The 144,179-nt window shown below is 39.6% G+C and overlaps 3 protein-coding genes across 5 annotated transcripts; 1 reads left to right on the top strand and 2 right to left on the bottom strand.

Annotated features, from left to right (window-relative positions):
• Positions 1–57,533: 57,533 nt before the first annotated feature.
• Positions 57,534–66,519, bottom strand: CUNH3orf38 (chromosome unknown C3orf38 homolog). The gene is made up of 3 exons (XM_040750603.1): positions 66,281–66,519; positions 64,570–64,808; positions 57,534–58,428 (listed from the first exon to the last, which is right to left on the bottom strand). Exons 1-3 carry the CDS (start codon positions 66,405–66,407, stop codon positions 57,748–57,750), a joined length of 1,047 nt encoding a protein of 348 aa, XP_040606537.1. The 5' UTR covers positions 66,408–66,519; the 3' UTR covers positions 57,534–57,747.
• Positions 66,520–73,140: 6,621 nt separating this feature from the next.
• Znf654 (zinc finger protein 654) lies at positions 73,141–134,001 on the bottom strand. Of its 2 annotated transcripts, XM_005076764.4 has the most exons (9): positions 133,580–134,001; positions 116,529–116,674; positions 94,555–94,636; positions 85,966–86,101; positions 83,380–83,582; positions 82,714–82,853; positions 80,013–80,154; positions 76,898–79,193; positions 73,141–76,100 (listed from the first exon to the last, which is right to left on the bottom strand). In XM_005076764.4, exons 1-9 carry the CDS (start codon positions 133,763–133,765, stop codon positions 76,093–76,095), a joined length of 3,339 nt encoding a protein of 1,112 aa, XP_005076821.2. In that variant the 5' UTR covers positions 133,766–134,001; the 3' UTR covers positions 73,141–76,092. The 2 variants fall into 2 exon arrangements, with proteins under 2 accessions (XP_005076821.2, XP_040606534.1); XM_040750600.1 differs by lacking the exons at positions 85,966–86,101; positions 116,529–116,674; positions 133,580–134,001.
• Positions 134,002–134,194: 193 nt separating this feature from the next.
• Cggbp1 (CGG triplet repeat binding protein 1) lies at positions 134,195–142,072 on the top strand. 2 transcript variants are annotated; one of them, XM_040750602.1, is made up of 3 exons: positions 134,195–134,333; positions 134,861–135,079; positions 138,224–142,072. In XM_040750602.1, exon 3 carries the CDS (start codon positions 138,241–138,243, stop codon positions 138,742–138,744), a length of 504 nt encoding a protein of 167 aa, XP_040606536.1. In that variant the 5' UTR covers positions 134,195–134,333; positions 134,861–135,079; positions 138,224–138,240; the 3' UTR covers positions 138,745–142,072. The 2 variants fall into 2 exon arrangements, with proteins under 2 accessions (XP_040606536.1, XP_040606535.1); XM_040750601.1 differs by having other exon boundaries at positions 138,221–142,072.
• The last annotated feature ends 2,107 nt before the right edge of the window (positions 142,073–144,179 follow it).

Genomic DNA, 144,179 nt, shown 5'->3' with positions numbered 1-144,179 from the left:
AATCTAACTAGGACACTCACTTTCTGAAATAACCGCACTGAAAATTACAATACTTCCACATAATTCAATCTTTTACATACACGTTACTTTTTGGTGTCAAACGCGATTGAAACATAAAATCTAAGATTTCAGGAGTAAATTGAAAGCTAATAAAATAGACAGTAGGTTAAATATCTCATCCCCAAGGCTGGAGCAATGGCTTGGTGGTTAAGAGCGCATACTGTTCTTCCAGGGGACCTGAATTGGGCTCACAAGCATCCATAACTCCGGTTCCAAGGAATCTAATGCCTCTGCCCTCCTATGGCCCCTGCACTAGTATCCATATTCTCTCATGCTACACAAAGCCACAAATAAGGAAAATAAATCTTTTAAACAATCAAGTTATCTAGCCCCTAGTGACCACTGGTTTGGGGACATCAGATGAAATATACACCGAGATGGGTGTGGGAGAGTCAAGTCTGGTTTCCACTGACTGTATTGGCTCCCTTTGAGTCAGGACTGTGACTTGGTTTTTGTCAATTTCGTGCCTCACACAGTCTCGAGAGGGGCACAATCACATCACTAGTAAGCAAGTCCCGAAGACCCTCATCAGTTGGAAGAACATTTCTGGAGCTCTCCCCAATACACGTTCCAACCATCCCAAATCACTTATCTTCCACAGTTGAGGAGCCCTTTGCATTTAAGATTCACTCTACTGACTCACAGAATAAAACACTTTTGGTTCCTTCCCTCCCCTTGGTTTGTATTTCATTAATGTACACCTTTCTGCTTCACTCTAGCTACTGAAAAAAATAATAAATTAACGTCTGAGTGGTGTGGGTCCAGACACTCTCCAGCTTTTGCACTGACCTTAGGAATGACATCAGCTAAGGATGGAGTTCCATCTAAGTCCCTTCAGCTGCCTAGGCTTCCATCCTCATCCACCCACCTCCGTCATCCTGAAGTGCTGTCAGCTCTGATGGTCCAGATGGCCCAATCATAGTCAAGGCAGCTTTATTTTTCCTAACCATAGATTGGCAGTCATCCCATTGAGTTTCTTGGGTTAATTTTGACAAGGGAATTCACTTCAGAATGGTCCCCTTTATTCTAGAAGGGTGCTTACCCCTAAACAATGGACAAAGACCAAGTGGCTATTGTGACTATTAAACTATTAACACCTTGACATTTATCACTATCAAACTCATCTACACTCTACCAAATGAGGGATCAATTTTCTGACTATATGATACTAAAACAACTTCAGAAATACGAATATCAGACTTGCTATAATGCATGCTTCAAAAAATGACCCCTCCATTTTATCAGTGTGACTTCTTCTAAAAAACAAATGTTTTATATGTTATTTTTTATTCTCTATGCATTAAAATGTTAAATTTGGAGCATACATTTACTTGTTTCTATAAACACATTGTCCTCTTATGTGACTGTAATTTTTAATATTAACCCATGGATGTTTGGACAAAAATCTTATTGAATAAAATGATATGTAATTTATTAGGACAGCAATTCTGTACAGCATAAGTAATTCATTTCAGTTGTTTGGAAATACCATGAAAACTTTGCCACGAGAACTTAAATTGAGCCCAAATAGTAATAAAGTCAAATATCTTTATTAAGATACTTTTCACTCATGTGTATACCTATATGTATCAATGTGTATGTGTATTTAAAGAGAAAAATATAGCTAAGAAAATCAGTGAAAGGTTCAGAAATGATTGACAATAACCTAAAAGAATTGGTTTAAATATTGAAACAACCGGGCAGTGGTGGCGCACGCCTTTAATCCCAGCACTCGGGAGGCAGAGGCAGGCAGATCTCTGTGAGTTTGAGGCCAGGCTGGACCGACAGCCTCCAAAACAATACAGAGAAACCCTGTCTCGTAAAACCAAAAAGAATTAAAAATAAAAAAATAAACATTGAAACAGAATCAGAAGTAATAAATGAAAAATGTAAAATTTAAAAGTATATGTAATGTCTGTATCTTCCCCATATGGTTTAACAAAATAAGTAGTTATGCCAATTCATCTTTTGATCAAATATTAAAATGAGATTTTTCATTTGCTTGCTTGTTTTGAAACAGCTTCCTGTTGCTCAAGACTCAAGCTATGTAGTAGAGGACAACCTTGAACTCCTGATTTTTCCTGCCTCCTCCCAACTGCTCGGATTACAGGCACAAAAACTCCCATTCTTGGCTTTAAGATGGGCTTCCGGAGTGAGTGTCAGCATCCTGCGGAAGTTCTGCAGTGATCTCCTGATAGGTTCCATTTTAATTTAAAAAATGAATACCGTCATTGAAAGAATCAGCATTAATCTTTAAATCAAAAGGATTCACAATGAGATTATAATTAATTGCATGCCAAAAATATCTTACTGAGTAGGGTGGTGACCTCAGTTACTTTGCTTAATCACTTAAGCAATCTAATTCCCAAATAAGAATTTGGATCACTTCCAAATATATCCAATTAAGGTTATCAATTCACAAATAACAGTGACAACAAACTTCAAAACTAAACTCTTTGAAACTTTCCTTGTTGATGAGTGTGTCTGAAGAAGGCTTTATGAAGAGTTAAGAACTTGATGCGAACAACGTTGGCAGCAGAGTTCTGTTGAACCCAGAGCACCTGGAAGTGAACATCTCCATAAATAATCATGTTGATTTTCTGTCAGAATACTGAGCACATCACTTGTCACCTCTAGGGTCTGTTTGTAACAGACCAAAGTCAAAGAATACAATTACTGTTATCTTGTTTACCTCCTGGAAGTACTGAGATCAACAGGTTTTTCTCTTACAATCAAAAATTATAATTTTGATCTCTTCCCATCTGCGTGGTTTAGGGAATTGGAGTCAGGCAACTTTTATATCTCTATTTTCATACGAAAAAAAGTGACAAAAATGTTCTAGCTACATTGGCAAAAGATTGTAATACATTTCTCAGAGTACATGAGGGGCAGTCACACAGAATTGATTCAGAAGTTGATAAGCACAGGCCGTTTCTGGCACTCAAAAGTAAAAGTGTTCCACTCGGGGAAAACAACTTTTTATTTGCCACTGAGCATGTTCAGAGCTAGAAATGACTTTATTTCTGCCAAAGTTTATACTTTTTTAACATTAATGAGGAGTGCTATCTAGCTGGTGCAGAATATAAAGAAAATGCCAACGTTAAAGGGTTAAAGAAGCCAGGGAATTTTCTACTTGCTATACATACTCTGTATGTGCGAGACTGTACCTGGTTTCCTAAGTCCCACCATGCTCAACTATTTAAAGAATGCCTTTCGCTCTCTGAGCTTGGCACTCTCGTGACACACTAATGGCCCGCTTCTGCTCAGAATCTCGCCACAGGCTTTCCTTTGACCTTAACCTTGGAATTCGGTCAAGCATGGAGCTAAGGACTATTGGCATGTCTGACATGCTACACAATCGATGAGAAGTGTTTGACAAGTTACCAGCCCAGCTAATCAGTATAATAATGTATTACAAATAAGATGTGTCATTTAGATTTATTGTTAAGCTCTGAAAATTTGCATTCAAATATAGATAAAAGCATTCTGGCTGGAACCTGAACAGAAAAATCTTGTGTGCTTTATGAAATTCCATTTGAAATATAATTTATTATTGTTGTCAGTATTAATTGTAGGAGTAACCAATGGAAGTAAAATCTGCCAAGCTGGTAAAAAGAAAAAGTTGGGAAACTTCCAACAGTTAGATTAAGAAGAATATTTACAGTTAAATTCATAATAAGAGAGACTGCATTTTTAACTAACTTTAGGGAAGCCACATTTCCTTGAAAGATAGGAAATGTACATAAAATATGAACAATAATAATGCAAATATTATGCACAGTTATTAGGATATGGGTGGCATCAACTGATAGTCTGAGTTGGGTCATAAGGAGTATCAGCATTAGATTTATGTCAACAATTGTAATATAGAAAACATGAGCAAGGCAATATCTGGAAGGAGGAAGTCAGGGATTGAGAGCATTTAACTAATGATTCCAATGAGTCCTGGAAGAGGGGCAAAGCCTGCACTTATAGAATGAACAAGACTCCAGGACTGCCATAGCCCTGAACTCGAGAAGCCATCTACACATCGAGGTGTCTGCCTCTGACCACAACGACATCGCAAGAACACAGCTTCCACTGCACTTCAATGTTTCCAACGTCATGTAAGATCTCTCCATAGGAAATTCTGAGTGGCACAAAAAAAGAAAAGGGTTCTCTGCCTTAGGGGAGATGTCACTATACATAACTCTAATCACAATAGAATTTCAGATTAGAGTAACAATTAAAACATAAAAAAATATTTAAGAACTGTGTTTAAGTATCAGTTATCTAATTGCATGGAAGTCTAGAATTTCTGGAGAAAAAAACTCTCATACGAAATCTGTATAGTTTATGGGAATAAATTATACTCAAATGTCAACTTTGCTACATCAGCATTTCACAAATGGATAAAAAGTAATAGTCTTACAACAATAAATCACTGTCAAGCCAAGCACCATTAAGGATATAAATTTAAGCAAAAGAAGGAAATGTTAAAGAAAACTCAGCTTCTCAAATTACATTTTATCCTCACTAATGAAACTTCAAAATAATAATTTGTGAGTTTCGATCCCTAATAACTATATGAAAAAATTGGTGTGGTTGTGAATATCTGTATTCCCAGTGCTTGTGTGATAGACAGGAGAATTCTGGCAGATCACTAGTCAGTCTGTCTAGTTGAAATGATGAACCCAAGGCTCAGTGAAACCTGGCTTCAAAAAGGTGGAAAAGCAATTAAGGGAGACGAGCTCATGTCAACCTCTGGCCTCCATGTCTATCCAGATGCATGGGGGCACCCACACAAACACTTGTAAACATGCATATACCAGAAAGAGGAAGAGACAGATAGATAGACCGACACAGAGAATCACAGAGGGGAGGGGGGAGGGAGAGAGAGAGAGTGGGAGGGAGGGAAGGAGGAAGGAAGGGAGGGAAGGAGAGAGTGAGGGAGCGAGGGAGGGAGAGAAAAGAGAGAGATTAAAATGACATCAGAGAGAAATTATCATGATACACAGGAGGCTGTGACAATGGAGATTTTCATATGAGCTTAGAAAATTCATCTCCTGTTGACTGTAGTCTCCTTAACAGGTAGATCCTGTTGTACTCTACATTTCTCGTTTTACCCTTCTTCTAAGTTTCACAGATTAGTGAATTAGTGTCAACCTGTTAGGACAGCTTTCATTAGAATCTTACCTGTTCATGTTGTTCGGAAATGAGAAAATCATTTTGGAAAATGTTTTCTTTTATTTAAATTCTGGCAGATTGTGTCTGAAACAATCTACAAGGGAAACAATATACGAGTGTTCACTCATTGAGAGAATAAAATCCAAAATCTGAGGCACTCACTGTCTCTTCTATGAACCAAGTAAGGAACAGATGGAAGGCTGAGAGGAAGAGTGTCAGGTGGTAGGGGATCCAAGGGGGGGTTCCAACATGACTCCTGACTCAACTATCAGAAGAAAATATGAGCGACCTGCTGTAGCATGGATATGGTAAAGATGTTTGCATCAAACTTGAAAGCAAAGGCAACAGAAGTATAAATAGATGAACTGGATTGCATCAAACTAATGACCATCTTCTATATAGCCAAGGAACCCAGCAGGAGGAGGAAGAGACAACAAGGTGGGCGACAGCATTTGTAAACTATGGGTCTCATCGGGGGTTGATAATGCTGAGGGAAAATATGAAACTTGGCCAATTTCATAGGGAAAACCACCAATTTTTAAATTGGCAAGCATAACTAAACATTTATTTAGAAATGAGGCACACTGGCCAATAGGCATATGAAAAAAAAACCCTCAGCATTGGTAATTGTCACACAAAACTTCGCACAAATAAAATGGATGTTGCTTCTTAAAATACTGATGTGCATAAATTGAAATGGGAACCATTATATGCTGTTAGCTAGGATGCAATTTAGAATAAACATTACGAAAAAGGTTAAAAGCCCATTCCGCATAGAGGGATACTCTCTTAGCCTAGATATATGGGGGAGGGCTTAGGCCCTGCTCCAAATGGTGTGACAGACTTTGAAGATTCCCCCATGGAAGACCTCACCCTCCCTGGGGAGCAGAAAGGGGATGGGATGGGGTTGGTATGGGGGCAAGAGAGGAGGCAGGGGAAAGGGAACTGGGATTGACATGTAAAACAAGATTGTTTCTAATTTAAATTTAAAAAGAGAGGGAAAAATAAAGCTTCTTGAAATACTTCAAGGTAGAAAGAACTGCTGTATGATGCAGCTAATACATGACGAAACATAAAAGGAAGCCTCTCCTGTGTAAATAACATGGAAGGGTACCCTTGACTCTGTCTCTTGTACCTTTCTCTGCTGTCAAGACCAAATTCTAGTCTGGAGCTGGGAACTCTCAAGATATTTATATATCATAGCTTAATATCTGCTGAAGTTCATTTTAGAATCCTTGTGCAGAAGGGAGCTACATAAAACATGGAACCTCAATTCCATCTACACAAATGGTGACTCAAGACTTAAGCACACCCAGGACATGAAAACCGTTTGTTCTACATGGGGTGACATGGGAGACCTGGCCGGGGTGTGGGGAATAAAAGGCACAGGGGAGTCTCAACAGCAGGATTAAAGCAGGTGGGTGGGAGGGACCCACTGTGAAAACTGCGCCTCCCAGAACAGCTACTGTCTTCTTGTAAATGAAACAAGTGTTGAGAATTTAAAAATGTGACACTTATTTATAAATGAGAGAGAAGTAGTTTGAGGACTGAAAAAAAAAATCCTTGGCTACCAGAAAACGGTTCCCTTTTAAAAAGGAAAAAGTTAAAGAGTTCATAAGGTAGGGTTTTGTTTTGTTTTGTTTTTCTTTTGGAAAGAAATAATTTTCTCACATCTCATCTAAACCAAGAGAAATGTGATTATCACTGCATCAGTCTTCTTCCTCTAAGACATACATGAAGCCAAGCTGGCCTACATGAGCAGCTCCTTAGAGGGTGGGAGGGCTTTGGGTCTGTTAGTCTGCAGAGATGGTCAGCTAGTCCAGGGCACTGCTTTGTCCCCCAGAACACTGGCCCCTTTAAAGCAGAGAATGGTGCAGAATGAAAGTGGAGGGCTTCAAAATGTCCCAGGTGAGGAGTGATAAGCTCTGGAGTTCTCAGACTTCCTGACTTTAGACCTGAGTGATGGGCTCTGGGCCAAGCCCCAAAGCTAGCCTCCAGACAGCAGTCTTCGAAGAAAGCAGGAGACAGTCCCTTTCCTTGCCATCTGGCCCACCAGCCATAAAAGGTGAGGGAGGAACAAGTTGTCCTGAAAGGAGTTCATTGCAGCCGAGGAAACCCTAGAGGCCAAATGACCAGTAAACCGACCAGTGTACATGCAGAATCTAGCGGGACTCCCTCAGGATGAAGCCGTTGTGCCAGAAGCCAAAACTCACTTCTGTCTGAGAATCACACCTCATGGATCTGTGTCTGTCCTTGGATCCAGCCTTGCTGTGAGGATTTCCCCAGGAGTCCCTTTCCTCTGTAATATCTCCTGCCGGTTGGTCCTCAAAGCACACAGCTTCCAGCTGCTGAAGGAAAGGATTCTTTATCCAAATTCAGCCACACCAAAGAAGCAACAATGAACTGTGCCTCGTGTGCATATGGGGAACCCCATCAGCAGGGTAACTGTGCCCCTTGTGGGCACACAGAACACCACAGGAGGGTAACTGTGTCCCGTGTGGGTACACAGAACACCGCAGGAGGGTAACTGTGCCCATGTGGGTACACAGGATCCCCTCAGCAGCTTAACTGTTTCCCAAGTGGGCACACAGAACACCTCAGCAGGGCAACTATGTTCCATGTTGGGTACACAGGACCCCCTCAGCAGGATAACTGTCTCACATGGATTCACAGGACCACTTTAGCAGGGTAACTCTGCCCACGTGGGTACATGGAGCCTTCTCCTGAGAGTAGGAGCCTCACCCACACTGTCTAAACGTACATTCCATCACGAGGCCCCCATTTTGTCTTGGATCATGAGTATCAGAAGAAAGGAATCTGAGGTCTTTTCTGGAATTAGTTTAATTCTGAATACAAAAGCAATATTCTGCATCTAAATCATAGGACTGTCTACAAGCGGAGTTTTATGTCTCCTGGCGTTAATGAAGCCTTTCCTTCCGCCTTTCTACAGTCACTGAATCTTGCTTGGTTGTTTGTATTCTCCTAAGTTTCAACAAACAAGCAAAACAGTTGTGTGGTTTGAATGTCAAGGCCACTAGGGTCTCCTCAAAGGTATTTCAGGGAAAAGAAAGGAGTCCCTGGTCCTGCAGTAAGAGATGGGAGGAAGGGACAGCCTGGATCTGATGGGGAGGTTAAGATCTCTCTGGTGCTGTGGGAGGTGGAGAGAAAGCAGGGATAGCTCCCACCAGGGCAAAGAGAATGCTGGCTGGGATGTAAAGGGATAAGGCACCCTTGAGAGTGGGGGCCTCTCACCACTGCATAGTATCATTTTATCGAGTAGAATCTTTCTGGGGTTGCAAATGAATACTGTTTTCTTAAGCAATCTACTATGGCAGTCTTTACTATCCCGTTACCCAAACATGTGTTTGGGATTATTGTTTGATTCCTCAGGGATAGGACAAATTGTTCATTGTAGATTAGATACTTAAAACACATTTGTTTTACCTGAGTCACATCTTCATGGAAACTTTCCCAGGAATGAGTCTGCAAGAGCCCATGACTGGCATTGATCATAGTTATTAAGCATAATGAAATCCAAACCAACCCGAGTTCATCTACTCTTTTAGCCTCTAGGGCTCCAGCTTCTAAGCTGAGGGCTGTGAATGCCGATTTTTAATAGAGACTGTTACCATCCGTAGGAGGTTCCAGTCAGGGGAAGTCAGCTGAGTAGATTTCAAAGCCATTTTCAGTTCAATTGGTCAGTTTATGCTCCATTTAAAACGAAAATCTCTTCAAAACCACTTAACGTTTAAAGTAAATCTTTAAAGATTTGACTTTCAAAGGAAGAAAATGGCCAGTGGTAGATTTAATAAAATTATTGTCATTGTAAAACAGATTGTTAAAGAATTAGGGCTTTGTTATTGAGGTGAAATCCTATAAAGGAATGAAACACAAAGCTCTGAGCCAGGCCACTATACCATGGACCAATATTTTTGCTACTGCGGCAGCAATGCTGCTAACTTCCCGCTGAATGACTGCTGTGAAAGGCTGCCCTGTGCAAACTGACTGGTATAAGAAGTGGACCTGTAAAGATAGAAATTAAAAGGCAAAAATCCAGGCATATATATAAGCTTATATACAGTGGAAGATGGACAGGAGGGGAAAAATTGCTTTTCTATTGAACATACTCCATGTTTACTTTCTTAAAGGCATTCCAGAAAGAGCCTGCAGTGACCTCAGATACTGGAGATTAGAACTGCAACAGCCTCAAAACTGATTTAATTCCTCATTCACATGCAATGGAGATAATTGGACAAAATTTTCTCTAATTGCAAAGGCTAGATTTGAAGATAGTGCTAATTAAGAGTGTGATGGTAAGTGTGGTGGCTTTTGTCTGTCATCCTACTACTTAGGAGGCTGAGACAGGAAAAACACCAAAACCCCCAGCCCCATCTGGGCTGCAGAGTGACTTTGCCTGAGGGTGGGTAGGGTGGGGGAGGTGGCTCCATTGGCAAAGATCTTTTTATACAAGCATGAGGACTGGGGTTCGAGTCCAGCACTCACATAAACAAACACAAAAAGGCTGTACACTGCATCACATGCCTGTAGTCCAGTTCTGGGGAGTCAGACACAGGACAACCATTGGGGTTGGGGTGCTGGCCCTCTAATCTAGCAGATTGCCTGAGCTCCCGGTTCAGTGAGAGATCGTCTCTCTAGAAATAGGATGGAGAGCAATTGAGGAACACACCAATATGAAACTTCAGCCTCCATGCACACAAATATGGGGGGCTGGGGGAGGACAGCGTAAGACGTTGGGAAGAGACAACACTTGGCAATTCTTCCCAGATGCCAGGAATTAAGTCAAATACTTTATTCCCAGCATGAATCACCATACTCTCATGTAGCAAACTGCAAAGGCTGTAAACTCTCCCCTGACTTAAATGGATGCTCCTTGCAAGACAGAGTCCTGTTCCCCTATGGGTTAGAGTCCATTTCTCCACCTTCAATCCAGACTTTACTGTGAGGTTTGCTTTATTCAGGTGACACCACAAGTGAGACTCAAATTGAACATGAATTTACTGTCTGTAGCTGCCTGGAGATCATCATATGAACAATAGACTATCTTTTTGTTAAAGGAGAATGTTTTGCCACTAGAGTGATGATAGTATCTGGAACTGTTGTTCACATACATAGGGGTGACAGCTCCTTGGGCCTGCTAACCTCCAGGCATGTAAAGACAAATTACCTTAAACGGTCACCCTAACAAGGCTACTCAAGATTAGAAGAACTTCTAAGCTACTTGGCAGCATTATAAGAAATAGTAAATGCTATTGCCCTAAGTAACTGAGTTGGGGATAGTTTGTTAGACAGCAGGAGCTAACTAAGAAACCTCACTACCATGTCAGGATTTGGTAACACTGTTAGCCTTTGGTTGCTATAACATAACAACAACCTGAAATGATTCACTTCTACGAGTAAATGCTTCTCTTAAGTCACGGTTTCATAGGTTCCGTCTGGTTGCCTTTGACTATATAGCACATCATAGCAGAAATAAGTGGGGGAAGAAAGCTCACGTCTCAAGCCAGGGAACAAAAGGAACTAAGAGGTCAGAGTTCCTCCATTCCTTCAAGGCACACCTCTACTAACCTAAAGGCGCCCACCTTTTTCCAGCCTCTCCCTTCTAAATCTTCCACCAATAGTACTAGCACAAAGAGCACAGGTTTGTGTTTCCATGTGCAGTCACATGTGTGCACATGTAGCAGTGCATTCTTCCATACATTCACGAAGTGAGGTCACAGTACATCGCATGTCTTCACTGATCACTTTCTGCCTTGTTCCCTTGGCACGAGATCTCTCAGAGAACATAGATCTGACCTGTACTTCTGAGAGCCAGCAGGGCCAGCAATTCCTTTTTCATCCCTCACACCCAGTGCGTGCTGAGGCTGTGGGCACATGTGATCACGCTCACCTCTTCATTTGCATGCTGAGTATCTAAGCTAAAGTCCTTGTGTTTGAGCAGAAGCACTCCCAAGCACTGAACAGTCTCTCCCCACCAAAAAGCAAGCCTATTTTACTGGGAGGCCTGTGGGGAACATTGGAGATCCAAACTATAACAGAGCCTACAGGGCAATTTTGAGACCTGTAAACATTAAATAACTTGTCTGTGGTTATAAAGCTAAGAATTGAGACAGACAACATTTCAAACCCCTGATCTAGACTGGTGTGTATTCTTTTGTCATTTGGTTGGTTTAGATACAAAGTTGAAAGTGTCTTCCCAACTAGGAAAACTAAGACTTGGCTTTTGCTCTAAAGGAAAATGGAGGTGGAAAGGATATACAAGAAAAAGAAATCCTGGGTGGAGGGAATATGTATGGGTTTTGTCACCAATAAGTATGCAAGTTAAAAAAAAAGAATGACAACTATATCGCAGTAATTGTTGAAACTCACAGTCCATTAGTCAACAAGCTCCAGTAGCCTGCAGGAGCTTCTAGGTGGTCTACGGCAGGTTCATAGGTCTACTATCATGTGTGATATCACCATTTGCCATAGATGTATTTACTATAGACCTCCATGAAGTGTTATGAAAATGTCTCCCAATTCTTCATAGATATTTTTGTCTTCCTTATTTTGTGGTAGCAGGCAAAAGGGATTTATTACCATGCCCTGGTCCCTGAGCCTGAAATGTTTGAGACCCACAGTAACCGAGCATCTAGTAAAAGTTCTCCCCAAACATCCCAGCCTGCTGGAACAGGAAGCAAGAAGTTCCAAGACCGTTAGAAAGATAGCATTGGGAATGGCGCAGAGCGTAGGCACCACACAGAGCACAGGGCCAGGCTGTAAAGGTAAAAGGAGCAAGCCTTGATTTATTGAGCTGTAATTCCACTGAGGGTTTCTAGTGACTCCAGCTTCACACTTGTGGTTATAGTATTCCCAGAACCCCTCGGCGGAGTGATTTCCTGAAGTGCACAGCTGCCTCTTATTTATTTTATTAACTTTACATAAGAACCATGGGAGTGCAGATTTTACACTATTTGATGATGATCAGTCTTGTCTTTTCAAGTGAGATAGAAGGCAGAGGGAAAAGACATACAGTGAACATTTTATAATAAAAACATGTTGCTTGGGGTTATAATTTTGCAGTGAAATTCATTTGAACTCGATATATTATAATTTATTATATTTCACCACACATCAAAACTAAAGTTGTGGACCTCAGAGGACAGCTGTATGAAGTGCAAACCCTGAATGTAGAAGATGGATCTTGTTGGACCCCTTAGCTATAGCATTCTTACTATTAAAGAGATGAATGTAAGTTCATTTGTTATAGAATCTCCTATGGTTCTAAGCTTTTCTATCAAGTGTCCCAATGACATCATAAAATGTCACTTGAAGTGCCCATTGTTATCTGAAAATACCATTGGAGAGACTTTGAAGACCAAGCCAAGAGTACAAGAATCTGATTGCATCCTGTAGAACTAAAACACAGGAGAGGCATAAGGGAAAAGGCAAGTTGTTACAAACAAAAAAATTACATTGGAAATATATAACAATTTGCTAAATTAACAATGTTTTGTGGTTTGGGGATAAATTTGCATGCTTTAACAATTCCTAAGGAAAGTTTCTTGCATAATTATTTTGTCCATTCAGTACTATTATAAAATACTTAGTGCAAATAAGCCAAGATTTAGTGTTAATGTCACCACAATTTCTTACTTGACTGAGCCAGGGAATGACCAGAAATTCCTCAGAAAGCCCAACATAAGGAGTTTATAGCTCTTCAATTATGTCAACATTTATTAGTTAAATAGAAATCACAAATCTTCCTTAAGGAAATGATCCCAGATGCCTGCAATTAATATTTCTCAACCCCTCAGAAGATACTCTAACTTAATTTCTAATGTGTCTACTTTCAAGGGCTAAGAACTCACAAATTATGTCATTAGAAACAGCAATGGCTAACCAGGGTTTTGTTGTAATGTATTTTTGTTAACTGAGACTAATTGGAGCCAAATGAGTAGAACGATACGGTAAGGGTACAGAGAGCAATCCCGGGTCTTTAAGAACTGAAATAAATGAAGGCAATCAGCAGTGTATACAGAACATACTGCGTTCAATTAATATAAATAGCATGGCAGTCAGCTGCAAGGTCCCGTGGAAGATGATGTGTTCTGAGGGACAGCAGATGTCTATAGTGCTGGGGAAATGCAAACAGCATGCTAGACCAAAGCATATCGAATGACAAAAGCAGAGAATCAGAAGCTCGGATAGAGGTGTGGGGAGTTTGCAAATTTTTCTGGTACAGTTTAATAGGCCATGGTCTGCACTAGGTTATCAACTCATGTGGGTTGACTGGTGAGAGATGGACAGCACAGATTGTCCTTTCAGACAATAACAGCAGCCGGATGAGATACGTGTCTTCTGTGTCTTAGCCACACAACTCTTTTGACCCACACAGCCAAACATACAGCATTAGAGTTATTTTAACCCCATATTTTTTATGATAAATGTTGGCCTGAAATATAACAATGCTGAAGCAGATCCCATGGTGTGTGGACAATGAGTCCATAAGGGGTAAAATTTGTGTCCTCACTTTTGTTTGCACAGTAACTTCATGAACACATTCTCTTAGGGGTGCACAGTTTTGATAAAACACTCCCCCTTTGCAAAGTGAAATGACGTTAAACTCATAAATTTGGAACTGTTTCAAGTACAGCAAGTCTAAACTGGACTCTCTCACGTGGGAATTATAATTGTTTCTTCTACTTCTTTCTAATATAAGGATGCCAACCTTGCCATCATTGTTAATCATCCACGTATTAAATATGTTCTTTTATAATCGCCACTGAAACAAAATGATGTCATTTCAAAAAGTTTTATTTTTCCTCATGAAAAAAACATTGTATAGTAAGAATCATCTATTGATGTTCAACTCTGTCTTCCTGCTCTGCAGCCTCTCTGGGTTTCGGTTTACTCCCCTGAAGATGAGGGACTCGCTCGGATAACCTTAAGGTTTTTCCATATCTCTGAGTCTGTGTAAACTGAGAAGAAGTCAAACTGTATAAAACCTCTAATAATTCAAACAGAGTGGCCTCTTATTGTAACCCTGATAGCTAAGAATATCTCTGTAGTTCAAACCATGAGTCATTACAGGAAGTCTAGGAGGATTCATTAAGCAATCCAAATGGTACACAATTATTACAGGAAAAAAAAAGACAAAACACAGACAAGAAGAAAATATAAACCATCCATAATCCGGATGCTCAGATACTATATTCTCAGTCTTGAGATTCTAGTGGACAGAAGATAAAACATAGACGTAGAAGAGTGATGGGGCAATGGTGGACAGAAAGACAAGACGGTGTGGGTGATAGAACTGGCGCAGATTTGGATGTAGATATGGTACATGCAGACAAAATGATGCAAGGAGATTCCCACTTGGCATACCATTCTCACTTTTAAGCTTCATATTTTTAGAAGACTGTGTTTTAAAAGCATCACAATTACATATATATACTCCATCTATGTGTATGGATATAGATTTTATAAATGTCATAAAATCCAATAGATACTTTTTTAAAGTTACTGTTTATGCATGTGTGTATGATGTTTGTTGAAGTGGGGGCCTGCAAATGGGCAGTGTGCTCTCAGAGGTCAGAGGACAACGTTCAAGAGTCAGTTCTCTCCCCCCATCTTCTAGAGGCAGGGTCTGTCTGCCACTGTGCTGCATACTCAGGGTAGATGGCCTGTAAGTTTCTGGGCAATTCCCACATCTCACCATAGAAGTGCAAGAATTAGAGATGCATACTACTTCAGTTCCTTGCATGGGTTCTGGAGATGGACCTCAGATCATAAGGTTTGCACAGCAAGTGTTTTTACCCACTGAGACATCTTGATAGCCCCTGTAACTATGTTTTTAACACATATATAATTTTTAGGTGAGATTAAGATAAACTAAAAGTAAACTATAAAGCTTATGCAAAATGTTAAGACTTTTTTCGGTAGGGGCCTGGACTCACTATGTAGACTATGTTGGCCGTAAGCCCAGAAATCTGCATCCTTTGTCTTTCCAGTCCTGCGATTATAAGTGTACACCCTCATATCCAGCCTAATTTCAAGACTCTTAACAAAGGACAAGCATAACTTAGCAAATGCTTTCTTGAGGACCTAAAGTACAATGAGAAAGGAGATATGTGGATCCTAGTGAGAGGAGAAGGGGGATTCAGGACAGAATCTTGCTCTGTCTTAGTCTTTACAGGTGTAAAATTAGGTGTGTGTTCTGAACACAGATGCTAGTGGGCCAGCCTGACTGAGAAGTGAGGGCTCATGAACACTTGTGAAGTGTCTTGATACAGATTAACAGCAGCTGTCCTCACTGAAATCATTGATGCACATTCTAGATGGATGACAGGGCAAGACAAACCAAACCTAATGATGGAGACCCATCCCCAGGTGCTCTTTGGAGTCCTTCATCTTCCTCCAAAATTGTAAGTGGCATCGGGAGTAAGCACTCTGTGAGAATGAAGACAGGTCTTTGGATGCCTTTACTAGGAATGCCACAGTCTTGATTTTTCAGGTTCAATTCCTACTGCATAATGCATAACTTCTCAAACTCAGCTCTGAGTTTAGTGCTTCACCTTAGTGGTTTCTGTGACTTTGAATTTGCTGACCTTTATATTTTTAATTGTTGGAAAGCAAACATGGAGATAGACATGTTCAGAACAGTAGGTTATTGATAATAACAACGTGAGAAACAGGGGGTTTAAGGGTATAGGCCCTGCTCCCTCCAGGGAGCTAGTTAGAGGAGTTGTTAGATGCTAACAACTAACACTAAACAGAAAGGATCTCACATTCATTCTCTAACACTAGCAGGCATTCTTCAACATCACCAAACAGGACATTAAAAGTAGGAAATAAGAGGATTCCCCATTGTTCTCTCTCTCTCTCTCTCTCTCTCTCTCTCTCTCTCTCTCTCTCTCTCTCTCTCTCTCTCTCTCTCTCTGTCTCTGTCTGTCTGTCTGTCTCTCTCTCTCTCTCTCTCTCTCTCTCTCTCTCTCTCTCTCTCTCTCTCTCTCTCTCTCTCTCTGCCCTTCAAAGGTTACCTACATTGTAGATCCCATTTCTTCTCAGGCAAACCCCAAACAGCTAATTCTCCCTATTAAAACATTTTAAAATATCTGAGCCTTGAGAAAAGCCCTGTGCTGTAAGTGAAACAGTGCTATCTTTACAGTCCCCAGACTACCCAGGCAGCTGCAGGGAAAGATGCCCATCATTACTCACAGGACGATGTATGTAATTTGGAAGCATATTCATGCAGGCCACCGGATCTGTCTGGGAAAAGATTCAAGGATGCATATTCCCTGAAATCCCAGAATATGAGCAATGTTTTATAGGAGCAAGACACTCTGTGAAGAAGAATTTTAATAAAGGAAATAGATGGAAGGCCAACTCACACACAATGTACAGCAGACCATCATGGCACATGCTACCCATGGCAGGGAAGGGATAAGAAGGAGGTCTAGATGTGATGGAATGAGGTGGATTGTTTCAACAAGTTTGCTTCTCCAGCACAGAAATCACTGTCTCCAGGAGGAGAGGCTGGTACTCCTGAGGGTTCTGGAAGCCTTTGGGAAGTCACCATGAGCAAAGTGACTGTGCAAGGGTGGGATCACAGACCACACCTGTAAAGGCATGTAACAGATTCCTGCCCTATAACCTCACCAACTAAGAAAGATTTCCCATTAATCAGGGTGAAAATTGCAGGCCCTCATTATAGGACACAGTGGACTTCAAATCTGCCTCCCCTTTTTTAAATCTTCCTGAGAGGGTATTGCATTAACTCTAAATATAAACTTACATTGAAGTGTGGTACCCAGTTTCTATGAAAACACAGAAACTGTAAATGGGCTAGGGACCACTTTCTCAGGAAAGAGGCCATTCTGGGTTTCTGAGGAATCGTTAAGATGAGTTCTAACTAAGAACTAACTCAAAGGTCTTTAATGTCACCTGCATTTTTTTCTATAAAGAGTAACAGAAATCAAGCTGCCTCAGAGAAGTCTGCAGATAGGATCACACCATGATGGGTAGATTCGAAGCAATAGCAAATCACAAAGTTGAGCTGAGAAGACAGTCCAATTGGTGAAGTGCTTGTGTTCCTGGCATGGGAGCCTGGGCTTGTTCCCCAGCATCCATGTAAGAAGAAAGCTGTGGGAACCTGTGACTCTGAAGAGATGGAGTTGAGCAGGTCCAGTGAGCCTTCATAACTAGCTCCAGAAGAACAGGAGACTCTGACTCCAAAGACCAGTGGGTGGCACTTGAGGAACAGCACCCAAGGTTGTCCTTTACCATACACACACACACACACACACACACACACACACACACACACATCAATGTACATGGACGTGAATATGAATGCATGACTACACACACACACACACGCACACACACACACAACTACCCAAAGGTCTTTTCACATCTCTTTCCATTGACCAAAAAACAACTGCTGGAGTTCCAGGGGGTGTCATATCCCAGCATTCAAAGACAGAAAATGTCAGGGTTCATCCTTTTTGCTTTTTGTGATTAATGTGACCATCTCCCAGAAACCGCCCGGATCAGTTTAGCGCTATAGAAATCATGCAGTAGAATCAATATAAGACACTTAACACAGGAGATACTAACTATAATATAAAATAGTTATAGGCAAGCTAAGGAATCCAGATGTTGTTTCATTTTGTTTTCTTCCAGGTACCGGACAGCGAAACTTTGTAAAGTTTAAGCTGACCTGTGCTGATCTGGAGTTTATGGGAAACACTAACCCAAACCCTGCCGATCCAGTGCCAGGCAAAGGCCTTCAGGTGTGTGGGTGGTCAAGAGACATTGCTGCCGGAGCCGCTCCATGCGGTCCCAACACCACATCACCTACCCACAGGCAGCTGTGTTCAGATCAGTCAGATCACCACCAGACCAAGGCTGAAAAGTCAAAGTCAGATCGTGTTGTAGGCTTGTGACTCAAAAGAGATCCACCTCCTGTCTCCAAAGTTACAGAGCAGATCCTCAGCTCTGGCTGCCATCCCAAGCCTCCTCCTCCAGCAATGACTTTCTAGCGCCCTCTACTGAGGAACTTTAACATAGTCCACTCTGTCAAGAATTGTTTAGGGGAATCATTGGGTTGTTCTTAAAGCCTTTAAAAACCCAACACAGATCCTCTCGTTTATCATAGACTCAAAGAGTATACACATGCTTACAATAATAACAAGCATATCCTAAGTATACACCCAAAGGAATATGTCAAAATATTGCAGAGATGCTCGCACACCCGTGATTACACTATTTGCAATAGCCGAGGTATACAACCCAGCCTAGATTTCTATGCATTAACAAATAAGAAAACTGTGGTATATATATATATATATATGGAGTTTTATTCAACCAGAAAAGACAATAGGGAACAATCTGCAGGAAAATGGATGGAAAGAGAGATCTTTGTGTTAACTGACATAAACCACTCTCAGAAACACAAATGCATTTTCTCAGCTCTGAAGACATGTACCTACATGCCTGCCTTGGATACACTCATCTTTGTCTCCATGTCTCTGCTTTGTTCACAGAATAAATTCACATTTACCCACACACACAGATACATACACATTCGAAATACTACTATATGCCCTATTCAAAGTGTGTTCCATCAGTAGTATATTTTGCAATAAGGATTTTCAGGGCCACTAATGTTATTCTGGAAACCATGCATGCTCAATATGAGACACTTGAAGACATTCTTTTTTTTGAAGACATTCTTTGGTGAATAGAATTTTCTTGTCTTCATAAAAAGTCAGTTTAGGGCTATAGGGATAGCTCAGCCATTAAAGGCTAGGCTCACAACCAAAATTATAAAAAGTAAGTTTATAAACCAGACAGTGTGCTCTTTGTATAATCTCATTTTAAAGATATTTTAATTTCATGTAAGCTGTCTTTCACTCATACAAATTCAACCTTGTGTTTTGAAGAAATCCAAGTGGCTTTTCCTGCTAAAGACTTATCTCCTGACAACTTAGTCAGTAGCCGCCCCTAACACAGGATGCTTCTCCTGCTGGGAGTCATTCATTCCGAGGATGCCACAAGAGTACCCCACTGAGAGTCATATTTCTAGGTAACATGTAAAAAAAGCTCTGGTAGCAGTCCAATGCTCTTTCCTTGAGGGTTGATGTGGGATAATATTTCTGAGGAATATTTGAAAACTGCCAACACCTTCCTGAACCATACAGCACCTACAGTGTGTAGGGCTTTCAGGGTCCTGCTCACCTTGAAGAGAGGGCTGCCTTATAGACTCAGCTGTGAATATTGAGCTGACCATATGTAAGACTGCAATGCTCAGTGATAAAGTTGTATTTGGATGTGAGATGTAATCCTGAGACCTTATTTAGCACAGCCAAAATGTATAGGAAGCCCAGATCGAAATGGAACTCAGAGATTTTTATACTGGAGTACATGTGAGATGATAAACACATCCTAAAACTGACTCAGGCTCAGTATGTCAATTATCATGCCATGGGAGAGGGTGAAGGTTAGACGTGGGCTAGGTATGAAAGGAGAAGTTTAGTGTCCATTCTTTTCAGCAACCACATCCTTCGCCTCAAGTGTGCACACTGTCTCTATTGTCCCTGGTCCTGAAAGTGCCTCCAGCTCCCTTCTTTCTCTTTCCTCCCACTCATACAAAGACTCCACTCGATGCATCCACACTCAGCCAGATGCAGAAACGACTCTAAAACCATGTGTGCATGTGTGTGAAAAAGAGATAGGAGAGAGTGCTGAAAACACGAGGCAGCCTGGAGCCCAAGCACTTTGAGTAGGTATTCGCTGTGTTAGCTGTACAACCTTGGCAATGTTATTTAGTTTTACTTAATTTCATTATGCTTCAATTCTCTTTCCTGGAAAATCAGATAAAATAATCATACCAACCTGTTCTGGTTAAATTTCACAAAACGCATGAAGCCTTTATAGTATAATGACTATAATATTATTGTAAGCAGATATGATGTCAAAATACAACGGTTTTCAATGTTGGAGTAAAAAACAATATTGTTTTAATGTTATAAACAACTTTTAAAACTCCATGAATTTGAAGGAGAGCAGGGAGGGGTATACAGGAGGATTTGGATGGAGGAAAGAGAAGGGAGATATGTTGCAATTATATAACACTCTCAAAAATAAAATTTAAAAACTTTTAATAATTGAATGTAAATAATTGATAATATAAAAATATTTAGTAATTTTGACTGGTAAGTCAAATAGACAACTAAGTAATTGAAACACTGAATTGTATGTTAAGTAAATTTTATTTTGTATGGCCATGCACTGAATAGCAATATTTTCTTGACCAATATATGCAAATGGTCCTATAGGAATATACTGAAGTTGCAAACTATCAAAATTCGTGTAAACCCCTGCATCATGACACATTGCATTCCTCGAATGCTGGTGGTGATGCTGGTGTATACAAGCTTGCTCTGCTGTAGGTTGTATAAAATTGTATTACAGATGCTTGCAGTACATAAAACTTGCTATAACTACTTTACTGGTTCATGTGTTTACTGTAACGTGCTTCTATCAATATTTAAGGAAGTGTCCCTCTTATGTACGAACAACATTTCTATAAAACACTACATCATGTTATGCCACGACTTCAAACATTTCATGTTTCCTTTTTCTCAATGGCATCATTTTCTCTAATGCTGGTTTTAATCTTGTGCTGTTTTGTTCGTGATAGCTGTAGGATCAATGGGAGCTATTATACATGTATACTCTAAGGCCTCAGTGTGTGGACATTCTGACAGCTGAGCCTGTATAACTACACTTTTAGGGCTTGAATATGAAATGTCTCCCACAGGCTCATGTGCTGAGAGTGGGCCTATACAGGTGATAGTATTTGGAGAATCTTGGGAACATTGTGAGGTAAAGCATCCTAGCCCAGCTGTCATCAGAGAGGCTTCATGCAGCATCTGATGGAAACAGATGCAGAGATCCACAGCCAAACACTAGGCAGAGCTCAGGGAATCCTGCAGAAGAGGGGAAGAAGGAGCCAGAGGGTTAAGGATGTCACAAGAATATCCACAGAATCAACTAAACTGGATTTATAGAGGCTCGCATGGGACTGACCTAGGTACTCTGCATGTATGTGACAGTTGTTTAACCTGATCTTCTTGTGGGACTATGACTCTGTTACTTGCTTTTGGTAGCCTTTCCTCTGAAATGGTTTCCTCATCCAGACTTAATAAGAGAGTAGGTACCCAGTCTGATGGCAACCTGACAGGCCATAGCTGGTGGATATCCATGTGATGCCCACCCTTTTCTTAAGAGAAAAGACAGAGGAGTAGATGCAGGGGGTGGGGGTTGGGGGAGAGTACGGGGAGGAAAGAAGGGAGCGAAAACGTTGGTCAGGACACAAAAATAAATAAACAACAAAAAGAGTAAGGTCTAATGGGAGACAGTAGGTCATTGACAAAATCACTTTAAAGGCATATGCAGGACCCCAAGCTTATTCATCACACTCCTCTTCTTCCCAGCATAAAATGAGGAGCCTCTGCCATACTGTGTCCACCACCAAGAGTCTCTGTTTAACACTGCCCCATCCTAATTAGCGTCAGGAACCACGGAATGAAATCTCTGAACCATGAGCAGAGACAATTAACTTCTCCCTGTAAGATGTTTCCTTTGGTAAGTGTCACAGCTATTCAAAGTGACACTCTATGATGGCCGCCCTGTGATAAAATAGCCCTTCATGAATTTTCAGAAGGCATCCCTATTGCTAAGCTACTCGTGGCATAGTAGTGTGTCTGGTTTTAAACATACGTGTTTGACACTGTTAAGGTCAAATTGTTGAGTTTTGTGAGTCTTAAATAACAACGGCTGTGAATGAGGTTCTTCTTATCTGCTATTGTGGAGAGCCCTTGACAAGGTGTACATAAAACAGCTATCTGTTGCCATCCTGTTGTGGGTCCGGAGGCACAGCAGAGCTCAGCAGAGTCTCTGAGCTGGGGTAACTGAGGTTTCAGTGGGTCCGTCATGGCCGCGCAGATCAAGTGAGCTGTATGTCTTAACTTCATCATGGCCCCTCGGCTGTATTTCTCAGTTCTTTCCCACACTGCATCTCCTGGGGCTTCAGTGCTCACAGCAGACTTAACACAGCTCGTCCCCTGCATGGAGGCAGATGTTCACACACACGTCTCCATGTGGTCAGCCAGGACTTCCCTAGAGTATGACCTTCCCCGTTCTCAGATGTGTTGCCCGACGATTCAGACTTCTGGAGGCAATTACAAGCAGGCCAGGGAGAAGAAGCCAAAGAACTTTTATGGTTCATTCTCAGAAGCACCACTTCTGCCACATCCCATTGATTGGCAAGTCACTAAGTCCATCCTAGAATCGATGGGAGAACAACAGAAAGCCATATCTCAGTGGAAGACAAGTTGGCTCCTTTGATCTAGCTCCAAAATCAGCAAGGTTACTTTAAACACCTTCCAAGCTACTGTCCTTGACAGTCAAACTTCTCCCAAGAACAGCCTACCCAAACTGTCTCTACGTGCTCCTTAAAGAACTTTCATCTTGATTTAGGGCTCATTAGTGCACTAAAATCCTTCTTGCTAATAGTAATAATAATAATAATAATACTTCCATGCCGGAAAATATAATGGGAAAGGAAGCATCTGTTCCCTCTCCCTCAGGGTTGTTTGAAGAAGTGGAATATCTCTGTAAAACCTCCTCTACTTAAAGTCTCACACCAGATTTCCTGTCTCTCTGGAAGTTTCTTCATGGGCATTTCTACATCCTTCTTTTCTTCTACCTTTGCTGTCATTATCACTGTTCCCCACCCCACAACCACACCAATTTGACTTCTGCCTTAACAAGTCCACACATGTAGTACCTTTATCTCTACCGCTCCTCAGCTAGTCAAAGCCAAAAGGGTACCTGATTTCCTGGAGAGGCATCCTACTTGCTGGTCAACACACATTGCCCTTCAAATCTATTCTTCAAAGTACACCCTTGTGATTTGAATGAGAAATGTCCTTCACAGGCTCATGTAATTTAACACTTGGGATCCCTTGGTGGTGCTGCTTGGAGAGTTTATGGAACTTTCAGGAGATGGAGCTTTGATGGAGGAAAAGTGTCACTGAATGGCTGAGAGTTTAGAGTCAGTCAGTCAATCTCTCTCTATCTTTCTCTCTCTCTATCTATCTATCTATCTCTCTCTCCTTCCTTCCCTCCCTCCCTCCCTCCTTCCCTCCCTCCCTCCCTCCCTCCCTCCCTCCTTCCCTCCCTCCCTGCCTGCCTGCCTCACTTAGAGAGAGCTAAGTAGAGTGGATGTTCTAAAGTGGAGCGAGCAGGGTAGGCAGAGGAAACTAGAATAAACCAGTGAAGGGGAAGGGTCATGGGGGTGGAATGCAGCTTTGTAGGACATAAATATTATTTTAAGAACAAGGGGAAATCATTCTCTTAGCATTTACTCTTTTAAAATTGTCAATTATGATTGAGAGCTGTGTAAGTTGCTTTTCCGCTATGCTGTAGTACCATGACCAAAAACCCTCTAAGGAAGAAACCGTTGATTTTGGTTTATGCGTCCAGAGGAATAGAGTCCCTCAAGGCTGGGATGACTTACAATGGCAGCAGAAGTAGAAAACTGGCTGGTCCCATTTTCATTCACACACCAGAAGTGGGATAGGGAGTATGGGGGGAGGGGCAGGGGGAGAGAGAGAAGGGAGAGGAAGAGAGAGAGAGAGAGAGAGAGAGAGAGAGAGAGAGAGAGAGAGAGAGAGAGAGAGAGAGAGAGAGAGTCAATCTTTTAAAAAGAAAAAGAAAACTATAACTAGGAAACTAAAGGTCAAAAATTATCTCTTTGGGAATAAAGAGAAAAAAGAAAGGGTTCCTTCCTCTTCCTCTTGGCATAATTAAAGTTACTACCTGTTATACAATTTGAGTTGGGCTTTAAGACTACAGACAAGGATTCATAAATGATGATCAGACTGATGTTGTAGGAACAAGTATGGCAGTGTTAAAATTTAAAAATTAAAGCAAAGGGCACTCTGAGTGTTAGCTTAGGGGTAGAGCATTTCCCTATCACAAACATAGTTTTTAAAAAGGAAAGAAAAAGGAATAGATGCTTATATAATATCCCTTAGCAATAATAAATTCAATATTAAAATTTTGTTTTGAAATACAGTTATATGTAATGAACACTATTATTATTAGAAATAATACTAATCTAATAATCCATAATTTTCTAACTTTTTTAGTTACTTTTGCCCTCTTGTTGCAGCAACAAATTTCTTGTGAGAAAATATAAGTGTAAATTTACTGCTTCAGCCCAATATCTGCCAGTCAGCTATTCAACTGCTGTCAAGCAGTGGAGAAGAGAGCGTCATGATTAGGGCTAAATCCAGAAACAGATTTGCTCATTTTCTTTAATAATTCAATTTTGTATTTTCTCTCAGAATGGAGAAACCATTAAATTTTGAAAGGACATATTCATGGAATCAAATACTAATCTGTTCATTTGAATATTTCTTATATGGAAATCCATTTAATTATAGTTTTTTTTTATAAAACTAACCATAGTGTTCTCCAATTCTTTTGCAACAACAACAAAAAAAGAACTATGAGAGATTTTTAATAACATCCATCAGAACATGGTGCACACTAGGGAAAGTGGTATATAAATAAAAATTTGCTAATGAAATCTTAGAAAATGCCCAGTACTTTTATTAAAAGATGTTTTATTAAGAAATCAATGTGTTCTAGTTCAGTGTTTTTCTTTTAAGCCATACAACATCATAGCAACCCAGAATTTTACCATTATATTTCTCCCTGAAAACACCTCAGAATAATAAATAATTTTATCTCACTACAATGTTAGCCAAAATCTGTGTAATTTATCAACATCATGAAAATACTTGTGCAAAATATTGGTACGTTCATTGCCTTCAAATTTATCAAAAATGTCTCCATGCTCATTTTTCAAATTATGATCTTGCTTTTTGAAGGTTCAGGTAAAAGAGGCTTTTGAGTTCAAGGCCAGGATGGACTACATAGGGAGATACTGTGGGAAGACAATTAGAACAAAACTATCATAGTGAGATTTATTCTAGATCATTAGAGTATTATCTGACATTATTAACTTTGGCTTAATAGGGGTATTGTGGTTTCATAGGTAGAATTTGTGTGATTCGAGGAATGAGGAGACAGCTTACTGGAGAAGGTACAGATTCCCAGAACCCACCAGAAGTTGGGCAAGGTAGTAAACCCATGGATAAGACATGAATGAGGCAGAGAGAAAAACCCCAGAGGTTGGATGATGTATTCAGCGATGAATAGGAGAACCTGAATCAAAGAAGGGGATGAGGACCTATACCTGGGTTGTCCTCTGATCTCCACCCCTAGGACATGCATGCCCACACCCGTACACACACATACAAAATACACACACATATTTTAAAAGATGTGTGCTTTTATGCTGTCATTTGTGTTTTAAAATCAACTCTCAAAGAGAAAACAGCATGCACACAGTTCCTGTAGAAAGAACAATTCTTTTCTGCTTTATCACCATATTACACTGTACTCAACAGCCACACTCCCTTGTTTCTGGTGTGACACACAGAAGACACAAATTCTAAACCTTTAGCTCCAAAGCTCTCTGTTCCACCCACAGAGACTATGAATATGATGCCATTGCTGCAGGTGTGCTATGCCACATGGACCAGTCCTGATGACGGGAACATCGCTCAGGTGAACTTGACTACCAGAGAGTCCTGAGAGGCAGACAGCCTCCCAGCAGATGGCAGAAGATGTATGTCCGGATTGAGTGCCTGAGAAGGACTCACTAACTGTGACTGCTCTGAGGGAGCTCCAATGCAAAATTCAGGCGAGCTTCCAGCTATAAAGTCAGCTACTAATGACGAGAAAAGAAATGGCTGCCTATTGATGACAGTGCAAGAACGACATTCTGCCAAAACTGAGAACCACTGAGAATAGCCCAGCTGCTGATGGGAAGAGTCAGCCAAAGCCTTGCAACTTAGTTTTTGGAGATCCCGAGCAGACAGCCCAGCTATGCCATCTCAGACCTCTAACTTTCAGAAATATGAGATGCTTAAAAATGAATTTTAAGTGCTAATTTGTGATGATTTATGAGCCAGAAAGGAAATCTAATACAACAAAGAACATTCCTAGCACCCATGATGTCAGTGAACTAACCAGTCTCAAACAAATTACTGATGACCAGGCACTGTAATCCAAACCACTGGCCAATATGCCTGCTAACAAAACTATGGATGCTGTAAATCATCTTTTAAAGCTCATGATTTCTAACAAATGTTTACACAGTATGTGAATATCTATACCCTTTGTTCTGCTTTTAAGATTTGTGTTTTTGTTGTTGTTTGTTGCTTGTGTGTATGAGTGTGTGTGTGTGTGTGCGCGCACACACACACACACACACACACACACACACACACACACACAAGACACATGTACATGGACACTGAGGAGACCAGGTTTTTGAGACAGGGTCCCAGACAGCCCAGACTGACCTCTGTAGACAGAGTTTCTGTTCTGCCAGGTCCCTCTGCCCTCCAACCCCAAATAAACACACAGACACTTATATTAATTATGAACTGTTTGGCTAATGACTCAAGCTTCTTATTGGCTAGCTCCCTCTTAATTACTAGCCCATTTCTATTAATCTAAGTATTTGCATGTGGTCTTATCTAGCATGTTACTTTTTCAATGGTTACATGGTATCTCTCCTGCAGCCTTTCTCTGCCTCCCCAGAATTCTCCTTGTCTAAGTAGCCCTTCCTATACTTCCTTCCTGGATACTGGTCAATCAGTGTTTTATTCATCAACCAATAAGAGAAACATATATACCAAAGAGCATCCCCCATCAGACCTCCAACTTACTGAGTACCTGAGTATGTCCTTGGACTTTTGATGTTCACCAGGTGAGTGCTGGGACTACAGGTATGAAATACCACACACAGCTTATGTAGTGCCAATGAGTAAACCCAGACTCAGTGCATCCTAGGCAAGTAATCTACCACCTAAGAGGGAGTGGGAGACAGAGAGAGACTCATAAAAACACCCTCATTGTTTTCCAATAAGTAAACAATTTACCAATAGTATGTCTCAAGGTAAAAGCAATATTGATTGAAGTTATTAAGTTTTGAAAGATATTCATTTCCACCCCAGACTCATGCTTACAATCATTGTTCAAATCTGATAACACTGCTTGTCAGTAGCAGCATACATTCTTCTTCTAAAATGTAGCATTATAATCCAGACATGATTTGTAATTGTCCACATATGCCCACCACTCATCTGCTCTACGTTTTCTCTCCCTCCTCCTGGATTCCACTGTAACTCCTAAAGGCACTGATTTCTCAAAATTCCATCAACCGCAAATTAACCAGCCATTGTCCCATTTCCTAGTGATTATCCACACCTAAGGGCTTCTCAACATTTCCCGGCATTCCTTTTAAACCTTTGGCCAACAAACTTGCTTATTAAAGTGAGTTAATATGTAACTCTTGATACAGATGACTTATTAGCTTAAAGGTCAGAAATTTAAAAACAGGCTTAAAGCTAGGCATGGTGGCACATGGTTGTCCTCCCAGCACTTGGCAAGCAGAGCAAGAAAGTTGTAATTTTGAAGCCAGTCTTGGATACTGAGGGAATTTCAGGCTAGCCTGAGCTATATGGAGAGACCCTATCTCAAAGATAGACAAGCAAATGCTTTAACGTGGAAGAGGAATAGAGGAATAATTATTTTACTTAAAAACTGTTTTTACCCAGTGGTGGTGGCACATATCTTTAATCCCAGAACCCAGAAGGCAGAAGCAGTTGGGCCTCTGTGAGTTCAGGGTTAGCCAGAGATAGTTACAGGACAACCAGAGCTATGAAAAAAAAGCCCTGTCTTCAAAACAAAGACAAAAAAATTCATACAATATATTTTAGCCATGCTTTTTCACACACCCCTTAACTCCTCCTCCCGGATCCTCTACACCTCCCTACCCACACAACTTTATGTGTTTTCTCTCAAAGGGAGGCATTTTTAAAGAAGTCCAAGTTAGGTGACTTGATAGAAGAAAAGGCCAATAAGCAATAATAGCCAAAAATAATACAAAAAGATGAACATGGAAAGAAATGAGTTTATTTTGATGATATTGAGGGGTTTATTTAAATACCAAAAGGAAAGACACAAAGGGCTTTGAATGGTATCCTTATATCACAACTTCACAATCCTCATCTCTCTGGTACCAAGGATTCCTCAACCCTTTATTGTGATATAAATGGGTTTTTCTTTGCACCTTAAAACTTGCTTTCATTTGTATATAGCACGGCTCTTCCTAATGTGAACATAGCCCTCCACTCCTCTTCGTGAAACCCTCCATTATGTTTCTTTTAGTAATTCAGGGAGTAAAAACTACTTTAGGGAATATTCTCCCAAGCTTTATAGCTGGTTTACTATTATGACCAAGCAAGGAAATTTCACTTCCAAGAGTAACCACAAAGCCAGCTACTTTCCTCTGTAAACTATTGTTCCAACATATTTCAGCCTGAAGTTTTCCAGCTGTGCTGAGGGCTTCTCCCAGACACATGGAAACTATTTCTTGGGGCTTATTTTTAATTATAGCCTTTTACTCTCCTTTGGTTCTTCAGATATTTCTTCTCCCAAGGTTATGCGATGCTCTGGAGACATAACATTTGTGACACCACCACGGCATGATCGTCTACAACGATGAACATCACAGGACACATGGAAGCCTTACCACAGAATGTGGCTTTGTTGTTTTTGTAGTTTGTTCAGAAGGATGTCCACACTACCATCAATGTATGTGCTTTGAACTCATCACATGGTATTCATCCAGTTAGCTGTCTACAAATCCCACACAACTAGGATCCCACAAAATGTCATGCTAAGCAAGATCCACACCCTTAATAACGGGAGTGGAAAGAGGCATCGCACATCTTGTAGCAGGAAGCCCAACTAAAGAATGTTGTGTAACTTGCCTGTCTTGAGGAGTGACCTCCTCGTGACCAAGGCATCTTACTGGCAAATGCTTTTGAGTAAACTATCCAACAAAAGTCATGTTCGCTTCTCATAAAATGGACAAAAAGTAAAGCAGAATGCCCAGTCAGGGTAGATATAAATGCCCTAAACTGAGTTTTGAGACAGTCATGCTGGATATATTCATAATTCTGCCTTAAATTATTAGAATCTCAAAAGTCAGGGTTAGTGAAAAGTAAATCCAGAATGTGTATATCCAAAAAGAGGTTTAAAATACCCAAGACATAATCCATGCAACCAGCATACGGGGCATCCCGTACTTCTTAGAAATGATTCTCAATCGAACCAGGAAGAGCAGAAAGGCATTACACTCCAGACACCACAGGGAAGGATCCTCAAGTGACTTTTGCCTCATCTCTTTGAAGGCTTTTTTGTCAAAAAGAATCCATACTCTACTACCAGCATAATTTTTCCTTCGAATTATAAGGAAAAGGATGGAGGCCTGGGGAGATGGCTCAATAGGTACAGCACTTTCATGTGAAGACTAGAGTTCGAATCCCCAGAACCTATACAAAGCCATATGAAGTGCCTGCATCTGAAATCCCAGGGCTCCTAGGATGAGACAAGGCAGAGACTTGCCAAGGCCACCTAGCCCAGTACGGGAATCTGCAAACAACAAGAGGCATACCTTATCTCAAACAAGGTGTGAGATGAGGATTAATACCTGAGAGTAGCCTCTGAGCACCACTGCACAGGAGCGACCACACTCACACAAGGTAGATAGGATAGAGCATAACTCACTTACGTGTTACATGTATAAAATTGCTATTATAACTGCTGCTCTATACACCTGACTCTGAGCTGTCATGGGAAATGATTTTTAGGTGGGGGGGGGGATATGGCATGAACAAAGAGGTGTTGTTTTATTTAACTTGCATTTTAATTCTGGTACTCACACATCTTTGACTGAGCCAAAAGATCATTACAAATTTATCACATTATGACCACAGCCTTTTGCTTCAAAATTATTCTGGCCAGAGCTACAGATCATAAACAGAGACCCTCGAGGAGTCCTTCCAGAAGCAATGGGAGCCACATCACCGTGGAAGCCTCAGAAACACACTGTCTGAAACCCCAGCCAGTCAGATGACTCACAGTCTCAGGGGTGGGCCTTGGCAGTCTGGTTTAACAAAGCCCCAGGCAATTCTAATACACAGTGAAGTGTGAGGTCCTGCACAGTTGTTCTCAGCATGTGTGCTACCTGTACAATCTTTTAAACTTGCGTGTACTACTCTCACACACATCTGTGCGGTTATCACTTGCAAAAAAAGCCACAAGTAACATTATTATGGAATTAGTGAACTGGGTACCCTTTGTCAACCTGACACAAATGAAGAGACACTAAGGAAGCAGGAACATCAACTGTGGAATTGCCTCCATCTGACTGGCCTTTAAGCACGGCTGTGAGGCATTTTCTTATTAACTGGAAGGTGCTAGCTCACTGTGGATGGTACCATTACCTGGTCAAGGTGAGGGGCCCTGTATGAGAAAAAGAGTCAGTGTTCTTCTATGGCCTCTGATGCAGTTCCTGCCTCCAGGTTTCTCCCCTGAGCTCCGCCCCTTGCTTCCCTCAGTGATGAATTATGACCTGGAAGTTGTAAGATGAAATAAACCCATTCCCCCTCATGTGGCTTTTGGTCAGTGTTTTTCACTGCACCACAGAGGCAAATTGAGACAATTGGTGAATTTGGTTGTTCAGTAGGGAACTTCATTCTTTGTTTTAATGCTTGGTCAACTTAAAGATACATTGTGCTGGTCTTTCTCATCTGGGGATAATTTTATCCCCCAGAGGACATTTGAAAATGTATAAAACATTCTCAGTTAGCACAAGTGGAAAATCAAAAGCTAAGAAAACAGATAAACATTATACAGGGTCCAGAACTCAACCTCCTAAATGCCCATATAACAGAATCATCCAGCCATAAATATCAACAGAGCTGAGGGTGAGAAACTAAGAATTATAGTAGGAAGAATTCAAAATTTCAATAAATACTTTTTTTAAATAATAATTTCTGAATGTTCTAAACTCATCATTAAAACACACTATGGTGAACTTCCTTTGTGAAGAAAAATGCAATTGATATTTAAGGCTTTGCAAACTGTATGGTCTCCATATACCCAACATGGTAGCTAAAGCCTGTAATCCCAGTACTCAGGAGGCTGAGGCTAGAGGCCAGCCAGAGATTTAAGCACAGCTTGGACTATCTATCTAGTGAGTTCCATGAAAGCCTGGGCTATGGAGTGAGACTGTGTCTCAAATAACGAGGACACAAAACATATGGCCTCTGTGCCACATCCAACTCTGGACTGTTGAATCACAAGAGCAGCACAGTCCATGAATGAGCATCCACGAATTCCAATTAAATAGCGTTTACAAAAATTAACAGCCAGTGGAATCTAGCCTGTGGATCACATCTTGAATATATCTGGAAAAGAAGTTTAAATACTGGGTAAGTGGACTGGCAAGATGGCTCAGTGGGTAAAGGCACTTGTGGCCACACATGGTGACCTGGGCTTAACCCCTTGGAGACCCCACACACACATACACACACAATGAATAAATTAATCGGTAAAAGAAATTCTGAAATATTGTATAAGAATATATCATTAAGAAGCTATGCTAGCCAAAGAAGATGTCACAGTGGAAGAAGCCTTTAAGCTGAGTCTTGAATGGTGAGGGAGAAGGAGAGCATGAACTTCAGTGGAGAATGTCCCGTCATTTAACTTATTACTTAATTATTATAGCAGCCCGGTGGCATGCACAATAGCAGAATCGTTTGGAAGGTAAGACAGGATTGAAGAGACTGTCCAGAAATACAAGTGCCATAAAGTTTCTAGAAAACATGCTTTAGAACATGGAATCTAAGCTCAAAAATACTCTAGAGCTGAAGTAAGCCTCACTAGGTCTGTATCCCAATTCCCAATATCCAGAGGAAATGTAGACATTGAAATGCACACTGTGTTTCTGAAAATCTTGATGTCTTACTAAGATTGATCAGCAGGGAAAGCCATTTCCTGTCAAGCCTGGCAGCCATGTTCCATCCCAGATCCTAAGATCGAAGGAGAAAGCTGATTCCAATAAGTTGTTCTCTGACCATCACATGCCTACTGTATCTCAGGCATTTGTGTACACGTGAAGAGTTGTTTAAAGAACAACAGCCATCAGAGAGAATCAGCCCCTCAGTAGATAGACAGACAGACAGACAGATGATAGAGAGATAGATGATAGATACAGATAGATGATAGATAGATAGATAGATAGATAGATGACAGAGGGAAACATAGTGATAGATGGATATAGAGATAGATGATAGATTGATAGATGGATAGATAGATGATAGATACAAATAGATGATTGATTGATAGATAGATACATACATACATTCATACATACTGATATAAAAATACCCCTCCCTCCTTCTTTTTTCCTTTCCTCTCTGAACATGCACAGATAAAGCATCAAATGAGGACACAGTGCAGTGAGCTTCCATCTGACAGCTAGAATGTGAGTTTCTTCAGAGTCAGCCCTGTCAGCTCTGTGATCTTGGGATTCCAGGCTCCAGAAATGCAAAAAAAGTAAACCTGTTGTCTAACACCCTTCATATGTGGGTTTTATTGTGGTATTCAAAATAAACTAATGCTTTCACCATTCTATAGAGTCCGTGAATGAGACTTTCCTTTCTATTAAGGATCCAGTAGTCCTAGAATATGTCTTCATTTATCCATCAGAAATAACTTTAAAGCAATTTCAGAAAAGAATCATTATCATTTCCTAGTGCCAACTGCCTTCCTGAAAGATTACAGAATTTGTTAAAGGAACATAACAAAAATCCATCACTCAACAAAAAGAAATTTTCAATGTTTAACATGTAATAAAGAATTAACAACTCCTGCCCTCCCCTCCCCCTGCTCCCAATCAAATTAGGAGATCTCGTCCCATAACGCTTCTCCTGGTTACCTTGCATATCTCTCTGAGGGTCCTCCCTGTACCCCAGACTGTCTGTGGTGGGATAGTAGGCTGGAAATGCCCTGCTCCATGTCTAAACTCCATATATGAGAGAGTACATACCATGTTTGTCTTTTTGTGACTGGGTTACCTCACTCAGGATGGTTTCTTCTAGTGCCATCCATTTGCCTGCAAATTTCAAGATTCCATTTTTTCTGCTGAGTTGTACTCCATTGTGAAATGTACCACATTTTCTCTGTCTACTCTTCAGCTGAGGGGCATCTGGGTTGCTTCCAAGTTCTGGGTATTACAAATAATGTTGCTATGAACATAGTGGAACAGACATCCTTATTGTATGAGTGTACATCTTTTGGGTTTATGCCTAAGAGTGGAACTGCTGGGTCTTGTGGTAGACTGATTTCCATTTTCCTGAGGAATCTCCATACCAAAGTGGCTGCAAAAGTTGGCTCTCCCACCAGCAGTGGAGGAGTGTTCCCCTTTCTCCACATCCTCTCCAGCATAAACTCCCATTAGTGTTTTTTATTTTAGCCATTCTGACAGGAGTGAGATGGTATCTCAGAATCATTTTGATTTGCATTTCTCTGATGGCTAAGGATGTTGAGCACTTTCTCAAGTGTCTCTTAACCATTTTAGACTCCTCTATTGAGAATTCTCTGTACTCCACTTTTTAATTGGATCCTTTGGTGTTCTGGAGACTTGCTTCTTGAGTTCTTTGTACATTTTGGAGATCAGCCCTCTGTCAGATGTGGGTTTTGTGAACATCTTTTCCCATTCTGTAGCCTGTCATTTTGTCTTGCTGGCTGTGTCCTTTGCCTTGCAGAAGCTTCTCAGTTTAAAGAGGTCCTATTTATTAATTGTCCATCTCAGTGCCTTTGCTACTGATGTTATGTTCAGGAAGCAGTTTCCTGTACCAATTCGTTCAAAGGTATTTCCCACTTTCTCTACTAAGAGGTTCAGTGTGGGTGGATTGATGTTGAGATCTTTGATTCATTTGGACATCCACTTACTCCATCACCATTTGTTGAAGGTGTTTTCTTTTTTCCATTGTATAGTTTTAGCTTCTTTGTCAAAGATCAGGTGTTCAAAGGTGTCTGGGTTGATATCAGGATCTTCTATTCAATTCCATTGGTCTACCTGTCTGTTTTTGTGCCAATACCAAGCTGTTTTCAGGACTATAGCTCTAAAATAGAGCTTGAAGTCAGGGATGGTGATGCCTCCTGAATTTCCTTTATTGTACAGGGTTGTTTTTGCTATCCTGGGTCTTTTGTTTTTCCATATAAAGTTGAGTATTGGAGATGAGAGAAAGAGAGGGGGAAACGGGGAGGAGAGAGGAGGACATGAGAGAACAAGAAGGTTGAGGCAGGGTAAGAATAGAGGAGAGAAGGATGAGAGATATCAGAAAAGAGGGAGCCATTATAAGTTGGAAGAGAGATCTGGCACTAGTGAGATCTTCACAGATCTACAAGGATGACACCAACTGGCATTAAGACTACGTTTAAATGCCCTCCCTGATAATGAGATTGATGACTACCTTATATGCCATCCTAGAGCTCTCATCCAGTGGCTGACAGAAGTAGAGTCAGACAACCACAGCTAAAAACCAAACTGAACTCCTGGAAACCAGTTGCAAAGAGGAGTGATGAGCAAAGGAATCAATATCAGGCTGTCGAAACTCACAGAGGCAGCTGACCTAAACAAGGGGGAGCACATGGACCCCAGACTGATGGCTGAGAGGCCAACATGGGACTGATCCAGACATCCCCCCAACCTGGGTGTCAGAGAAGAGGTCTCAGTAATCTGTGGGACCTTGGAAAGTAGATCAGTATTTGTTCCTGGCACACAGAGGGACTCTGGGTGCCCATTCCACATGGAGGGATGCTCTCTCAGTCTGGACACATGGGGGAGGACCTAGGCCCTGCCCGGGATGATATGACAGACTCTGAAAATCCCTCATGGAAGCCCTCACCCTGCCTGGGGAGTGGAGGGGGTATGGAGTGGGGTGAGGGACTGGGAGGATTGGGGGTATGGGGGAGGAGGGGAGGGAAAGGGAACTGAGAGTAACATGTGTAAAAAATTAAATAAAAAAGAATTAACAATCAGGTTGAAGCAGAAAATATAAATTTTAACTCCAAATGCATCAATCAATATAGAGCACTGAATGAATATTGTTTGATAGACAAAGATTTTAAAAGAACTATGAAGATACAAATAGATTAGACTATAAAATAAAAATATAAATACAATGGGAAGATGAAATATATAAAAACACAAGTAAGTACTTTTAACCACTCAACCACCTCTTCAGCCATAGCCTCCTTTTATAAAGCACAACACTTTTACTAATTCTTTGAGAATTTCATACATACAGTCAATATATTCTGATCATATTCAACCCCATTTTGTCCTCTTAGCTCATGCCAGTTCCAACCTCTACCTCCCCAACCTTCCTAACTTCCTGTCCTCTTTTCCTTGAAAGATGTCAAGTCCAAATTTTAGTTTCCATATACTTGTGAATGTGGGGGCATCCACTGAAGTATAGTCTATCCACAAGAGGCCACAACACTGAAGCAAAGTGATTCTCTCTTCCCCAGAAGCCATCAACTATTAACGGCTCCTCAGTCATTGATAGAGGTTCATGAGCCCACCCCAACTCTATGGTGAATGTTAACTGGGTTGATCTTGTGCAGATATTATGCAGGCAAGCTGCCAATAGTTCATGAGTGCAGCAATCTTGCTGTGTTTAGGAGATACTGTTTCATTCTGTTCCTCCCTTACTTCTGACTCTTCCAATCCATACCTTCTTCCTCAATGACCCATGAGCCTTGGTGAAAGATGTCATATAGTTGTACCATCTGTGTTGAATGCTCCACAAGCATGTATGCTCTGCAATTTAAGCAGTTGTGAGTTTCTGCATTAACCACCATGCATTGCACAAGGCAATTTCTTTTTGTGGGTCTGAGAGCTACATTAATCTATAGGTAGAGAGGTATAAATTTACAAGGCAACTTGATACTTCATCCATTTAGTAAAATCAAAGTAGTAGGGTCCCCACAGGGCCTATGAGCTACATTATCAGCCACATTTATAGTATCATACATGTGTTTCCTCCTGTGGAGTAGAATTTATGTCCAATCAGAAAACATTTGGTTATCCCATAACATTTGTTCTCCTATTGCATCCATGGGCATATCTGACATTATTGTAGCTCACAAGGTTCATGGCTAGGCAGGACTGCTGATAATGTTTTCTCCCAGTAGCCTGCAAAGCACCTTTGATGCTATGACAACTAACTGCAATGAGGAAGCTTCCTTGTCAGTACTAACTTGATTCATTCGCGTCCTATGATGAAACTGTATAGTGTCTTTTACCATCAAGTTCTCATGCATAGCCAAGAGCAACAGCAATATTTCATGTTATCTGGAGGGAATCTGTGACACTCCACTAACCAACATCTTTATAGGAGTTATCCCACACCTGGCAATGGTTTTAGGGTTGATATGCCAACCTATGGCTTTTGGGGGAAGAAGCACTGTCCCCTGTCTAGAGTAACTTCATTCAACTTTTATGTGACTATACTATATATACATGTGTGTATTTAGAGAGTTTGTAAAGCAGATGCCCACAGGGTTTTCTCAAACGTCCTTAGTGTTAATTGTCCCCTAACCCTCTCCTTCATCCCATCACACTCTCCCTCTCCCCATTTCCATCTCTTCCCCTTTCTCCTTCATATCACCTATATTCTATTATCCCCTCCCTTAAGATCTTTCTTTAGCCAATGGCCTATTTCCAATTCCCTGACTTCTACATGTTCTGCAAGTTGAACACAGAAATAGCAAGAGCCGACATTAGGATCTACATATGTATGAGGACACACATTCATCTTTCTGGATCTAGGTTACCTCATCTGGGGTAAAGCTGTCCTGTTCCATCCATTTGCCTGAAAATTCCATAATATCATTTTTCTTTACAAATGAATAAAACACCATCACGCATGAGTGCCATGCTTTCATTATCCATTCATCACTTGCTGGGCATCTAGGTCGTTCCCAAGTCCCAACTGCTCGCACTTCTCCCTGTTCTCGGCATTACCGCCTTCCCTTACCACTGAGAACGTCCTGAAGTGCTGCGTGGGAATCTCTTCACCCGCCTCACTTCCTATCCTCTTCCTCCCCGTCTCCCATTTTGAATCAGCTCATACTATTTCATATTTCACGCAAGTATGTATTCCTGAAGCGGCTAATGTGCCTACTTATATGTATATGCACGATATGTGTGCCGTGCCTACAGAAGCCAGAAGAAGGAATCAGGTACCCTTGAAGCAGAGTTACAGGAGCTGTGAGCCATCATGTGGGTTCTGGGAACCAAACTCAGGTTTTCTGCAAAAGCACCCAGTGCTCTTAACCACTGAGCCCTCTCTCCAGCCCCTAATAACGTGTTTTTAATGCCTTATAGGCAGACACCAAGTCTGTCTGTCTCTGCATATTTAGGTGCAGCAACCAGTGCAGAACGCTGATTCGCTCTCGTCTGCAGAACTGGAAGGGGGATTTGCACATTAACTCATGAGCTCTATTCAGAAGGAGTGCTGTTTTATTCTTCAGCAAAACCCAGGCACTGGACTAGTATTTGTCCTTATTTTAAATGCTGCATAGCTCTTCAAAGAGTGCTATACGTTGAAATTTGCTTATTTAGCATTACTCGGGATCCTAGTTGCTACGTGAAGAATCAAACAGTTAAAAGGCCTTGTCTTATGTTTAACATGTGGAGGTAACATATGCAATAAAAATCTAATGACCCCTGCCAAGAAAGTGTTCTGAACTTATAGCAGGAAATGGAAACACTAGTTTATGATAAGATAATATAAAACGGGGAGAAAAAATGAGTGCAGGCCCAGAAAACCCAATTCAACATGTGAACTCAGGAGGCCTTCCTTGACAATATGAATCTGTGTCACAACATCGCCACCGTGTGGCCAGATTCAGAATCGATTCGGTTATCATGTTTAGGCAAGATTTTCAGGTCAGTAAGGGCAATGACTTGAAGCATTTACTTAATTCAGATGAAAGCCGATGCAAATAACCTCTTGAAAACTCAAAATTTTATCAGAGCCCTTTAATCATCATGGACCAATACGACATTGGCACAGTTTGTTGTTCTTCTATCTGATGGTTCTCAACTCTTTCATTTCACACATATCCAAAATGTTATATTTTTAAAAATCACATAATTACTAACAAGAATAACAAAAAAGTCAAAAGTGGACAGACAGGCTGTAATATCTCTCCTTTCTCTGATTCTAACTGTAATTGGTTTTATTAGCATTATCCTCTTCCTCGGAAGTTTATCTTTCCTTCTATAATTTGAAATGCACAGCCAAGCTATGTTTAAATATAAGGAGTGTGTGTACGTGTGCACGTGCGTGTGTGCGTGTGTACGTGTGTGTGTGCGTGTGGCAGAGGTATGTATGTTTATGTGTGATGTCGAGGATCAAGCCCAGGACTTTATTAGGCAAACGTTCAATGACTAAGCTATTGTCTCAACCTCTGAAAATTATTAATATTAAAAACTCCTCAGTGACTCTGTCAATTAGTCATTTTGCCATACAAAGGAGAAGGGGCATTTTGTTAACCAAAATCTCTGAACACTGACAACTGTCTATGTTACACTCTGCAGATAGCAAAGTGAAGGTGTTCCCAGGCATTATCTCCTGGAGGGCAAGGACAGTGTAGTCACCTGTTGATTTTTTTCTGTCACTTCTTAATGTAATTTCATGTCTGTGTTGACAATCCAATAGTATGTAGAATGGATAAAATGGGTAAGTAATCAGTATGTAATCTATTTATGTTTATCATTCTATAACACAAAGTCATATGCTTTGAGCTAATACATCATACGAAGTTTACAGTCTTTTAATTTTTCTGGATTTCTAGTTCTGCAGGGGTCAAATGACATAGAAGATTTTTCTCTAAGGCCACTTCCAGATTTAAGATTGTAGGAGCTGAGCCAGCGGTAGTGGCACACACCTTTAATCCCAGCACTCAGGAGGCAGAGGCAGGTGGATCTCTATAAGTTCGAAGCTAGGCTGGACCAACAGCCTCCAAAATAATACTGAGAAACCCTGTCTCATAAAACCAAAAAAAAAAAAAAGATTGTAGGAGCTGATGCAGCCTAGAGAGTGGTACTGCTCATTTTTATAGGGTGGTGATGTATATCTTATAGGATGTTAGTACATCCCTAGTAGAGTGGTATATGCTTTATAGGGTGGTAGTAATATGTGAGGTTCTTAGGTGGATCTTCGAATCTGAATCAAATAAAAAAAATGAAAAAAAATTGGAAAACCAACGCATTGCTTCCAGTATGGCAGATGTAATCCACACATTTAGGAGGCATAAGCAGGACCATCTAGAATTCCCGCTTTGCTTGTGCTATATAGTGAGAGGAGTGGAGAGGGGAAATTGGTTTTCTATTATCCTATACGTGAAAGAAGTTCTAAAGCAGATGCTACACCGGGAATGTATAGACTTTTTTTACATAACTACTTCAAAGGGACAGCAGCTATAGGTTTTGAGAAAGAGAAATGGCACCATACAAACATTCTTGATAAAGAACTTCAGACACTGAACATCCAAATAATCTAGTTATCTGAGGGACAGGCTTTGTCATGTGCTTGACAGACTGGTACCTTCAGTTAGAGAAAAAGATGTAAATTAATTCCATAAGTTCAAAGGAAGCAGCTGTAGGTAAACATAATAGTCACTTCTATCATTAAACTTACTGGGGCAAGTCGCTTGGAAACGTTGGGGATTGTCAAGATGCTTGCGTCGATGAAGAGCAAATGAAGCTAAACTGTTTCACTATGCTTCATTTCCCCTGAAACTATTTCTAGAAACTTTTGATTGGCAAATACCCAGGAGGTGAGAACATCCCTCAAACAATGACAAATAGGAAGGGAAGTTTAAAACTCTCAGCAAACTGTAACGAAATGTCACAATTAATTAAAATAGCATTCAAACATGCATTTGTTTAAAAAACTTACAAGCATATGCCATTAATGGTTTAGCTAAAGTACTGCAGGCTTAGATGTTCTATTAACATGCTTTCAGTAGCTGGGTGGTGGTGCATGCCTTTAATCTCAGAGCTTGGGAGGCCAATGCAGGTGAACCTATGTGAGTTCAAGGCCAGCCTGGTCTGTAGAATGAGTGCCAGGACAGGAGCCAAAGCTACAGAGAGAAACCATGTCTTGAAAAACCAAAAATAAAAAAATAAGTTGCCACAGTGTTCTATGAATCATCAAAGCCAGTTCTATAGTCTCATAATACTTGCAAGTGAGGGGGTGGCTGTCTCCTTAATACCTTTCTTAGAAATGAGTGTGTCGCACTCTCTTTCAGCATTCCAAAAGTAGCCCGTCGAGAAGACTCATTGCTCACTAATAATGTCTATACTTGTGGGCTTGTTGTTGTTTGTTTTGGATGGAGTCATAACTGCATAGTTTTAGGCATCATCAGTGGGAAATTTCATGGATCTCAGCTGGTGTCTCTGTAAAGAGTGTGTCAAATTCAGTGTGACTCCAACCATACTCCTTATCTTCTTTGACACCCATTCTGAACTGATATTGACTTCTGATAGTGCCATAAAACCTTGGAAGAGCCCATCCTTTGTCACATCCGTCCTCTACCCTACTCAGTCATATTCTGACCCTTCTCATTCTCCCTTCAACACCATTTCTCCTGCCTGAATTTCCGTGCTCACTTCTCATGCCCCTGTCCCGGCAACGGATGGTGTGCCATCGTTTCTTGTCCAAACCCTGGGGCTGGTTCTGAGGACCACCTCACACGTGAGAGCTGCCAGCTCTCTATCAAGGCTCCACTTGTTTTGTGCCATTAACGTTTTTTAATGAAAAAATTTGGGGAACATATCCATTGTAAACATAGTAAGATTCATAATGATGTTCCCTATGTGTGTACGTCTATACTTGCTCATGTGTGTGCAGGAGCACATGTATGCCCAATTGTGTTCTTGTGTATGGACACTAAGGTCAGCATCAGATGGCTTTATCAGTTTCCACCATATTGTTTGAGAAAGGGTCTTTCGCTAAACCCGGGGCTTATAATTCAGCTAGACTGGTGCTGAATTGCAGTTTCCCCTGAGACTGTAACACTCCACGCTGCTCACCAGCAACTCTTTCTGTTCAAGTATTTCTGGATGAGATCAGAACCTAAGTCGGTGGAACTGGGGTGATGGACGGCCCTCCCGAGAGCAGGTGAGCACTTTCTGAACTGCGGAGGACCTGGATATAAAGAATGGCAGAGGGAGGAGGAAGCCTCTCCTGTCCATTCCTCACCATTACAGCTGAGGCTGCTCACCTCGATCTGAGTTCAGTTACAGAGCTTGCTCTCCTAGGTCTTGGGCATGGACGTGGCAGACCAAGAGGATCACAGCATAGTGGTATGATCCAATTTCTCCTAACAAATGGTCCAGCTGTTTTTGACTCAAATCACGACTATGGTCAAATAGCAATTTCTGCCTTATTTGTTAGAGAGACTTAATCATCAGCAAGATCTCTCTGAATTCTATACTATATAATTACATGATGAAATGCACTGTTTATATTAAATATTTTAATTAAAAACACTTAAATTGCAATGGTAAATTTTCACTGAAATCACAAGTAAACTATATGCAAATACCTATTCATACATACTCGTAAAGCATGAGTAGCATCATTAACCTACAAAATCCACTTATATATTATAATCATATTAGAAATACAGTTTTAAGTTCCGAAGCTATGTCTGTATGCAATCACTATAATCACAGGGAGGATTCTTGACACTACTGATCATCTCCAATTTTTAAAAAATGCATTAAGTACTCTTACATCACAAACCATTGAAAGGTTTACCACACACTGATGCAGGGTAATAAAAATCCATAACTGGAATAATTGACCGTAGTAGCAAAGTATAACCTTGTCACTCAAGCACATGGTCCCTTTGTAGCTGGCACGAGCCTTGAACTCCAATCCTTCTCAGTGGTGGTCCCTTTGAAGAATAGAACAAGAGGACTTTCCATGGTGCACAGAAGATTTCTTGATCTGTGGCAATGGTTGGATGCTCTGTCTCCTTCTAACACCAATTGATTAGGAATGATAACAAGAAAACAATGTATTCAGTGATCTCTCTCTCTCCCTTTCCCTCCCTCTTTCCCTCTGCCTCCCTCTCCCCGTCTCCCCTCTCTCTCTTCCTTTGCTTCTCCCTCCCTCCCCCCCTCTCTCTCTCTCTCTGCCTCTCTCTCCCTCTGTCTCTCTCTCTGCCTCTCTCTCCCTCTCTGCCTCTCTCTCCCTCTGTCTCTCTCTCCCTCTGCCTCTCTCTCTCCCCCCTCTGCCTCTCTCTCTCCCCCCTCTGCCTCTCTCTCTCTCTCTCTCTCTCTCTCTCTCTCTCTCTCTCTCTCTCTCTCTCTCTCTCTCTCTCTCTCTCTCCTCCCTCACTGTCAGAGTATAACAATGTGAAGATATCTGAGTCACTACAGAGAAAAAAGTCAGAAGAGGGTTTTTAAAAAAAAAGATATTTGCCAGCCATAAACATTTACATTTCCTAAAAACTCCCTGCCCCACACCTATCTTGTCTAGCTATAAAGTTATTCATATTTACATTGTTAGCAGCAGAGTTATTTTTGATGTGCAAAATTCTGGTTTTTCGTTTTTCAGGTTTGTATAACATGAAATAGCATTCCGGAACTTCATTTCAGCACCATCGACATCCCTCGCCAGTACAATGGGGAGTGACTAGGACAAGCCCAGAGAACAGCAATCTGAAAAGGGATATGATGCTACAAGAAAGTGCTTGCCTAATTGCCTGAGCGGTTAGTTTCCATCCTTAATAGGAGAAAGGGCTCACATAGGTGGGGTGGGGAGGGAGACCGGACACCCGAATAGAAAATGAATAGTAATTCAATGTTCCTTCCCCTGTGCAGCCCACAGGAATCCTTTGGCTTCTCCTTAGTGGTGATTAAAATACCCTTTCTAAGTCATGAGATCAGCAATTAACTTTCACTGTGGGCATCGAATGGGTCCTCCTCCCCAATTCTCTTCCTGTTGCCCCACAGCTACTCCCTCTTCCACCCCAGAATGGAGGATTCATTACAGCCATAGATAATCCTTGTCATGGACCTATCATTCAAAACAGATGGGGGTGGTGGGGGAAGTAGCAAAAGGCTTTAGCAGGTAAAGACTTCTGCTGCCAGGCCTGAGGACCCGAGTTTAATCCCAGATACCACATTGGAAAGAGAGAACTCACTTCTGAAAGTTGTTCTCTGACCTACACACACACACACACACACACACACAGAGAGAGAGAGAGAGAGAGAGAGAGAGAGAGAGAGAGAGAGAGAGAGAGACTAATTATTAATTTAAAGAAAATAAGACAGAACAAGAGGTGTCTTGTGTCTTGTTTTGTGGTGCGGTGCTGGGGTTGAATCATGGACCTTGCAAGTGCTCTGCAGCTAAGTGACAACCCTGTAGGGAGAGATCTCGATTCCACTTGATCCAACTTGATGCATTTGAACTGACAAGTACCACCCTAAAACTGGTTTGGGACTACATTGCTCTAGACAACTCCAGACTAGCTAACTGATATGGTGTACCTTCTTATTACACTCTAGCCAGAACTTCAGATAAGAACTTCAATCAAGCATCTCCCGCCGAACTAGGTACCTTGCTGTAGCTATTCCACTTGAGACTTTCACTACTCTAAAATTTTCTTCCTACAGGATCCCATGAGATTATGTCATCCCATTTCAGCAGGAAGTAATCCTTTCCCTACTGTTGACACTAAGGGACAATTTACAGCTGTTTAGGGTTGGTTTTCAATTGTTTAGGGTTGTGTTTGGAAGAAGGTATTTAGACTTGGGTGTCTCTTTCAGATAAGTTTAAGGTTTGGATGGGATAGAGATGGTTAGGATGGGATATAGGTAGATTATTATATCTTCTTGTGATTTACCTTGGTTATTATTAACTATAGACAACTTACATTGTTATAGATTCTCGAATGATGTTACTTATGTAGGATCAAGCTGTATTATTTTCTTGGATAATTTGTATATAGCAATTTGTTATACTGTGTAAGACCTTCTTTCTATTTATGATGTTTGGTGCATAAATATCCTTATCATCTTCTATGTATATATGCTTTTACATATGTTTAAGACATTTTTTATATTGACACAATTTAGTTTTGTTTGAAGTCTAAATCTTTTCTTTAGACTAAAAGGGGAATTGTAGGAGGAATCTACGTACCTGTGGCGCTGACCACACCGGTTTTGGGCATGGGTTTTGGAATAAAGGGCTGAGGAGAGGGGCACTCACTCTTTTTCAAGGTTCCAGTTGGGTCTCAAAAGGCTGCAGAGACTAATCTGGGTTTTCAATTTCTCATATAAGTAATTTCCCACAATAAATAACCAATAACATCCATATCCCGTGTACTGTTATATTTCCTCTACACAACCCATTGAGGCAGGACTTCAAAAACCATTTCAGTCTTCAGGAAGTTTCAGGAGTGTATTTTCCCAGTGGATTACCACTAGGAAGTCAGTCCTATGTCATGGACACAAAACACTCAGAGAGCTGTCTTGGCCACAAGGTGTCAGTAAACTTCCACATTCTACTATAAAATATTGTGAGAAGGGGGCCTTCCTTCCTAAAGAGCTTGAGATGCATCTGGTTCTGAGCAAGCAAAAGGATAAAGGACTTTGGTTCTTCCTAATATTAATTGAAAAAATAAAACGTTATTAACCAAGTAGGGATGCAAACGCAAAGGAGCGGCGATTTGCATTATCATCTCATGCTATCTCGACCTTTACACATTTATTTCTAGTAAAATGGAATCTAGCCAATGTCTTTAAATGGTATTGAAATTAATAATTTAAAGTTATTCTTGAAAGTGGAGAAACTAGAATTTTTATCAAAATCCTCAGAAAACCAGTATGATGTCAGTATGGACAATTTCCATGGATTGAAGCTAATTTACCTTAGAAAATAAAACATATCTGCTTATTTAAAACTGACTATGAAAAACGCTAATTTTTTAGTCAAGATTTAAATTTTGCCTTATGATTTAGTCTTTAACTTTACCTATTGCTTAGTTAGCTTATATTCATATTAGACACCCATACCATATTGTATGTATCCTGAAGAGCTATTTACTGGCATGATGAACTTCTAAGTCAAATTTAAATACTTACAAATTAATGTGGGTAAAAATAACTGGAGTTTCTCCAAGTTTGAGATTTATAACATATGCTGTATCAATTCTGTTAGATCTTGTTGTGTTAACAGTATTTCCTTCTTGCTTCAATTTTCAGAGGGTTGCTTTGTTTGTTTGCTTGTTTTTAAGCAAACTAGCATGCATCACAGCATTTACAAAACCATCAACAACTTTGGCACCAGTAGACATAAGTTAATGGGGAAAATATTATTTTATTTAAACAAATAGTGTTGGTTTTGTTTCTACTTTTTTTAACATTTTACTATTAAATTCCACTTAGAGGACATGGTTGAAATACTGTGAGTGGCTATACAGTCACCATAAGCCCTGCTGTGAACTATTTCAGAACACTTTCTTCATGACACATTTCCCATAGATTCTCCCGAAGCCAGTCATCAAGTCAATTGCAGACATTGGTAGATCTCTCTGTAAATAATTCTGCAAGAATGTTATCAAAATAATTTACTAGGGGCAGCAGCCATATGTAGCTCTTGCCCTAAATTTTTACAGAAGCAAAACAAATTCAACTCAACATAAGTGAATCTATGAGGAAAAAAATTAATTAGTCTAAACAAATCAGAGACTGCCAAATAGTCACTAACTGGTGATGGGTGATCAGAGACTGCCAACTAGCCTGCAATTAGGAAATTTGCAAACCAGAAAACCCCAATTAATTTCTCTAATGACTTTAGAGCTCCTGATATACTTTAACCAATCAAATATTTATCATATTTCATGAATACTTATTTTTTCCCTTTGGGCCCCTTTAGTGAATTCCAAGTCATTGGTTTAGGTTAGTGCTCTCTGATCCACAGATTTGTGGTCCCAACTGAGTTCCTCAAATTTTAATGTTGCCCAAGATCCTATCTTTTACAGTTATCTAGAGCCTAACACGTAAAATTTACACACATTGTTTTGCTACTCATTTCTCCATAACTATGAAAACAACTATGTGATAGAATTATGCGATTCAGTTAACCTGGGGAAGTGTGAGCTTCCAGTTTCAGAGGTTTAAGCCACCATTTGGATGGACCAAATGTGCACTGGCCAGTAGTGAGGCAGAGCATTTATGATGGGAAGTAAATGGCAAATCAAAGTTTCCACACTGTGGGCAGGGAAGAGAGAGAGCTCACCTTTATAACAAAATCTTTCTCCTGAAACCCACTGAGCTATTAATCCAGACATGGATTAGCCCAATCCTGAGATCAAAGCCTTCAGAGTGCCCAAACTTTGGTCATTTTTTTACATTAGACATTTGGAGACACTGAAGATCTAAGCCATAATGTTCTACCCAGTTTAGAAAGCCTCATGCCCATCACACAATGCAAGACACAATCAGTTCATCTCCAAGAGCTCTCAATCGTTCCAGTGTTGCTGAAAAGTGTAAGGTCTCCTGAGAGACTGGGCAAAGTTTCTCTCCTTTATTGGTTTTTAAAATATTTATTTATCATTATGTATACAGTGTTCTGCCTCCATGTATCCCTGCAGGCCAGAAGCGGGCACCAGATCTCATTATAAATGATTGTGAGCCACCACATGGTTGCTGGGAATTGAATTCAGGTCCTCTGGAAAAGCAGCCAGTGCTCTTAACCGCTGAATCTCTCCAGCCCTCCTTTATTGTTTTTAAGTTAAAAAGATATGCATTTAATTACAGAATCCTCATGCATGTATGTTGTTTCACTATATTCTAGTTAACCCTTCCCCAGTGCCCCCATTCTGATATTCACTAAATAGTCTTTACCTCCCACTAAGTACTTCTGTTCTCCTATCATTTGCAATTCAGTACTTTTATTCCCCCCCCCGCCTCATTTTCCCCTCAAACCTTGAGATCTCTTCCCCCTACCTCATGGTTCCCTTTTGATTTTATGACATATGCACATGCATGCACCCATACAGTGAGGAAGGTGGAGAAAGAGAAAAATTAAATGTAAAGTATGTATATGAGAGAAAAGTTGGCATTTGTCTTTCTGAACCTGGCTTATTTCGCTTGATGTAGTAAGTTGCATCCATTTTCCTGCAAATGTCACACATGATTTCACTGTTCTTTACGGCTGCACAAAACTCCATTGTGGATATGTCTGCATGCTTTCTTTATCCATCCCTCTGTTGGTCAATATCTAAGCCTACTCCATTCCCTTGCTGCTGTGAATACTGTAGAAATACACATAGACAGGCAGTATCTCTGCCGCATGATGACTTAAGAGTTCCTTGGGTTATTTATACCTAGAAGCAGAGTAGCTTGGTCACGTACTAGTTATATTTTTAGTATTATGAGGAACCTACACACTGACTTCCCTGGTGGCTACACCAGTTTCCATCCCATAGTAATGTATGAGTTCCTCTTTCCTAAGAGAGTTGTCAGAGCAAAGTCTCTACTGTGAAAATGTATGAAAATTTTTTTAAATGCTGCCAAGAGATAATGGCACTGAGTAAACATTTCCATTCTCAAAGGGATGAATATGGGAATAGAAAGTAAAGATTAGACCCAAACCCAGGAGAGCAAATAATGAATCCTGTCCAGTGTGCTGCATACAGGTCATATCAGGGTATGACTGTGCAAGTTAGAACACTCAAGCACTGGAGAGTCAGGGGCTGGAGAGATAGCTCATTGGTTAAGAGTACTGCCTGCTCTTTCAAAGGTCCTGAGTCCAATTCCCAGCAACCACATAGTGGCTCACAATCACCTGTAATGAGATCTGGTGTCCTTTTCTGGACTGCAGTCATACTTACAGGCAGAACACTGTATTACATAATAAATAAATAAATCTTAAAAAAGACTCAAGCAGCATTTTGGAGGTACAACAGACTTGCACCTGAGTCTAAATTTGTATCTGGCCTTTCTGGATCTGGTAGGGCTGGAATTCAGCTATACATCTGGAAGATAGTAAAAGTGGTAGACATAGGCCTTGGGAGAATCATATTTTCTATTTGATAACTGACTCAGTGGAGGCTGTTAGCATTTCCCTAGGCAATGTTGCACTGATCTTTCAGACGACAGTATAAAGGCCCATCAGCAAGGGAGAGGAGGCTAGTGCATTGAGAACATGGGCCCTGCAGTAGAGCAATTATGCTGGCACATGAGATTTATCAAGTATGGTGGGTAAGATCGTGCGTTGTAAATTCCCCCATACCATGAATAACAAAAGTCGTGATAATAAAGTTTAGATTAAATTCTAAGGAGAGAAAGAGAGGGGTGACATCAATAATCAAGAGATGAATGATAGTCAAAACATGGGAGGGGGCACATCGATGACACGCAGAAAAGTAGGAAGTGGCCACTGACAGGTCGCCCGTGTCTCAGTGGACCGCCACACAACTATGAACTTTGCTAGCTGGACACAGGGGATTGTTAATCACAATGACAATAAAAGAGGACCTGAAGCTGGTAGACAGATGGGATGGGAGTTCTAGAGAGGGAGGTAGTGGCGACTGGATATGATGACATACATTGAAGAAGTACATTTTTCAAAGAAACAACCGATACCTCCAATTCACACCCTCTGTTGAGTAAAGAACTCTGAAGCCCCAAATGTAAAACAAGCCAGAACAGTAAAATTGACCTTGGTGACAATATTCTGGAGGCCCTAGTAACAGGTTTTTTTTTTAAAAAAAAAGTCAGTTCTGGCACTCTTACATCCGGTGGAGGATTTGAACTGCCTGTCCCTCCTCCTGGATGGTGGGCCAGCACTGAAGAAATCCATTGCATCATTCCTCACACTGGAGACTGCTGTGAGCTATGCTGGAGAACAATCATAAGGCTGGCATAAGGACACCCTGCACACTGTTGGAGGTGGGAAAGAGCTAAGGCAAACTTTCTGCAGGACAGGCCAGTTGAATGTAAACCTGCTTGGATCCTTTTGGTTGGAGGACAGGATTGGAGGCAGATACAGGTGTCGAAACAAGCATATTGGAAGTCAGGTTCTCAGGAATCGGTTCTCTCTTGTCATCCTATGGGAAAACAGGAATTGAAGTCAGGTTGTCAGGTCTGTGAGCAGACACTACTAAGGGCTGAGCCATCTCACCCCCCCACCGCCCCCACTGAGAACCTGTAAGTAGAGAGACAAGGTCTGTGATCAACACCAGGGACAGTGGCTTTAACCTCTATGGCAAGGACTGAGCCTCGTCACCTGTGTAATGCAGAGACTGAGAACTCCATGTGGACTGTCAACAACTGCTCAACCCTCAGAGCTTCCCCATCTCATGTGTGGTTGCCTAGAATTTGGAATGTGGGCCACTCGGTGTCTGAGGCTTCCTTTCTGTATGGAGTAGCTTACCGATGGACCAGATCTGAGAACACTGGCATTGGCCAGCAGAGTTCTGGGTCACTCAGTTTGCATGCTCAGCTGTAGAATTTAAGGCTGTGTTTGCTTTTCCAGCTCTGAGGTAGTCAGAGACACCCCTCAGATCGATGTGCCACACCTGGGTGCATTCATACAGCCAGGGGCCTACGGAACAAGTGGAAACATGTCCAGCCCACAGTCCCAGAAATCTTTAGAACCAGCAGTTACTCCTGGAATGCAAAGAAGAAAAACATAGTGAATTCTGTGTCTGACAACATACTTTAAAGACAAATTATTGTGCTATAGTGTTTGTGTTTATGTCTGTCTCTGTCTCTCAGTCTGTCTCTGTCTTTCTGTCTCTGTCTCTCTCTCTGTGTATGTGTGGGTGTGTCTGTGTTTGCTTTTGGATACCGGAAGTGGACATCAGATTCCAATGTGAATGCTGGGAACCAAACTCTGAGCCTTCTCAAGAGCCTCTGGTCCCTCCTTCCTCGTTTTTATTCAGTCCAAGACCCTAGCCATAGGAGGTAGTCCAATTATTAGCTAAACAGCCAGACTATCAAGCCTGTTTTTAAAAAAGTTAAACAAGGGGCACTAAATGCTGCTGCAACGCAGGTGACTTCAGTCAATTGCTTGTGTGGGAAAAGCTAATTACTGACTCATCACAGCATACAGTCAGTCCAGCACAGCCTTTGGTGACAAACTGCTGGACTTTCAGAAGAGTTCTGGGGGCAGGTTTTTCAGGAAGCTCTATAAAGCTTGTTTTGCTTAGTGATGAATCTATGTAAGTATTTTTGACCATACGCCTTTTCTTATAATCTTATCACCTATGTGCAGGAAAAGAAACAAATCCGCCCACAGATGATCTCCGTTGGGCTCTCAGTCTGCCTTTTAGCCGGCTCCAGAAAGAAATGCTCGTTGACAGCAGCCACAGTGTTTGGATGTGGTTGGAACCAAACCCCAATCGTTTCTACAGTACGCAAAACACCAAGATGACGGGGAAAAGATAAGCAGCTCTGTAGAACTGAACCATTTTGTACAGTCACATGACCTCAAAATCTTAAAATAACCAGCTCTTCAGGCACTGTTCATATGCCATTTATGCAAGGGACCTAGTAGTACAGAAAACTCTATCTGAAAGAAATGTTTTTCATTTCTGCCCTGATCCCCAAGCCTCTTGTGAACCCCTCTTTATAAACAGGTAGTGGGGGGGGGGGAGTGTGACTTCCTGGCCAGTTATTCCTCTAGCATAATTCAAGAAATCCAAATTTACCTCTACTCCCTTCAACAATGCTGACCTTATACATCCAGTTAATCACTCTTGAGAAAAGGAACTGTTGCTGGGCCGTGGTGATGGGCTGTTTTAGTCCACACCAAAACTTTCCTAATGAAGCTGTTGTCTGTATTTCTGGGTTTCAGAAAAGTAGAACAGAAAATTAAGGCCTTTTGATTTATACATGTAATACACTATTTCAGATAATGTTTCATATCCATGCATTTTGTTTGAGAATTGAGTGACTTGAAGAACACAAGTCAAGATCGCTCTTTCACACTGGCACTCCGTTGTAGAATATTATTTTAAGGTGTGTTATGTTTGTTTATTTCCTGGGACATTTACCGATGTAAAGAGGTGTTACTTTTTTAATGCCGCATTTGTTTAACTCTGTGAAGCTGTGATTCCTTGCCTGTCTAAAATACCTGGCAATCTAATAAAGAGCTGAACTGTTGCAGAGTCTCAATGGGTGTCCCTTGGAGGTAGAGGAAAGTAGGTGTGACGCCAATGGCACATGCATCGGGAACAAGTTGAAACAACAGGTTCAGTTTATTCCAGGCAGGGGTAAACCTTATGTATCACCCAACCATGCCCCAGGGGAGGAGATCCATTGAGCTGGCATCTGCTGAGGTGATGAGGTCGCTGTCCTTAGGTCCACATCAACTCTCATCAGACTAGGCTGCTGTTGTCAAAGCTGTCAGGAAATATCTACTGTGCACACCCTTACTATCTGTCTAAGACGGCTGTCAGGCCCATTGAGGCTTAGTTATCCCACACTGAACTGCCAGTAGCAAGGCAGAAAGGATAGGCAGGGCTGGCAGGCAGAGAGAATAGGACAAATCAGGAAAGAAAAACAGAGAATAAGCAAAAGAGAACAAGGAGAGAAGGACATCAGGGACTAGCCACCCAGCCATCAGGGACCAGCCACCCAGCCAGCCATGAAGTAAGAGGGAAAGTAGGATATACAGAAGAAAGGAAAAAGCCCAGAGGCAAAAGGTAGATGGGATAATTTAAGAAAAAGCTGGCAAAGGCTGAGCATTTATAATAAGCCTCCATGTGTGATTTATTTGGGGGCTGGGTGGTGGGCCCCCCAAAAGAGCACAAAAGAGTAAAAGAAAATACCAGCAACAACATTCAGTTATACTGTCTTAAACGTTTTTTATGTGTATGTTTGTCTGCACATATGTCTGTATACCATGTGCATGCCTTGGAGGCCACCAGATGCCCCCAAACTAGAGTTACAGGTGGTTATGAACTGCCACGTGAGTGCTGAGAATTAAACTTCAGTCCCCTGTTAGAGCAGTAAGAGTCTACTGGTGAGCCGTGTTTAGCCTCAGCTATTTTCCTGCTGATAAAACTTCCCCAATAGTTTCGGCTTTCCCTCATATTTGAACTGTGTAAGCTTCTAGCAAGTGACTTATGGTTTACTAACATTCTATAATATGCTTCTAACTTTTGTTTCATCTACCTGGCATGGTGGTGCAAGTGTTATCTAACACGGGACATAATTAGCTATGAAACTCACTCACCAGGGAAGTCAATGTGCTTTAAGAGTACTGTGGCTGCAGGATGGGGAAGAAGGATGTGAAATCTTGTCATCTGGACATGGCGTGGCCACTGTGCTCATGAACTCACTGCAGCTACGGCAGACTACACACAGGAAAGCCAACAAGATCAGTCAGCACCCCAGCAAACATCCCCAACTGGACAATGAGTACAAAAAGGGAGTCGGGGGCATGGTGGGGGAAGGATATATGTTGGGATTATCTGGGGGTAGTAGGGAAGGAGATTAGGAGAGAGAAGTTGGGGTGGATGTGGTCAAGATTCTATGTCGACATGTATGGAATTGCCAAAAATATCTATTATAGAAAACAAAGCAATAGTATAAATTTTTGGTTGCATCATATAGCCCATTTGACATGCATTATACTTTTGACCAATCATAAAAGAATTTCAGGCCCAATCACTTCAGATAGTCACCAGTGTCCTCCTTTGTTTCAGATGATTGGAAACACTTTACCTACAGGATCTCTTGTGTGGCACACACATTGCATTCCCAAATTCACACAAATCTGTCCACCATTATTTCATTTACAAGAATGGTTACACAATGCAATCCTCCCTGTATATACGTGAATCTACAGCAGTGGAATTGAAAGACACTCTGTGTGTTGCTTTTACACATCAAAAGATCCCAGGTCAAACCATCAGAAGTAAAGGATTTCCTGCAACTGTTTTTGCATTCGGTTTCTGTCAAACCACTTTGCACTTTTCTTGGTTAAAAACACGGAAATACATAATAAACAAGTACAAAAAAAAAAAAACAGCCTGGCAAATCACTTTAAGAGTTTAAGATTAGAGAACATATATATTGTTTATAGACTTAATACATTTTTCTAAATGTTAAGGACTTAATACATTTTCCCTTTTTGGTTCTAGTATAATATAGAAAAAAGTTAAATCATTTTCTGGGTATTAGCCACCGAAAATAAAAACTGAAATACTAGCTGGGCATGGTGGCTCACACTCTTAGTCCCAGCACTTGAGAGACAGTTACAAACAGATCTCTGTGAGTTCAGGCCATCCTGGTATGCCTACTGAGTTCCAGGACAGCCAGAGCTACACAGGGAAACCCTGCCTTGAAATAAAGAAAAAAAAAATTCAAATACTAATCACATTTAAAAGCACACTTCTTTAAAGATTTTTATTTTTTACCTGTATGAGTTTGTATGTGTACCATGTAAATAGGCAAGAAGATGGTATCAGACCCCCTGGAACTGTAGTTACAGACAGTGAAGCCTCTGCCTACGTGTGCTTTAAGAATCTGTTTTCCAATTAAGTGAAATGCAGGAGGAAGCAAGATGAACATTATGCTGTATAACTTACTGGGTCTCACTATGTAGTACTGTCTGTCCTGAAACTATGTAGATCAGGCTAGCCTTGAACTCACAGACATCCATCCACCAGCCTCTGCCTCCTGAGTGCTAGGATTAAAGGTGGGCACCATACACCCAGTTCAGTTATTAAAATTAGTAAAGATCTAAATAATGAAGTTTTATGGAGATCATTTTCATTTAGAATTTGAAAAGTATTAATTACATGGGAAATCTATAAAATACACATGAATGAGAAGGGAAGCATTCTGTGCATTTGTTCCTATGGAATTTCCAAACCAACAGACCAGAGGGTCACCATTCCTTCAGCAGCACTGACACAGTCCAAGCCAGGACTCAACCCAGTTTCAGATAAGTAGATAACAAAATAGTTTAGATAGTAAGAGCATCAAGGAGACATCACAAAACACTTTGGCAGATTAGTGGTGGCACACACCTTTAATCCCAGCACTTGGGAGGCAGAGGCAGGTGGACGTCTGTGAGGTCAAGGACATCCTGGTATACGAAGTGAGTTCCAGGACAGCCAGGGCTGTTACAAAGAGAAACCCTGTCTTGAAAAACCAATAAATAATAGATAAATAAATGAAAAGAAACATACTGTAATATAATAAACTATTAAAATAGTAATTACTTTGTACAAGTAATGGGGGAACACCATAAGAAATTATATCTCACATCTACCAAGAGCTCAACAAATACTTACCAAATTAAAATGCTTAAGATCAAACACTAATGTGTTCTTTAAGATCAATATTTTTTTCTTCCTTTATATTTATTTATTGAACAGAGACTGCCTATGTAGCTCCGGCTGGCCTGGAACTCTCTAGAGATGAGGCTGAATTAAACTCACGGAGATCCAACTGTCTGTGCTTCCCAAGTGCTGGGATTAAAGACGTACACCATCATACCTGGGCTGCCAATATTTTTCTTTTTCCTACACTCCTGTTCTGTCACAAATTTCTTCTTTAAAAATATGACATATGATACAATAAAACCCGAATTCCCAGAATAAAATATTTCCAAGCTTTTCCCTTCTATGAATAAAAATATAATTACTACCCACACATATTCTTAAAAACATACACCAGGGTTTTTGTTTGAAGAATAGTGTTTTTCAATGAGCATTGGGGGGGGGGGTAAGAAAGTGAGATAATAGAGAATTTCCACACCAGTAAACTTTAAATTCTTTAAAAGTAAATCAGTGTCTGAGAACCTATGCAGTCACCATGTCATGCAGTGTCAAAACCACAGGACACAAAAGCTGTTTCACCCAGCTTTTTTGCATGAGAAGTTACAGACTAGAGCTTAAAGTTCTTCAATAAGAGTACAGAGACAGCTGTGAAGATGTAGGCACTCGTGCGGCCCTGACAACCTGACTTCAACCACTGGAACCCAAGACAGAAGGAGAGAACCAAGGACTCCCGATTCTCAACTCTCAAAAGTTGTCCTCGGACCCCCACACATACTGTGTCATGAGTATGAGCATGCATGCACACACATACACATCATTTAAATTCACATATTCATTATACACTAATAATAACAAAGATACAAATAAGATATTTCAAATAGTAGACTGAAAACAAACAAAATCTGAATGAACCTTGGCTTTATGGTTTAAAACCAAAACTTAAAAAAGGCCAAATACACGATCTCCATAACAATAAAATGAAATGAAAACGTGAGAAACTTAAATACTGGAGCTTCAGTCTCTTTGTCTTTTACAAAAGTGCAGTTATGACCTTAACTCTTCTACCAATGACAGTATCGTTACTTGGCTCCAGCGGCATGCGTGTGCAATGCCATCACTGGGAAGAAACAGACTGGAAGACAAGAAGTTGAGGCCAGCCCAGAATATGTGAAGAGACTTCATGAAATACGTGAGAAATAAACTGAACAACTATATAGCACTGGATAACTTTGCCTTTATCCATTTAGCAAATACTGAGCACTTAGTGCAAGCACATGTGCCAACACGCACTAAGCCCTGTCATGAACAGATGGGCCAAGTCTAGAAATGCATTCGCTTCTGAATAAAGCATAGTACTCATAGTAAACATTAATAGAGCTGAAGAGCTGGAGAGTGTACAAATTTATAAACGCTTCTATAACTGTCCTCAGTAATTTGGGGGGGGTGGAGGTGATGATCTCATGTATCCCAGGCTGGTGTCAAATTTCTATATAAGCAAAGATGACTATGAGCAGTCTGACATTGGGACTGCCTCCCTGGTACCAGCACTAGAGGTGTACTCAGCCATACAAGGCTGATGGGGTGCTGGTGCTCACCCAAGGCCTTCCTTCCTGTGAGGCAAGAACTCATTCAACCGAGCCTCAAACCCAGTCCTCCTCAGGCCATTGTTAGAGAAATGTTCAACAGACAGGTGGTGGACTTGGTAGTGGGTAATTTGCCTTCAGTCTTTAAACTTAAGTCAAATATAAGCAATTTCAAATTTGTTTAGTGTTTATAAACTGAAGGTGAAAATTATCACTGAGCTTTTTTAGGCTTTTTATGCATTCACAAGTTTAATACTGAAGATAACTATAGATCATCTCTCTGTAGTACTGACACAAATAGCACAAGGATAGTTTTTAATTTCATGCTTTTCTCGTGATATTTATATTGATTCATAAAACCTAATGAGTAGGAAAATCAACAGTTTTTAAAACCCAAGTAGAGGTAGAATGGGTAAATTATGGCCTGGTTGTGTTACTTTATGAACATATAGTAAGCATTTTGTAGACTGTTGCTTCTTTATAGCTAACTACAGTATTTTGACGATACACACAAAGGGAAAACATGTTTGATGGTGGTTAAACTGCCTAAAGCTCTCCTTAAGAACTGTGCCTGAAACTAAAGTTTATTATTCTAATACAGACAAAAAGAATTTCCATCTTTATTAAGTTATGTTAGAACACACTGATTTGAATGCTTATCTCTTCTAATATTCATAATCAATCACTCTAGGATATCAGAGTTAAATATAAAATATAATACACAACCCCATTTCCGTGGAAAGTTTTGCAAATAGTAATTTAAAAACCAAAATTACCAATATATCCAGAATCAGCATATAGTTACCAGGTGATGAGAAATTTAAACTTGAACCTGGCAAATCAACTTTGGATCTCAAATCTAGTAACACAGAGGTAAAAGAACTTTGTTAGGATACACGTATGCATATTTGTATACCCATGTTGTAAGTTCTAAATGGGCTTTGTTTTTATTTTGAGCAGAGCCAACCTCTGCCACCACCAATCACGAGGAAGAACAGTAATTTGTTTCCTAGGAATTGTGTACACCTTTAAAATTTCAAAGCATATTTTTCATATTCCGGGTATCACAGTAAATGTTCTATAAAACCATTAGCTGAAGCCTAAGGAGTAATAAGGTCTGTGTTGAGAACAGCATTTATTGCCCAAACTAGTTGAGAAAAGTAGCAGATTTTGAGAAATTTGCTTGGACTAGAACAAATTAACTTGAAAGAGAAGTTTCAAAAAGGTAGCTTAACCTTTTCTTCCCAGGCTAAACTTTTATGCTAAGTATTTCTAAAATGCATTTTTTAGACAACACTAAGGCACACAGTTATCTACAACATCTGAAGTGGGATTTATTTGATGGACCGCAATAAGTTCTCAGAACATTTGTTGTAACTCGGGTAGAAATAGGCAAGTATTCACATTAGTCTGTAGTCCAAAAGGTATTTCAGCTAAAATATCTCAATCCTCACATCTGCAATCGCTGAGAGGTGATCAGTGTTGTGCTGGGCAGTTTCTGCAGCTACTTCAAGCCAACGGTCAGTGCTCAGTGCTTTAGAGGGTTAGGCAAGTTCCGTTCCTTTTTGTTCAACAACGCCTCATCTCCACTACATAAAACCTGATCTCCATTGCCACTATCCAATGCCTGCCTTACATTAGGTCTTACTACAGGGTTATTATACAAAGTGATTACATTGTAAAAGGACTCCAGGTCACTCTGTTCAAATGTAACAGCTGGTTTTAGAATTGTTCCGGGAGCAAGGGAACTTCCACCAATAATTCTCAGGTTGATAAATTTGATTTTCCAAGTATTTTCCACAAAAGGGCTACGGATAAGTCCAAAAACTTGTTCAAAGATGCCCAAACACGTATTTCCTCTGTGGACAGTCCCTGCAACTCCGACCATAACTAATCCATGAGGAGAAGAAGCACATTTTAGTCCCTGAGAGTCCAGGTTGGGACTGAGAAAAAGAAATTCCTCTTTCACTAATGAAAGTAAACGAAGGCTCACAATTTCTGCTCCATGGTAGTCTATCACGTTTTGTTCTGAGGTACTATAATAAAACCTAAGCTTAACATCATTCCAGAAGTGCTGTGGGCCCCATTCGTCTTGAGGTGGTCCCATAAAAGGATTCTGAGAATTAAGAAGTTCGAAGAACCAGTGACAGAATTCTTCTCCTAAGCGACGGAAATCAACCTTCTCAGCCTCTTTATCTTCTTTTACCTGCTGGTTAAAACAAACAAAGTAAGCTGAAGGTTCCTTTAGAGCCTGTTTCCTTATGTGAACTTACTGCTGAGAGCAAAGGGAACTAAACATCAAGCACAGAAACCTTCCTTCCAAAAGGAAGAAAACATTTTAAAATGTAAATTTTACCTACAAGGCTACTGCTGGGTTCAGCTGCCCATGGCTAAGGTGCCAGCTACTCAGGAGGCTGAGGCAGAAAGCTGGCCTGAGCACAGTACTCCAAGACCAGCCCTAACATTTGTTCGTTCGTTCGTTCGTTCGTTCATTCATTCTCATAGTCTCCCTCTCCACCCCCTCTCATCCTTTTTCTTTGACGTGCTTGGGACCAAACCTGACAGATTCCCTAGAGCTTTTGTCCTTTTCTTCTCCTAAGAAGGGGTCTTACTCTGTATTTAAAACTGGCAATCATCAAATCTCTTGTTGTCTGTGTGCTGAGGTTACAGACATATAACATTTCTCTCTACTCAAAACCAATTATAAAACAGTAATACAGGAATGTTATATGCAGTCTCCTTGATTTGATCTTAGAAAAAGTTAAGAAAAATGAAAACAAACAAAACCCTTTAAAATATCAATGAATAGTCAATGATAATGGCTTATATATTATTTTTCTTTGACTATACACATCTCTAAAAACTTTAAAACAATTGCTTCAAATGGATCCTTTATTGACTGTAAATTAAATGTCAATAAAGGTGATTATAAAAATAAGACAATTGCAGGAATTATTAAAAATCATGAGGAATTTGCATTCTTCTAACATCACTATAAATTCTATTGAAAAGTAAGCTCTTATCACTCATGGTATCTGCTCTAACATAAAATGACTATTATTTTTTAAACAGAAGAGGCCTGTCAGAACTTTTTTTAAAAAATGCAAATGGTCATAAGAAGCAAGCCGAGCATAGCTATCCTAATATCAAACAAAATAGACTTCAAATTAAAATTAAAAGTCATTTCATATTCATCATAGGAAAAATCCATCAGGAAGAAATCTCAATTCTGAACATCTATGCCCCAAATACAAAGGTACCCACATTTATAAAAGAAACATTACCAGAACTCAAATCACACATTTAACCCACACACTTATAGTGGGAGACTTCACCACCCCACTCTCACCACTAGACAGGTCCACCAGACAGAAACTTAACAAAGAAACAATAAAACTAATAGAAGTTATGACCCAATTGGGTTTAACAGACAACTATAGAACATTCCACTCCCCCCCCCAAAAAATATATATACCTTCTTCTCAGCACCACATGGAACCTTCTCTAAAATCGACCACATACTTGGCAATAAAGCAAACCTCAACAGATACAAAAAAATTGGAATAACCCCCTGTACCTTCTCGGACCACCACAGCTTAAAATTAGAATTCAATGTCAACACAAATTGCAGGAACACCAAAAACTCATGGAAGTTGAACAATACTCAACTGCATCACTCTTAAGTAAAGGAAGAAATAAAGAAAGAAATCAAAGACTTCCTAGAATTCAATGAAAATGAAGGCACAGCATACTCAAACCTATGGGACACTCTAAAAGCAGTTAGTTCTAAGAGGAAAGTTCATAGCACTAAGTGCCCACATGAAGAAACTGGAGAATAGTTACACTAGAGAATTAACAGAGCACCTGAAAGCGCGAGAACAAAAAAGAAGCAAACTCACCCAGGAGGAGGAGACTCCAGGTAATAATCAAATTGAGAGCTGAAATCAATAAAGTAGAAACAAAGAGAACAATACAAAAAAAATCAATGAAACAAAGAGTTGGTTCTTTGAGAAAATCAGCAAGATAGACAAACCTTTATCAACCTAACCAAAAGGCAGAGAGAGAACATGGTAATTAACAAAGTCAGAAATGAAAAGGGGGACATAACAACAGACACTGGGGAAATCCAAAGAATCATCAGGTCATACTTCGAAAATCTGTACTCCACTAAATTGGAAAATTTTAAGGAAATGGATGATTTTCTGGATAGATATCACTTACCAAAATTAAGTCAAGAACAGAAAAGCAATTTAAACAGATCTATAACCCCTAAACAAATAGAAGCAGCCATAGAAAGCCTTCCAACCAAAAAAAGTTCAGGACCAGATGGCTTCAGTGCAGAATTCTACCAAAATTTAAGGAAAGGCTAATGCCAATACTCTTCAAATTGTCCCACACAATAAGAGCAGAAGGATCACTGCTAAACTCTTTTTATGAGGCTATACTTACCTTACTACCCAAACCACACAAAGACACAACCAAGATAGGGAATTTACAGACCAATCTCCTTCATGAACACCGATGCAAAAATACTCAATAAAATACTCAAATTGAATCCAGGAACACATCAGAAAAATCATACACCATGACCAAGTAGGCTTCATCCCAGGGATGAAGAGATGGTTCAACATACAAAAATCCATCAATGTAATCTACTATGTAAACAATCTGAAAAAGAAAAACTGCAGGGTCATCTGACTAGATGCTGAAAAAGCCTTTGACAAAATCCAACACCCCTTCATGATAAAGGTCTTGGAGAGATCAGGGATAACAGGAACATACCTAAACATAATAGAAGTTATGTACAGCAAACCAACAGCTAACATCAAACTAAATGGAGAGAAACTCAGATTCCCCTAAAATCAGGAACAAGACAAGGATGTCCACTCTCTCCAATCTCTTCAATACTGTACTTGAAGTCCTTGCTAGAGCAATAAGACAACAAAAGGAGATCAAAGGGGTACAAACTGGAAAGGAAGAAGTCAAACTTTCACTATTTGCAGATGATAGGATAATCTACGTAAGCGACCCAAAGAATTCTACTAGAGAACTCCTACCACTGATAAACACCTTCAGGAAAGTGGCAGGATACAAAATTAACTCAAAAAAATCAGTAGCCCTACTATATATAGACAATAAAGAGGATGAGAAAGAAATCAGAGAAACATCACTCTTTACAATAGCCACAAACAACATAAAATATCTTGGGGTAATGGTAACCAAACAGGTGGAAGACCTGTATAACAAGAACTTTGAGTCTTTAAAGAAAGAAATTAAAGAAGACACCAGAAAATGCAAAGATCTCCCATGCTCTTGGATAGGATCAACATATTAAAAACAGCAATCTTACCAAAAGCAGTCTACAGATTCAATGCAATCCCTATCAAAATACCCAGAACAATTTTCACAGACCTCAAAAGGATACAACTTTATATGGAAAAACAAAAGACCTAGGATAGCCAAAACAACCCTGTACAATAAAGGAACTTCAGGAGGCATCACCATCCCTGACTTCAAGCTCTATTGTAGAGCTATAGTCCTGAAAACATCTTGGTATTGGCACAAAAACAGACAGGTAGACGAGTGGAATCAAATCGAAGACCCTGATATTAACCCACACACCTTTGAACATCTGATCTTTGACAAAGAAGCTAAAACTATACGATGGAAAAAAGGAGGCATCTTCAACAAATGGTGCTGAAATAACTGGATGTTGGCATGTGAAAAACAGCAGATAAAGCCTTATCTATCACCATGCACAAAACTTAAGTCCAAATGGATCAAAGACCTCAACATCAATCTACCCACACTGAATCTCTTAGAGGAGAAAGTGGGCCTTTAATCCCAGCACTCGGGAGGCAGAGGCAGGCGGACCTCTGTGAGTTCGAAGCCAGCCTGGTCTACAAAGTGAGTTCCAGGACAGCCTCCAAAGCTACAGAGAAATCCTGTCTCGAAAAACCAAAAAAAAAAAAAAAAAAAAAAAAAGAAAGAAAGTGGGAAGTACCCTTGAAAGAATTGGAGACTGCTTCCTGAACATAACACCAGTAGCAAAGACACTGAGATCGACAATTAATAAATGGGACCTCCAGAAACAAAGAAGCTTCTGTAAGGCAAAGGACACAGTCAGCAAGACAAAAAGGCAGTCCACATATTGGGAAAAGATATTCACTAACCCCACATCTGACAGAGGGCTGATCTCTAAAATTTACAAAGAACTCAAGAAGCAAGTCTCCAAAACACCAAAGGAGCCAATTAAAAAATGGAGTACAGAACTAAATAGAGAATTCTCAATAGAGGAGTCTAAAATGGCCAAGAGACACTTGAGAAAGTGTGCAACATCCTTAGCCATCAGGGAAATGCAAATCAAAACAACTCTGAGATACCATCTCACTCCTGTCAGAATGGCTAAAATCAAAAACACCAATGGCAATTTATGCTGAAGAGGATGTAAAGAAAGGGGAAAACTCCTCCACTGCTGGTGGGAATGCCAACTTGTGCAGTCACTGTGGAGATCAGTATGGAGATTCCTCAGGAAAATGGAAATCAGTTATGGGAGGAGATTTCCTAATTGGATTGGGAGCAGGGGGGGAGGGAAAGGGATATGGGAGAAAGAAGGGGGGAGAGGAGGGAAGAGGAGGAAACAGGAGAGCAGGAAGAGACTAGGGGAGGGGAGAGAGGAGGGGAGGGAAGAGAGGAGGGGAGGGGAGGGGAGAGAGGAGGGGAGGGGAGAGAGGAGAGAGGAGGGGAGGGGAGGGGAGGATGAGAGATACCATAATAGAGGGAGCCATTATAAGTTGGAGGACAGATCTGGCACTAGTGAGATTTTCACAGATCTACAAGGATGACACCAACTGGCATTAAACCTACCTAAGTACCCTCCCCTGATAATGAGATTGATGATTACCTTATATTCCATCATAGAACCCTCATCCAGTGGAAGAAGCAGAGGCAGACACCCGCAGCTAAAAACTGAACTGAACTCCTGGAACCCAGTTGCAAAAAGGAGTGATGAGCAAAGGAATCAAGACCAGGCTGGCGAAACCCACAGAGGCAGCTGACCTAAACAAGGGGGAAACATGTGGGCCCCAGACTGATGCCTGAGAGGCCAGCATGGGACTGATCCGGACAACCCCCCCCCCCCCGAACCTGGGTGTCAGAGAAGAGGCCTCGGCAACCCGTGGGACCTTGGAGAGTAGATCAGTATTTGTTCCTGGCATATAGAGGGACTCTGGGAGCCCATTCCACATGGAGGGATGCTCTCTCAGCCTGGACACATGGGGGAGGACCTAGGCCCTGCTCGGGATGATGTGACAGACTCTGAAAATCCCTCATGGAAGCCCTTATCCTCCCTGGGGAGTGGAGGCAGGATGCAGTGGGGTGGGGGATGGAGAGGATTGGAGGAGGAGGGGAGGGAGAGGGAACCAAGAGTAACATTTAAAAAAGTTAAATTAAAAAAAAGACAAAAGAAAATAAAAAAATTCAAAGCCAAAAAAATTCTTTAAACATAAACTTCTAAAGGTGACTGACATGGGTCATTTTCTATGACTAGAATTAATACTATTAATTTTTTAATTAAAATGGAATATTACTATAAAACATACCCTATAAACTAGACTTCATGCATCTATGTATTCCCATAACAGTGTCTCAGCAAGAATAAGATATTATGTCATATTGTAAGCTAAATGGACTACCTCCTTGGCACAGAATGAGATATTTAAGTATATATTCCCAGTCTTCACAATAAGCTTGATAACATATTATCACTATGAGCATGTCTTTTTTTCAATATATTAAGTAAATAAGACCTAAAACACCCTTTCCTAACATGAAAGCATAGTAACTATCCTGAGTTCAATTTATCACCATTAAGTACTCAGTATCTAACACACTAACACACACACACACACACACACACACACACACACACACACACACACACACTGAGCATCCAGGATTAACTGGAAAAAAAGTGGAAATCATTTTTTTAAGTTTCTTAAACAAAATTATTACTTGACTGCCAGTCTTACAAAATGAGAAAGGAAATTTACAATGAGCTTTCTTTTAAAGTACAAACACATGAGAAACAGAGCTCCGATTAAAATGAAGCTATTCTCATATTTTCTGAACATACACCAGCTGTCATCTGTGAGAAACGGAATACACTGTCCTGAAGGCCACAGCCATCTGAGAAGCATTCTGTGTCTAAGCTGCCTTACACTGGTCTGAAGTACGGAAAGGAGATAAACACTAGAACAGACAAGTACTATGAACCATGCACCGTGGATCTAGGATTATCTGCAGATTCAGACAGAACAAGGACTCAGAACTAAGCAAAAATCTAGTATACCGGTTGAAAGAGCTGGATATCCTCTGTCTTTGTAACCGGTTCTGCTGTCTCCTTCAGTTTCGGTGTCTGGTTTTCCCAATAACCTTTTGCATACTGAATAAGATTGTGTTTTTCAGTAGTTGGAGGTACAACCACCCCTTGTGTTGCCAAATACTTAAATATGACTTCTCGGTGGACTTTTTTGCGCCTCAGAAGTTCTTCTACGTTTTGACTATAAACTAATATTGCATGAATAGCGTCTAGGGGAAAAAAAACAAGAATTAATAGACTATCTCAAAGCATTTGTAAATTTGCCCAACATCAGCAAAACTTTTTCTGAAACGTATTTAAGCCCTTGTTGTGATACCTGCTTTTGTATAAAATGGCTATGGCTTTGGAAAGCAAGCTTTTAAATCCTTTATACTTAAACGTCCTTAACCTTGCTGCTGCTGGCGGTGGTGGTAATGGTGGTGAAGCCTGGGAAGCAGAGGAGGCGGTTCTCCAAGTTCAATGCCATCCTGATCTACAAAGCCAAGTCCAGGATATCGAGGGATGCAGTGAAACCTTGTCCCCCCAAACCAAAATAAGGAAATAAGAGTTGTTTTAATAAGAAAACTCTGGACCCAGAAAAAAAAATGTATTTCAATGCCCCAAATATCTAAAATCTATAACCCTTGAAAAAGTGACTAAACGGACAGTATTTGAGATGCCAAGGGATGTTGTCGAACTCCATATTCTAAAGATAATCAAGGTTGCTCAGTGGCAGGATCAGGAAGTTGTTTTCTAAATTTAGAAAGTTGTGCTGAAAACACAGACTAAAATGTACCTTTCAGTAATTCGACTGCAAAATGGCATAAAGTAATCTTAAGAAATGCATTCTTTACACAAACCTTCCACGGGACACACAGGATCTTTGGCGCCCCTATTTCAAACCTCCCTGAAGCTCATCTCTTTCCCTGCCCACTTCAGGGGAGCTACTACGTTACACTCGAGGGAGGGGACTGTCATTTCTATCCCTCTCTTTACAACATACATATCACTGGTCTATTTAGTAAGGGCATTTTTATTGTTTTATAAATTAAACATATATACATATACATATGTATGTTTAAACGCTTTAAAAATGTTTTAAACGCTTTAAAATAGCTTTTTAATTTTTTTTGGTTTTTTTTTTTTTTTCGAGACAGGGTTTTTTCTGTGGCTCTGGAGGCTGTCCTGGAACTAGTTCTTGTAGACCAGGCTGGCCTGGAGCTCACATAGATCCTCCTGCCTCTGCCTCCCGAGTGCGCCACCACCGCCCTGCCCTAAATTTAATTTTTTAATTAAAAACAACTTGTGGTTTCGCCACTTCCCAACTTGATCTGCAGGACGAAGAGGCTGAGCATTCCTTGGCATACATGGATGACAGCCGTCAGCGTTTTGCAGGTTGCAATGGGTATTTCCCTGGGAGCCCCACTAGAGGTGTTTACGTTCCCCCTTTCCGGGGTGGGGGTGTGGGAGAACACAGCCGGGGCAGCCGCCGACTGCTCGGATGACAGGAACTTCACACGGAAGTCAGGGGGGAACGGCTGACCCGGACCCGGGTCACCGCGCCAGCCAAGGTTCCCGGGGCTGCCCGCTCGCCAAAGCCCGCCTCCGCCGCCCGACCCACCGGGCCCCCGGGAGCAGGCTCTGCGGGCGCCGGAACCTGCGCGGGGGGAAGCGGCGGAGCTGCGCGGCCGGCGCTCGCTACCTTGGCGGTCCACAGGCTGCACCAGGCGGTTGGTGACGGTGTCGCACAGGGCCATGATCTCGTCGTTGTCCAGCAGGCCGAGCAGGTCACGGCAGCCCTCCGTCTCGAAGTGGCTGAGCCCCGACATCTCGCCCCCAGGGAAGGGGGCGCAGGACGAAGCCACTACTGTCGCCCTCTCGGCCCGCGGGCCGGCCGGCGCCTTGGCAACAGACACCGGAAGTGCCTCGCCAGCCGCTCGTGCCCGGAAGGGTCACGATGATTCCCGCCCTCCCGCCCCCTCCCTGGGGCGGAAGCGCTTACTCAGAAAGGCCGCCGAGGAAGGCCCTGGCTAGCCGAGCTGTGGTTCCGGGCTGCCTTGGGGTAGAGTGCCACCGATCGCGCGGAAAAGAGGCGTCGTGGGCACGCCCCTTCCTCTCGATGGCTGCTTAGAAAGCAGCCTTTACGCTCCCGAGCACGGCCTCCCCCGGAAGTGGGCGGGTGCCGAGGGGGTGGAGAACGCGGCCGAGCTCCCGTCGTCCCGCGGGGCTAGCGGGCGGAAGCGCTCCTCCCTTCCTCCCCTCGTCCCCTGTGGTGGCCCGGGAGCGTTTGAACGTCTCTTACCTCTGGCCACTTGTGAGTCAGGTGAGCCGGAGCCTTGGTATTCTCTAGTTACGCAAGTTAAAAATACACTTTTAAAGGCCACGCTGAGAAGAAAAACGTTTAAAAAGGCCGATAACGCGCATGTCCGTTATCACACGCTTCCCCACGTCGTACGTGATTACAGCTGAGCCCAAGGATGAGGTAGTGGAGCCCCAGTTTGCAGCTGGTTGATCACAAGTGCAGCCGAAACAGCCCGGGCCTTCAGATTTGCAACTAAAGGGACTGTGCCACTGGCTGCATGATTTGAATTAGTGACTGTAATCTCCCACTGCGGTAGTGGTTGCTTGGTTGATGTGGGAGAAATATACATACACAAACACACCTCGGGTTAGAAAGTGATTTGTGTTGTGAATATAAGTAGGAGAAACCGGATTCCGGTTAGTTTTTCCTAAATACAGAATTATTGCGATTTGTAGCAGGATATTTCATTGCTGCAGAGGCTGAGTTCTGCATTGCAGAATGCCTAACATCATCCCTACATTTCCACGAAGAGTAGTGTGTCCTTCTCTCGCTTGATACAAGTGGAAATACCTCCAGACTACCAAATGTCCCCTGAGAAGGAGGACAATCATCCCCAGGTGAGCCATTGATTCACTCTAAAGGCGTTTCTGAGATGAAAATACTTTAGCATTGCCCAGCACTATCCACATCTGGCTTTTAAGATCTTGTAGTGTAGTTGTAGACCTAAATAATTTCAAATATTACTTAAATTTGAGTCAAGTTTTAATATCCACATGTGGCTAGTAGCTACTGAATTGGATCGTGCAGCTCTAGAGATTTGTAGGCCGTTCTGTAGACTTGAGTCATTTATGTTGGACCTCTGACTTCAATTCTTTTTATTTTCAAAATTCATTCGTGCAGAGAAGTCACAAGGGTTTCCTTATGATTGCTTCCTTGGTTATATTCCAGGTCTCTGCTTCAAGGCCTTTACTCTCCGTATGTTACCTGAGATGGTCTTCCCTTCAGACATCTCAGCTGCTCATTTTTCCTACTGTTTATTCCATTACCTGCTTCAAAATATTAGCAGAGAGGCTTCGTTGCATTAGCCTACCCAAAGTCACTGTTTACATCCCATTTATGTTTCCCACCCATTCCATTCTCTGAACTGTTTATATAATTATTGCTTATTGCTCTCATTCTACTCCCATCCCATTATAAAGTGAGTTATTCAAGGCAAGCGATTTTTGTTTTATTACCTTTCCAAAGCCTGGCACATAGTAGATATTATATCTTTTTAAAATAAATAAGTTGTAAGGCTGGTGGGTTCTAAACAGAGGGATGAAATGATCCAACTCATTTCAGACAGGATCCCTTTGAGTAGTGGTATAAAGTAGACTGAAGGGCCGGGTACTAGAGAGATGGCTCAGAGGTTAAGAGTACTAGCTGATCTTCCAGAGGTCCTGAGTTCAATTCCCAGCAACCACGGTGGCTCACAGCCATCTGTAATGAGATCCGATGCACTCTTCTGGCTTGCAGGGATATTTACAGGCAGAACACTGTATACATAATAAATAAGTGAATCTTAAAAGCAACAAAAAAAAAAAGTAGACTGAAGGAAGTGAAGAGGAAAGAAGGCCAATTGGGAGGCTATGATGGGGAATGTCCTGTACACTGAATATATATATTTTATCTCGTTGGTTGATGAATAAATGCTGATTGGCCAGTAGCCAGGTGGGGGAGCATAGGTGGAGCTACCAGACCAGGAGAATGCTGGGAAGAAGGAGAGAGGAGCTGCCAGCGAGATATCATGTAGCCTAACATGCCAGAGCATTATGGGTAAGCCACAGCCTCGTGGGAGTACATAGTTTAATAGAAATCTCTTAATAGAATTAAGAGAGAGCTAGCCAGGAAGAAGCCTGAGCCATCGGCCAAACAGTTTGTAATTAGTATAAGCCTCTGTGTGTTTATTTGGGACGAAAGGACTGCTGGACCAGGTGAGACAGAAATTTCTGTCTTCAAATTAATACTAGTCTATGTGACAGAAAATGGTAAATTGAGGTAGAGTAGAAGATCAGATGGTCTTCTACTCTACCTCAATGACTGCAGGCTTTGGTTTGGGTTTACTGAGAAAAGGAAAACTGAGTAAAGAAGGTTTTAATGAGGGATATAAGAATAGTTACAAGCTCAGACTTTTTGGAGCAAGTGATGATACCTAAGGAAGAATAAATCAAGGAAAGAAAGCTGTAACAGAGAGAGGGTCCTGAATTAATTGTGACCAGGTAGCAGTGAAAAATGCACATTAAAATAGTATGAAGGTGGGTGTAATTTTCAGTATGACCATAAGGCCAGAGATAGAAGAGTAATCATAGCAAATCTGGCAACAGCATAACAAGAAGGGCTTGACATCAGACCCTTCATTTACTAAATTCTTGTTACCTTGCAACAATAATTGTCCCATTTTACAGAAATAGTCAGAGATTCTTTTAAAAATAATTTGTAAGTTCTTTGAGTATTCTGCATGTTTTGATCACATTAACTCCCTTCCCCATACTTTTCCCAGATCTACCCCCACTTCCCTACCCACCCAACCTCCTGGCCTTATTTTTTAGACCTGTCTAAACCAATTTGTGTTGCAAAGTTTCCTTGAATGTATGGCCTTCAACTGGAGCATGGTCAACTAGCTTTCCTTCTCTGAGGGCTAACAATCGCTGCTCCTCAGTTAAAGCAAAGCTGTGTGACCAACTTTCCTGATGTTGGGATTTTGCCTGGCTTGAACTTGCACAATACTGTGTATGTTGTGGTTTCATATTTGCTGCTGCCTAGCTGTGTACAGAAGACAGTTTTCTTGGCGTATACTTCCTCTGGCCCTTACACTCTTTCCATCTCCTCTTCTGATGTGAACCCTGAGCCCTGGGAGGCAGAATTCTCTCTCTCTCTCTCTCTCTCTCTCTCTCTCTCTCTCTCTCTCTCTCTCTCTCTCTCTCTCTCTCTCTCTCTCTCTCTCTCTCTGTGTGTGTGGGTTTGGGGGTCTCTGTGTTAATAACCATCTACTACAGAGATAGACTCTTCTCTGATGAGGGTTGGGAGATGCATTAATCCATGGGCACAATGATAAGTCATTATATCCACTTAAGTGGATAATTCCTTAGATTTCCAGAATAAAACTACCATTCTAGAATTTGAGTACAGTCGTACTTATCTACATACCATTTTAACTGTTCCTAATAACTATGAACTGAATACTTTTTGAAAGAGGTGATAGATGTATACATTGTGAGGAGATACCAGAATATACTCAGTATATTTTTTGAAAAATAAAATCTTCTCAGGGGTTAAGCCCTTTCAGGTACCATTTCTTACTGTCTGCTAAATCATTAAGTACCTATCAATGGGAGAGTTTTTGAGAAGGCTCTGAATTTAAGAGGAGTTTGCCATATAGGGAAATATAGTACACTATGTTGTTTTTCTCTAGTTTCAAACCTTAACTTGTGTAAGAGTTACCTAAGATTTGTGATATATACAAGGCACCAGACAAAGTTTCTGTTCTGCCCACAGTTTAGTCCCAAATAAACACACAGAGGCTTATATTAATTATAAACTGTTTGACTGATGGCTCAGGCTTCTTATTGACTAGCTCTCTCTTAATTATTAACCCATTTGTATTAATCTGTGTATCTCCACGTGGTCTTGGCTTACCAGTGATGCCCGGCCCTCTTGTTTGCTCAGCAGCAACATGGCATCTCTTTGACTTTGCCTGTTACCTTTCTCTATTCCTGTTTGGATTTCTCCCCTGACTAAATCCTGCCTGTTCTTTGGCTGAAACAGCATTGTTTGTTGACTAATAAGAGAAACATATTCACAGCAAACAGAAGGACATCCCCCCATCACACTAGCTCATTGATAAGCACTAGCAAAACCATGAATATTAACCACACAGGCTCATCTCTTCCGTGAAGGGATGTATACCTGTTCTCCACCTGGAAGGCTGGAAGAGGATGTTAATAACCTGGTGACCTTTGCAATCTGTAGTGCTAGGCCTCTTCTATCAGAATGTTTATCCCAGACTCTTCCTCCCTAGACCTTAAGCTTTCTCAGTCAGTAGGACCCAACCATAGGGGAGATGTCCCATATACTTTATAGCCTGGTGACCTCTATACCATCTCAGTCAGAGACCACACCAGGTCCTAGGACAGTGAGCTATAGAACCCATCTTCATGGTAAAGGCCACTTGTTCTTTGCAGGAGAGTTTCCCTGTTGTCACACCTTATGTTTTATTGTGTACATGGGATTGAAGTAATTCTTACCAGGAAACTTCTTCCAAAATTAAATTGTACTTAAATTTGTCTAAAATAAACTGCATGGTGTCAGACTCCAGAAGTTTGAACCAACCTGGCTAAGTAGTGCTGAACCAAGTTTTCTTCTTTTCTGTTTTTTCCTTAAATCTGTGGTCTGTTTCTCTGCCAGCAGTAGAGCTTGCATCAGTCCCCACAATACAAGCAACAAATTGTTCTTTAGCAAGCTTCCACGTGATACTGTTTGTACTGCTGCAGGGACCACACTTCTTAGGAATCATTGTTAGAAGGTAATGAACTATCATAAGATTGTCCACCAGACTTAATCCTGTCCCTAATCACTGATTCTCAGGTAAGGTTGTCTCTGTTTGGACATATCTCCATACATGTTTGTAGGGAAAGCTACATGTCAGGATGGAAACAAATGGTTATTCAGTTGAGAAACCCCCTGACTCTTACGAATCTGATGAGCAGTATTCACATTAACACTTGAGTTGTTATCAGGATTAGAGGCGCCACATATTGGGCATACAGTAATAAAGGGAGAAGCCATTTTTCTTCAGTATGTAGCAATCTTCAATGAGATGAACTGTTTTGGGTTTTTGTTTTGTTTTTTGATTAACATAACATTGAATGCCATTTTAAAATCTTGATATATAACCTGAACTTGTGTCCTTGTTAACCACTGATTCTTCAAATTAGTATGGAGTTTATGCTGTTTGGACATAGCATGTTTGATTTGAGCTGGGAGCTTAGTCCATACTAAGGTATGAAGAGCAGGCATTGTCAGATAATTAGTTTCCTTTAACACCATTAACTTTTGAAGGGCTGCGTTGGTTCCTGTGAGCTGTTACAGAACAGCATGGCTGCTCCTCACTCCTGCTTCGAGCACATACCTTTTCTGCACACTGCCTCTGCTTCTCTAACCGTGCATTGATACAGCCAGGGTTGGCAGTACACAATTTTGACTTTCTAGACTCGAACTGCAGGCTGAATAAACCATGTTTTTACATCAACAAGTGTTGGGTATAGTGGCAACACCAAAAAGATGAAAAACTATGAAAGAACTTAATTTGATTATAAGAGAATTTAGGACTATTTCCCATAAATTATTCCAGTTCCCAAAAAAGTTACCTAAACATGTCTAAATATCATAATAGATTTATTGTTCTGAAAATGGATCATATTTAGTTCAAGATCATACATTCTTCAATCATAAAATTCTCCATTTCTGTGCTAGAATAGTTCATTAATATTTGCATGTGTCAAAGTATTGTAAATGTTTTAGCATTTAAACCAGGGCTTCAAGCAAACCAAACATGCTTTAACTGGTGAACCACAGTCCTGGTCCTTAAAATAAGGATGAAAATCGTGAGTATGGCAGGGAATAAAGTGTGTCCTGGGGAATAAGATGTACCCTGACACTGAGTGACTCCTTCATTTAAGGTCCAGGAAGCACTTGAGTTTTGAAGGCACAAATGCTGACATATGCATCACCTGGTGTCTGCTAAGCTCTGATCCTTCCTTTTGCCCCAAGTCTGCAGTCTTTAGTCATCCTTTACCTGAAGTAACCATCATTTTGTGTGTGCATGTCTGTCTGTCTGTCTTTCTGTCTCTGTGTGTGTGTGTACCGTGCTGTGTCTGGTACCCAGGGAGGCCATAAGAGGGTTTTATACCCCCTGGAACAGTTGTTAAGACAGTTTTGAGCTGCTATGTGGATGCTGTGAACTGAACCCAGATCCTTTTGAAGAGCAGCAAGCACTCTAAACCTATGAGCCACCTTTTTGGCTTCCTGTATCAACTCTTGCCCCTGCATCCAGACTTAAACAACAAAAACATCATTTTCTATCATGTTTCCAAAAGTTTCAATAACCTAAATGTGATAACATTCATGGAAATATTCCATTCTTTTAGGAGATATAAAAATTTCTTTTATATAGCCTGAATTCTTCTTGAAATCAGTGTACTACATAAAAGTGAACACTTGCATTATCAACAAGGACAATGTTTTATTGAACAAATCTATGTACAATACAAAAAGTTTCTTGAAATGAGACACTATTGTTGATTTATTGCAGTTCAATGGCTCAGTTTTAATTTGTACTTTATAAAATGCAAAGTAAAATAATTTAATGTTCAACAAGGAAGCACAAATTTTCCTTCTTGCTGAATCTGTAATATCTTTCACATAATAACAATTCCAAAATGCATATGCAGCATTTGCTCATTCTGAAAAGGTGTTTGACAGTACCAAATAAATTAAAAAATAAACACTATCATCCCTTTTAGGCTTTTCATTCATACAACAACATTAAACCAAACATGAAAATACAGCTAAACGTTCAGTGTGATTTGAAAATAACCACAAGATCAGTGACATAAATTATGTATTCATTATATATTGGTGGTTTTTTAAAAATGAATATGGCTAGTGCCCAAAGTACCAGTGTTCTTGTCCATGGAGACTCCCTCCTGTGCGTCTTGTGTCTAGCAGCAAGGATTTAAGTATGCACTTTTCCTCACCACTGACACATAGAATTTGAAACTTGGTCCATGTATCCACAACACAAAAGTAGAGACGAAGAAAGGAGAAGGAAAAGAATATAAGACAGAAGCTTCCTTTCCTTCTAAATTCCAAACCAGAACTGCTGGAACTTCACACACAAGCAAAAATGTTTTGGAGGAAAATCAAAATAAAACACACATTCTTTCAAGAGGTAAAACTGAGAAATATATAAAGAGGTAAGAAAAATATGGTCAAACAATTTTACATGACATTTTGATTTGATCATATATGAACTCATCTATAAGAAAATTTTCTCCTACCAACACAAGTCAAGAGAAAACCTTCAAATTAAGCTTAAAGACAAAATAACAGGTGGAATTTAAGACATCTTCACACAAACTTCAAAATTAATGAAAATGTAACACTTTATGGATTTATATCAGTGGTTACAACTTGTAAAAATCAAAGAAATGGTGAAATGTTATTAACTGGAAAATATACAAAGCAGAAATTATGTTTCTAAAACAAAAAACTTCATGGTGCAAATGAACCAGTTTCCAAACAGAATTTTTATTATAAGATATACTTTTAAGATGAACTAAAAGTCAATTATTACAATTTTAGTGTCAGGAAATAATGGACAACATTTTGAGTTGAACTTAAAGGAGTTAGAATTTATCAGTTGTACTTATCTGTTATCTGCATGTAAATTCCACAGCCTAATGTAGGCTATATAACAAAACTAAAACAAACTCAAATCTGATTGGCATGGACTAATGACCATCATTGCATAGTTGCAAATGCCTATTGTAAATAATAAAATGGAGAACTTCTAAAAAAATCCTCTGATATAGCATTATTGGAAAACATAATATTTAAAAGTCTGGATGCCACCCTAAAAGTAATGTCACATTTTTATAGCCTCTTTCAAGTAGCCATAATATTCCTAAAGTTTGTAATATGTGTGATGAGATTGTCTGATTTACATAAAACCATGCCAGAATACCTGGAACACTTGGTTAACAATGATGTAAAATGTGTCTAAACAAGTCACCTCTGTGTTTGTATTCTCTTTTTCTCAATTTAGAATAATATACAGTTAGACAGAAGAGATCTTTAAGCATCTCCCTTTTAATAAATAGATAAGGGGGAATATCTAGAGGATTTTTTAACCTGTAAAACATTTGTCTTAATAATTTAATAAGTTAAAAATCTTCCTTAGGAAAATTAATGATTACAAAGGACAATAATGAATTAATATATCTTATTGTGTTCCTGTTGTGCAAATTTTGGTGTAAATGCTTCCTTAAATATAAAATTTAATATGCAGGCCAAATTCATCACTATTGAATAAAGTACATTAATATGGCTTACTTTGGAATTAATTCTAACTGAATAAAATTAATTCTTCATCTGACTCTTAACTGACATACTTTTAAGCCAATTATATTCATAGGACCACACTTAGATAACTCACACTAATGTCTAAAGGACTTTCCTATGAATCATCAAGTGATGTCCTAACACTATGTACAGACAGAATATCCCAGTGTGCTTTTACCATTATTCACATTGAAGAATTTTCAATTCAGTGTTTTCCTGCAACTGTCTAGCATGCGATGGTTTTAGAGTCTTCTCTCATCCCTCCATAGTAACTGATAATGTTCTTACTTTTCTACTTAGCACTGCTGCCTTTTAAATATAACTGACTTTACAGAAGTGAATGATGAAGGTTCTTACCAAGAGCTTATTAGCCAAGCATTGTTTTTGATTTTAATTTTTCAATGGTGGCATGCCATTCACTGAACTTTGACCTGTATATTTAATCATCTGGAAACAAGTTACAATCTTTAGTAGATAGCATGGTGATAAATCAAGCTTCATTTCTATTTATTAGCTTCTAAATTATATCACAAACTAAAGAGCAATGAACGGATCTTTAAAATGTTTGACCAGAAGGGAAGACATATGAATATGCATGACAAGAAAACAAATCCCATTTTCAGAATGGTATACATTGTTTATTGTAAACCAGCTCCCCCTCCACCTTATATTATAATGAATCAACATTATCCTTTTTTCAGTAAGGCCATAGCTGGTTTTTATTTCTGACTAGTTACCCAAATGTATTTCACATGAGCTAAACTGAACATGCTGCTATTAATCACCATAAACTTTTAAAAAGTGTGGTTTCATGGATAACTGGTACTTTGGGAGTTTTATAACCCTTTTGGAGTCTTAGCCGGCACATCTCCTCTGCAAGTTCATTCCAGAAAATGTGCTTTGTCTTTTCTTTAGTAATCCGAGACCACTCTAAAATTAAGGCCATCAGGGAAATAGCAAACTGATGATGCAGTTTCTTGTAGTGTTTTTTATGTTTGCTTGTTTTTGTTTTAAACACTACTGCATGATCAACAGGTCTTTCTGAGACATTATCAGGCACCTGTAAAAAAAAAATACACGTTAATTCAAATTTTATAAATTATAACAGAAAAGGCAAGCCTTGTGTTTCTGGTATCCATGTGTGCATGTGCTTTGTGGTGTAGATATGTATATGCATGCCTGTGTGTGACCACATGTGTTCAAATACACATGGAAACCAAAGGCTGATGTTGGGTTATCTTTCTTGATCACTGTCTACCTTATTTAAGCAACCTCTCTCCCTGGAACCCAAAGCTCACAGATTATGCTAGTCTAGCTAGCCAGCTTGCTTGGTGATCCTGTCTATCCTATCTGAGCCTCCTGCATGCTGGGATTACAGGTGAGGCAGTATGCCAGCCCAGCATTTACATAGGCGCTAGGGATCTGAAGTCCACGCAGGAACTATTAAATGCTGAGCCATCTCCCCAAGCTCTTTACTTCCACTTGTTTTATATTCTACCATGCTGATGAAAATTACTGTTTCTGCAAATTCTATTGTGTGAAACTTGGAGAAAAACCACTGGTAGTAGAAAGAGATTAGTATAGGAAAAGCAGGAGAAAAGAGTGAAATCTTGAGTCCCAGCTGCCACAAGTTCATAAGCCAATGCAAACTACTTGTGAATTTGTTGCTTGATTTGAAACAAGGATATTAAACTCATAAACTCCTGATCATTGTATTTAAATGTATGGAAAAATGCTTTATCATCCGGGCCTCACAGATGTTAATGGTACTAGCAGTACACAAGGATACATTATGGCTATATTGATAGTATCTTTCTATCGCTACCATTAAAGCTACTGAAAACACACAGGACTTACTTTCATCATCTGAATCAAATCCAAAGAGTGTCTGACATTTCTTTTGTGCAAGGTGAGCCTCAAGTGCTTCTGCATTACAGTAAGTGGTCAGGCATTTGCCACATCGTAATCGTTTCACTGGTTTTTTACATATGTTATCTTGATCAGAACAGGCATCTACTCGATCAGTAAGAAATTTTCTGCGTTTTGGCATACTAAGGTATCGTTCATCAAGGTAACTGGGAGGCAAAGGTCTGACATATGGCTTTGTTAAAATTAAGCCATAAGAAGTATGTTCACTTGGAAGATTTGGTTTGGATGGTGCCTGAGATACAGACAGCGAATTGTGTTCTTGTGATACAACACTGGGTAAAATAGAACCATTTTCTGTCCTGTTTCTGTTTATATCTATTTTCAGAGTAGGATCTGATGCAACTAACAGTGTTTGCTCTATTTCACTGTGTCCATTGACTATGTCACTGGGACTATGACTGTTTTCAGGATTTGGCTCTATGGCAGGCATCTTTTGGTCTGTCAAGCTTATATTTGAAACAGTATCGTCAGAATGTTCATTTCCATTCTGAACTAAACTGTCTGTTTTCTTTTCCATAGTGTCTATATATGTCTTTGGTTCTGTAGAATCTTTCCTTGATTTACTAGTAGAAACTGGCTGATAAATCATTTGGTTCTCATTACTAGATGGGTCTATTTCCTGATGATTAGGAACTGCTTCACTTAGTTGTGCAGATGAGTCTGGTGTTTTGCTTAAGTAATGCTGGGCCTCATGTTCATATAACAGAGGAAGATCTTCAAAAAGCTCATGGCATTCTGGAAAACTACACTGAGCTTGAAATATCCTGTGACTCTTTGTGTGTTGGGCAAGCTGGAATGGCAGCTTAAATGACTCATTGCAATTAAAATGCAAACAAAAGTACACATTTGGATAGCTGTGCCTATTAAGGTGATCTATGAAATGTTGAGAATCTTCAAACTGCCTTTGGCAAAATTTGCATTTTCCTTTGCTCCATTTCATCACTGTTTGCCGCACATTTAAATCAGTTGGATGTACAGTCCTTGCATGCATATTTAGAAATCCAATTCTTTTAAATATCCTTACACAACCAAGAGCAGGGCACTTGAAGTTGCCTTCTTGGTCTGTGGCATATACATCTTTTGGATGGCACACAGTTCCATTGATTTTATGAAGTACTGATGTTTCTTGGTTCAGGTCATAATCTTCATAATCATCTTCATTTTCTTCCTCTTCATAGTCATCATCACACTGAGGTAAAGATTCTGAGATATTATTAAAAGTGTCTGGTCTGCCATTTTCAATAGCATTCTCTGGTATACCAATGGGAATTTTAATGAATTCAGTCATGTGTTCACGGATGACCTCTTTGCTTCTGTCACTGGAAGCAGTCAGTGTTTCTATTTCTAAACCCTTAGTATTTGAATTCCCATTTTCAAAAGAAATGGAGGATTTGGAACAGTTTATTTCATCCAGCGTGATGACTTCTGGATCATCCTGTTGTGCTGTAGTGATCTGCTGTCTCTGAATCTTCTTAACATGGTTCTTTAAATGCTTCTGCATAAGTCCTCTGTTCCTAAATTTCCTGCCACATATCACACATGAAAAACTGCCTTTTTTCTGGTGAGCTTGGGCATGCCTTACAATGTGGCCACCAAGGAATTCCTTGTTACATAACATGCACCGGTGTCTTGGGACATTGTGATCCACTTTGGAAGTATTAAAAGCAGTGAGGCTTCTCTTCGCATTAGCATGACCTTTAGGCTGCACTCCAGACATATCATCTAGATCGGTCTCTCCAGTGCTCTGATCTGTGAGTGTGTCAAGTCCTTCATCCACACTCTGCTGTTCCACTGTCTTTTTTAGACTACCTGCAGAACTTTCCAGTGTATTTTCATTTAGAAGTCTCACTGCTGATTTATCACGCAGTAACGCCACACAGTTTTTCTTAATCATTACAAAGTTCCAAAACTCAGGATCAAAAAACAATCCCTTTTTCAAAATTGGAAGTAGTTCAAAACGAACACGATTTTGAACAGTACTTGTGCCTTCGCTATACTCTTCATCAGGACGTCTATAAAGCTCTTCAACGGTGTGGTAGGCCTCTAAAGAGCGCTCAAGAAAAAATACTGAGAGAGCACAAACCCTGACAATCTCTAGATCATTTGGCAAAAAATGTGCAATTGTCTTATAAATTAGGCATTTAGTTTCAGGATCATCATGAAGATCAAGCTGGAGGGCACAACCACATATTTCAACACAAATTTGTAAGCCTTCTTCTTCAACCTGAAAAAAAAAATAATTCTACTAAATATAACTTAAAAACTTTGTTTACAATTTCTTTCAATTCTGAGCTTACTTGGGGGATCATTCTCATTCTCTGACAAAAAGGTTAATCCATTTCAAATAGATGCCAAGAAGTAAATTATTTTTTAAGATCTATGCAAATTTTGTCATACTAAATAGTACTTATAATACTGACATAAGACATTGTTGTTATTATTATACGAGCTGGGCAAGTACTTTATACATATATGAAAGAGGGCATCATACAAATCTGATAAAATATAAGAATGATAAGCATACTAGAAATTGTATGAAGATAAACCAACCTTTACTTCTGCTAGTGATAATTGTATCAGCTTCTACTGCAGAATTTTTTATTGATCCACTGTAGTTGATTTTATGCCTCTAATGGTTGGAACAATCAATACTTATTTGAATAGGACAAGAAATCAGAATGTCTATATGTTATAAGGTTATCTGTGTATGCAAGATTCATGTCCTCCTATTCTCTTATATTCTGTTAATCCCATTTAACTACACACAGTTTTACTATCTGAGACAGTGAATGGTTATGATCAGATCATTTGTAAATTAATGTTCAATATCCAAACCAACAATGGAAAAATGATTTGCCTAAGTCATAAGAAAAACATCTCATATGGAAGCAGTTGTTCTCAAATTAAGTAACTAAATAGACTGGCTTTTCCTCCTCTATTTCATGTACCATGCAGAATGTTCCAAGCTGGAGAGAAAAGATTCTGACATACAGAGAATGCAGCCTTAAAATCCAAAAACTAAAATGATAAATATCATATGTACCTCATCCTTAATGATTTTCATGAAAGGAAATATGACTCTCACATTAGTTGCTGTTCTTAAAAGTTGGTAACACTGATCTACAAACACTTGTTTTGAAGGATTAGTTTTAAGCTGTAGTTTACTCCATATGAAAATCAACTCCCTGTAAATGAGAAAAAGACATATATCAAAAAATAGTTTATTCAAGCACAAACATTAGTTACCTTTCCCTGATTCTATACTGTCCTAGCTAGGATAGACATAAAGTAGTTGTAAATGTGTACATTATTCGTCCTACCTTTGAGATTACTAGAAGTTAAAAAAGAAATAGTTTCCCAATGATATGCTGGCACACTAAGAAATCTATGGTGTTGATCAAAGCAGTTCTAATTTTAATATACTGATACTGAGGTTGTAACTTTAAAACACAACTAGTATACTACCATTACAACACTATCCAAGAATGGAGTCATGTGAGGAAAATTCTGAGTGCCTGTGAGAAAACTCCAAGAAAACAAGACAAAAGTCTGAGACCTCAGTTTTTCGAAAACGCAGAATTGTTCTTGGGATGTGTCCCTCCCAGGTGTAGCAGATAAGACTAAGTTTGCTTCTGATTATTCATTACAACAAGCTACTGTTATTCATTCACATGCATCTATAGAAAAACATGTTTTTGCTACGTGTTTTGCTACATGTTTTGCTTGCCCTTGTGATTGTACATTTTACTCATGTGACTCCTCTTAGCCCTCAGAGTATAAATTGTCTGATGCTCTGAATAAAGTTGGTTGTCACATGAGACTCTAGTCTACCTCATTTATTGCAGTGTCAGCTAGAATAATAAACATACTGATTGCAAAATTAGAAACCAATACTGTAGAGTATTTCATTCTTTTAAAATACTAAAAGTAATTGTGTATTATAGTACTGATTTTGAAACTGTATCTTTTATATCTTTAGATCATGTGCTATTCTGCTAACATGCAATAATACTTTTGAACAAACTATAGAGCACTTATTAACTATTTCACAGATTCTTTTCTAATACATGGTCAAGGATGAATAAAGGTAGTAGCTTTTAATGTAAAGGCATAGGATATATATAGCTCATATATATGAATATAATACTTTAGCAGATTAGCAGTCTTTAAAATCTGCCATAAACGTTATACAAAGCATCATATTTGGAACTACTAAAATAGTTGGTGGTAAGTTTCCCTTTTTTCAAAAGTTGTTTACTATGTATGCCTTGTGAACCCAGCACATGCAAACAGACTTGGGCTCACTGGGTACTGGGCTCCTTTTCTGCATAAGAGGGTGTTTTCCTGTAAGGGACACAAGGTTAACAGAATTCCACTAGAAAGAAATGTAACAATCTGATATCAAAACATGCTTTGGGCCAAGACACAGTAACACACATTCTTCAGTTAAAAATTCATTACTCCATTATTCTGTATTATGAATTTTCTTTTAATGACTGTCACTGCTCTAGTGAGGAAACAACCTTGTGTTTGCTACTCACAGTGATTTTGGTTTTAAATCTGCTAAAGCACCGGCTTCATGAGATGCTTGTTTACGTATTTTATAAATCATATTTCCCAGCCACTAATGCATGCAAATCTCCTCAGTAACAATGTATGATGGAGATAGTAACTGACATTTAAAAATAAAAAAGTCAAAGTTCACTTACCTTTATTCAATATCTTTAAAGACATCCCTAGTGAACTGCCTGGTATGTACTGAAGTTTAATAAGTCACTAGCTTCCTACATACATTCACTGTAACCTTCAAGATACCAAGAAATAACATTTGTTCAATAAATTTTTGTTAGCTGATAATCTTGGGTGTTTTATTTTATTTTTGGTCTGTTACTATTATTTCACAGATGCAAAGCAACTATTCTGTAACTAAGCTATTGTCCCATTCAGATAGTTTGGTAATTATTATATTCCTAAATGCTGAAGCTTCTTGAAGAAGTTAATAAGATATACATATAAAATGAGATTAAATATGTTGGTAAACATTTAAATAGGAGTGTTTTTATAAAAGGGAAATGGATAATGAAAGCAAGCAGATCAATTTAAATTATATTTAACAGCTATATGGCCTAACTCTGCATCAGATTTTTATTACAAAATGATAGCTGGAAACCATAAAACAAATAATCCATTTAGTACTTCACAAATGAACTTATTACAAATATATACAATTATTTTCCAACTTGTTCCAAAATAATATGATATTTTTAAATGAACATTCTTTGCACACAAAAGTTTTGTTTTTAATTATTAGGTGATAAAAGTTTAATTTCCCCCTTGTCTTTGTTAAATCAGAGGTGTAGGGGTCAGACTTGGTAAACAAACTGCATACCTGCCTACGCAACCCCCCAATGGGTCTGGAGAGGTGGTTCAGTGATTAAGAGATTGTACTGATGTGACAGAAGACTAATTCAATTCCCAGCATCCACGTTTGATGGCTCACAAGCACCAGGTAACTCCAGCCCCAGAGAATCTGATGCCCTCTTCTGGTCTCTAAGAGCATGCACTCATATGCGTATACCCATACCCATATACACATAGTTAAAATAGAACTAAACCTCTTGTTATTTTAAGTAGTTGAACACTTTCACACAACTGTAAGGAAAATATAAAGTTTAAACTCCATTAATCAATCCTCCTTCTGTTCATCCTTTCTCCACTTCAACTTACGCATTAGAAACACTTACCATATGTAGTACATGTCACCATTCTGGAGCTGTGGAATAAGAAAGGATTCACAGAGTTGTAAGGCCAGCAAAGTCTTGCCTTCCTTTTCAGTGTTACAGATGATATCAATTCCACTCTTGCAGTCTGTTTTCAACAAATGCTGTAAGAAGAAAGAAGAATCAGCTCCTGTCATCAACAATGTATAAAACTCTAGTTGCAGTTTACTGTTCAAATCTTTTCAGGTACTGGTAATTTACAATTTCTTTTACAGTTATATACCTTATTGGAATACTTTCAGGATCCATTAGTTTTAAAGTATAGCACATATATCTCACGAGTATTTGCAAGGTCAACAATAGCTCTGGGTAAGCAAGATTCAGATTAGGAAATAATTTTCCCTTTTATTGTGAAAAGCAAAATAAAATAAGCATTTAGCTTATTAGCACTTTAAGAGGAAAAATGATGTTTCTCAGTTTTTATTTGGTATCTATATTTTACCAAAATTTAGTAAGTATGTTGTAGTAGACCATTTATTAATATCCGATTATGACTAATTCACACACATTTAGATAATGTGACCTCTAAATCTTTTGTATTACTACAAAAGAAATTCAATAACAGTGGGCTTTTGTTTGAATTTTAGTAAGGTTAAAATGGCAATAGGAAAAAATAGTCTCAAATGATACCTCCCGGAATAGCTGATCTTCTACAGGTGACATAAACAGACAGGTGAAGAGTGCTTGATGGAAGTACAAGTCTTTACCGAGTTCTGGGTGATTTATACAAGATTTAATAAGAGCCATTGCTTCAGGTATGCGTTCACAGGCAATTAGGTATCTGGCACGTAGTTCAAAGAACAGTGGATTTTCAGAACTTAAGTATTTGTTCACTATATTAAAAAAAGAAAACAAATTATTACAAAACACATTCAAACTTGTTTGAAACTTTACAACTAAAACATCCTATCTAATTAGATTATTTAAGTAAAGCTTATTTTTAAATAGTTAATATGGCTGATAAAATGGAAATAAAACATCAAAACAGTGCTCAAGAAGTACTAGTTTAGTTTTTTCTTAGTCTAAAGAAAGGATAAAAACAGAATTAAACTTTATAAAAGGGGAAAATAAAATGTTCTTTAAGTTCATCTATACATTAGAATGTTTCTAGTAGCAATCCTCTAGTGTAAGATTACATACTTTGGCTTCTGATAGTCCCATATTCTCATTATTATATAAGACTGAATGCTAAACTAGTGCATTAAAACCACATTAAATCAGATTAACTGTAGAGAAATGTAAGCTAAGCTAATGAAAAAGCTGAATCATGAATAAATAAATATCAAATAAAATTAATGCAAAGTTGTGCCAAAGAAGTCTATTAATGTGTTCATGTGTCACCAAAGATAATTACTAATTTATGCTTACTTTCATTTTTATAATATACAAACACATGTAACTATGTAAGTTTATTTAAACCTAACAACAACCTTATCATGGGTTCTATATTATTCATTTTAGAGATTAATTGACTTTTCCAATGATAAATTATAAGTGGCAGAAACTGAAGTTGAACCTATATTTTATGATTTTTAAATTCAAACATTTTGTGATTATTTAAGTTCCATCAAAACCTACTAAAGTGTTTTTATTATATTTTATTCTGACTTAAATATTTTACTTATACTTCTGTTTAAAATGTAAAAATAAATGCTGACTTGGGAGTTAATGCAAAAATAAAATTCAGTCTTAACTTTACCATAATGACTACCACCAAAAGAAGAGTCATCTGTTTTAATGAAGCTATGGAGAACCTTTGCCCAAAGTGAAGAATGCTAGTTAGTTATCAAAGGAATGTCTGTAATTTTAATGTGATTCCCGCCTGAGTGCCATCAGCCTTCACACCAGCTAACACCAGGACAGGTCTAGTTCTTACTCAGAGAAGTCTAAGTGCTCCCTTAGAAGCCTAATAAACTTTCTTCTCTCCTTCACTCTTAAAAAAAATTATTATCAAATATTGTTATTGGTGTGTGTGTGTGTGTGTGTGTGTGTGTGTGTGTGTTGTACTTAGGTTAGCAAGCTTGTTAATGGAGATTACACTCAGATTAACAAGCATGTGCAGCAAGTGCCTTTCCCTTCTGAGCCATCAAGCTAGCTCCTGCCTTCTCGCGTTCGTGGCTTTCTTGAAGCTACTCTCTATCTTCTCTGGCCACATTTCCTAGTTTCCTTTCATTACATCCCTTATCTTTCCTATATTTTACTCTATAATTTTCTTCAATTAGCAAGTCTTTCTCCTCAGTTCCAACTGTCTCCCTCTTTTTTTTTCTCTAAGTGCTTTCCAAGATCCAAACATCAAGCAGCAACTACCCTTGTTTCCCTTGGGTTCACCACACATAAGCCCAGCATTATAGTCCCTTCTTCATACTCTCCACCTCTTAATGTGGTGCAAATGGCAATATCCTACCATGTTCAACACATGCTCGTGTAAACCGTTTCCAAGTTGGAAGGGCTTGTCTGTTCTCTTGGGCTTTCTTATAACTGTACGTAAACGCCACAATTTCAAACTATTTTCTACATTTTTGTGCTTATGCACTATATATAGTTAAGTCTATATCCTAAGTTTTGGTAATCTAACATATCCTGGAACTCAGCATATTTTATAATAAGGGAAACTAAAAACAGGTAGGAGTAGAGAAGAGAACCTCATGCTTAAGTAAGAAATTTTGGCTCATAAGAGTTCACTGTGGACCTGTATGACAGGAGCTGATGTCAAAGAAGGATGTAAGTTATGAGGGTATGAGACAAAATTTTATTAGTTTGGGAAATACTGTTCTATCATATTTGAAATTTATTTTATTCATTGCTTCAGCCAAAATGCATCAGTATTAAGCAATTACCATGCACTGGGCACTGGACTAACTATAGAATATAAAAACAATAGTGTATTGCAATAGTAATGGGATAATAAATTTGAAGTTCCAAGTTTCACAAGAGAACTCCTATGCAATGGATATTCCGCATGCTATTTTTATGAAAGGAAGTTTAGGGTTTTAGCTTTAAGAAAACAAATAAACAAAAAAAGACAAAGAAAGCACCCCTACTTAAGCAGATTTTAAAAATGAAACTGAAGGGATAAAAACAAACTCCCTATAATACCCAATAAACATGTCAACAGCCACAGTACCATTACTAGAAAGAAATGTAACAAAGCTGGTGTCAAGGAGCACTTTGGGCCAAGTTAGAAAGAAATGGTTTTGGTTTTGACTCCTGAAGTACCTATCTCCTGAGATGCTGGTTGGGCTTTAAGAACAGCTTGCAACACTGGATCTTCCCAGGGGCCACCATCTCTAATGATTCGAGTCACCAGTTCCAGATTCACATTTCCATATCTGCGGAGGTGATTCTGGCATTCCTACGAGAGAAAAATCATTTTGGCTTTGTGAATTTAAAGGGGTTAAAAACTACTTGTTCATCATTGCTCATAAAGTGACTGATAAGTCACATGATGCTACTAAATTATAAGAGAAAATGGTACCATTGCAACCTAAGTAGGGTTACAAAACCCCATTAGTAACAAACAGGCTTAATGCCAATAGTTACACATGATCAAACTGAGGAAAATCCCATTAAAACAGGGATAAAATGTAACCAAAGGGGAAAACTTACAGCTGAATCACTTGTAGGGAAAGAGCCAGGTTGCAAAAAGCTGAAAATTAAATACTCTGTTAAATTTACATACGGATTCAAAAAGTTCCTGTTAACAATGGCAGGCAAGATCCTAAGGGGGGCCCTGCTCAGAGTGTCCACTCTATGCCAGTGACACATCCCTTGCTCTACCCTGAACTTCTGTCAAATCTAAGCTGCAGGAACAGGTTTCTGACCAGAAAACTCCACTGTCCTTTGTGGAAATTATAATTGTGATTAGCGAATGAAGAAACAACAGGCTGAGGAAAGAAATCAAACCTGTAATAGGAGCAATTTGTATCAGGTTTTAGATAAAGATATATTAATAAAGTGACTAGTAATTAAAAAGTACTCTCCATTGTCTGTATTTTTTTAGATATATACACTGCTTTTAAATATCTTTCATTGTAAAATCTGTAAAAGAAATTCAGTTGGCTTAATCTTATTTACTGAGTTTGATGCACTGGCTGTAAATATAGATCATTTGTTTACTTGTACTCTTATTTCTGGATTACTGTACACTAACTTTTAAAAGTCGTTCAGGAAACTTAGTCTTAGAATTTTGAAAAATAAACTAAGACTGAGTAAATTTATTTTTAAAAAGTAAGTTAAGCTTGAACCCTTAAGAAGAAAAAAAGATGATAATGAAGCTAGCAGTATGTGAATATAGTTAAAAATGATCTTTATAGCAATTAAAGCATAATTGCCAGAAGTTTTTTCTGTACTTACAAAATACCTTAGTATCTTATAAATATTGTTGAATTTTTTACTTATTAGAGGAATTATCAATTAACCAATTTGTGGTCACCATTACTTTACTTTCTATTAAACTATTATATTTTATAACATTTGAACATTAAATTTTAGGCTAAATGTTATTTCTGAGTACTGTTTTCACTTACTGGTTAAGGAAAAGGATGAGTTATTTACTTTTTAAAAGAACAGTGTGGGAGAAATTGAAAAACAGAAGTTTAAAATGGGGTATCCCTGTTAACCAGGTTGGTCTCGGGCTGCTGGCTCAATCAGTCTAACCCCCCAGGCATCAAAGTAGCAGGAACTGGAGGGAGTGGACCACACTTAAAGAACTCAAGTTTTGAGGTTTGGGTTTGTTCTTTTTATAGCAAAAAAATAATTATTTCATCACATAGGTCAAAGGATCATTAAGGTCAAACATTAGTAAGTTAACTCCTAAATGTTATTTAAGGGTGTCCCCAAATTAAAACAAAAAAAAATCCTATTGTGGGCAAATAAGTTAACCTCTCTATGCTCTATCAGTTAATTTGTCTATTAAAAAGAACTTATATCATAAGATTGTTGTGAGGATTAAATAAGAACACATAGTACTAGAAAGTTCTTGGGATATTACCTCACACAGTAAGCACTCACTAAATGTTAGCTTTCATTTCTTACAGTATCTTAACATTTTGAAAAAAATGTGTGTGTGTAAAATAATATATTTTAGCATATTGACCATACCAGATCATTTATTATTAAGAGGTATGTGGGGGGAGGGGTATGTATAACAACACATGAATTACCAGCCATATTCTCAACTATGCTGAGGTATTTAGAACTACCTCAGGTCTGTTATTGTATACTGTCAGTTTTCTAAGAAACAAGTGAAGGTTTAGTATAAACCCTACTAAAAAAATAAATAAATAACTCCCTATTTAAGCCACTGAAAGTTCTTCAGAGAAAGCCATAACAGTCTTTATATTTTTTACAGCTACTACCCCAATAAAATTTAGGAGTGAGATGGGTAGTGCTCTCTCTCTCTCTCTCTCTCTCTCTCTCTCTCTCTCTCTCTCTCTCTCTCTCTCTCTCTCTCTCTGTGTGTGTGTGTGTTGTGAGTGTGCGCACGCACATGTGCAAGAGATGAGGAGAGATACTCTGTTTCCCAGACTGTTCCCAAACTCCTATGCCAAACAAACCTACCTCAGCGTCCGCCCTATTTAGGGTTATAACACGCAAGCCTGCGAGCACACACATACACATACACACACATATACACACACATATACACACACACACACACACACACACACACACACACACGCTGCATCTCATATGATACATTTTTACTACAACATACATAGCACATCACCACACACAAGGGACTGGGGCGGGAGAGAAATAATAGAAAATTAGAGGTCAACAGATTTCAACAAAATCCTTTGTATAATTGGCATAAGGAATTTTAACTAGGCATTATTATTTATACAACATTTTAAAACAAGTAGTGAATTAACATAACTACCGGACAATGTGCTAATCGTATTGTTCTAACCCATAATATAAAAAAGACCTGAAGACTCAAGATATGTATGTAAGATTTATTTGCACACAGGAGCCCACACAAAGAAATACATACAAAATATATTCAGTAGAACAAGCACTTGTAGTCTGAAGAAGGCGGCCTACTGACATCCTGTGCTGCCTGCAGCCAGCAGGGCAGCTTACTAAATCTCAAGTTTTGTCTGAACGAATGAATGAATGAATGAATGAGTTTCTTTGTTTCACTATTTTAAAATAGGACTGGCTTTAATGCTTTCTACTATTCCTCATGCCTATTTTCCTATGATATATGTTATCTGAGAAAGTATGGACTGCCTCAAGCATTAGTATGTTCAGAAGTTTAATTCTGTATTATAGCCTGCTTTTTCAGTGAGCAAAGAATGTCTCAACCCTAATATATTCTTAGAACTACTTTAAAAATGCTAATCCCGCCAGGCAGTGGTGGTACATGCCTTTAATCCCAGCACTCTGGAGGCAGAGGCAGGCGGATCTCTGTGAGTTCGAGGCCGGGCTGGACCGACAGCCTCCGAAACAATACAGAGAAACCCTGTATCATAAAAACCAAAAAAAAATGCTAATCCTATCATTCATTTTTGTCATTTACATGCCTGCTCTTGACAACAGCAGACATCAATGTGGTCAGAATATAATATCTGTTTACTAATAAATTGGATGCTGTATGGGATAACTATTAATGCATAATATTTAGTATCCTCTTGAGGTAAGTGCTGTTCCATGGTCAGGATTCTGGCCTTTCAGAAGACATTAATGCTGACAGGTCTATCTTTTAAAAGCTTGAACTTGGGCTTACTATCACTTATTTCAAAGTTTATGCTTCAATTAGGAGTGACAATACACACCTTTTGTCCCTGCACTCAGAAGGCAGAGACAGATGGATCTCTGTGAGTTTGAGGCCAGTCGAGGCATAGTGAGTTTCAGCCAGGGCTATGTATAGAGACCCTGTCTGGGGGAGAGGGGGACAGCTTAAAAATAACTCTGCCTTTTTTACCTCTTTTTTTTTTCCTTGCTGAAAAATGTGTGGCTCAGGCTGGCCTCAGTGATCTTCCTGCCTCTGCCTCTTTCAGCAAATCCTACCAGTATGCACCACCACAGCCAGCTTTTATACCCCCTTTAAATTATGTAAATTCAATAGATATAGTAAGATTTTTTCAAACATAACATTATTTTTAAACACCAAAAGCAAACATTTCTCAGGAAAAGATATATAGGGATTATGAAGCAGTCAACTACTTTAAGTAGATAATGCCAATGAAAAGTAACTAAAGCATTATCTCACCCAATAAAACTAAGACTATAGCCTTCATAAAATAGTTTTTTAAAGAATCTAACCTTGATTCTAACATCGATTATTCATTTCCAATGTTACAGGTATAGTACACTTGCTAATATCATTTCCTTTATGTTTCTCACAATTAAACATTTTTTAACTTTTATTTACTTTTATTCTATGGCACTGGTGTTCTGTCTGCATGTACGTCTGTATGAGGGTTTTAGATCTCCTGGAGTTACAGATAGCTGTCAATCTTCACGTGGGTGCTGGGAATTAAATCCAGTCCTCTGGAAGAGCAGCCAGTGCTTTTAACCACTGAGCCATCGCTCCAGCCTTCAATTAAACATATTTTAATTTCCCTTCTTATACACACCGTCAAAAGTAGACTCCTACAGTAAATATTTGAGGTTTTCATCTTACAGACTGTGAAGTAAACAGTTTGAAAAAGTGCACCTAAATTAATAACTTTATGCACTGTTATGATAAAACACTTGACAAGCAGCAATATAAGGGGGGGGGGTTATTCTGGCTCCCAGTTCAAGGGCACAGCTTGTGATGGTGGGGAAGTCATGGCAGCAGAAATCTGGAGCAGTAGGTCACAATGCTTCCAGTCAGGAAGCAGAGCAAGATGAATGCCAGTGGTTAGCTCTGTTTTCCATTTTGATTCAGTCCAGAATCTCAGTCCATGGAATGGTGCCACCTATAGTTAGAGTACATCTTCCCACCTCAACCTAACCCCAATAATTCCTGACAGTCAGGGCCAGTGGCTCACCTAATCTAGCTAATCCCTCACAAACATGCCCAAAGACTTGTCTGTCAGGTAATTCTACATCCTGTCAAGGTGACAGTATTGAACATCACAAGACTTATTGGTTCAATGTATTGAAGCTCGGGAGGGAGGGAGGGAGGGAGGGAGGGAGGGAGGGAGGGAGGGAGGGAGGGAGGGAGGGAGGGAGGGCTGTAGTTTAAAAAAAGTGGCACTCAAGAGAAAGACAGAATGCCACAGGGTTCAAGCAGAGGCTTTTTATTGTGTTTTGTTTTAACTGGGGTAAGGGATCATAAAAGGGGAAAAGGAAAGGGGAGAGGAATGGGGAAGAGAGGGAGGGAGGGAAAAAGGGGAGCAGACAGAGAGAGGGAAAGAAAAGAAAGAGAAAAGGAGGGAAGGTGGGCAGGGCCCTTTTAAGAGAGAACATAGTGAACGTGCACAGGTGGTGCTCTTAGGGGCATCCTGTCAGAACTCCAAGGACAGGCCAGTACAGATGCCTGGATAGTAATAGGAAGGGAGAAGACAGAAGGAGGGAGGGAGGGAGAGAGGGAGGGAGGGAGAGAGGGAGGGAGGGAGGGAGGGAGGGAGGGAGGGAGGGAGGGAGGGAGGGAGGGAGGGAGGGAGGGAGGGAGGAGGAACAGAAGGAGGAGGGAAGAAGAGAGGGAGAGAAGGAAGGAGGGAGAGAGGAAGGGATAGGAGGAGGAGGGAGGGAGGGAGGAGAGGGGAAGGAAGTAAATTAAACTTGAGAAATTGTTTATCCTTCAATTGTTTTCATAAACAAAGCAATACTAGCAGATTAAAACTGAATTGTTGGGCCGGGCGTTGGTGGCACACGCCTTTAATCCCAGCACTCAGGAGGCAGAGGCAGGCGGATCTCTGTGAGTTCGAGACCAGCCTGGACTACCAAACGAGTTCCAGGACAGCCTCCAAAGCCACAGAGAAACCCTGTCTCGAAAAACCAAAAAAAAAAAAAAAAAAAAAAAAAAAATCTGAATTGTTGGGAGAAAAAAGAATGTCATTATCCTGCACTAGATCTGACAGTACAGTGAAGGAGAGAATAAAGGGTTAATATTTGAAGTAGGGGAAAGACATCATACATATTTAAAATGGAGTAGAGCAAAGACCAGTATCTAATTAAGTAGATAATAAGAAAAATTCAAAAGTGTTCCTCACAAAATGCCTTTTATTAAGATGATAGAGTTGTATTCTTTTAACTGCTGTATTATTTTTCATTGCCGTGATAAAATACTATGACAAAAGCAACTTATGAGAGAAAGGTTATTTGACGTATGATTCCAGAGGAGGAGTCCACAATTGTGGGGAGGCAAGACAGCAGGCAATCAAAGCAGAAAGCTGCGAGATCACATCTTCAACCACATGCGGAAACCAGGGCAACTGGAAGTGGGTGAGTCTATAAATCCTTAACTGTGCCCCAAAGTACTTCCTGCAGCAAACACATACCTCCCAAAGATTCCATGACCTCCCCCAAACAGTGCCACTAACTGTCTTAAAATGGTGTCAGGGACATTTTGGCAGGAGTGATGCTAAGCATACTACTAATTTAGCTCATACAATGATTATATTCAGCCAGTACAATTACTACCCCTCCTTTTATAAGTGAGGAAACTATTAAATAAAATATAAAACTTGTCTAGCATGAAGGAAGGTGAGCTGTAAAACCGTGCTATTTGTAGTCTGATGACTAAAGCGCTTGCCTCTGGAATTATACCTGCCGTCTAGAAGGAAGGATATTATGTTAGTAGACAATAGCTGGGGAGAGGAGACACGGGTGGAACTGCTTGTACATTGTACAGCGAACTCCAGTGAAGACGCACCGGGGAATCATCACTCGCGCTCCTGTGGTCTATACCCTGTGTGAGGTGAACTGACATTCTCTTGTCATGTAACAGGGGAGCACAGAGTTCACACGTCCAGAGCCAGGAGTTGGTGCCATCAACATAACCTAGGAGCTTGTTAGAAAGCAGACCATCAGGTTCCACTTTACACTACTTCATCAAGCTCCTCAGAAAACCTTACATACATTAAAATATGAGCAACGCTCAGTTTGTCCCAGTTCATAATGTGAAATACAAAGAGCACAACATTAAATCTATAATATAACTCTACAGATGATGGACAGAGGTGAGATGCTAAGGAAATACAATCTTTTACTAAGACAATATAGTAAAGATACTTCAGAAGTCTACAATAGATTATAACTGTGCTATTAATAATCAGTCAGAAACCAGGAAACTTTCAAAGCTCCTCAAATGCAAACTCTATGGGGGTGTACAGGATAAGACTGCATGTTGACCTTTGCAACTCTCAAAGGTAAGAAGCCTGGGAAACAACCAACAGAATATGAAAATGGATTCCCCAGGTAAAGCTAAAATGAAAGCCAAAGGTTTAAAGCTTCTGTGAGTTAAAAGGCTCAAGTAAACTATGTAGTGACCCACACCTGTAATCCTAATATTTAAAGAGAGTGGGGAAAATAGGCTACCCCAAAAAGTCAAGATCATCCTGGGCTATATTGTAAATTTTAAGCTAGGCAATGCTACACAGTGCAAAACTACACAAAGAAGACTCAAGTAACTTCAGACTAGAAAGAAGCCATAATCATAGAAGTAGAAGAAATTTTTAATCTGTGGGGCATGAAGTTTGTGCACTGTATGTATATGTATATTAATGTGTGTGAGTGTATACAGGCGCATATGGAAGTGTGTTCATGAGTGTGGAGGCCAGAGGTTGATGATGGATGTCTTCCTCAACTGCTCTCCACCTTATTTTTAAGAGTCTTTCAACTGAACCTGGAGCTTCTCAGTTCAGCTAGAATGGATAGTCAGGGAGCTACTAGTTACTGCACTGCGATTACAGACTTCTCTGCCACAGCTATGTGTACAGCTATATCTAGCACTTTTTCTACAATAACATGTGTGAACACCTGCATGTCAAACCACACATGAGATTGACAGACCAACCCCTTGGGAATTGGTTTTCTCCTTCCACCATGTAAGATCCAGGGATTGAACTCAAGTCATTCAGTTTGGCAGCGATCACCTCTACCCTTAAGTTATCTATCCAGACCCTAACTTTTATAGATGTTGGAAGCCAAATTCAGATCCTGATGTTTTGAGGGCAGGCATTTTACCAGCTGAGCCCATCTTGCTTCGCGACAGGGTTTCTCTGCATTGTTTTGGAGGCTGTCCTGGAACTCGCTCTGTAGACCAGGCTGGCCTCGTCATTAGTCATTCTTGTCTAGATTTGTTTCTTTTCTTTACTTACATTAGACACCAAAACAACAACCTGCAGAGGTTCCTATGAGATGGGAAAATCAGCCAGGCAAAGGAAAAAACAACATATGGCAAGCAGTTTGCTTGTAGTATCACCAAGACTGCTTCTTCACCAGAAAAAAAGTCACTATATTCCCATATACACTTAGGTTCTTTAAGTATGGTAGCCACTCTGGCCTACGAAATGTAGAATTAGAGTCTGGATATAAGCTGCTTGGGAATACAGCTAAAATTTATCATGATCTTTCTTCACCTGCCAATATAGGGAAAACATTAAAACTGTCACTTAGTGACCATAACAACTTTTTTTTTTTAAAGTTTTTTGAAACAGGGTTTCTCTGTGTAGCTTTGCAGACCAGGCTGGCCTCAAACTCAAAGAGATCTACCTGCCGCTGCCTCCCAAGTGCTGGGACTAAAGGCGTGCTCTACTACCGCCCAGCTGATCATAACAACTTTTAAGCAATATTTTAGTATGACAAAGTATTTTTAGAGAATAAAACTGATGTGTGTATAATATATGAAACAGTGAACTGTTTTACCTGGAATGAGCCAAGAATATCCTTTAGGGGTTCTTCGTAAAACTCATCTCTTCCGAAGAACAGGAGCAACTCAAAGAAACTCCTGGGGAAAAAAAATAATTTTCATTGCTTTGGGGTTTTGTTCTACTTTAAAAGACTACCAAGTTGTAACATCTATGTAGTATCAAATATTTTACTTATAAATACTTGGTTTAAAGAAACTCATTAAAGGGTTAGGAACTTAGCTTAGTTTTTGTAGCATACACAAAGCCCCTCCTTCAGTCCCTAGGACAGCATAGAAAGAGGTGTATTGATACATGTCTCTAATCCCAGCATTTGGCAAGTTAAAACAAGATTAGAAATTCAAGGTCATCCTCAGTCACATACCAAGTTTGAATCCAGATTGGAATACATGTCTCAAAAAAAAAAAAAGCTTTACAAAGCACAAAAGTAATATTGCACAATAGGCAACAAGAGATAAAACATCAAGTCAGAGCATTGTATATGGAAGTCCTTATTATCTGAGGCTTTAGATTTCTACTTGGAATTCTAGAATGTATCCTTCATACATCAAGGAAGAACTACTATGCGCTGCCTTTTGTACACACACCAACATATAATATTTATATTTTGGTAGATTACCTAGGGAGACTAGAAACTAATAAAAGTAGTTATCTCTCTTTAGTATAAGAAGGAAGGAAGAAGTCAAAAATTAACAACTGGAAAATGGAAAGGGAACCAGTTGGAGAAAGAAGGTTGAATAAGTGAGTGTATTGGTGGATGAATATGGTTAAAGTTTATTTGTATATAAAAATCTCATAATAAACCTATTATTTTATACAATGAAAATACTCTAACAATGGAGACAGACAGAGAGAGAGAGAGAGAGAAGAGAGAGAGAGAGAGAGAGAGAGAGAGAGAGAGAGAGAGAGAGAGAGAGAGAGAGAGAGAGAGAGAAATGAAGTTGCCACATCAATTGGTTTTCCTTTTCAGACAGCATCACATGCTACAACATGAAGTAGAACTTTACAAAACTGGAATTAGCTAAGGATGGAGCTCAGTGGGAGACTGCTTACACAGCATGAACAACACCCTAGGTTCAATTCCTAGCACTGGACAGGAGTAAAAATTGGAATGAAAATTTCAAACCTCTTTATTAACCGAGTTTGATAATATTAGTCTTTTGTTGACCTTTTAGCAATATTATTAATAACCTCTTCCCCAAGAGCAGATTCTATCTCAAAAACCATTTTTTTTCTCATTAGAGACATAGTCTCCCTATGTTTCCCAGAGGTTAACCTCAAACTCTTAGATTCAAAAAATCCTACCTGTGTCAACTTCTGAAATAGCTATGATAGTTGCCTACCCAGGGCCATCTAAAAAGTACTGTACTTATTCATAAGAAATAACTCTTCCAATTGTAAAATTGATTACAGCAATTTATTCGTATTCCAGGCTCGATGTGTAATTCTAATTTGATCTTTCTACTACATCTGCAGCTAATTCCTCTACTGGAGTCTTGAACCTTTTAAAAGTTATTCTTAAAGGATTGAATCAACTTCAAATCCCCATACATATTTTTTTTTACATCCTCCTATGAACTTTAAGTGTTTGTTTTCATTGCAACCTAGAATAATGAACCATTTCCAGAAGGATTTTAGTATACTTTACCCAGCTCCATCAGGGTATCACCACCTAAGACAAATATTGTCTTACAAAATAAAATTATTGAATAATAAGACTTGAAAATTTAAGTTACTACTCATTGCAAAATAGATATATAGGCATGAAAACAACATTAGTCTCATTGTAAACCTTCATCTGAGTGAACAGGTCCATTGACAGCAAACAGCATACTTTGAAAGGAATCTTTCTCTTTAATCAGTAGGTCTTAAGGCTGGACTTAAATATTCATAAAAGCATGTTGTAAACAGATGTACCAGTATTCAGGCATTGTTATACTAGTAGAGCTTGATAGATACTTGAGAATTCTTAAATACCTGAGACTCTTCAGAAATGTCAGATAAGCTTCAAAATAAAGTCACCAGCAACATTAACTATTAATAAGAGTCAGTTTGGCTTGGAACAAACTTCTTTACCTATTTGATCCTTACAGTTGGACATCTTTAAACCTTTTTCCTTGTTGTCCCTTTTCACTAAAAAATTGTTACATAATGCTAGGTGTATAGGTGTATAGGTATGCAAAACAGGTATACAAACCACTTACTCATAACTACTAAAAACTTTACTGTAAAGCAATTCTTCATTATACATTTAAGTTTACCACTTACTAAAGATGAAAGTAAATCTCTGTAGTTCTTTACTGTTACATTGAAAATTATATATTGGTTGGATATTTTATAATTTATGATATAGAGTACACTGTATTCTTCAGAATTGACTGATATTTTGGTTTTATAATCATCAATGTTGAGAATGATCATATAAATACATAGTACAAAATGGCAGAAGTATGTTTGGGGCCTTTCAGAAATTGCCTACAGTCTTGTCCTATTCCCAAGCCCAAATTCATTTACTGTTTCTTTGTAAGATTCAAACCAGTTCTCAAAGAGCTACTTTTACAGACAAAAAATTCTAACACAATACTGATGGAGAATGTCCATACATACACATACATATACATACATACATATATATATATATATATACATATATATGTTTCTTATTGGTTGATGAATAAAACCTGATTGGCCAGTAGCCAGGCAGGAAGCATAGGTGGGACTACCTGATGAGGAGAATGCTGGGAATAGGAAGGCACAGAGGAGCAGCCCAGGAGACACCATGTAGCCGAAGAAGGAATAACAGGTCTGGGCATTCTCTGGTAAGATAAGGCCATGTAGAAATACATAGATTAATAGTTATGGGTTAATAATTAAGAGAGAGCTAGCCAATAAGAAGCCCAAGTCATTGGCCAGTTTATAATTAATATAAGTCTCTGTATATTTATTTGGGGCTAAAGGGCAGAAGGACCAGGTTGGACAGAAACTCTGGCTATACAATGCAATACAAAGATATGCTAATTTGATACATATATGCTGAGAAATGGCAGGAAACTATTAAAAGTCTTTGTTTTCTAGAATTAGACTATTATGTTTCTCTAAGAAGAAAATTTTGTACATACAGTAAAAAATACTTCAATTTACAGCATATTTTTAAATCTGTGCCACGGTTTTGAGGCTGCATTTGTTGGTACTGTTCAGCATAATAAAACAGACAGTACAATGTATGCATGCTGTGTGTTCAGAAGCAAGGCTAAAGTGAAGTTGTATGATGGCCAGGTGAACAATATCAGAAATTCTTTAATTCATCACATACTTCAACCTGAATTAAATTTTGGTCATTGCATGTTTACAAACTTTAATGTTTGTCAATATTTTACAACCCTTCCATTAAGTTGCCAACTCTGTGTGGTCACAACACAGTTTCAGAAGCTATCCCCTAGACAGTATTAGCCTGTAATGAAAGGCAATTCTACACTGAAAGTCTGTTTATCTACTACACTAGATAGCATGGCTTCTAGTTAAATCTTCAATAATCATTGATTAAAAGCTTGGTCATCAGCTTGTGGCACTGTTGGGAAGGTCCAGTAATAGTCCGTAAGTCATTATTTGTATACCCATGAAGGAGACCATGGGTCTCTGGAATCTTCCTCTCTTCTGCTTCCTTGCTGCCATAAGGTAACCAGTTTTCTCATCTATGAACTTTTCTGCCATGATATATAGTGTTGCTAAAGACCCAATAGTAATGATGTCAACTGACCGTACACCGAACCTCCAAATTTTTTAACTAAAATAAGCGTACCCTTGGGGACTGGAGAAATGGTTCAGTGGATAAAGTGCTAGCTTTCCAAGTACAAGAACCTGAGTTAGGAAGCTCAGCATTCATATAAAAACCAAGGGCAGTGGCATGTACTCACAAGTCCAGTACTGGGGTGGCAGTGGGGTAGAGACAGATGAGACCTTGGGACTCACTAGCTAGCTTATCTAAGCAAAACAGCAAACTTGAGGTTCAATGAGAGATCCTGGCTTTTAAAAATTAAGGTGGAGAGTAATTATAACCCTGTCATCAATTCTACCCAACACATACAAGGACAACCCTTGCACATACACATGCATGTACTCCACGAACAAAATAAGTAAACTGGCCCTCTTTTTAAGTTAGTCATTTTCAAGGATTCTATTATAGTAAAGAAAGTTGTCTAACTGCCATGTCCATAAATTGTCTTAGCTAGATCTTCTGGATACTTCTTCAGCTTCTACATCAGCACTCCTGCTCCATCTAGTGCTTTTGCGTGATAGAGAAGGCTTCCTCCCTAAAAAATGAACAAATGAACTTCTACTAACATCAATCTTTTTTTCATAGAGCCTCTTCAGAGAACTGAAAAGAGTTAGGGCCTTGGGTGCCCTTGCATACAGTTTACACATACGTTGATTACAAAGCTAAATATCTAAAACAAAAACAAATAAACAAACAAAAGCCAAGCATGGTGGCATACACCTTTCCTTCTAGTGGAACATTTAAGTGGACTCAGTTCCAGGCCAACCAAGGCAGTGAAACCCTGTCTCACTCAGAAAGGAAGTGGGGGAGTTGAGGGGAAGAGGGCAGAGAAGAAAGAGGGAAAGAAGAAGAGGGGAGGGGAGGGGAGGGATGGGGGGAAGAGGAGAAAGGAAGGGCGGGATGGAACACACCTTCAATCTCAGCAGAGGCAGGCGGATCTCTGTGAGTTCGAGGGCAGTCTGGTCTACAACAGTGAATTCCAGGACAGTCAGGGCTACACAGAGAAACCATGTCTCGAAAAAACTAAAACAAAAAGGGTAGTAGTAGTAGAGGAATAACTAATTGTATATTCTGTAAAGCCTCTGTTATTGCAGAATATTCCTTTATACTGCGAAGATGTGTCACTGCGATTGATTGGTTTAATAAAGAGCTGAATGGCCAATAGCTAGGCAGGAATAGGTTAGGCAGGACTTCTAGGGACAGAGAGGTCTGGGGAAGAAGAAAGGCAGAGTCACCAGCTGAACACAGAGAAAGCGGGACATGCAAGAGGAGAGGTAAAAGCCATGATTCATGTGACAGCACATAGATTAATACAAATGGGTTAATTTAACTTATGAGACCTAGTTAGAAACAAGTCTAAACTAAGGTCAAGCTTTCATAATTAATCATAAGTCTCTGTGTCATGATTTGGCAACTGGTGGTCCAAAAAAGCCTAATACATTCTGATATGTGAACAAATAGATTAATGAAACCAGAGGAAAAATAAAAAGATAGTGTTCTTAAATAAAAAAAAAACTTCAGCTAAATATTAGGGACATATCAACTCAGTAGCCAAGTTTTAGGTAGCAGCATATCAAATTACTGTATAGCCAAATGCTAAAAATACAGATATGCGCCCTACCCTCCAAATATGGGAAACATTCAAACTAAATCTAGCTCAAATACAAAAGATTAATCAATGAAAACATAAGAATAAGATTCCTAGCAACAGAACCGTCTTTATGACTCAAAACTCAGAATCAAGGGGAAAATATTGGTAAATCTCAATTACTCCTTAAAATATATGTGGATTTCAAAAACATTAAAATATAAATATATCCAGTGTTTGCTCAGTATTTGCTCAGGTGCTGCTTGAAGAGGTCCTGTTCCCCCCTCCTGAGACGGAGTTTCTCTGTGTAGCCTTTGCTCTCCTGGAACTGACTCTATAGACAAGTCTGGCCCAGAACACACTGAGAACTGACTCCTCTGCCTCCCAAGAGCTGGGATTAAGGGCAACCACCCAGCTGCTTGAAGAGTTCTTAGCTCTCTTCCTCCCTCCCTGCTTCTAGGTCAGGTCCACTAGAAATGAACTATTAACACCTCAGTTTTGGCTTTACTGGAGACAATTTTGTTTCTCTTCCAGTTTTGAACTGCATTTCAGTTAACTATTTTTTTTTTCATTGTTTTAAGATGTCATTTCATTGTGTTCTATTTTGCACAGTTTCAGAAGACGTGTTTGTATTATGTGTTTGGAAAATGTGTGGCCACTGTTTTGTCAAAATTGTTTCTGGTTTATTTTTCATAATAAACCTTCAAGGCCAGTGGTTCTTGTACTGAAAGACCCCTGGGGGGCAGATATCAGATGTTCTATATATCAGATATTAACATTATGATTCATTACAGTAGCAAAATTACAATTATGAAGTAGCAAGAAAATAATTTTAAGGTTGGGGCTCACTACAACATGAGGAACTGTATGAAGGGGTTGCAGCATTAGGAAGATTGAGAACCACTATTCTGGGATTTTAATTGATTTATAATGTATAGTTTTATATTTTCCCAAAGATCCTAAAGGTTGTTATCTTTTTCTTTCTTGCCTTTTAATTTGGATAATTTCCATTAATCGACATTAAAGATTTATTCAATTTTTGGTTCCAGGAACAAAACCCAGGGCTTTGCTTAAACTATATTTCCAACCCCCTTTTCATGGTCCAGCTGTGTCAAATATAAACTAATGACCTCATCAAAAGCACTAATCATTCTGAATGATACTAAGTTTTTAGTTTCTGGTATCTAATTTGAATATTTACATTGCCCATTTCTGTGCTAAGATCTGCATCCTGTCCAAGCATGCTGCCCATCTTTCCCACTGGAATCCTTATATATCTGCAGCTCATTCTACTGATTGGTTTGACTCCATAGTGTGATTTTTTTATCGTGTTTTAAGTGTGTAAAACGTTGTAAATCTTTGTTTCATGTTCTAGACAGTAGAGACTGCAGTATCATTTATGTCTGGCAGCGTTCTTGTCTCTCCTTGTACTATGCCTTTATTGTGGCACTTTTGACTTAAACCACTTAGAGGTAGGGAGGTGGGGGTGAATGTGATAAAATTTAAGGACAGGTTTTGGAATGAACATGATCAAAATACATTGTATGAAATTCTCAACTTAATAAGACTTTTTTAATAATTAAGTTAAGCTGAGCATGAATTTTGTTCTCCTCCCATGACCATCAGTGGATGGGAATAAGGTATTTCATCTCTTGTCACTTTCCACATCTGCTAACACAAATTTAACAGTGGGTTATAGATCTCTAATCTTTATTTTGGCCCCCAAATGACTGTAGTCCCAACAACTTGGCAAAATACAGAAAACATGAAATAAATGTCAAAATTGCAGACATAAAAATACTAGTCATGCTAGTGCCAAGTGAAATGCTCAGTTTCTAACCATGAATAAGAAAATCCGTACAGGTTTGTTTAATATTGTCTTTAGGTATAACAAATACAGAAAAGAGAGTATTCTAATGAAATAGAAAATAAAAACCAATGCAGAGGGCTGGGGATATAGCTCAGTGTTTGAGCATTTGCCTGGAAAATACAAGGCCCTGTGTTTAATCCCCAGTAGTAGAGGCAATTGGGAAGGGGGTGAGTTTAGTAAGGAAATAGAATTAAAGCCAAAAATTGCCCCCAAAAGCAAAAACATTTCTTTGCCTTCAGAGGGAGAAGAAATAAAAAAGTAGTAATCTACATGGTATATATTTATCTCTAAAATATGATTGTGGAAGAGAATACATGCAAAATTGGAAATGGTATTAATAAGAGTTCATAGATATAATTAAAAGCCAAGATGCAGTTAAGAGTGCTATTGTTGCAGAAAAGGGATTCAGATTAGAACCTTTACCTCATCCTTCACAGAAAAACAAACACAGGAGGTCTGCAAGATGGCTCAGTGCCTGAAGGGATTACCACCAAGCATGAGGGCCTGCTTTGAATCCCCAGGACCCACACTGTGGGACAGAACAGACTACCTCAGGTATCCTCTGACACACACACACGCATGCACGCACACTCAGAATAATTTAAAAAGAAGCTGAATGTGCCATCATAATTATTTCTTCTTCCTTTGATTGCCAAATTAGTTATTACTTGTATCTGCATTACTGTATGCTACAAGTGACTGAATCAAGTAAAACTTGGTTGCAATACAGTAGAAAATCAAGTTTAAATATAGTGCAATAAAATAAGGTTATCAAAAAGGATTGGGGATCTACCATTACATGTGTGGTACAGCCCCAAAATGTCTATCTGTTCTGAATAAGAAGCTAATCATATATACTGCAACTTGACATACTAAGATATAAATGGGTATATGGTTTTGGTTTTGATTTTTGGGATCTTGGGGTTTTGTTTTCTTTTGACACTGTACATATGAATGCTACTAGATTAACCAGTCCACTCCTCTGGTAATATCTGGGAGCCTGAAATCTATCAGGCAAATATTTAATGTCCTATTTGTTCATCTCAGTCTGGTATGCTAAAATCCATGAACATTCTTTCCTTGGTGCAAAAACAGAAAAAACAAAGGCTAGAAAAGCAACATTAATATCTGAATTTGATATAAAACTGGTAGTTTTGTATCAATTTTCATGAGGGAAATTGGTCTGAAGTTCTTTTTTGTTTGTGTCTTTGTGTGGCTTGGGTATCAAGGTTATAGAAGCCTTGTAAAGAGTTTGATGCAAAAATACTGAATAAAATACAGGCAAATCGGATCCAAGAACACATCAGAAAACTCATCCACCATGATCTAGTAGGCCTAACTCCAGGGATGCAGGGATGGTTCAAAATACGAAAATCCATCAATGTATTCCACCATATAAACAAGCTGAGAAACAAAAATCACATGATCATCTCACTAGATGCAGAAAAAGCCTTTGACAGAATCTAACACCCCTTCATGATAAAGGTCTTAGAGAGATCTGGGATAACAAGAATATACCTAAACATAATAAAAGCTATATACAGCAAATCAACAGCCAATATCAAACTGAATGGACAGAAACTCAACACAATTCCACTAAAATCAGGAACAAGACAAGGCTGAGCACTCTCTCCATACCTTTTCAATACTGTACTTGAGGTTCTAGCCAGAGCCATAGGACAACAAAAGGAGATCAAGGGGATACAAATTGGAAAGGAAGAGGTCAAACTTTCACTATTTGCAGGTCATATGATGGTTTACATAAATGACCCAAAGAACTCTACCAGGGAACTCTTACAGCTAATTAACACCTTCAGCAAAGTGGCAGGCTACAAGATCAACTCAAGAAAAACAGTAGCCCTACTATATGCAGATGATAAAAGGGCTGGGAAAGAAATCAGAGAAACATCACCCTTTACAATTACAACAAACAACATAAAATACCTTGGGGTAACGCTAACCAAACAAGTGAAAGACCTGTATCGTAAGAACTTTTAGTCTTTAATGAAAGAAATTAAAGAAGCCCTCAGAAAATGGAAAGATGTCCCATGCTCTTTGATAAGTAGGATCAATGTAGTAAAAATGGCAATCCTGCCAAAAGCAATCTACAGATTCAATGCAATCCCCATTAAAATCCCAGCACAGTTCTTCACAGACCTTGAAAGAACAATAATCAATTTTGTATGGAAAAACAAAGGACCCAGGATAGCCAAAACAACCCTGTTCAACAAGGCAACATTCAGAGGCATCACCATCCCTGACTTCAAACTCTATTACAGAGCTATAGTCATGAAAACATCTTGGAATAGGCACAAAAATAGAGAGGTAGACCAATGGAATTGAATTGGAAACCCTGATATTAACCCACACATGTATGAACATCTGATCTTTGACAAAGAAGATAAAATTATACAATGGAAAAAAGAAAGCATCTTCAACAAATGGTGCTGGCATAACTCGATGCTGGCATGTAGAAGAATACGGATCGATCCATGTTTATCGCCATGCACAAAAATTAAGTCCAAATAGATCAAAGACCTCAACATAAATCCAGCCAATTGAACCTGTTAGAAGTGAAAGTGGGTTGTACCCTTGAACGAATAGGTACAGGAGACAGCTTCCTGAACATAACACCAGTAGCACAGACAGTGAGATCAACAATTAATAAATGGGACCTCCTGAAACTGAGAAGCTTCTGTAAGGCAAAGGACACAGTCAGCAAGACAAAAAGGCAGCCCACATATTGGGAAAAGATATAACTCCACATCTGACAGAGGGCTGGTCTCCAAAATTTACAAAGAACTCAAGAAGCAAGTCTCCAAAACACCAAAGGATCCAATTAAAAAGTGGGATACAGAACTAAATAGAGAATTCTCAATAGAAGAGTCTAAAATGGCTGAGAGGCACTTTAAGAAAGTGCTCAACATCCTTAACCATCTGGGAAATGCAAATCAAAACAACTCTGAGATACCATCTAACTCCTGTCAGAATGGCTAAAATCAAAAACATCAACGACAATTTATGCTGGAGAGTATGTGGTGAAAGGGGAACACTCCTCCATTGCTGGTGGGAATGCCAACTTGTTCAGACACTTTGGAAATCAGTATAGAGATTCCTCAGAAAAATGGGAATAAACCTATCACAAGACCCAGCAACTCCACTCTTAGGCATATATCCAAAAGATGCCCATTCATACAACAAGGATGTCTGTTCCACTATGTTCATAGCAGCATTATTTGTAATAGCTAGATCCTGGAAGCAACCTAGATGCCCCTCAACCAAAGAGTGGATAGAGAAAATGTGGTACATTTACACAATGGAGTACTATTCAGCAGAAAAAAAGCAATAGAATCCTGAACTGAAATTTGCAGGCAAATGGATAGCACTAGAAGAAACCATCCTGAGTGAGGTAACCCAGTTACAAAAAGAGAAACGTGGCATGTACTCTCTCATATATGGATTTTAGACATAGATCTGGGGAGTGCCAGCCTACAATCCCATGGCCAGAGAGTCTGGGAAACAGAACCTTCATTCAGTGGCTGATGGAAGAAGAGGCAGACTCCCACGGCTAAGCACTGAGCTGAACTCAAGAAAGCCAGTAACAGAGAGGGAGGACTGATGACCAAAGGGGTTAAGACTGGGCTGGTTTAACCCCCAGAAACAGCTGATCTGACAAGGGTTAGCTCTTGAATCCCAGACTGATGCCTGGGAATCCATCATGGGACTGATCAAGACCCCCTGAATGTGGGTGTCAGTGAGGAGGCCTAGGTAATTTATTGAGCCTTGGGCAGTAGATCAGTATTTATCCCAAGGATACAAATGGACTTTGGGTGCCCATCCAACAATGAGAGCTGCACTCTCACCCTGAACTCTTGGGGGAGGGTCTAGGTCTTGCCTTGGATGAAATGACAGACTATGGACACCCCCATGGAGGGCCTCACCCTCCCTGGGGAAATGAGGGGATATTCCAGGGGTTGGTGGGAGGGCACAGGAGGAGGGGAGGAAAATGGAGAGGGACCTGGAATTGACATGTGAAGCAACTTTGTTTCTAATTTAAATTTAAATTGAAAAATAAAAACTATATATATACATATATATAAAGAGAAATTGGAAAGGAAGAGGTCAAACTTTCACTGTTTGTAGATGATATGATAGTTTACATAAGTGAACCGAAAAATTCCACCAGGGCTGAGAAAGAAATCAGAGAAACATCACCCTTTACAATTGCCACACACATGATACATAAAATACCTTGGGATAGCACTAACCAAACAAGTGAAAGACCTGTATCGCAAAAACTTTGAGTCTTTAAAGAAGACACCAGAAAAAAATGGAAAGATCTCCCATGCTCTTGGATAGGTAGGATCAATGTAGTAAAAATGGCAATCCTGCCAAAAGCAATCTACAGACTCAATGCAATCCCCATCAAAATCCCAGCACAATTCTTCATAGACCTTGAAAGAAAAATTCCCAACTTTATATGGAAAAACAAAAAACCCAGGATAGCCAAGACAACCCTGCTCAACAAAGCAACACCTGGAGGCATCACCATTTCTGACTTCAGGTTCTATAGTCCTGAAAAGAGCTTGGTATTGCCACAAAAATAGACAGGTAGACCAATGGAATCGAATTAAACACCCTGAGTAATCCACAAACCTATGAACATCTGATCTTTGACAAAGAAGCTAAAATTATACAATGGAAAAAAGATAGCATCTTCAACAAATGGTGCTGACATAACTCGATGCTGGCATGTAGAAGAATGCGGATTGATCCATGTCTATTGCCAGGCACAAAGCTTAAGTCCAAATGGATCAAAGACCTCAACATAAATCCAGCCACACTGAACCTCTTAGAAGAGAAAGTGGGTGGTACCCTTGAATGAACTGGCACAGGAGACAGCTTCCTGAGCATAACACCAGTAGCACAGACAGTGAGATCAACAATTAATAAATGGGACCTCCTGAAACTGAGAAGCTTCTGTAAGGCAAAGGACACAGTCAGCAAGACAAAAAGGCAGCCCACATATTGGGAAAAGATATTCACTAACTCCACATCTGACAAAGGGCTGGTTTCCAAAATTTACAAAGAACTCAAGAAGCAAGTCTCCAAAACACCAAAGGATCCAATTAAAAAGTGGGCTACAGAACTAAATAGAGAATTCTCAATAGAGGAGGCTAAAATGGCTGAGAGACACTTTAAGAAAGTGCTCAACATCCTTAGCCATTAGGAAAATGCAAATCAAAATGACCCTGAGATATCATCTTACTCCTGTCAATATGGCTAAGATCAAAAACACCAAGGACAGTTTATGCTGGAGAGGATATGGAGAAAGGGGAACACTACTCCAATGCTGGTGGGAGTGCCAACTTGTACAGCCACTGTGGAAATCAGTATGGAGATTCCTCAGGAAAATGGTACTCAGTCTACCACAAGACCCAGCAATTCTACTCTTAGGCATATATCCAAAGGAGGCAAATTCATACAACAAGGGCATCTGCTCCACTATGTTCATAGCAGCATTATTTGTAATAGCTAGATCCTGGAAGCAACCTAGATGCCCCTCAATCAAAGAGTGGATAGAGAAAATGTGGTACATTTACATAATGGAGTACTATTCAACAGAAAAAAATAATGGAATCCTGAGATTTGCAGACAAATGGATGGCACTAGAAGAAACCATCCTGAGTGGCGTAACCCAGTCACAGAAACACAAACATGGTATGTACTCACTCATCTATGAATTTTAGACATGGACCTGGGAAGTGTCAGCCTACAGTCCCAGTGTCAGTGAGTCTGGGAAACAGGGAGGTTCCCAAGAGATATGCATGATAACCCAGAGAAGGGGAAAGAGGCACGATTTCCTGAGCAGATTGAGAACATGGGGGTGGGGGAAAGAGGGAATTGGGAAAAACAGAGGGAGACAAGAGGAGGGGAAAAGAAGACATGGGGTAGCAGGAAGGTTGAGTTGGAGTAAGAATAGAGGAGAGCAGGATGAGAGTCATTATAGGTTTGAGGAGAGAGCTGACACTAGTTAGATTTCCAGAGATCTACAAGGATAACACCAACTGGCAAACTAAGCAATAGCAGAGAGACTACACTAATAACCACCCCCCATGATAAGGTTGATGACTACTTTATATGCCATCCTAGAACCTTCACCCAGTGACTGATGTAAGCAGAGACAGATACCCACAGCTAAAAACTGATCTGAACCCCCGTGACAGAGATGGAGGAGTTATGAGGAATAGGGTCAAGACCATGCTGGTGAAACCCACAAAGACAGCTGACCGGACAAGGGGGAACTCTTGTACCCCAGATTGACGGCTAAGAGACCACCAGGGGACTGATCCAGATTCTATGAATGTAGTGTCTGTGAGGAGGCCACAGAAATCACTGGGGCCTTGGGTAGTATATCAGTGTTCACCATGGCATACAAATGATCTTTGGGAGCCCATTCCACATGGAGGAATGCTCTCTCAGCCTGGACACATGGGGAAGGGCCTAGGTCCTGCCCTGGATGAAATGACAGACTCTGGAGATCCCCCCAAGGAGGGCCTCACCCTCCCTGGGGAATGAGGTGGGGATTGGGCTGGGACCTGAGGGCAGGAGCTGGTGGAGGGACAAAGGAGGAGGGGTGGGAGAGGGAGCGGGGATTGACATGTGAAGCATGCATGTTTCTAATTTAAATAAAAACATATATTGAGAAAAAAACTGGTAGTTATCTGAGTTTCATATGCCATTGTGTTTTACCTCTAAAAGTTAGGAATCACTGCTATAACAGATCGGTACCTTGTCCAGTCATTATCAAAGAGGCTTTCTCCAACAACAGACGGGGGTAGGTGAGAAACCCAGAGCCACATATCATGTACAGAAAGTCTAATTGGAGGTCTCCCTCAGGTTCCTCCCCTTGGAGATAAGGAGCCACACAGAAGAGGGGGGTAAAGCCTATAAGAGTCAGAGGGGATTGATGGCACCAGGAGAACATGGCCCACAGACTGAAGAGGCAAGTATGGGGCCTGCAAGGGTCTGCACCATGGCCTCTGTGTGTGCTTTGGTTGTTAGCTTGGTGTTTCTTCCTAACAGTGAAAGCACATATGTAGGAGTGAACCCCACAAAGCTATCCGCCCATGAGGGTGGGGACATGTAAACTGACACAGGTAGATATAAAAGGAAGTGAAAGGAAAAGGAACTCCCCTTTTTTCTCCTGGAAGCCAGCCATGGTTTGTGCGACTCTCTCTCTCTCTCTGGTAAATAAATATATTGTTTTCCATACAGCATCGAATATCTTTGATACACATATATTTCTGACTCTTTTGCTTGCTCATGAGACTTTTCTTCCTACTGGGTTGCCTTGTCCGACCTCATTTAGAGCGCTTTCACCTTATCTTGTTTTGCCCTGTTTGGCTGTTGTCTCTTGGAGGCCTGCTCTTTTATGAAGGGAAACGAAGGGGGAGTGGATCTGAGAGGGAAGTGGAGAGGGGTTAGGAGAGGAGCAAGGGGAAACTAGAGCAAAAGAATCTATTTTCAATAAAAGGAAGTGGGGGGGGTAGGGAGGGGAGGGAGGAGGGATTGTGTTTAATCATTTTACAAGAGAAAAAGTCATAACTAGCTACCTGAAATTTGCAAGTCTCCAAACTTCTCCAGCCTCAGTTTCCTTATCTACCAAGAATAAATTTTTGAGGTATACCTTAATCCAAATATATATATATATATATATATATATATATATATATATATATATAAAACTTTCATTTCTTTATAAAATACAGCTTACAAAAGAAGTAAACCCCCAGTAAAGCCAGGCATATTTTGGTTGCTTATTTAAAATAAGTTGCTACATGGCTCTTCATTTCTAAAACATTTGAAAAATACTCAGGTGAATAAAAAGAGATTTCATTTTCATTCTCTGTAAAAATCCCTTTAAAAGCCATAGTTCAAATGTATAACCTAAAGATGGGCTGTCTTCCCAGAGACATATCATATTAGTAGAGAATTTTGTAAAGATGGTCATATATAAAATATAGTAGCCTACATATTTATATAGCATATATATGCATATAATTACATGCATATAAAACATAGCTCATATATGTTTTTCAACTGAATAAAAGTTATACACATGTGGTATAAACTATTAAAAAGAAGTCTTCAAAGAGAAACTACAGCCAGGCATTGGTGGCGCATACCTTTAACCCCAGTACTCGAGAGACAGAGGCACGTGGATCTTTGTGAGTTCATAAGCAGCCTGGTCCACAGAGCAAGTTCCAGGACAGTCTCCAAAAGCAATACAGAGAAAACCCATCTTGGGGGAAAAAAAAAAAAAACAGAAACTATAATGAATTCTGTGAATGTTCTGACTTCCTGTATCAGTACCTTTATGTGGCTACTGGAGCCTCTTCTGCTGCCTCACCTAGTAATTCTTCTCATTCTTTCAGAAGTCAGTAAGTGTTAACTCAACCAGTAGGTTTCCCAGAAAATACAAGACCAGGTAAAACCTTTACTATGCCCCCTCATTATACACTGCAATTATCGCAAAATTACAATTACATAATAGTATAACTTGGCAAGATTTTTAGAATAAGACTTACTTGTTTCCAACCTTGAGCTAAGAACAAAACACAGAGCTTTACAAGAAATAAAGAACAGTTTTGAACTTGTATAATTTTCTGGTTATTTTCTGGTTATTTTAGAAAACTAAAATACCATCATCACAAACTTGCTATTTTAATGGAACAATTATTTTTCTATTTCTCTATTTTTCTTCAAGTATGGAAAATACAGTTCTCTGTTCTATTATAGTAAATTCCAATAATAAACTTTTCCTTTTAAAAACAGCCCTACTTAATAAGCAGTTGAAATAGCTAATTCTTTCACCCAGCATTCTCTATCTTATATAACATTTGACTCTTTTTCATCATTTCCTTATTTTACATCTCTACTGCAGTTTCCCCTCTCATCTCCTCCAAGTTCCTCTCCCCCACCTCCCCTCTGCCCTTCTTATCTACTCCTCTGTTGTTTTTTCATTTTACATTTCAACCACAGTTCTCCTTCCCACCCCTCCTCCAACCACCCCACCTCCCCTCTCAGATCACCCCCATCCACTCTTCCCAAAGGGTGAGGCTTCCCATGGGGACTCAGCAAAGCCTGGCCCATTTAGTTAAGGCAGGACCAAGCCTCTCCCCACTGCATTAAGGCTGGGCATGGTATCCCCTCATAGGGAATGAGCTTCAACAAGTTAGCTCATGCACCAGGGCTAGATGCTGGTCCTACCGCCATGGGCCCCTCAGACAGCCCAAGCTTTACAACTGTCTCCCACATATGGAGTGCCTAGTTTGGTCCCATGGAGGCTCCAGAGTTGTAGGTCTAGAGATCATGAGTTCCCATGAGCTTGGTTCAGCTGTCTCTGTAGATTTCCCCTTCATGGTCTTGACCTCCTTTGCTCGTATATTCCCTACTCCCTCTCTTTGACTGGATTCACAGAGCTCTGCCTGGTGCTTTGTTGTGGATCTCTGCATCTGGTTCCATCAAGAACTGGATCTATGATGATAGTTGGGGTTGATGGGAAAGTCCTTCTGTGTATATGTTAATAAAGCACTGTTGGCCAATAGGGAAGCAAGATAAGTGGGACTAGGAGTAGAGGAGGATTCTGGGAAACAGAGGCACAGTCACAATATGGGAAGCCAGAGAGTAAGAGGTCTAGACCCTATCTCCACTAATAGAAGATCACATGGAAATACTTAGATTAGCAGCTATGAGTTAATAATTAAGTCAGAGCTAGCCAATAGGAAACTGCTTAAAGCAAATGGTCAATATAGTGTCTCGTGTGTTATTTGGGGGTTAAAGCGGCAACAGGACCCAGGCGGCTGGCAGGAAGACTACATGTTACATGGGGTATTCACCAATCTGACTACAGGGGAAAGCAGTTCATCTCCACTATTGCTAGGAGTCTTAGCTGTAGTCACCCCTGTGGATTCCTAGGAATTTGTTTAGCACCAGGTTTCTCCCTAACCCCATAATGCTCATTCTATCAAGATATCTCTTTCATTGTTCTCCCACTCCATCCCTCCCTCAATAAGACCCCTCAAGTTCTCATTCCCCATCCCCTCCCATCTACACAGTCCACTCACCTCCAGTTTCCCCAAGAGATCTCATTTAATTCCCTTTCCCAGGGTGATCAATGTATCCTTCTGAGGGTCCTCCTTGGTATCTAGCTTCTCTGGAGCTGTGGTCTGTAGTCTGATTATCCTTTGCTTTACATCTAGTATTCACTTACAAGTGAGTACATACCTTGTCTCTTTTTTTGAGTCTGGGTTACCTCACTCAGGATTTCTTTTTTCCTAGTTCCATCTATTTGACTGCAGATTTCATGATGTCATTGTTTTTTACAGCTGAGTAATACTCTATTGTATAAATGTACCACTTTCTTTTCCATTCTTTGGTTGAGGGACATCTAGGTTGTTTCCGGGTTCCATTGAGAATAATGTTGCTATGAACATAGTTGAGCAAGTGTCCTTGTGGTATGAGTGAGCATCCTTTAGGTATGTGCCCGAGAGTGGTATCACTGAGTCTTGAGGTAGATGAATTCCCAATTTTCTGACAAACAACCATACTGATTTCCAAAGTGACTGTACAAGTTTGCACTCCCACCATCAGTGGAGGAGTATTCCCCTTACTCCACATCCTCTCCAACATACGCTGTCCTCAGTATTTTTGATCTTGGCAATTCTGACAGGTAAGATGATATCTCAGAGTCATTTTGATATGCATTTCCCTGATTGCTAAGGATCTTAAGCAATTTCTTAAATATCTTTCAGCCATTTGAGATTCTTCTGTTGAGAATTCTATTTAGCTCTGTCTCTCATTTTTTAATTGCATTACTTTGGTATTTTGATGTCTGGTTTCTTGAGCTGTTTATGTATCTTGGAGATCAGCCCTCTGTCAGATGTGAGGTTGGTGAAGATCTTTTCCCATTCTGTAGACTGCCATTTTGTCTTGCTGACTGTGTGCTTTGCCTTACAGAAGCTTCTCAGTTTCAGGAGGTCCCATGTATTAATTGTTGCTCCCTGTATCTGTGCTACTAGTTTTATATTTAGTAAGTGGTCTCCTGTGCCAATGTGTACAAGGGTACTTCCCACTTTCTCTTCTATCCGGTTCAATGTAGCTGGATTTATGTTGAGGTTTTTAATCTACTTGGACTTGAGTTTTATTCATGGCAATAGATATGGATCAATTTGCAATCTTCTACATGTTGACATCCAGTTATGCCAGCACCATTTGTTGAAGACGCTTTCTTTTTTCCATTGTACAGTTTTGGATTCTTTGTCAAAAATCAGGTGTTCATAGGTTTGTGGGTTAATATCACAGTTTTCAATTCGATTCCATTGGTCTACCTGTCTATGTTTTTGCCAGTACCAGGCTGTTTTCAGAACTATAGCTCGATAACAGAGTTTGAAGTCAGGGATGGTGATGCCTCCTGAAGCTCCTTTATTGTACAAGGTTATTTTGGCTATTCTGGGTTTTGTGTTTTTCCATATGAAGTTGAGTATAGTCCTTTCAAGGTCTATGAAGAATTGTGTTGGGATTTTGTGTGGGATTCCACTGAATCTGTAGACTGCCATTTTTATTATGTTGATCCTACCTATCCAAAAGCATGGAAGATCTTTCCATTGTCTGATATCTTCTTTGATTTCTTTCTTTAGAGACTTAGTTCTTGTTATACAGGTCTCTCACTTGTTTGATTAGAGTTACGCCAATATATTTTATTTGTGGCTATGGTAAAGGGTGATGTTTCTCTGATTTCTTTCTCATCCTGTTTATCATTTCTATATAAGAGCACTACTGGTTTTTTGTTTGTTTGGTTGGTTGGTTTTTTGTTTTTTTTTTTGTTTTTTTTTTAGTTAATCTTATATCCTGTCATGTCACTGAAGGTGTTTATCAGCCGTAAGGAGTTCCTGGTAGAAGTTTTGAGGTCACTTATTTATAATCATATCATTTTCGAATAGTTATGTTCTTCCTTTCCAATTTGTATCCCTTTGATTTCCTTTTGTTGTGTGACTGCACAAACTAGAACTTCAAATACTATATTGAATAGATATGGAGAGAATGAACAGCCTTGTCTTATTCTTGATTTTAATGGAATTCTTTTGAGTTTCTTTCCATTTAATTTGATGATGTTTGTTGGCTTGCTGTAAATTACTTTTATTGTGTTTAGGTGTATTTCTTATATCCCTGATCTCTCCACTACCTTTATCCTGAAGGGTGTTAAATTCTGATTCTGTCAAAAGCTTTCTGATTCTTTTTTTGGGGGGGGGTTTCATATAACCTATGCTGGCCTCAAACACCCTATATAGGCAGCAATTACCTTGAACTTCTGATGCTTCTGCCTCCACAAAATAAATGCTGGGATTGCAAACTAGTGCAATCACACCCAGGGAACATAGTTTAACACCCACAGCTGAACTCTGGAATCTAGTTGCAGAGAGGGAGGAATGATGAGCAAAAGGTTCAAGCCCAGGCTGGAGAAACCCACAGAAACAGCTGACCTGAACAAGGTGAGCTCATGGACCCCAGACTGATAGGACCCCAGACCAGCATAGGACCAACCCAGACACCCTGATCATGGGTGTCAATTAGGAGACCTGGGCAACCTATGGGGCCTCTGGCAGTGGATCAGTATTTATCTTCAATATACTAATGGAGTTTGGGAGTTCATTCCACATAGGGGGATATTCTCTCAGTCTAAACACAGGGGGGAAGGCCTAGGCACTGTTCCAAACGACATGACAAGACTTTGAAGATCCCCCATGGAAGGCCTCACCCTCCCTGGGGAGCAAAAAGGGAATGGGATAGGGGGTTGGTTGGGGGCATGGGAGGAGAGGGAACTGGGATTGACATGTAAAACAAGTTTGTTTCTAATTTAAATAAAAGAAAAGAGAAAAAAATAATGGGAAGGTAGGCTCTAAGTAGGGAGTAGGATAAATACAGGAGGTAGTGAGGATATAATAACAGTAAGGATGTCTAAAAAAAACATATTATTAACTATCTAAGAAAAGATAAAATATATATAAGTCTGTATATAATATAGTTTAAATGAAATTTCCTCATCTAGGCTGACAATGCTCCCTCCAATAGCTAAAGACCATCTAAAACAACTCAATGTAGTGATATTTTGTTTATAATCTAACAAATAAAGCTTGCCTGAAGATCAGAATGCACACTAGTTAGCCATAGAGGCCAGGCAGTGGTGGTACACACCTTTAATAACAACACTCAGGGGGCTGGAGAGATGGCTCAGAGGTTAAGAGCACTGACTGCTCTTCCAGGGGTCCTGAGTTCAATTCCCAGCAACCACATGGTGGCTCACAACCATCTACAGTTCAATCTGGTGCCCTCCTCTGGCATGTAGGCAGAACACTGTGTATGTGATAAATAAATCTTTTAAAAAAATAAAAAAATAAAAAAAAATAACAACACTCAGGAGACAGAAGCAGATAGATGTCTGATACTTCAAGGCCATCATGGGCTACACAAAATTGATCCAGTCTAAAAGAGAAACAGACCTCACACAAAGGTCATCTCAGTACTTGGAGTGACACACCTTTAATCCCAGCACTAAGGAGGTGGAGGCAGGAGTGATATGGCTTGGCAGAGAGAGGAATATAAGGCAGGTGGAGACAAGAGAGAGATGCAGTCTGAGGACAGGATGCCTCTTTGTTCTGAGCACTGGTAAAGGTAAGAACTCTCTAGTAGCTGGTCACTTTGCTTCTCTCTGATCTTCAGCACTGACCCCAATATACCTGACTGTGAGTTTTTATTATTAAGACCTATTAGAAATTGTGCTACATCTCAATACAGGAGAAGAGAATTAATAACTATTCTAGTTAAGAAAGCTCAAAATAATGACTGATTCCTTTGCTATATGTGAGTATGAGTTGTTACATAGGATTGTGCAAGACACTCCCAAAACATTAGAGACTATTGCTATTGTCCCTGGTTGCCCCAGAATTAGAAGGTAAGTTTCTCTTTCTGAAGACCACCATACACTTCAGACACGTGGCCTAAAGGCTCCCTGAGCCTGAAATGATTTGAATGTTTCTTCCCTGGGGATAAGCTTTCATAGTAACAGAAGGTGCCATGCAAGCTTTCAAAGGAAGGAAATCAACCATAGTACTCACCCAGCTATGAACCACATCACACACTTTGGTGGCAATACAGCTCTCTAATTGCCCTTATGACCAACTCAACAAGAGGGAAATCATGCATAGTAATGGACACCTAGCTAACAATTCAGGGTAAGTAAAATCATGGACTCTGAAGGAGAAACTTCAACTACCACTCTACTAAGACAGCTAATTCCTAACACAAAGCCCAGTTTATAATTTTAATTCAATGTTACCTATGAGATTTTTAAAACTGGGAGTTTCCTAAACTCTTTCTGGAAGTTTTTTAGGTCCCTCTCTGCTAATTACCATACTCTAAAACTTACATTGGAATCTTCCACAGTCACCTGGAGAATTAAAACCCAATGCAATGACCAGAAGAATGTGTGTACCACAGATCCACTTCACCCAATACAAGAAAAATTGTTCTTAAATGTTGCTCTTTTTTTTGTTTCTTTTTGGACATGGCAATTCTTTTTGAAGTAAGACATTAGGAAACATTTCTTCCTCAGAAGATAACACCAAAAGCAAATACATCAAACCAAAAATGTGTTGATAAGAAGTAAAGAGTACTTACACAGCAAGACTACTCAGAACATACTGTACGTGCTCACATTCATCTGGGAACGATGCGCTGGCTGACGTGAAACAGCAAAGTGCAGTCTGCAGAACCTGGAGCTGTGGCAAGGGGACCTGCCATCGTCCAGCGTAGTCTTCAACCACCTTACAGAAGTGATGTAAAAGCACATTGTTATGGGAAACGTTTCCAACTTTTAAGTTTTAAAATGCAGATAAACTTAAAGCATTAGTTCTGCGTGAATGCACATGACTGAGAGGTAAGGAAAAGTGTCCTGTATTGTTATCTCATGGTATCAATCTGAAAATAAAATCAACTATCTTTGAAAGTGGAAAAGAAATATACTAAATGAATTATGTTCAACTGGCAAACCATCACTAATTTTTGTTAACAAATTTTCATAGTCCATATACAGCTTTTGTTTAAATGTCAAAAGTATGAAAATTAAAATACCTAAGTAGAGAAAACTAGAAATGGAATGCATATTATTGTCATTATTTATACAGCACTGAGCATTCTGTCAACAAATGTTTCTTAAGATACAGTACCATGATACTCTGATTATGAATATTTATGTACTGTATTATGGGGAAGAGTCAGAAACACTTTAGGCCTGAACAGATAACTTAAGGATTCACTACTTTTATAATCTTCAACAAAGAATGAAAGTAATGAAAAACTCTGATCAAAAAGTCATGGTGCTGGGAAGCACTTGTTGCAAAAGCATAAGGACCAGAGTTCAAATCCCAAGAGCCCATTTAAAAAGCTGGGCATGATGGAATGCATGCCTATAACCCCAGAGCTGGGGGTGAGGGAGAAATGATTTCCTGGGCTTGCTGGCAGTCACCTGAGTTCCAGACTCAGTGAGAAGCCCTGTTTTAACAGAATAAGCCAATAGATGGAGCTGGACATGACCTATGGCCTCCATGTATGCACACATGTATGTGCACCCCCAACTCTACACACAGAGAGAGAGGGGGGGGAGAGAGAGAGAGAGAGACACCAACCAACCACTCATACTCGTATATAGAAGTCAGTCATCACTTTGAGCTTTCCTAACTAGAATAATTTTGCAAAAAAAATCTAAAGTTGAAGTCATATTTAAAAAAAACCCAAATAATTTAAATGTAGATTCTAGTATGGAAAAAAAAAAAACACCATTTGGTATCTGTTAACATCTTAAAGCTCAATATCTTTAGATGCTTAATGAAGCACGTGCCTTGCTCAACTCATTGCTCCTTAAGTTGATATTTATACAACATGAAGGTCTTTGAAGAGCTCTCAATATGATAAGACTAAACGTTTCCCAAATGGAAGCTGGAATAGGTGCCTCTACATAGTCATATTCCATGTTGTCTTGAAGATTATTCTACCCATACCTACCACGCAGAAGCCTAAGCAAATAAAATGCAGCTCTTTAAAGATAATTCACCACACCTAAAGACAATTTTTGCTGGGGTACGTATCTCAGTGGCAGAGAGCTAGACCAATTCAATCTCTAGTAGTAGCAAAATAAAAAATGATTTACTTTACAGAGTCATTCATTAGAATAGTCTTCATTATGAAACAAAAAAGTGACATCTGCCCACAAGATTTAGTTTGCTGATTTGAAGCTATATAAACAAAATATACTATAGTCTGTCAAATGTACATGGCAACTATCATAAACTTCTTTATACAGTCTTGTCTGAATTAGATATCTGACATCTCTCATTTTAACTACTTTCCCAATGGTCTCCAAAATTTCTTTCTTTCTTTCTTTCTTTCTTTCTTTTTTACTTCATATAGTTTTTGATATATTATGACTTGGACATAAAGTATCTCCCAAAGCCTCGTGTGTTGAAATTATGAGTCTTGACCTAATAAATGGATTAATCTATTAACAGTTTCATAATTTGATGGCATTATTGGAGGTGGCCAAATTTTTCAGCGATGGGGCCTAGACGGAGAAATAGGTCACTGGAGGCATGTTGTTAATGACTGTATCTTGTCATTGGCTCCTCCAAATGCTCTGCTTCTGGGTTAGCATGAATTCATCAGCTCTGTTCCACCAGTCTTGCCTCATCTCAGGCCCTTAGCAATACAACCAGCCAACCATGGTCTGAAATCTCTGGTAACAGGAGACAGTTCAATGGAGCAAACTCATACAATATTAATCGGTAGATTACATTTGATACATGTAATCAGCTATACCAAACTATTCAACCTCCAAATTAAAACCTAAAAGGAATTTTTAAGTTAAAAAAAAATGATCCTCGTGGACAGTGATTAGCTTAATAGTAGAACAAAAGCTCAGTAAACACAGGGCCACGGTTTGATCCTTAGTGCCACAAAGGTGCAACCAAGAGGAAAATGCAACGAACTGTAATGGGTCTATGCTAACTCACACACAACAAATTGTAATGGGTCTATGTTAACTCATACACAACAAATTGTAATGGGTCTATGTTACCTCGCACACAACAAACTGTAATGGGTCTATGTTAACTTGCACTCAACAAATTGTAATGGGTCTATATTAACTCTCACACAGCCTCTACTACGGTCTAGCCTGAAGCACTAGTGAAAGAAAAGAAAACAAGTTCTGTATATCAGTAAATATGTTACTGTAGCTACATGATACATTATAGCTAGATGATAAACAATTTCTCTTTGTCCTTTTTTAAAAGTTATAGTTCCAATGACTCATTAGAATTGTTTCTCCTACTGTTAACAGTACATCCCCAGATACTCAGATTAGAACCTGATGAAATTTCAAGGAATTCTTTTGGGCATTTTCTCCTGATTCACAAAATTCGAAATACTGTATGTCCTAACATTTTTAGTAACTGTTCTCTCACTCCATTCAGTCTCACTAATCTTATCAGGCCTTCAACCATTCCTTTTCTAGCTACTCATCAATGGCATCCTCTTTTGTGTAGGCTTTCATACTTTACCTTCCCTGATATACATTAAAACATTTAAGATTCGCAAAAATACGGTTTTGCTTTAATCTCTACACATACTGTTCCATAAAATTCAAACTCCTAAGCCAAGAGCTAGATGAATTCATCTCTCCAGTCTTATGCTGTAAGTCTTAAGGATAGACTTAGCTTTGAGGAATCTATCCTCCCTCAAAGTAAGCTTTGCATTGTACTTCCTGTTTCCCTGGTAACTCTGAAAAGGTAAACATACCAGCTTTGCCATTCTCGGGTCTCCTGGTCAAAAGAATAAAATACCTCTGGCCCTGGGTGGAGACCATGACATTCTGATCTGTTCTAAAGATTAGACCATTATATAGTATTGTCTCCTTTAAGAGGCAATCCAGCTAAGCCTGTCAATCACCTGGCCAGGAATCCATGCCACAGGAAATTTGATTTACTTGAAAAAATGCTAAGACAAGGGAAGGGAAAAGCATACCCATTCCCTCAGTCTCTTTTTCTTTCAGATAGTGACCAGCCCCTGGATGTATTAACCTTAACTCTCTGGGCGTTTTCAGTCTCTGAAGTTTCTCATTTTCTGTCAGACAGCTGCTTGTCAACGTTTATCACTGATCATGCCAGCTTTCAGACTCCTTAACTCAAGCAGCATGGCTTTCTTCTTCCTTCTCTCCATCTCCCTCCTTCTGGAAACTGCTGAGATTTACAGCTTGTTTGTAGTGGCTTTTTCCTCTAAATTGATAATTAAATTATTCTTGGGCTCTTCGGTCCTTAACTGAGTTCTCTGGCTGGAAGGCCCAGTTCACACGAGTATCAGCATAAGCATATGGACATCTTATCCTGAAAAGATGGAGTCTAAAGTAATGAATGCATATTGACTCCCTTTATAAACACAGGATGGCACACAGGAAACCAAAGTAAAACGTTTGAAAAGAATGGCTTTTAATATTCTCATTTAATTCTTGTCTACTTCCTTTTTAGACCTTGTTCCTATCTTGATTACAAGTTATACATATTAGTTTGATTAATTTGAACATTTGAAAAAAGTCTCCAGCATTAATTTATTTACCCACCTATAACCACTACTAACCCTTGCTATACACTTCTGCATTTACCTATGTGTCTTAAGATTAGGTGGTTACTCAGGCATGGTGGAGCACACTTTAGTCTCAGAGCTCAAAGCAAAGGCAGGCAGATCTCTGTGAATTTGAGGCCAGCCTAGTCTACACAGTGAGTTCCAGGACAGCCAGGGCTACATATTAAAGAAACCTCTCTCAAAAAAAAAAAAAAAAAGGAAGCAAGGATATGTGCTCTACCTCTCTGAACCTCAGCTGTATCATTCATAAAATAAAGATTAAAAATAGTGCTTAACATGGGCAATACTCTGGAGGCAGAGGCAGGCAGATGTCTGAGTTCCAGGCCAGCCTGATCTACAGAGTAAGTTCCAGAATAGTCAGGGCTACATAGAGAAACCCTGTCTTGAAAAACCATAGATAGATAGATAGATAGATAGATAGATAGATAGATAGATAGATAGATAGATAAGAATAGTAGTCAGGGCTACAGAGAGAAATCCTGTCTTGAAAAACCATAGACAGATAGATAGATAGATAGATAGATAGATAGATAGATAGATAGATAGATAGATAGACAGACAGACAGATAGATGTGTCTAATATTGTTGCAAATAATAAATAAGAATCTAGGACAGAGAGAGGCACTTTTTTTTTCTTATAAGACCAGCAAGTGACTTACAGGCTGCTACATACTCTTTCCTAGCTACTCACCCTTGCTACGTCACAAAGACAATGACAGAAAAGAGAGAGACACATCAGCAAACTGCACCAATGCTGACTTGCAAACAGGAAGTTGCTGTGCTACTCCATTTGCAGCAGGGGTTTACATCTGTTGGCGTTTGGATTATTGCTAGTCCGTAAGGCAAGCAATGACGTTTTCAAAACGTCTGATTTTAAAACTTCAGAGTAGCTCATAAAGAAAATGGAATTATAACAGTTAAGTTTCAGAAGGCTCAAGACTTCAGGACATCCTCTTTCTAGTGAAATATGTCTCCTCAATATTCTTCAAAAACTTCCTTTAACCCTAAATTCCAGATGAAAGCACAATAGTGATGAGCTGATTTATACTCAGACTATGTAATCCCACGACAAATGAATTGTCTCACTTGATTTTTTTTAGTTACTGTATTTTCTAGGTTGCTACATATTAACTAAAATATCAGTTTTCTGGATGAAAATATTGTAGGTAATGAGAGTTGAAAGAAAGTTAACAAATTATTTTGCAAGTGTCTTAATTAATTGTGGTCCAAATGATTATGGTGATTTTTGCTCCTTCAGAGGACAATGTGAAACAGTTTCACCATCATTATATGCATAAAAAATGTACAAATTTTAGAAATTTACAAATAACATCTAGAAGATCATAGGCAATAGTTTTTAAAGGGTCCTAAACTGAAAGACAATATAGTAAGAAAATGCATCTCGGGGCTGGAGAGATGGCTCAGTGGTTAAGAGCACTGATTGTTCTTCCAAAGGTCCTGAGTTCAATTCCCGGCAACCACATGGTGGCTCACAACCACCTTGAATGAGATCTGATACCTGTTGACAGAAGGCTGTATACACAACAAATAAATATTAAAAAAAAAAAGAAAGAAAATGCATCTCCACTTTAGAATTGGTAGGGACTTCTAAAGTATTCTAAATAGAATGGACAGATTAAAACTTAAATCATTTATTAACATTTAAAATATCTCCTTTATTTTCCTCTTTTAACAAGACAAGATAATAAAATTTCTACTGAAATCATCACAGTGTTTACATTGAGACTAACTGCCACTGTAAGTCACTGCTCTGAGATAAATGGATCCTCAGGTTCATAGGGAACATGGAATAAGACTTAAAAATTATTTTGTGTAAGGAATTTCAAAAAGCTTAAATTTAAGTCTTTGTTTTGGTAAGTTTATTTTTTGTTGTTATTTTTGTTTTGTTTTGCTCTGTTTCCCTTTTCTTCCTCTTCCTCCCTGTAGTTGTTGGAATGAAAATGTCCCCCACAGGCTCAGATATTTGAACACTTGGTAACCAGTTGGTGGTGCTGACTAGAGAGGTTTACCAAGTGTGGCCTTGCTGAAGGAAGAATGTCACTGGTGGAGGGCTCTGAGAGTTAAAAGCCTTGTGCCACTTCAGCTAGCTCGTTTTCTACTCCTGCTTGAATCTGAAGATATGATCTCTCAGCTTCCTGCTCCTGTCCCCATTCCTGGTGCTTGCTGACATGCCTCCCAGCCATGAAGGATTCTTATCTCTCTATAACTGTAAACCAAAACTAAGTCTTTCTACCACAAATTGCTTTGGGTCATGGTGTTGTATCCCAGCAACAGGTAAGTACTACACATAACTGATGAACATCTGTAGTCTTGTTGTCTTACGTTATTTTTAAAATCAGTATCTGTGACACTACTACTCAATAATGAATTTGAATGCTATAATATGTATCAAATGTTTGTCTCAGATAAAATATAGTCTATATGTCTACCATAGTAGCTAAAATGTACAGGCTGGTTCTTAGTAGTAAGACTAGCCAGTATATACAGTCTGATTATCATATATTAGCAACATAACTTTGCCAAATCATCTGCTCTCTCAATCTTAGTTCTATTATCTATAAAATGAAAATAATGGTGCATACCACAAAGGGCAGCAAATTAAATGCATTTCAACAGGCAAAGAAATTTAAAAAAAAAACTCTTGACACATGGATAACACTGAAGTAATGTATATACATGCATAGAGTATAATCTATAAAAGTTCTGGATATTTAAAACTACTATAGTTTGAATATGTTTTCTAAAGTTTGTGTTCTGGGAAACATAATTTACTTTCTAATGGTATTTGAAATTGGAGCCTTTTCAGGAAAGATACTTTGTACTAATGACATCATAAGGTTGGAGCAATCATGATAGGTTTTAGTGGTCTTACCCAAAAAAAAAAACAAAAAAACACTTGTATAAATGTTCCCTTGCTCTTTTTTTTTTTGTTTTTGTTTTTGTTTTTGTTTTTTTTTTTGTTTTTTGAGACAGGGTTTCTCTGTATTGTTCTGGACACTGTCCTGGAACTCACTCAGTAGACCAGGCCTGGTCTAGTCTTGAACTCACAGAGATCTGCCTGCCTCTGCCTCCCGAGTGCTGGAATTAAAGGCGTGTGCCACTATCAACCGGCTGTTCCCTTGCTCTTGACACATGATGTTTTCCGCCAAGTTTTGATTCAGCAAGAAGACCCTAACTAGATGCTGCAACTTCTAGTTTTGTAATTGCTAGCTTCCAGAATTATAAGAAATCTTTTGTCTTTACAAATTACTTAAGTCTGTGGTATTCTATTTTAGCAATAGAAAACATACTAAGATGATATTAAGTTTTAGTTATAAGTATTTTTTTAAAAAAAAATCATTGTCCATGCCAATCAATACAATAATACTAAATAGAGAGTATTTAGAACATTTAAATGTAGAAAATATTCTGGTAATGTTAACTTTAGCAGTAAAAATATATATTAATAAACAGTACACATGTATTGGGATCGTGCTGATCAGCAATTTCCTCATAATTGAAAGATTCCTTTCTAGACTCAGGAAGTATAAAGAAACCTCTTAAATTCAGCAAAGCTGAAGCTTACAAGATTTACAAGTTTATACAGTTAACAACTTCTGCAAGAGGACTCTCCTAATGGCTGAACTGTCTGCAAGTTGTGCAGGGGTCTCCAAGGATTCAGTCTTCATGAATCGTCACCATTAGGGGTTAGGAGGTCAGGAATCAGTCATCCATGCTCTTGAACAAAACCCCTTATTCATACTCTGCTAAATAACCTTAATAAGCTTATGGGTTCACCAAGTTTGACTTTGGTAGAATCGTTACTTTGATCTGTCACTGGTTCCCTATTTGGAGTGAACAGACACTTTTTCATGGCTGTTCAGGAAAAGCTGACACAGCAGATAATGTATATAGACTACCACAGATTTCCAGTCCGCAGAGCAATGCTCTGCACTTTTATCAAATATATACTGACATAAGCACTTCTGAATTATTCTTTTACTTCTCTCTGTTCTGTCATAAATGAAGCCTGTTTACCTTTTTTCTTAAAGTCAATTAAGTGATCAATTATACAGAATGTCCCCCAAGCCTGAATGGGGGAGTTATGTCCTCCATGCCTTTACTGGGACAGATGAGCATTGATAGTGTAAGGTATAAACTAGTGCCTACTCTACATCCCATATCAATAAACTCAAATGATCCTCTGCATATCAATTCAAACTACCTCCTCCAGCAGCTACCATTTTAGACCTCGGTTCTCTATCTCTAGGCACCCCAATGCTCAACAAATCAAGTTTTCTGTTGTTGGTAAGCACTCTATCTTCCTGAAACTTATCTACCTTGCCTTCTGTTCACTGGTTTTCTCCAATAACTAACTCTTCTCAGACTTCATTTACAGGGTATTCTTTCTTCGTGGGTCATTTGATTTTGGAGTTCCTCCAGCTTCAGTTCCAATTCCTCTTCTTACGACCTACTCTCTATTTTCTCTCTATGTGAACTCATATCTGGCATCAAATACCATCCACATAGCTACAAAAAAGACTTCCCTTGTTCCGCTGTGATTTCCAGAATCCCAGCTGTCTTTGAACTCAACTTTAATGGGGCAATGTATCTTAAATTTCATGCTTAAACCAAAGAACCTTAGAGGAGCTCAACTTGTGTAGGAATCATATAACTAACTGTAGACCTCCTCCTCATGGAGCCTTTATGAACAAGTATCAACGTTAACATCAGTAGTTTGTCTACTGCATAGTTGGAGAGTTTTCCATTCTTTTCTGATTTGCAGCTGGTTTGTAGTTGATGGTATATAGAGTATTAATGTATTCAACTTTAGAATCTTATATAACACATTCTACAAATCAATCTTTTTTTTCATATTTATGTTGCTACTACTTACTGCTTGACCATCTCCTCAGACCCTTACCATTACATATTAATATGCACCTAAAATTGCATTCAATAAAGTAGGATATCTAGGCTACAATTTACCACATTAATGTCACTGAATCTTGTTTTTCTTTTGCAGTACTGGGAATTTGTCATCTTAGCTTTCCACAGCTAAGTTGTATCTCCAGCCTATTTCTCTTTTTCACTTTTTATTTTCAGACAAGGTCTCACTAAGCTGCCTGGGCGGCTTTTTAACTCCTTCTGTAGTGCAGACAGTTCTTGAACTTGCATGCATCTACTTTAGTTGCTAGTGCCTATATCACCAGACCCAACTTGTATGTGTGTGTGTTCGTGTTCTTAATGGTTATGGTATAATTTGGCACACTTTGGCAAGAAAAAAATATGTCAAGAACTAGAGTACAACTAATAACATTCTTTTGACAGGGCTACAAAAATAATTTAAAAACAGAAAGCAATAAACTTTTCTAAAAAGTATTTCCTTTGACAATAGTATTTACAAAATTGGGGATCAAACCAAGGGCTACAAATATTCTAGCCAAAAGCTGTATCACACAGCCACAACTCCAGCTTGAGGTAGCTTTTCAAAGCAAGGTTACTAATGGTAAACATATGAAAGACTTTGTGTCAACAAATCCTTACATTTATGATTTCACTGGTAAATGTAAAATAAAAAACAACCATTACTAAATTCACTTAATCAAATTAACATTTCTTCACACCCATTCCAAAGTGGGGGTATTTCAGTCATCTTTGGGGATAAAAGAAAATTTCATCATGCAAAATGACTGCACTTAAAAATAGTCTAAGCAAGAAAATAAAATAAATGTTATTCTTTATTTTTCCTTCATAAAAAAAAAAACTAGGTTTTAATAGCTGGGCATTGTAATACACAACTTTAATCCCAGCATTTGAGAGGCAGAGGCCAATGGATCTCTGAGTTCGAGGCCAGCCTGGTCTCAGAGTAAGTTCTAGGACAAGTCAGAGCTACTCAGAGTCTTCAAAAAAGAAGAAAGAGGAAGAGGAGAGGAGGAGGAGAAGGAAGAAGTAGCAGCAGTAATAGTAGGTTTTAATAAAGAAATAATAAAATTCAGCCATAAACATACCACCAAGAGATTCTACAGTTGTCTGCATGTGAGCATTCAAAGTGAAACTGCTGTATATACTGAAAACAAAGTATACAACTGCCTTCCGCTTATGAATAAGGTTTATGCGAAGCAAATGGATTTAGGGTTTGGATCTAGGTCTCACCTGCAATGTATCTTACTGGGTGTAAGCATATACTCTAAAATCTGGGGAGGGAGGAAGCACTAAATTGGACTGAGTATGATAGTGTGGGTCTAGCTCTAGCAGGTCTAGCGCTGAGCAGATAGAGGCAGGCAGGTCTCTGATTTCAAACACAGCTTGCTCTGCATAGTTTCAGGTCAACCAACACTATATGGTGAGACCCTGTCTCAAACAAAACTAAGCAAATAAAACTGTAAATAAGAAACACCTCTATCTGGTCATAAGCATCTTAGATAAGGGATCATCAACCTACTAAAACAATTTTGCATTGAATAAATAAATGTTCTTTACAACCATAACTTGGAGGAGGAACATAGATTCCCATGCCATTTGTCACTGAAGGTGTTCTCAGTAATGTGCTAGTATATCATTAGCAACAATTAGACTTCACTGTGAAAGTCAACCTAAGAAGGTTTTAAAGAACAACATGAGACTAACTGATTTTGTTTTGTGCTCCGTAGTTAGCAAATAAGTAAATAGCCTTTCATGAAATTCACCTTTTGTGAACACTGGAACTATCTCTAATACTCAAATTTTAGAAAGCCATTTTTTAAACCACTATTTTAAAAAGACTAAAAGGAACATATGTGTCATATAAAGTGATGCAATAATTGATTTGTAGCTCTGAGCATTCACAATACAATAGACCAAGTAGGCTACAAAGTAAGTAAACTGGTGCAAATTACTGTCACTACTTTCCTTCATCTTTTACATTTATTCTTTTGCTTTTATTGTTTGGTTTTTGTTTTTGTTTTCTGAGACAGTGTTTCTCTATATAGTCCTGGTAGTTCTGTAACTCACCCTATAGACCAGGCTGGCCTGGAACTCAGAGATCTGACTGCCTCTGCCTCCCAAGTATTGGGATTAAAGGTAGGAACCACCACACTCAACCTTATATTTATTCTTTACTAAGCTAATTTTCAACATTAATTCAGATGTGACAGAATAAACATGCATTTACTTCTGTTCTCATTTGCAAACTCAACTGTAATAAGAGTTAAAATGTTCTTGTTTCAAAAGATCTAAGCATACACACAGAGACGTAAAACCAGAGGAATCATGACTACATTTTGGGAGCTGGAAAGTAGCTGTTCCTAGCTTGAGACCTGTGAAGCTGAAATCCAAACCATCAGTGGAAGAGGTTCAGGAACAAACTAATCTGTGCTTTAAAGACCTCAGAATGAGGAGAGGGAGGGATTACAGGAATGTGAGGAATTACACACTTGTAAAAGTAGAAGTGAAGGGAGAAAAAAAATCACAAAAATGGGATAAAAATTTCCCCCACATCTCTTTCTCTCTGGAGAGAACTGTAAGAAGAGTCTCAAATGGAGAAAAGGTTTCCATAGGGGACAGGCGAAGGAAATGAGTATAAGTAAGAGTCCACGATAGACGTACTTAGTCACAAGAGGATGAGGAGGCCCCTACTTTCTCCCTCAACTAGGTCGACTGATCATACCAAAAATTAAGGGGGGGAAATCATAAGTAGGTAAATGATACATGTGTGCAAGTTGCAAGTGACTGCCTCTGAAACAAAAAAAGGGAAGGAAGTATTTTTTTAAAAGCCACCCCCACTTCAATAAAAGGTTGGTTGTTTCTATAACTCAACACCCAAACTTCCTTCCTTACTAATCATAAACACTAATAGTTTTAAGTTCTAATATTCTTTGTGGATGAGAGTGCCTAAACGAGCTAGAAGAAGACGCCAATAAACAGGATTTAGGTAGGGCAAGATTGTTTTCAATTACCCCACAGAACTACTCTGGCCTTGTCATACAAAAGTCAGATGGGACAGCTGGAATCCCTGTACATATCTTGGCTTATAGATAAACCAGGAAGAGTAGAATGGCTAAGAAAGAATAGCAACCGTACAATCATAACAAGACTACAGTGCCCCCCCTGTACTATCGAGTCAAGACGTTTTACACAAGCAGTAAATGTCTACAATGTTTAAGCCACTTCAATCAGGTCTGAACTGAACTTGCAGCAAATGGAATTCCTCATATTTAGGCCTTATATATGGCCTTTCGAAATATGTACATTGGTCAAAGATAAGTTAGAAGGTAATCCCAATTAATAGCACAAACTTAATAATAAAATTAGTATGTTATACACCCTCAGAAATCTTTCATAAAAGTATAAATATTGTATAAATTTTGCACCAAGAGCAACATATTAGGACTGTTTTCTAAGACAACTTTAATTTCTTTGAAGAGACATTAAATATGTAATTTGTTAAAAAAAAAACAATAATGAGCAAACCCTTCTTCTGTTAAGATCATCTCTGTAGGGGTCTTGATAGGCCACAAATGCTATTTAAACTTACTCAAGAATTATTAGTACCTTTTGCTAAGAACAAGCCAAATAAAAAACTAGCTAGCTACAAAGTCAAAATTAAAGGTATAGCAGGCATTCTCACCTAGGTACCACTGACACCTTAAACCAGGTTTACTGTCAGGCTGTCCTACAGCCATGCATTCGAGGCTGGGCAGAATTTCTGGCCCCACCCACTAGTTGCCTGTCAGGACAATCTAGTCTGAGACTGCCAAACGCCCCTTGCAGGAAACAAAATTCCTGAAAACCCACCAGAGAGAAAATGTAGTTGCTTTGCAAATCACTGTGCTTTATTCATCAAGAGCATCTAACTATGACAGTATTTACAAACAACTAAAATTTAAAGATGGTAACATTTACAAATATTCTCTGAAGTGCATTATGAGATGTAAGCCATCAACTCCAAAGGTAAGATTATCTCTAATACCCCCTTAAACCTGCAGAGGGTTTTGCATCAGAGAAATATTAATAGCATCTGTCTGTTTACTCCTACCTACGTGCTAGGTAGGAACATGAGGGATTTACGCTCATTATGTTCACTCTCTCTTTTTATAACTTGTCATCTTCCTGAGGTACCTACCTGGCAAGCCCATTGAAGTAAACAATAATGTTACAGTCTACTTCAACCTATCAGATGTGCAGATATGGATCTCGTTGTAATCATTCTGGTACTAAAACTAAGAATGAAGTATTTAACTTGTTTACTTTACAATATATGACCAAAGTCAAATTATTGTAGGTTTTAAGAACTGAGTGAATGTTTCCTACACCTACCAAGACAAGGGAGACAACAATGATATTTACTGAAATAAGTTTTACTACTATGGCATAATAAAGTATCCTTTTTACACTTTTGAGATGTTTTGTTTTGTTGCCATTGTTTTGGTTTCGTTTGGGTATTTTTGTTTGTTTTTTGAAACAGAGTATCTCTACATAGCCCTGGCTATCCTGGAACTCAGATGTAGAGCAGCTGGCCTCAAAGAGCGATCCATCTGCCTCTGCCTCCCTGGCGCAGGAATTAAAAGCATGGGCGACCATGCTTTTTTAAAATTTGTATCTGTGCTTCCTTGAGTACTTTCAGGATTTCTGTCCCCTGCCTGTTACTAACTTTCCACCACACAATTTAACATGTGTGTTTGATTGTTTACCTTTTGGTAGATACTGAAGTCTGAATTCAAATTCCAGCTTGTCCTTCCTTTGGAATCTAAGAAAAGTTAACTTGTTTAAGCTTCAAATTCTGCTATGCAACTCCATATCTGAAGGTTAAAAGAGTTAATAGGATCTTAGTAAAAGTTGCCTTCCCCTCTCTTTCATATCAAAGAAAATTAAGTATGGCTTAAGTACCCATTCTTTTGAACCATTTCTTATGCAGATAACAGAGGCCAAGGGAGGAGGTAACTAGAGGCAATTAGTCTAGGGAGTCTTTTGTTTTACTTTCCTTAAAAGAACTTTTCCATTCCTTTCTCCCATAACCCTAGCAGCTACTGCCAAGAAATTTTGATTCATATTTCCCTCCAAAAAGGAGGAAGATAAATTGTGGATTTTCTTCTATCACTAAGCTGTATATATAATTCATATATTTAGCTTACTGTCAGACAGTGCATAAGAATAAATATCTATTTTAAGAATTACTCATGATTGGTAATTTGCTAATAAATCAAAGTTATTTAATAACATTTAGTAAATAATAGAATTTTAATTGTTAAAAGAATTTACTTTTGCAAATGAAGCTATATAAGGCACTGTTTTCCTTACTGGAAAAAATCAAACAATTAATAGACTATTTTAATTAATTAAGTAGTAGGTGAAATGTAATTTATTAAATGTGATTCTTTCATTCCATCTAAATATGTAAAAAATAATATATATAAATATAAAGCTCGTTTACAAAATAAAACCAGAACAGGAACTCAGGAAGAGATCTATTAGTGATCTCTAAGATAGGTAATACATTTTCCGGAAAAACGTGGTAATCTGAAAATATGTCAATATAACACTCATAATTTCAATATATAAAAGTTCATTGCATTTATCCAGCTCAGTTTTAGTCTTGATTATTCATAAGTTAGAATTTTTTAAAAAATAGTTAACTTTATCTGTTTTTAAAACACTTTAAAGGCAACTATCAGAATCTATTTTTATTTTGTTTATTGACCCAGGCAACCCTTGAACTTGTGCTCCTGGTGTCCCACCCCCCAGGTGCAGTCAGTTTTTCATAAGCTAAATTTGCTCATTTGTTCTTAAAAAACTAACTTCAAGAAGAAGGTAAAAGTTCTCCAAAAATACTCTAACACTCAAAATTTTCAGCAAGGAGGAGTCAATGAGCAAGTAAACTAACACCAGCAAGCTGGAGATGGAACTCAATGGGAGATCTAGATCTAATTAATGTCCAGTGTGTACAGACAGACAGACAGACAGACAGACAGACAGACACACACACACACACACACACACACACACACACACACACACACACACACACGGGGGTCGGGGGGGGACACACCCGGGGAGCAGAAACAGAGAAAAGTTGTTCATTTAAAAAGTAAAACAGGCCGGGTGGTGGTGGCACACACCTTTAATCCCAGCACTCAGGAGGCAGAGGCAGGCGGATCTCTGTGAGTTCGAGGCCGGGCTGGACCGATAGCCTCCAAAACAATACAGAGAAACCCTGTCTCGTAAAAACCAAAAAAAAAAAAAAAAAAAAAAAAAAAAAAGTAAAACAGAGCCTCCTGAGTGCTGGCATTGGTGGCGCATGCCTTTAATGCCAGCTCTCGGGAGGCAGAGGCAGGAGGATCTCTGTGAGTTTGAGGACAGCCTGGTCTACAGAGCTAGTTCCAAGACAACCTCCAAAGCAATACAGAAAAACCCTGTCTCGAAAAAACAAGCAAAAAAAATTGCAAAACTATTTATAATATATTTAAAATATCAAATGCATGCTAATTTGCCTAAGTTTGAAGTTCCTGGGTAAAACCTAACGGTTGCTAAACATTAAACATATAGCTAGAAGACAGATGCTCTAAAAATCAAGGCACTGAACTTCAGTGAACATCAATTTTCAAGATGAAAACGCATTTTCAAAGAAGTCGCTAAATAGAGAAAAAAATGTTAAAGATACACACTGTGTATACCTGGACTGTTTCGACCTTCAAGCCAATTTATCTGTGACACTGGCAAAAACTTGCCAAAAAAAATCAAATTCAATCATTAGTAACGTAACCAAAAATATCAGCTTTATCCATTTTTCTCCTTAAATGCTTGACAGGGCATAAACTGAATGTCAACCAATTTAATGCCCGCTTTGTCCACTTTATTTCGCATCTGTGACCTGAGTGGTACTAACGGCCAACTGATGCAAATCATTCTTGTATTTACCCAGCTAGCAACTATCCCAATTGACAAAGAAAAGGAAACTGCGGCACAGAGGTTAAGTAACTTGTACAGGTAACTTGTACAGCTAAGAAATGGTGGAGACAAGACTTGAACCCCGTGTGAACAGAAAGAACCACTTTTTAAAGGTAAGTGTCTTTTTCTAAGAAGCAAGTGTTGGGAATCCAAAAACAAAACAACAACAAAAACTTGTATTACAAATGTATGCGGATGAGAATGCAGATTAGACAAACTTTATTCTAAACACGTAGATTATTTCTATATTTGCTTACGATTAAATACAAAACTACATTCAATCCTAAAAGCAGTACGCAGAGTAAAGGAAATAATTTGCTATCATTTTTCCGATACTGAATTTATCAAACTAACCAAAAACCGTGTAACTTAATGAATGGGGGAGGGGTGGCGTAATCAGGGCAACAGTTTCAGGAAAACGACTTTCTCCGTGTGCAGTTAATTAGGAAACAGTGTGTTTGTTAGAGAAGGGGGTCAAAAAGAGGGAAAGATGACAACCACTCCATCAACGTCGCACACTCAAAACACCCCTGCCCGGAGGGGGGAGGGTGGCTAACGGCGGGTCAGCGCCAAAGCCAACTGAAGAACCGGTCCAGAGGGACCTAGCGAGGGAATGACAGGAGACCCTAGCAGAGGGGGAGGGGTGGCGATGACAGGAGGGCAGCCAGTGGGGTGATAGCCGGCTTGGCGTCTCCCAAAAAGAGAATGCCGGGCATGTGGGCTAGAGAAAGGCAGGGGAGCTCCGCCGAAGTGCGAGGAGCCGGCAGGGAACGTGAGAAAGGCGGGACCCTCGGGCACCAAGGGGGTCTGCGCGAGGCAGAGACGAGTCAGGACGCGGCGTCTGCCAGCTGACCGTGCGCCCCCAGCCCCTCCACCACGACAAACTCACTTTCTCCTCACCCCGAAGTCCGCAAGTCACCCCCAACCTGCTCCCCGTCCCCGTCGCCAAGCCCGAGAGCTTCAGAGAGGGAACCGGGGCTCCCCGGACTCCCTCCCCGGCCGGCTGGAGGATCAGCCCCGGACACGGCCCAGAGAGGTGGGCCAGAAGGCCAGGAGCCACGCAGAGGCCCAGGAGCCGGGTGACAAGTCGGAGCGGCCGACGGGCGCCTCACCTGACAGAAGCGTCGGCAGTAATCCCGGCTGCTGATCCCGACGCCGCCGCCGCCGCCGCCGCCGCCGGCTCCCCCTCGGCCGTCGGCCGCCGCTCTGAAGCCCACAGGGCCCGGGGGCGACTCCACAATGGCCACGAGCTCTTCTCCGAGGCGTTCGGCCTCTTGATCGCTCTCTTCCTCCGCCATGAGGCTCTCGCCGCCCAGCGCGTACCCAGCCCCTGCGCCGCCGCCGCCGCCGCCGCTGCCTGGGTTAACCTCCTCCTCCTCTGGTTCCCTCCTCCTTTCCCTCCGCCCCAGCCGGACAGGGGCCACTCGGCTGGGCTCTACTTCCGGCTCCGCCCACCCACGCCCCCAGTTTTCACTGGAGGAAGGAAACCGCCAATCATAGGCATGCCCGCCCTACACGCCTATTGGCTGAGCTCTACGTCTGTTTGACAGCCCCGCCGCCTGTTGGTCGCCGCGGCTCGGCGGTTGCCGAGGACCGCCTACGAGCTCTGCCATAGGGCGCGCCCGAGGACGGGGCGCGGCGGGGGACACGGCGGCCGCGGCGGGGCTCGCTCGGGCGGAGGCGGCGGCGGCGGCGGCGGCGGAGGCGGCGGCGGCAGCAACAGCGGCGGCGGCGGCTGCAACGGGACGCCCTTCATCCCGTTGCTCTGCCTTCCCTTCCTCCTCTTTTCGTCCCCGCCGAGGACTGGTGCACTTCCCCCAACGGCGGCCCGATCCTCCGGTCCCTGAACCGCTGGCAAGACGGAAGGTGGGCTTGGCCGTTGGTGCGGGCGGCGGGCCGGGCCGGGGCCTCGGGCCCGTGAGCGGGAGCCGGGGGCGGGGCCAGCGGCCGCAGGAGGAGGAGGAGACGGGCAAGCTGACAGCGACGGCCTGGGCCGGCGCCCGCCGCCCCCTCCCCAGGGACAGCCACCGAGTCGGCTGCCGGGTCCTCGGGTCCTCGGAGGGCAGCTGGGACGCGGCTCCGGGCGGCAGGCGGGGTCGCGGCGCTGGGGCGCCACCTCGGCCGGCCGGCGCGGCGGGAGGAGGCTGTCTAGACGTCGGGCGGCCCGCGCCCGCCTTCCCCGCCCCCACCGGAGCCTCGGGCCTGCGGAGCGCGCGGGCCGCGGGGCGCCCGCCCCGGGGCGTGGAGACCGAGCGGGGTGGAGGGCCTGCGCTCACGGATCGCACCCCGAGGGCTGAAACGCCGGCCGGCCGGCCGGCTCCGCCGCGGGCCTGCGGTCTACCTTTCCCGCCCCTCCACCATCTTCCCTTTCTGTTTGTTTTTGTGTTTTACAGTAAAGGCATGACTTCCCGGCGCCGCAGGGAAAGCAGGGTGCAAGCCCAGAAACTCCTGCCCCAGCACCACCTGTTGAAAAACTGATTTCGTTCCAAGGCGTCTCCGGGTCCGATCGGAAAGTTGCTAGGATTGGATGCGTCTCTAGTTTTGCACGGCACCGGAAAACCCTCACTACTTAATATCAAAGGGGGAAAAAAAAAGAACTGGAAATTAAGCCGGTAAACATTTCGACTTGAAAACTTCTGAGTTTAGTTTTGCCTTAGTAAATTGGTGCTTCGCTTCTTTAGCTAGTTTTTGCGACTAACTTCTCAACTTCCTCATTTGGTTAAAATATTTCTGACTTCGGAGCATACTTTTATTTGTAACTAAGATCATCACCTCTCTATGAGGTGGTTATTTGCATCCGTAATATCGGGAGCAATTTCAAGTTGAAAGATCAGAAAAGTTCAGGCCTCACATTAGTACAAGAATTACAGATTAATTATTTCTAAGTTTGCAATCCAAGTACTTAAATATTCTTCCGTGGAGGGAAAAAAATCTGAACACTGTCCTAGAACAGGAATTCAGGGGTTTTTTATATCTGTCTTTTGTTAGTAGGACAGGTTGGTTTCAAAGATACAGCATACATGTAGAAATTGCAAATATTTGCACTGATATAATTCAGTATATATTAGGCAGGATTCGTTGAACCGTCTTGTTTTCTGTCATGGAAAAATGATACCCTAACACAGTATCTGACAGGACTTGTGTCAAAGATGTAATGGAATGGAAATCCACAAAAATTAAGCATAGTGAATTCTAGACTTTATGTACCTTACAGAATTTTTATGAATTACTAAGTTCTTCTCTACTGGGCCCATAGATTTTTGCTAACATACTGACAAAAAAAATGAAAGAATTTTAATGTTGCCCAACAAGTAGGCTAATACTCCATGGTTTGTAATTATACTTCTAAAAAAAACTAATTCTTTAGAACATATTTAGAAATATTTCTCTAACATGTTTATTGCATTTGCATTTTATTGTTCATTTTAGTATCTTTAAATTTTGATTATTATAAGAAGTTAGGTCAGAGGTGTGATCTCAAGGGAGTAAAATTTACAATGGTTACTAAAGTGTATCCATTGTCTTGGATTTTCAGTACTTGTAATCTTATAAAGCTGATGTCCAGTGACCCTGTTAAGAAGTTTGTGGGACTGGTGAGGTGACTTAGAGAATAAAGGTGCTGCTGCCAAGCCTGACAACCAGGAGCTGTCAGGAAATCCACTCTGTAGAAAGGGAGATCCAACTCCCTCAAATTGTCCTCTGAACCCCACACATGTCTGTGGAACACATTTATACATACATATACGAAGTTGTAAGTAAAAAGCAGCCAGCTATGGTGACACATATCTATAATCCCAGTTACTCAGGCCGCTGAGGCAGGAGGATTTCCCATTGAAAGCCAGCCTGAGCAACAGGTTTTTTTTGGGTTGTTCTTGGATTTTTTTTTTTTTAAGTTTGTTATTAGGCTAAAGTGAGGTTTGGTTTCTTTTTGTTTGTTTTTTTGATTTTTGGGGTTTTTTTTGTTGTTGTTGTTCTTTGGGGGTTTTTTGTTTGTTTGTTTGTTTGTTTTTTTCGAGATAGGGTTTCTCTGCGGCTTTGGAGGCTGTCCTGGAACTAGCTCTTGTAGACCAGGCTGGTCTCAAACTCACAGAAATCCGCCTGCCTCTGCCTCCTGAGTGCTAGGATTAAGGGCGTGTGCCACCAACGCCCAGCGTAAAGTTGAGTTATTAAACTGCTTCTAAACTATATATTTGGAACTGGGCAGTGGTGATGCTCACCTTAAATCTCAGCACTGGGGAGACAGAGGCAGGCGGATCTCTGTAAACTCAAGGCCAGCCTGGTATACAGGGTGAGTTCTAGGACAGGCTCCAAAGTTACACATAAAAAAAAAAAAACCTGTCAAAAAACAAAGGAACAAACAAAAATTACATATTTGTGTAAATGGTTACTGGGAGTTTTTTTTTTTTTTTCCGTTCGTTTGATTTGGTTTGTTTGGTTTTGATTTTTTGGCATTGCTGGGGTCAAACCCAGGACTTAGCTCATGCTAAGCAATTGTTCTGCCACTGAATTGTACAACCAGCCATTCATTTGGTCTTTCAAACATCAAGTTCTGATTGACTCCCTGTCACATGTTGGACACTATGTTAAGAGAAATAAAAGGGGGCTGGAGAGATGGCTCAGAGGTTAAGAGCACCGACTGCTCTTCCAAAAGTCCGAGTTCAGTTCCCAGCAACCACATGGTGGCTCACAACCATCCATAATGAGATCTGGTGCCCTCTTCTGGTGTGCAGGCATACTTGCAGGCAGAACACTGTATACACAAATAAATAAATCTTTAAAAAAAGAGAGAGAGAGAATTAAACGGTATTCCTCAATAGAAGTGAAACCAGGATACTGCCTTATCTTGATCATCACTTTTGGTGATAAATATTTACAATAACCCATTTTGCCGGACATGGCACTTATAATCTCAAGCACTCAGGTGGAGGCAAAGATAGGTCGATCCTCTATGTCTAAGGAGTAAGACCCTGTCTTTTTTTTTTTTAAACAGGGTTTCTCTTTGTAGCCCTGGCTGTCCTAGAACTCTGTATCTGTAGACTGTGCTGACCTCAAACTCAGAGATCCACTTGCCTCTGCCTCCGTAATGCTGAGATTAAAAGCTGGCAGTGAGATCTTGCCTTAAATAAATACTTGTTTTCAACTATATACACCTCAGGTTTTAATGTCATAAATAGTTGTACTTGCTATATGTTCTTTGTTGTTACTTGTTTTTCTCTTAAAACAAGTTTTGCTATCAAGTTTGTACATAATTGAGGTCTCAAAATCAGTTTCCCAGCAAAAAGCTCTTTAACTTGAACATATCTAACTTGGGCAATATTAGTATTATTAATACTCTGAATGTTTACTGTTGTTTTTTTTTTAAAAAAAGCAATGTCTAGACTAATTTGAGTTATTCATAACTCTATTTGCCATTAAAATAAAGGTGTTGAAAAGTTGAATTAGTAGGTGTAGTGCTTCGTGTGCAAGTCTGTGGACCTGAATTCAAAACCCCAGCATCCATGTAAAAGCTGGTCCCAGCAATATGTATCTGTAATTCCAGTTCTGGGTACAAGGAATTGACCTAGCTGTTCCTGCTAATTTGCTTTAGTTTTGCCTTCCTTGAATATTTCAGATAAAGATTTAAAATATCAACAACCTATCAAATTGAATTAAAGGCTCTTAAAAAAGCACTTATAACCTTGCCTGTTATTGTTAATCACTTCTAGAATGAGCTATTGTCATAACACTTATGTTACATCTTTCTCTTGTCTTAGAAGAACCTTACTCAGTCAAAATGGAACGTTTTGTAGTAACAGCACCACCTGCTCGGAATCGTTCTAAGACTGCTCTGTATGTGACCCCTCTGGATCGAGTCACTGAATTTGGAGGTGAGCTTCATGAAGATGGAGGAAAACTCTTCTGCACTTCTTGCAATGTGGTTCTGAATCATGTTCGCAAGTCTGCCATTAGTGACCACCTCAAGTCAAAGACTCACACCAAGAGGAAGGCAGAATTTGAAGAGCAGAATGTGAGAAAGAAGCAGAGGCCCCTGACTGCATCTCTTCAGTGCAACAGTACTGCGCAAACAGAGAAAGTCAGTGTTATCCAGGACTTTGTGAAAATGTGCCTGGAAGCCAACATCCCCCTGGAGAAGGCTGATCACCCAGCAGTCCGAGCATTCCTCTCTCGACATGTGAAGAACGGAGGATCCATACCTAAGTCAGACCAGCTGAGGAGAGCCTATCTGCCTGATGGATATGAGAATGAAAATCAACTCCTCAACTCACAAGATTGTTGACAAGGCAGTTATGACGATTGTGATCAAGATAAATAATGTGGAGTATTAAAGTTAATGTGTTGATTGTGTGGTTCATTTTTATATTTATTTCATTTAAAATCATGTGATACAGAATAGTTTTGCAATGTGTATATAGTTGCAGGCAAAAGAAAAAAACCTCACTGCAAAACTTACTGCTAATTTTAGTCACCGATGGTATAAAGCAAAACTTAGCTGTAGAGTGTATTAGGATATCTGAATCCTGGTGGTTATCTTTAAAACTGATGGGTTTTCTCCTGAAATGTTTGTGCATGGAAGAACTACCCTGTGTTGTAGCCCTGGTGCCATGTATGATTATTTCTTGTGAGGTTACTTCATTATTTGGGTTGAGAACTAGCCTAGAAAATTGAAGCTGCTGCCAGACTATACCCATTCACAGGAACTTAAAGAAGTCTGAGTTCTCTTCAAAATAGAATGGAAGGCGGAAAATGTTAGAGTTTGCGATCTCTAGGAGAAATAACTGTTCAAACTACATTTTATTTGTGAAATAATTGCCTAACCTTCACTTCCTCACCATCTTCTTCACCTTTTTAAAGACTTGTACTAAGTAGCAGCTTCAATGACCAAAAGACTACAGTCTCTCTTAATGTCTTTGCCAAAAGCCATGGGGGATTTTGCAGTGGTAAGATTTTAATCTCAAACTATGAACCCAAATTTTGAACCATAGTTTTCATGTTAAATACCATCTTGGATTTGCAAACTCTTTATGTCTTGGTACTAAAAGACTACAGGACTGATTTTTTCATTTAAATATGCTGTGGTTCAGTTTCCTCTTTTAACAAGGAATTAGTAGTTACTTTTTGGCTGACAGCAAATAAAATTGCTTTCTATACATTAATTTTTCCATAAGACTTTATAAGAGTTTATTTAGGTAAATAGACTAGAAATGAGTTTTAGTTTGACTTTTATTGCTTTGCCTCTGGTGATAGAGGTTTTAAGACTTGGATGCCCAACAGTTGTCTAGAAAATGGGGCAAGACTTTTGTAGTAGAGATGAGCAGGATGCTGCTTAGCTGTCGGAAAAAAAAATCAGTTCTGTTAAAGGTCAACCATGTTTAGGTTCTCTGAACTTTACTGTTCTGTAAGCTTATTAGAAGTAATTTAGCTCATTTAAGTCCTCTTCATCAGATCCAAATTATATTTTTTAAAAGTTTAGTAACTGAGACTTAGAGCTTTAATATAAAAATAAAAAAAATCAAATAGTTGAAAACATTGAAGTTATATTTCTATTGTAAATCAGTGGCAAAATGCCGTGTGACTTGGTGTTATCTTTCAGGTCATTGTGCCACAAATTTCCATTAAACAAAAGCCAAAGTTAGTAAAAAAATAATAATAATAATAATTTGTGGGGTTAGTTTTTGGTTGGAAATTTTTTTTTGTTTTTGAGACAGGGTCTTTCTACCTAGACCTGGCTGTCCTGGAACTCACTATGCAAACCAGGCTAGCATTGAACTCACAGAGATCCACCTGCCTTTTTCCCTCTGGGATTCAAGGCGTGCATTACCACGCCCAGCAATAACTTGTGTTTTAAAAGACAGCTTATCTTAAGGGTCTTTTGTAGATTTAACATCCCCAATTCAGGTTGTCAAAGTGACCACTTCTTTATTTTAAAAGCCTGCTATGGAAGGGAAAAAAATCAGTTCTCAAAATTCATAGTTTCCATTTTCTGATGTTTGGTTAGATTCACGTAGCACATAAATGTCTAGACTAATTGTTTACTAACTGCAGTTGGTAAAGCTCACAGATCAGCAGAGTGTAAACAGTGTATTGCTTCTACTTCCTCACAGAAAGAATTTGCAGGCAACCATGTTTAAATTGTCTAAGATGATAGGAAATCTAAGCAACTAAAGGAATAATTGAGTTTTGTACCCCTATTTTCAGGATAAAACCAATCATTCTAATTTTTCAGGATTCCATGTGGTTTGGACTATTCCCTATTGTCTGGGACTATGTACTATCAGTAAACATGGCAGAACAACTTCTAGTAATCTAGTAACATGTTTGATGTTGCACTAGGAAAACAATTCACCTTTGCCTTTCTTGCAGTTATTAATGACTTCACAGTCACTTAGTCCTCTAAAACTGCTTTTCCAGGCTTGCAACTATTCTTAACATTTTGCATCTCTAGGGGCATAGTTCATTCTGTTAAGGTTGTATCATGTCCTTAGAATGAGTTTTCCATCCTCTTGGGGGAAAGTTTCTTCACTGATTATGAAAGTTTGTTTCTTAGAACTGGTTAAATTTGTCTCAAAAAATTAAAGTGGTTATAGTAGCCTGCCGAAACTAGTAAAGATTTGCAAAACTATGATTGGCATGTTAGATAACAAATGAGACTGTCTAAGGCATGTGCTACTTGGGAGGCAAAGTGAACGTGTGTACAGAAGCTTTCAATCTTAGTTATATAGTAGTAGTATTGATGCTATACTATTGGACCAATAGCAGCTTTTTTTTTTATAAGTTGGATGCATTATTACAAGCTTTGTAATGTCTCATTTATAAACTGCCTTCAACACATGCTTACCTGTTAATGTTTTCACAGAGTATTGTAGTATGTCTTCCGGAACCTCACTATATCCTGACAGTAAATAGTTCTAGCTTGTTGACTTTTCTGTTGGTTTCTTTTTCATTATTTGTGGCATATAGCAAGCCTGAAAGATATTGTAATCATTTTTTACAGAGTGAGAAATTAGAGAGATTGTGTATAAGAGCCTATATAGTTATTTTATTCATTATCTTTGATTAAGGCTTTCAAATATTATTTAGTAAATGCTACTTCCAGTTAATTGCTGTGGCCCTACTGAATTTTAAGGGACCAGAAAACTTAAAGAGTTTTACATCTTACTGTTTAAACAGTTAAGTGTCTGCTTGGTGATGTTCTGAAGTTGGACGTACAATTGGCAAGGTTTCCAAGCTAAAACTTGGGCCTGAAAAGAATTTGTACATGAATGTTAGCAAATACATAAAAGCAAATTCAATTTAAGGTGACCTAAAACAAAGACTACAGACAAGTTTTCATTTGGTCTTTGTAAGGGCTTTCTGTGTTTGACTTACCTCAACTGCCATTAAATGAGGATAGGTCACCTTAAAATAATTGATTCACGTGGAAGGTTAGTCCTACAGTTTCCAAATAGATTGCTTTGGCTTTTAGTCAACACCGATGAAAATGTGAAGTGGCTATCCTAAACCTTGGATGATCTCAACCCATACTCACAGATCACTGAGGTAACTACGGTCTTACCTAGTGCTATTCTACTTGTATCCAGAATACTGTATTAAAATTTTACTGTTAATTTTCGTCTTCCTGTGCTTATTTTTTACTTTTGCTCATGCACGTATTTTAGTATAAATGTGTTGCTTTTTAAAAGTTTGTGACATTTAGAAATAAATTTCAAAAGTTTCTAAAGGTTTTGAAAGCATATTTTGTTTTGTGAGTCAATGATAAGCATTTCATAATTTTAAGGTTTTGCCTACTGAATTTTGATTTTCTGCCAGTCTTTTCTCCTGTTTGCAGTGTTAACCTTCTTGTCCTACATGAAAGCATGTTGTTAGGCCAAAGTGACATCATAGCTTCAAATTGCCCTGTACTCCCAAAATATTATAGGCAATGTTTAAGTTCAGTCAGCATCTTAATGGGAACATTTTACTTTACTTTTACAAGTATTATGAAGGGCCTGGGTTGTGCCTCAGTAGTTCAGACAATTTACTGCTCTTGTACAGGGTTCCCAACATCCACACTAATTGGCTTCCAAAGGTCTATCACTCCAGCTGCAGGAAATCTGACTCACTCCTGGCTTTCTCGGCCACCTGTATGCAAGCACATATAAACTCGCACAGGCACACAAACATAGATCTTCAGAAATGTTGTGAATATCACTTAACCACAGACAGGACTGGTCATTTTTAAGATACATGAAAAGGGCCTTGTTTGCATCTATATGTTTTTGAAACTCAACTAAGGCCGTTAAAACAATTTTACCTGGTTTGTCAGAGCTATCCCTGCCTCCACTCATATCTGTGACAAAAAACAATGACCTACAGGGCGTTTTGGTTTTTGTTTCTTTTTTTTCTGAAATCAAGACCTTTAGAAATCAGCCCATACTATTCAGTTTTATGTTAGTGAACTGTCTTCAGGTCTTCTAAAGAACCTCAGTTTAAGAGTAAACCAACTCATTTGCAATGAGCCTCTACAATGTTCCTGATACCATATATGGTAACATGGAAGGAGTGTCTGCCCTCAGGGCTCAAGGGCAGTGGCTTACTGCAAAAGGGCATGCCTTTTTCTAGGCAGCTGTAAACATTTCTCATGAGTCTTGCTACCAGCCAACTTTTTGTCTGGATCCTTAAAGACTTAGTTTTTTAAAAGCCACAAAAATTGAACATCTGCACACATGTATGTTTTAGAAATGTAGTCTTCCGCTGGGCGGTAGTGTTGTGCACCTTTAGTCCCTGCAGTTAGGAGGCAGAGGCAGGCAGATCTTTGAGAGTTCAAGCCTGACCCTACAAAGAGAGGTATAGAACAGTCAGGGTATCATAGAGAAACCCACTATTGAGAAAACAAAAAAAATCTATCAAATAATGATATTTGCCAACTGAAATCTTTGCAAAGATCCTAGCACAAGAATTTTAATGAATTGTGCACAAAGACGAAACACTTAATTGTTAAGTATCAAGATAGTCACAGTGTATATAAACACAAGCTCATTAAAAATTATCATAACTCACACATCTGGGTTTGTATGATTATCATAATAAATGCTCCAAAGTTTTCTGTTTAAGCATGCAAGCAATACACTTTACAGTCTCTCTTGCTCCCCCCATCTCTTACCAATCCTATCTAATACCTAGTCAGTAAAAATAATGATGGGGGCTGAGAGATAGCACAGCAGTTAAAAACACTTGCTCTTGTAGAAGACCAGGGTTCACTTCCCCGCACCCAAATTAGTGTCTCAGATCATTCTGTAACTCCAGATCCTGGAATCCATTGCTCTGCATAACAAGGTGTACATATGGAAAAACTGTCTCACACAAGCATAAGAATAAAATAAATGCAAAGCTAGCCACAGCCGTAGAAGCCAGGCAGTGGTGGCACACACCTTTAATCCCAGGACTCAGCAGGCAGAGGCAGCTAGATCTCTGTGAGTTCAAGGCCACCCAGAGATACATGACAATGAGTCAGTCTAAAACAATAACAGAGCTCACATCTTTAATCCCAGCACTAGAGAAGTATATAAGGAGCTCAGGGTCTCACGCGGCATTCAGTCTCAGGGCCATTAGTCTCCAGACACATTGAGGACAGGATCCCTTCCCCAGCCCTTGGTAGAGGTAAGAGCTCTCTGATAGCTTGATTGCTTTGCTTCTGTGATCTTCAGCTTGAACCCTAATATTTACCTCTTGGTT

Source organism: Mesocricetus auratus, unplaced genomic scaffold, assembly GCF_017639785.1.
Source record: "Mesocricetus auratus isolate SY011 unplaced genomic scaffold, BCM_Maur_2.0 Super-Scaffold_100008, whole genome shotgun sequence".
Taxonomy (NCBI): Eukaryota; Metazoa; Chordata; class Mammalia; order Rodentia; family Cricetidae; genus Mesocricetus; species Mesocricetus auratus.
This window is presented reverse-complemented; position numbering and strand designations above follow the sequence as displayed.

Excerpts from the sequence above, each read along its gene's own strand:
- CUNH3orf38 (XM_040750603.1), bottom strand. The coding sequence starts at position 66,407 with ATGTCGGGGCTCAGCCACTTCGAGACGGAGGGCTGCCGTGACCTGCTC. Across the intron at positions 64,809-66,280 it reads GCAGCCTGTGGACCGCCAAG|ACGCTATTCATGCAATATTA; the intron begins GTAGCGAGCGCC and ends TTTTTCCCCTAG. Across the intron at positions 58,429-64,569 it reads ATATCCAGCTCTTTCAACCG|CAGGTAAAAGAAGATAAAGA; the intron begins GTATACTAGATT and ends TGTTTTAACCAG.
- Znf654 (XM_005076764.4), bottom strand. The coding sequence starts at position 133,765 with ATGGCGGAGGAAGAGAGCGATCAAGAGGCCGAACGCCTCGGAGAAGAG. Across the intron at positions 94,637-116,528 it reads GTTCTGAGTAGTCTTGCTGT|GAGTTTCTTTGAGTTGCTCC; the intron begins GTAAGTACTCTT and ends TTTTTTCCCCAG. Across the intron at positions 86,102-94,554 it reads ATATTCTTGGCTCATTCCAG|GAATGCCAGAATCACCTCCG; the intron begins GTAAAACAGTTC and ends TTTCTCTCGTAG.
- Cggbp1 (XM_040750602.1), top strand. The coding sequence starts at position 138,241 with ATGGAACGTTTTGTAGTAACAGCACCACCTGCTCGGAATCGTTCTAAG.